Genomic DNA, 144179 nt, shown 5'->3' with positions numbered 1-144179 from the left:
CTCCGCAGCGTCCTCTGAAGCACTAAACTCTGGAGCACCAAGTGTCCGGGCCTGCTCAGCTACTCAGCGCTTTTCCCAGAAGGAAATCTGAATAGAGATCAAGCAATTTCTGCTCAGGAAAGGCACCCCTTCTCATCCTAACTGACTCACAAAGGACGCCTTTGTCCCCAACATTCACAAGTCACAGACCAACATTTCTGTCTTGGCTATAGAAGGAAGACATTGCCTTCTGCCATGACCTGGAGGCATGGGGGCCGATGTGACCCTACCCTCTGTTAAGGAATGTAGGACTGGATCTCCTTCTTTCCCGGAACCCTTAGGAAAGCAGAACTTCACCTCCCAGCTAGAGGTGCTGCTGGTGCACCATCCGGAGTGCAGGGCAAGCCTGTCCCAGGAAACTGTCACCTCCACGATGGGAGGGGGCTTACACTGGAAGGAAAGGCTTTGCCACTTTTACCCAGACCACTCTCTAGCCTTGGCACAGTCATGCATTGTGATGGAGCTCTTTGTTAGGGTAACCTCTACTTTAAAAATAAAGGCAACCTCTGCCTAGAACTTCAGGACCCACAAAACAGTGATTTCATTGTCCTGGGGTCTAGAGTCCAGTTCCTTACATGGCACTGGTCCTCAGGGGTCATCAAAGGTGACAACATCCAGACAGAACAGCCCTGAATAGCTCCCACCAGTACCCCAGAAGCCTGACTCTAGGGAATGGGGGGGCACTCAATCGGGTGTTGCCACAGCAACAACAACAGGCTGAGAGACTGGGGTAGCTGGGCCCCTTAGCCAGGGCAGAGCCACCCAGAGGGATGGCAGACCAAAGGCTCCTGCTGGCCCCACTCCTCCATGGGCCAATCTCAGTGCTGATCCTGTCCTACCCTGCCCCGTTCTCACACACACACACACACACACACACACACACACACACACACACACACACACACACACACACAATCTCACTCCCATCTTCCTCACCTCACCTCTGCTCCTGTCCTCTCCACTTTTCCTCCCTTCTCACTGCCTCTACTTCTATTCGCCCTGCACCTCTTTCTGGCCCTGTCTCTGCTCTGCGTCACAGGGGCCCTCTTTGTCCTTATCAGTCTTCTGTGTGGGGTTCCCAGCCTATCCCTGTCTCAGTCCTTCCCACTCTTCTCTCCCTACATAGCTGTCTTCTTTCAACCACACCCCCCTAGTTCTCTCTCTCTCTCTCTCTCTCTCTCTCTCTCTCTCTCTCTCTCTCTCTCTCTCTCTCCCTCCCTCCCTCTCCCTCTCTCCCTCTCCCTCCCTCCCTCCCTCCTTCCCCCCTCTCCCCCTCCCCCACCTCATCTTTCTCCCTCTTTCTTTCTCCACGCAGCCAAGGGCTCACTTTCAGCCACTTTTGACAGTGATGCTGTGAATAAGTCAGAGGAGAAAAGGGCAGGGAGTGTGAAGTTATGACTTCATCCCTGTCTGTGCACAGGGCAGAAAGGCAGAGGCTGGATGGGATGCTTAAGACACCCTGTCTAGGTCACTCAGCTACTGGGCCACCTTCCCCAGGAGTCTGATCAGGGCTTCCACCTGCCATGTGCTCCTTCCTCAGCTGGTGCCCAGGCTGCTTTACAACCTCCTGACTCCCCTGCAATGAACAGCCCCAGCCAGAAGCTTCTCTGGGTTCCTTGAACCCATATTTTCCAAATTTGTCGATCTCACCCCAAAGGGACAGCACTGCAGGCCTTGGATGTACCCACAAGGCAAGACCCACATCTTTGGGAAGTCATGTCTGGCCCTGTTAATTGTCGTGGGGCAGCAGGTCCCTGTGAGGACAAAAGCCCTTCGGCTGTGCTGAGCTGCCTACCCCTCCACCCAGAGCCTCCTACTTCAGAGTGCCCCAGATCCTTTGTCCAGGTCCTGGAACACAGCCAGCTGCAGAATGCCCTGGAAGGATCTACACTCCAAGGTCACTGGGGAGACAAGGTTGCTGAGCCTGAGCCACTCCATGCTGGGGGCTCTTGGGAGGAGTGTTCCACAGGAACCTCTATTGCCCCTACACTGCCACCTGAGCTCATCACCTCCAACCCATTCTCCCTCCTGGGTACTCTTCAAATAAGAATGCAGCCCATGAATAAATACCCCTGCCAGCAACCCTGTGGTATCAGCCAAGCCTCCAAGGCCCCGATCCAGGCTTTCAGTCAAGTTCTAGGAGAGCTATCTTTCTCCAGCTCCACCTAATTCATCTCCCACTCTGGCCTACCAGCTTGCCTCGCACACTGCTCATGACTTCATCTACCCTGCCCATCTATCCCGCATGAGAAGTAGACAGAGGCACAGCTCAGATTCCCCAGTCAGGTAGACCCGGCCTGCAATCCTGGCTTATGAATGTGTGATTTTGGACAAATAACTTCCTTCCTGAGCATATTGGCATGGGTCAGTATTCCCCTTGACTGCTCTCATGCCAGCCGAGAGACCTTCAGTAATCTAACTTCTTCCTTAAATGGGGTCTCTGAAGTTGAGCGGCTCAGCTGACTAAAGAAGGTAGCCGTCCTTGCTAATACATTATTTGCTGTTCTTATTAACCAAAATAGAAAAGGAAAAAGCTCCCAAACTAGAAAGCTGAGAGCATCCACATGACACCATGAGAAACAACAAAACATGGAGGGAGAGAAAAAGAGGGTACGTGTCCAAACTAGACTCCCAGATACTTCTCTGTACCACTCTTGTTCTAAGGCCTGGAGCCTGCAGACCCCCATGGAAATGTTCCAAAACAAAGGAAATTCAAGCAGAGATCCTTGGGACCAGCCAGGCACGGTGGTGTTGGTAAACACCTTGTAGTCTCAGCTACTCGGGAAACTGAGACAGGAGAATCATTTGAGTCCAGGAGTTCTGGGCTAAAGGACCGTTGGGTGTTCACACTAAGTTCAGCAACAATACGGTGAACTCCTGGGATGGGGACCACATGTTGTCTAAGGAGGGGTGAACGGGCCCGGATTGAAGTCCTTGGGATCAGAAGTGCTTCTGATGTGGGACTGTTTGTATATGCATGTTGAAATGCCTTGGGGGATGTCACCCAAACACAAACACAAAATTCACTTGTCTTCCCTATAAATTTCAGAGCCTGAAGGTAAGTGTCCATAGCACGTTTGTATAATGACGTGTCAGGGCCAGGCAGGACCAGGAAAATTCCGGCTACAATTGCGTTCTGACTGTGACCTGATAAGAGAGATCCAGTGGGTTTTCTTCTTGAAGTACCATGCAGCCTTCAGAAAGCTTTGGATTTAAGAACATCTCAAATTTGGAGTTTCCAAAGCAGGAGTAGTCAATCCATCCTGTCTTAATAAACAGCTAGTGAGCTCCCTGTCTCTGGTTGTTTGCAAGAATATCTCTGCAAAACTTGGCAGAAGTGTTGCCCAAAGATTCTTTCGATTACTTCCTTTCCATTACTGGTAAGTTTATTCGTTAACAAAGAGCTAAATGTCCCTTTTGTTTGTGTTTTATTGGGAAGGGTGTAGACCGGGGTTTCACTGGGTAGCTCAGACTAAATTCAAACGTATAGTGCTCTTTCCCCCATTTCTGGGATTACAGGTCTGTGCTACCTACCACACCTGGCTACATGACTTCAGTTTATTCGCCCCACCCCCTCCACCCACCCAGCCACTGTCCTCTCTTGACTGGATGATGGCAGTGGCTCCAAGGCACTCTCATGCATCCAGCCCTGCCTCCTCTCCCTCTTTCCTTCCAGAAGCAGGACTGAGCCCAGGGTAGACCAGACTCTGTAATGTGTCTTCCGATGTCTTCACCACCCACACCTGCCCTGGGTGTGAGGCCAGCTAGAAGAACCAACTAGGCATGCAGTTCCTCTTCACCTTCTCCTCCTCCCCTCCTTCCGCCCACCTCTCTCCCTTCTCCTTCCTTCTCTCCTCTGGCTTGCAGACCTCTCTCCTCATAGGCACACTCTCCATTTCCCCTGCCTCCCATGCATGCCTCACTAACTCCCACCTGTCAGTCCATCGTGCTCAAGCTTCGACCTCACCACCAACCACCACTGCCGGTGACACCCTCTCCCCATCCTGGGGGAGGCTGCATCTTCCTCCTCACAGCCCGAAACCCTTTAGGTGGGACACAGCTCATGCTCTCCTCCCAGGAACAGGATCTAGAGGTCGGAGAAGGTGCTAGGATCTTCACGTGGGCCCCGCCCATGCCACACTCCATTCTGTCTGGGAAAGTCCTGTTAAAGGCAGGGCAGACGAGCCAGGAAAGCTCTGTAAGGCCCAATACAAGCTGGGTGGAGGCCGCTTGGCCTCCCTTGAAGTTCAGTGAACAGCAAGAGGGTGAGAGAGAGATTTTTGTACACAAGGCCAGGACCTCCCAAATAAAATCGGCACTGCCCCTTGACCCTAGGGACACCATTTCACCACATGCCAGGACCAAGCCAAGGAGTGACAGGAACAGGGACCAGCAGAGCGTTCCTGCTTTCTGGGCATTTCCTCCTGGCTGGAGTAACAGGCATATGTGTCTCCACTGTCCCCAAACCCCAAAGCCTCTGTGCCTCATTTGGAATTCATCCCAGCCAGGACTGCCTTAAGCACCAGGCCTGGCTAACATTAGCTCACAATTTCCAGGGCCTGGCATAGCTTCTTCACCGGTTCTCAGGAATCAGGGACACAAAAGGTGTACGCCCCCCCACACACACACACTCTTCTTGAATCCATCAGGGGCAACCATGTAGGGGTAGCAGGCATGGCTAGGTGAAATAGTCAGAGCCCCAGGCCACAGCTGACCATCTGGTCCCCTGCCCTGGACATTGAAGCAGGAACAATCAAATGAAGACCAGAAGAATCACTCAGCCCTGCCTCAGACCCAGTGTACCCCTCTGTGCCTGCTGCTAATTACTGCCTCCAGGCACCAGAACTGGGCTAGTGCCTCTAACACCCACAGATCATGGAGCCTGGTCAGGCACGGCTGGTATTATTGCTGTTTGGTTGATATCAAAGGAAAAGACTGAGACTCAGAGAGACACACACGAGCCCAAAGCTACATGCACAGGGACTGACTTCACATGCTGCACTTGGACTATACAGACTCTAGAACATTCCTTGAAGACAACAGCCAGATTTAAAGGTCCACCCAGCACTGGATCATTCAGACTGGACAGTGTGCTTTTGTAATACCACAGGAAATGGTTTTTCTCCACACTCCCACTGTGAAATTGTCCCCCCTCACAGTTTGGAGAACTGAGAAGGGAATATTTTAGACCTGCGTGGTGGAAGAAGAGGTTGAGAGCCCAGCAGACGACCTGGCATCTTTCCCAGGCCCTCATGTCGTAAGCCTGAAGGATTGTGGGAATTTAGAGGGAGAACAGATAAAGAGGCAGCGGTCTGCTCCAGATTCCTAACAGAATCATCTAACACCAGCTCACAGCCCTGGCCTTGCCCGGTCACTCCATCGAGCTTCCAAGTGTCTGTCTGTGAAACGGAATGACAAACCCAACCTGGTGGTGGAAAACAAGTTATCAAAGGAGCAAGACTTCTTTGAAGGGCAGGAGGAAGCATGAAAGGTCTTGGCCCAGGGCCTGGCACACAGTAGGCCCGTAAACACAGAGCTTTGAACAGAGTGGGAAGCTCCAAGCCGGGTGGCCCTCTGAGACAGGGGTCCGGAGGAAAAAGCGTGAGGCCGGGAGGAAAGGGAACAGCCCTTGAGAGACAAAAGCCAGCTTGACTGAGAGCCCTCAGGTTGCCTGGTGGCAGAAAGTCACCTCTGAAGAGAAGCTTCTGAGGAGAGGCATTCCCGCGATTTCACCTTGTGGCAGCTGAGGGAAGCACCTACTCCATTATCCTCCCTCAACTCTTGGTTCACAAAGAAAATGCAATTTCTCTGCATTATAAGTCGGAAGAGGTGGGGGAGGGGGGGAGTGTTTAGGGTGGGGTGAGGGGCCCCCGGCAGGGAGGAAGGACTTGGGATAGAAGCCTGAGTCACAATTCCCAAGAAGCGTTTCACAAAGCCACTGAGAGCAAGTGGTTTTTCTGTAGCGGTAGACGGAGGCGCACAGGACAGGCTGTCCAGAGCTGACAGCGACAGTCACCAGCATTACATGACATATTGTCATGCTTCCCTCCCCGTGAGAATGAGAAGAATGCACAGATTTCTTGGTGACATAATGACAGAAGTGAGTCTTGGGTGGGGTCTCCCCTTCCAGTCTGAAGAACTCTGCCAAGGAGTGGGTGAAGCAAGTCCGTGAGAGAAGAGACTCCTGGAAGACGTTTCCCAAGGCCAGGCACTTCCTGAAGCCAGGCATGGCAGGACCAACAGGACCAGGCACCCTGTACCCCCCCCCCACCCCGCCCCGAGTAGCTGTAGTCAGAGTAACCCTCAGATTTGCTGCGTTGTTAGACGGTGTTGAACAACAGAGAAAGAGAATGGGAGCCGGCTCACTGATTCAAACGCTGCCAGTACTCCAACCCAGGCAGAGGTGAGTGTGGAACCTAACCCTCCCAGCTACTGCTTCCACATCCAACCAAGGAAAGGCAGAAGGGAGCCTAGGACCTCACAAATGATAGGCAAGGGCTCTGCCACTGAGCTACATGCCGGCCCTCATTTTATGATTGGATTATTGTGCCAGAGCCTCATGAAGTTGTCCAAGTTGGCCTTGAACTCACTATGTAGCTCAGACACGCTTGAATCCGCAATCCTTCTACCTTAGCTTCCCATGTAGCTGTGGTTACAGGCCCACAAGGCCCAGGTGAAAGAGGGGTGCCCTTTGACTCTTTAAAGGACTGGATAACTTTACAGGAACACACCCCATGCCAGCCTCCGGTGTTCTCTGTCTGTCTTGGGGAGAGCAACAGATCTTGCAGCAAGATGCCTTGGAGAGACTAAAGCATTCCACCAAGTGCTGGGACAAGCTGGAATATCTGGGCCTGGCACCCTTTCTCCTCATAAGTCCATAGATGCCAGGATGTTACCTCCAAGAAGCATCAACACAGATCTCCTCTCTGTGAGCCTGCGTGTGTATCAGCTCCTCTCCGGAGCCATCTCCTCCCCACTCTATAAAATCATGTGTATTTTTTGTTGATTTTCATGTCATCTCTGCTCCAACCACATGGTAGATCAGAATACTTATCACTGTTCCCTCCTGAACCTCTTCGAACCGGGACAGCAGCACCTCCTTCTCAGGGCAGCTGTGCCTACAGGGTGAGCTAGATTCACCGGGTCGGGGGTGGGTGCGTGGTACTAGCAGCTTGTATCATTCCTTCCAAATGCTCTTAGACATGTCCTCAAAGATCCCAGAGGAGCAAGTCACATAAGGTGGAGCTACTTAAGAAAACAAGGCATCTTCCTCAAGCCACCAGACCCAGTGACTCAGAAGTCATTGGTATGCCCCCACCCCACCCCACTCCACCCCCACCCCTGCTCCTGTGGCTCCAGACACCAGTGAGGCCGGCAGACCTACTGTGAGGCTGGGAATGCTGTGCGACAGTGCAACAGGGACAGCAGAAGCAGAGCTCACCCCCTGTGAAGAGCCCACTGCCATCGAGGACACCGGAGCAAAGGGTCAGGGACAGCACAGACCTCCAAGGCTACCACGGTCCATCCCAGCCTCCCAGAGGATGTCGCTTTCCACCAGTGCCATGGGCAGCTAATTCTCGGCTCAAGAAATTTTCTACTCCTTCACCATCCGCCCCCACAGGCTGCTCTGTTCCCACTGGAGGACAGCCCTACTGTATGCACATCTGGAAACTTGACCATCAGTACTAGTCCCTCCCTCGTGTATACCTCCTCCACCAGGTAATGGTTCCCAGTGGTGGGGTCGACTCTGAGCCCTAGGGTCTCTTTATCTGTGCCTCTCCTTTCTCACTTAGACCTCATTCCATCACGTCACACATGGCTCCAGCTCATCCTCCAGAGAGGGATCCCTTGGGAGATGCGCAGTTCCTCTCCTGGACTCTCAGTGTGCAGTAGATAGATACTTACTAAATCTTTCTTGACCAGAATGAATTCGAGTCCTCATAATTGTGGGAGTTTGTAAGCTTGAAAAGTTACAGACCTTCCCTACAGACCCAGAGGGAAGGAATGTTGACAAGGTACCCTGTCTGCTTTGATGCCCGCAGAGCCTGGGAGGTGTGGCACAATAGCAAAGGCCAAGGTAGGGCACACTGGAAAGGCCATAGAGACCAGATCCAGCAGAGCCTTGAGTGCCATGCAAAAGAACATAGTTGGAGGGGAACTGCTGTCCTTACGTTTCTTCCACATTTGTCTTTTCAGCGGAGAGTGCTCCGAAAGCACTTGAGGAAGACAAATTGTGAGTCAGAGCAGCCCTTGGCTCTCGACAAACCTTGCACCAGCCTCTCATGAGATCACATTTCCCTGCTTTGGGCCAAACTCATTAAAGCAGTTGGCATCAAGTGAAAGATTATCAGGGCCAAAGGACTGGGGAGGGAGGGACACCTTGGATGGTATATGGGGTCACGCTGGGGCTTTGTGCCACTCCACTCCTGACATGAGGTCTCCTCCTGGAGCATGAGGCAGAGATGGATGGGGGGGGGGTGTATAAGGAGTAGGATGAGTACTGGGGTACCACCCTGCCCACGCCCTCTCTTGCTATGGCTACAGGCTGGCTAGCTTCCAGCAATGAGATGCCCCTTTGCTGAGATCTCTGTCTGAATCATGTCCCTGACGGCTCCCACTTCACAGGCTGTGAATCCTATCTCCAGGATGTCTTAGCAGCCCCTCAGCCTGCCTCCTGGAACAGGAGCCTCTTTCCGAGTGCAAAGGAGGCAGGTGGCTCTCTACTGAAGTATGAGGGTGTAGAAAATGTGACAAGACATCTGGACCACTCTGGTGACCTCAACGCGGCTTCTCCTTCCCCACCCCAGCTGGATCTGCCTAGGACTTACACATGGAACAGAGCCCTCCCTGAGGTCTTGAGGCAGGAGACTGAAACTTTGCATTCTGAAATTATTAGAGTTATTATTATTATTATTATTATTATTAGAGTTATTATTATTATTACTTCCTTTAAAACAGTGTATCGCCTCTCCCAAGACAGCTTCCTGTCCCCTGTCCCCAAGCTGTGTTAGATACCCCTTCTCTGTGCAACATCACCATGGCTTCCCTCTATCAAAGCAGCTGAGATGGTCAAAGGGAAGAGCCAGGTATACACACACACACACACACACACACACACACACACACACACACACACACCCTTGTTCTAAAGCAGGCCTCATTCACCTGGATACCCTAAGCCTGGAAACAGCAGGAAGTCAGTAAAGCTCAGGTAAGGAGGTATGTGATCCAGGGAGGGAAGCCAGGCTATAAAGAAGGAAATGGTGTCAGCCAAAGCTTAGCTGGAGAAGGAAATCCAGAGTGCTGATTGGGAGTGGGTGGTCTTCAAATTTGTCTCTGCATCAGACATGGAAACTCATGACAAACCTGGAGACCAGCCATCTCAGCCTTTGGTTCAGCAGGTCTGCACTGAGGACCATGGACTGGCATTTCAGCAGGTGCCAGGATATGCTCTTCTGGCTCTGAAGCCTGGTTCAGGGTGGAGGATGCTATTTACAGGCACTCAGAAACTGCATCCACTCCTTACTTGGACCCACAGGGAGATGAAAATGGTGTGAAAGCCTGGCATCTCTCTGCCCCCCTTTTGTGCTTCCTCTGCTTTGGGGCAGCTGCATGCCTTTGCATATAGAGAAATTAATCACCCAGGAGATGCCAGGTAGAACCAGGGCTACCTAGCCTACCTCACCCCACCCGGATTGAAGGCACAGAGATATGAGAAACTGAGGCATCTTACTGTCATCTTTTTCACAATGTCCGGTTCAGATCCCAAAAGGTGACTGACGCAGTCAGTGACTGACTTCCAGGAACAGCAGAGCCTAGCAGGACAGACAAGCCCAAATGAGGCCAGTTATCCATGAGAGTGAGCGGCACCTTGAGGAAGACAGCTTCTGCTAAGAGCCAGCTTGCCTCTTCACCTAACAAGGATTTGTTTGGACCATTCACCAAGACCAGAGCTGAGACAATGATGGGCAGGACCATGCTTTGACTGAAAGTGCATAATTATGCACATCCCTTTGTCCCCTTGTGCCTCTTAGTTTAAACCTAAAGCTCATGACAGTCCCCCAGAGATGGGACTTGGAGGTCACTGGACCCCCTTATCTGTTCTATTCAGCATGACCACATTGATTACCTCTCCGCTTTTCCTTACCTGGATCTCTTAAATTGGTATAGTGGGACCAATGGCAGAACCTAGCCTGTTGTGGCTGCCAGAACAATCTAAAACTCCATTTGCAGTGGTAAAGCCAAGAGTCCGGAAGAGGAGAAAGAGACAGCTGAGGCAGTGTCGTGCAGGGTGTTACACGCTGAGGCCAAGGAGTCAGCCATGATACTAAAGGACAGACAGACAGAGATGACGGAGAGCAGCAAAACTTGACCCAAAGTCTGGGAGGCAGAGGCGACCACAGCAGTGAGTTTGAGCCCCCTCCCCACTAAGCGACCTCAGCCAGCTCCCCCCAGGGAGCCACAATCCCCAACCCCCCACCCCAAATCCTGCCCTCTTCGAGAGGCAGGTGTGCCTGCAGGGAGACCAGCCCTGAGAGGGCTTTGCGGCGGCGGGTAGGCCCTCAGCAGATGTGAGAGCGATTATTATAATCTCTCCGCCCCCAGATGGCATGGTCCGGGTTGCCCCCTCCTCCGCCTGCCAGGCCCCTCTCCGCGGTCCCCGGGGACAGGATGCTAAGGGCCCCAGCCTGCGAGCTGCCTGCCTCCTCTCCTCGGGGGGCCCCTGGCCCAGCCTCAGCGTGGGCCTGGCCTCCAGCTTGAGCAGCCTTTCTTCAGGTGCAAGGACCCAAGTGGCTGTCAGCGGGCGGCTCCTCGGCAGGGCACCTCAGGCGGGCGGAGGCGGTGGCGGGGGTGGCTCAGCACAGCTAGTGAACAAAGGCCGGCTGGGAGCTGGCAGGGCGCCATCAGGGTTCAATGCACAATGGCCCGAGGGGCTGGCGGCTTCGCTCCTGGCCGGCATTTGCATAGCGTCTAGGGCAAGAACAGGTGCCCGGTCAATAGGCGATTGTGAAGCTGCTGTGTCAAAAAAGAAGAGGCCTGTATTGAAGGCCAGGCTGGCCTATTGCAATGCAAATAGCATTCAAAGCAGACCAGCCCAGGCTGGGCTCCCCGGAGCCCCTGCCTCATGAAAGCCACCGAGCCAGCCCGGCGGCGGCTGCTGCTGCTGGTGCCCGCTTTGTCTGAGGCCAAAGGGTGGCACTGGCAATGGGGGCGGGGAGCCCACAGCAGGGGTTGAGCTCCAGGCCTACCCATCTAGGAAGGCTTCCTGGAAGAGGAGCAGCTGAGCTAGGATGTCGCTGAACTTCAGCCAGATACTGGAAGGAGGCTGGCTACGTGACTTCTCTGAAGAGGGCCCAGAGTGAAGCAGTAAGTACCACGGTGCAATCTTCGAGGACAGTTGTCACGTGCCTCCTCTCTTCTGGCTGCATGGCCCTCTGGCCTGAGATGCAGGATCCTTCCTGTTACATCTGATTTCGCTGTACCCTCATCTTACCAGACGCTATTCTGGGTGTATCCATGTAGTTGCTTCTTCCACACCTGAAGCAACCCTGTGAGACAAAGCACATGTCAGTCTCATTTAACTGATGTGGAAACTGAGGTACAGAGGGGTTGTACCACTACTAGGTGGCAATACTGGGAAAGACCCCTGACAGGCTGGCTCTAGAAGCTTCCCCGACTCAATGCTTTGCCAGTGCTCTGCCACCAAGTCACACTCTCATCTCATGATGGAACTGAAGTCCAATGAGCCACAGACGCTTTGTAGCAAGACCAGAATCCCGTGAACTGGTTGCCTGCCTGACTCATACCTCTTCCACTGATGATAAGCCTGCTGGAGAGAGCTCCCATCTGACCCAGGGATGGATGCTGGGGTGGTGACAGGCTTGACAGAATGGAGTATTTTTCTCCCAACATGTAGTCTTTATAGAAATGCTCCAAATTGCAGGGGCTGCTGGTGGGTTGTGTGGGCTGCTCAAGAAAGCAGAAACCTCAGAGTATGGATCCAGGGCCTGGCTTTAGCGTCAACAGATCGCAATGGCCTGGGACTGCTGACTCCTGACTTCGTACTCTCAAGTTTGCCCATCTGTAAAATGGAAGCCTGGGCTAATTCCAGGGCTGCCAGAAAGCCATGATAACTGCACAGAGCAAGCAGCCTCCCTTGTCTCCATGCTGTTCAGAAATCAGAGCCTCAGAACTACCCAGCTCCACCCAGTTTCCACATGCCTGTGGATGTGCTACATGAAGTCACTCTCACATTCCAGGGAACTTCTGTTAGGTTTTTAATCTGGAACTCCCTGCCTGTGGCACTAGGTCGGGTTCGGGGACTCTCCATGCTCCTCTGCACCCTCTGGCCTTGGCATCTCTGCAGCAGGAGCTGGGGAACCTTAGGTCTCACACACAGGTTCTCCCCACACATATGATCAGCAGGGCCTGTCTAGAGGCTCCGAAGCAGCCTGCAGGAATGGCAGGAAGAACTGCTACCATTCCAGAGATGTCGTTGGGCGGAATTGAAGCAGTGTACCTGTCAGCTGAATTCACTGGCTATGAGGGGATGGAGGGAACCAAAGGTGCCCAAGAAAAATGGAGTCCTTAAAATCTCTGGGTGACAATATCAAAGTCAGAGCTATCAGCCACGTCGCTATTTCAGTGGGGGAGGGGTACATGTGCACATATACACGTGGAAGCCAGAGGACAACCTCAGGTGGATTGTCCTTTGGGCACCATCCACCTTTCCATTGAGACGGGTCTCTCACTGGTCTTAAGCTCACTAACGGTAGGCTGGCTGGCCAAGAAGCCAGTACCAGGGATCCACCTGTCTTTTCTTCCTCCACGCCCTCACCCTCCATGCCATCATACCTGAAATTTTCACATGGGTTCTAGGGTTCAGACATTGTTCCTCACGCACACGAGGCCATTGCTTTCCGAGTGAGCCATCACCCAGACCTTTTCCCTTTCCATGGAAATCTTTTGGGGAGGGTGTCACACTACACCTGTGTTGCTTTTAGAAGCAAAGAAATAGTTACGATTGTAGAGCTTAATAGAAGAACAATTGTGCCGTGTGGATAAGGGCCTGGGTTCAATCGCCAACACTGCAAAATTAATTCATTGAAATTAGAAAAAGCAATAAGGTGTTTTCAAAGTGGGAACGTAAGAGTCAGCCTTGCTGTTTCCCCGGGAAAGGAGGCACAGGGTTCGGGGGCGCGGGGGGGGGGGGGGGGGGGGGTAGAGTTTAGCGTTGAAGGCAGTGTTAATCGAGGGTGGTTGCTCTTGTCCGTGTCAGGGCACACATGTGCTTGATACCCTACAGTTTCACTTCCACTCAGCCAGTTAATCCTCCCCAAAGGCTGTGGGCATAGAAACCATACACATTATGTGCTCTCATTTGCATGTGAAAGAAAAGTAAGACTCAGAAAGTTCACATGTGATTTACCCAAAGTTATGAAGTCAGGAGGGGGCCTAGAGGAACCCTCAAGACCTTCCTGCCCTAGATAGGGAAAGCCTGGAGGACATTTGGGGGTGTAGCCAACCTGGGAGTGAGTCCTGCTGTATCTAGACCCAGCCAGCGTCGTCCACAGAATTCCATGCAATAGACTACTGGGCCTTCTCCAGAAGGAGACAGGGTGGCCTCGGGTTCCCAGGCCCAACTCCCTTGGCTGACTTCAGCAGCTCCCTGTAACACAATGCATCCTTCTTCTCCTGGCACACCCGCCCCAGCTCTTAATTAGGCTAGCCAATGGTTGTCCTTCACAGCAAAGGCCCGGGCTTCTGAGCTGCCCATTGTTCCACCCTGGCTACCAGAATCCAGCCTCCTGTAGGCACCCATGATGCTCCAGGGCCCGGCATCTAAAGGCCCAACACTTGATCACAAAGGGCACAAATCCCTGTATCATCACAGAGGCAGCTATTATTAAGTGTTTCTTTTTATTAATGCGTATAAAAGAAATCACAAAGCATTCGTGGGTTTGTTTCATAGGAACCAAAAGTGTTCGCACTTAAAATAACAGAGAATAAGCCATGATGGAAAGATCTGGAGCCCAAGATATGGGTGGATCCCAATGGACAGCCAATTCCACTTCTGACAAACCAGGTAGCCTTAGATGATTATTGCCTGCTGGGTTCTCCATTGTCACAGTTTTAGAATGGCTGTCATAGGAGAGGTAGGTATGTGCAGAAATTCTGGGGAAAATGTAAACCAAATGACCAGGAAATTTAAAAAGCTGTGTGTAATTGGAGCCAAATGTGTCTCCCCTGACCCCATCCTGAGGAAGCTTCCTAACCCTTCCTGTTGCTGCCCATGAGAAGTCAGCCTCTGGCTTACGATGTCCTCAGAGAGAAAAGCCAGTCCCCAAGACTTCTGCAGCCTTTCTCCCTGTGACAGAGATGGTGTTTGGGTAGCCATAACACTAGCCCCCTGAAAGACGGGGAGGGAGTGGTCAGAAGTTCTCAACGTTGATATAAGTTACTGAGACCTCCCCACTGCATCTTCTGGCCAGAACAGGCTGTGTACCTACAGTAGAAAGACACAGCACTTAGCCATCAGAACCAGGATCCCCTCCCTATGAACACTGTGGGGCACATAGAGCCTATACCAGAGAATCCAGGAGTCACAGTGCTGACTTCAGAATTCAGGCTTGGGCCAGAGAGACGACTCACTGGGTCAAGGTGCTTGACACTGAGCCTGACAATCTGAGTTCAACCCACAGGATCCACATTGTGAAAGGAAAGAACTGACTCCCACAGTGTTTCTGACCTTCACATTCACAACACACACACACACACACACACACACACACACACACACACACACACACACATTTAAAAGTAAAAAAGAACTCAGCCTTGAAGACACATAGACCTGAACTCGAATCTCGACGTTTGACTTTAAGAGGTTTCTCTCTTTCTGAAGCCTCAGTTTCTCCATAGATTACAAAGTTCCAATTAGCTATTAAAATTACTGACAATGAAGTAACAAATGGCAGCAAAGGCTGGGCAGAGGATCCGGTACCTTTGCCCCCCACCACCACTCTGATTAGTCTACGGGAGGCTCCTCCTAAAACAGAGCCTGTCTGTGCCCTGTCTATGCTTAAAACCCCAGATGGTCTCCCACTGTCGTAAAATCCAAAGTCTTTCAGATAGATGAATCCATGCCCTGTGTTTCTCACCAGTCATCTTCTTCCCCCAAACGCTCCAAACTATGTTCCAACTGGCTTCCTGTCCTAGGTCCCCAGAGCCTGTCCCCAACTCCAAACATGGGTCCCTTGCCTCTATTCCTCCTGTGCAGATCCTTGCTCTGTTCCTCAGTTCCCAGCTCTTGACCTCCCATCTTGAATGTTCTTTTATAATGGGAATGATACAATTTTTTGAATAGGTAGTGTGCTCAGACAATTCAAACTCCAGAAGGGAGGAAGTGCTTTAGAGCAGAAGTCTCTCCTCCTACTCACCTCTCCAGCCTCCTGGATCTTGGCTCTGCTCTCCAGTGCAGTCTTTGTTCACATATCTTGGTCCTTCCAGAGAGAAACATATAAAGGCAAATAAACAGTGTGTGTGTGTGGGGGGGGTGTCTACCTCCTTCAGCAAGGCTGTCATTCATCCATTGTGTGCTCTACCCATTTTCATTAAAGTGGATCCTGAATCTCTAGACATATCCACATACAAAGGTTTTGTGTGTGTGTGTGTGTGTGTGTGTGTGTGTGTGTGTGTGTGTGTGTGTGAGAGAGAGAGAGAGAGAGAGAGAGAGAGAGAGAGAGAGAGAGAGAGAGAGTCACATACATGTGTAATTGTATAAATCCACCGTTTAGTTGATCCCCTGGAGATGTATGTACATTTAGGCTAGCTCCAATCTTTGCTGATAAAGAAGACACCTTGCTGAATAATCATCTTCATAAACAGCCATCTTGCACATGTAGACGTGAGGTCAGTCTCTAAAGGACACACACAGGGAGCTGAGATCCTGCCAGGCCACCCTCAGAGGAGCCTGAACAACCTGATCCTCGAGTGTCTGTGGCAGTGCACACCCCCGGAAACCACACACTTGTCTGTGCCACTCTTACTAATCCAGTCTTGGGCAAACAGGCAGGGGAGGGGGTTCATGGCGTCTTGGCTCTGTGTCTACTGCAGCCGCCATCGTCGTGAGTGCTCGAGAGACTGCATTTGTGTGTAATTGGTGTTGGAGCTGTTTATAGCTCTTCCCTCCTGTGAGGTATTTGTTCCTAGCCTGGGCCCCAATTCCTATTAGGCTGTTTATTCTTCTTAATGATTTGTAGGAGCTCTTTATTTACCAGGGAAATCAATCTTCCCCTATGACTGGAATTGCAAGTACTCTTGGTCCTTGCATGGAGGCTTCTTATAAAGAAGGCGACCTTTGAGGGAATTAAGCACCTCTCCTCTGTGTAAGGTAATTACTAGATGGATGAATGGATGGATGGATGGATGGATGGATGGATGGATGGATGGATGGATGGATGGATGGATGGAAGGAATATGTCCTGCCCACCTTCTCAGTTAACCAGACAATCACACCAGAAGACCTGTCTGCAGTGAAAAATCCTGGGCTCGGCAGCTGGGTGGGCTCAGCTGCCCACCCCAGCCTCTTTTCCTCCCCCTCTATGGTCTCTCTTCCCTGGATAGGACCTTGACACCAGCCAGAGCTCCACAGGGCACAAGAGCAGGGATGCAGCCCCATTACAGAATTTTTCTCTCTTGCTGGCCTGTCAGAAAACCAGAATTTATGGCCTCATTCACTTTACACAAAACCTGTTTCTGGAGACTTTTACGATGAACAAGTGAGGAAAGGGGTAATGTAAGTAAGAACTGTGCCAGGAGGATGGAGCTGGAATATATAATCTCACAGACGCCTTGGGCAAGAGGCTCAGGACCTCGCTGTGTTCTCTGGAGACAGTGCTCATGGAGGGTCGGAGTTATGTGGGTAGGGGGAAGATGGGGCTTCATCTCACAGGGGCGAGAGCTCCCCTGCACTGAAGCCACAAGCCCCACCCCCTCCCATGTCGGGCTCTCTGTAGGACCCAGCTGCAGTCTTCTACTGCTCAGCTCTGCTTGGTCCTAGAACCACTCAGCACAGCTGCCATCCAGCTTGCTCCATGTGCCTCCAAGAAGCCCTCAGCTCCCGATTCTCTGAGGGAAAGAGACAGCCTGGCAATAGGAGCCAGTGCCAAGTGAGCCATTCCTGCATGCCCAGCTCTGAGCTGGCACACCACATGTGGTGGTTCCTTCAGGGCCCTCAGTACCAGACGGGGTCAGGATAATTGGTACCCTATTTTAGAGAGCTGATGACAAGAACGACAGAAACAAGAAAGATAGCCCCTGTCACAGCTAGCACTCAGACTCAGGCAGTCTGTCCATCATCTCACTCATTGCTTCTACTGTGTCAGACATGGACATACGGGGAGGGGAAGTGCCGGGGGGGGGGTAGTATTCATTCTAGGACAGGTTCCTCTCTCCAACACATAGGAGAGTCATCCCCAAAGGAGGCTCTGGGGTAACTGGCAGGAAGCCAGGAGAGAGATGGGGACAGGAGCCTTTGAAACAGGAGGAACAATAAACCCAGTGTGGCTGGAAAACAGGAAGGGATCCTGAATGACATAGGAGGAGGTGGAGCCTTGACAGGTGTGGGCATGGACAGGTAAAGGCAGGTGAGGGCAGGTGTAGGCATGAACATGTGAGGGCAAGGAGGAGCAGGCATGAGCATGGGCAGGTGAGGGCAAATACAAGCAAGTGTGGACAAGTGTGAGCACAGGCAAGTGAGGGCAGGTATGAGCAGGCATGGGCAGGTGTGAGCATGGACAGGCGAGACAGAAATGAGTAGGCATGGGCAAGTACAGGCATGGACAGGTGAGGGCAGGTATGAGCAGGCATCAACAGGTGAGGGCATGTGTGGGCATTTGAAGATAGGAGCAGGCCAGGCACAGGCAGGCTTGGGCACATACGAATAGCTGCAGGCAGGCTGAGTTAAGACAAGCGTAGGCAGGCCTGGATAGGCAGGAGCAGGTGTAGGCACCCTAGGCAACAGGCAGCCCTTCCTCTCTCCCTCGGGTGAAGGTCTCTTGCTTCTCTTACCCCCACTTACCCTCTTCCTGGAGTTGTCACCTCTCTGTGCCCCCTATCCCTTGTGCCCCCCCCCCAACATCCGGTCTCCTGCACTCACTCATCAGCGCTTCCCTGAGCCTTGTGCATGCCAGGCACTGCATCAGCCACTGGGAATAGACCCATTAATAAGGCGTATGAATAAATCACGGCCGCCGCTGAAGAGAAGAGGGGCTCTGAGTGCAGTAATAAAGTGGCATGTGGATGCAGAGGAGGGAGCAATTAAAACCGCCAGCCAGAGGGCTGGGTACCGATACTCCAGCTGGGCTTGAAGGGCCACAGACAATGACATAAGGGTTGAATCACTGAGTCCACAGCCTGGCACAGGCAGCAGGCTGTTCTGGAAGCCCTAGATCTGCCTGTAGAACAGAGCTGAGTGGCTCAGTGCCAGAAGGGCCTTAAGCACCTGGAGAGGAGTTGAGGCTGCATCCTCAGCACCTGAGATAAGGGCTATGGTGTGGTCAGAATAGCTTATCAGAGAGACCCCTGTAGCCCTGAGCTACTAACACCTCTGCCCCTGATGGCTTTGGTTTTCTTCACAGGGACAAGTCTCATCTGGATACTTAACTTACCAGACTGAGTTGTATGAAAATGGCTGCTTTTCTATGTCTCAATGGTGGGAGAGTCTTCGCATGTTCATATACAGTGTGCATCACTCATCTACCCACTTCTCTCAACTATAAAAGTTCAGGTTTCATGAGGAGAACTGCTGTCTGCCCAACCTACTCAGCAAGTATTGGATGGATGGGTGGGTGGGTGGGTGGATGGATGGATGGATGGATGGATGGATGGATGGATGGATGGACAAATGAATGAACCAAGGAATGGACAGGGAGAAGAGGGTCCCACTCAGTTTCCCTCCCCAGACACAAAACCTCCAGAAAAGAGCAACTTCGGTCCAGCCACAGAAACCAGAGAAAAGTCCAAGGTGGTCCTTGCTTTCCAGGTGGCACTGGGAAAGCAGCTCAGATTTTGTGAGGCCGCGTTCTTCTGCAGCTGATAAGTGCCATTGTTTGTCAACAGGACGACCTCACAGACCCAGGGCATGAAGCAGGAACACTATCTGTGTTATTTCCTCCCCTTCGGTACATGCTGGCCCTTCTTGGTCCTGGCCATACATAACAAAGAAGGTTTTTTAAGTTGAACACTGTCACAGTTTGACAAGAGAGGACGGTCCCACACCAGAAGTGCTATGGTAAGAAGTGAGAAGCAGGGGCCTGAGTCCCTCCGCCTGGAGGTCTCTCGGTGACTTTACTCCTATCCAGCACTGACAGGAAATAGGCAGCCCCTCCAGGATTTTCTAGGCCTAGGGAAATGTCCCTTGGCTGGTCCCTGTGTGCTCTAGGTGTGAGCTTCTATGCTATCCTGCTAGGTATGTGAAATGTGCCTACTGGAGAGGGGTGAGACGCCATGAGAGGCAGGATTTGGTGTGTGCCTGGCATGCTCATGGCCATTCTCATCTGCTAAGGCCTGGTGTGGCAGCAGGGACTGGACTCTGAAGTCCACTGGGCTCCTTTGGGATTCTTTTCTAAAAGTTCAGGTAGCAGAGCCTCTGTCAAAGTGGTATTTATGGCCCCATGTGCCCTGTAAGTCTGTTGTTATGACTTTGTTATTGGTGGTGGTAGTTAGATCTACTTATTTTTGCCAGGCAAAATGCCTGCATTCAGGACACAGAGGCAGGAGGACTTCTGAGTTTAAGGCCAGCCTGATCTACAAAGTGAGTTCTAAGACAGCCAGGTCTACAGAGAGAAACCTTGCCTCAAACAAACAAAAAGATATATTTAATTTTAACTTACCTATATGAGAATTTTGCCTGCATATGTGTCTGTGCATCCTGTGTGTACCTGGTGCGTATTGGATCGCCTGGAACTAGAGTTACAGATGGTTGTGAGATTGTGTGTGGGTGCTGGGAACAGAACCCGGGTCCTCTGGAAGAGCAGCAATTGCTCATAAGCACTCTCCAGCCCCACTGTGACCGCTGGTGGTCCCAAGTTGTGACAGAGCCCTATGGATGCTGAGACATCTGTCTAAAAAGTAAACATTGTATCTCTAGTTTCCAATCACTAATTCCTCCTCTCTGTCCTGTATCGTACACAGAGACCCTTGGAAAGGGGTGACAGTTGAATTGGAGGATAAGGACAGGAGCTGAGAAGTGGCGAAGAGTTGGGGGTGGATGGTAGGGACAGCTGTTACCTGAAAATGAAGGTAAATAATTTTCGTTTCATCCAAACCTGGGTACAGCCGAGTCAAAATGTCACCTTATGAAAACTCCCTTCTTTGTGTCATCTGGAAGACTGATACATCTGTCACTCAGTAAGGGACTGAAAAGCGAGGGGCCTCTGACTTATCCAGATGTTTGTCCAGTTTACAGATTAAAGACGATGAGGCTCCATCGGAAAGCAGCTGCTCAGGAAGCCCACTTTTCAACACCCAAACCCACAGGCTTGGATTTCTGATCTAGAGCATGTGCACAGTTCCAACAAGACAAGTTCTGGGGTGCTGGAGCAGAAATGACGGTGACCTGGGGCGGGGGGAGCTGAAGCATAGGTATCTGCAGAGACAAAGACAGCAAAAATCCAGGGAGAATAAAGAGACGGCCCCTTGATAGACTAAGACAAATACACCCTCACCACCTGATTCAGCAAGCAGGGGCTTTGGTGACAGTGGACAGCTCCCATCTGACCAGGTTAACCTGCCTGGGTGACAGAGAGGCTGCTGGGGGACCAGAACTCCACCTAAGTCCTGAGAGCCAGGCTTCATCAACGTCCCCTGCTCCCTGTCCATCAGGCAGATTTATTAAGAGCGACAGGAGCCTAACAGAGTCTGGCTCACCTAGCAGAGCCCAGCCCAGCCATCCCATCAATCCCGCCGGGAGGCGGGCAGGAGACAGAATGTATGTAAGGTCATTTGGAGATGGAAAAAAAAAATCATTCATAGCAACTCCCAAAATAGCCGGTCTCCGCTTTGCAGCAATAGTCACCTTCCTGGCCCTAAATCAAATTCTGCTGTGAGAAGCAAACTCAATCTTCTCTCTACCAAGTTTTGCTTTTTATGAGATCGACAGTAAGTTGGAGTGTGTTCAGAGAAAAGGCACCAAAGGTCACCAGAAATGGGAATTCCCAGGCAGCCCAGAGGGGACAGAGAGGCAAGACCGTGAGTAGGAGGAGGACAATGTCAGGGCTGAAGCTGGCTGGTGGTGTCTGAAGTGTTCATATGGCACAGTCAGAATCCAGTGAATGGAGCTACGTACATGCATGCAAGGCGAGGTACAGTCCGGGACACTTCACTTTCCCTACAGGGCACTTCCAGCCGCCTTGTCCTGCGTGAGCAATGGCAGGCACCACGCCACATCCTACTGCTTGCAATCATGACAGCCAGGGGACAATGGCCCTCTCCAAGATGTCAGAAAAACGCCCTGAATAGAAGATGAAGGCCCTCTTTTTTAGAGATTTTTCTATGGTTCCCCCTTTGAAAATTCCCTCTGACCTCTGCAACAGGGTCTATGGACATCTGGGGCTGATGGATACTCTGAAGACCTGTCTTGTGTGTGCTCAGATATGCAGGAACACAACTGGCCTCTCCACCCTAGATACCATAGCACCCACCAGTCATGACAGTCAAAATCACCTTAAGAGCTAGGAATGTAGCTCAGTGGTGGGGTGCTTGCTCAGCATGTGGGAGGTGCTGGGTTCCATCTCCAGCAAGGGGGGGGGGGGGAGGACAAGGAACTTGTTTCCAAAATGTCCTCTAGAGACAAAGTGGCCCCTGCTAAGAAACACTTCCTGTAAATTCTACTGAGGTCTCAGGCTTATGAGGAGTCCCTCCCTCTCTGGCCTCAAGCATTGCTGCCAAGTTCTCTAGTGTCCCATGGTGCCATCTGCCTGTCTGGCATTGCTCCTCAGATGCAGCGAGCCTAGAACTAAAGGCCTCATCTCCCCGACACACACACACACACACACACACACACACACACACACTCTTAGACACACAGAGGCGCTACCTCTCTAACCATGCAGCAGTGTCTTTGGTGATAGGTTCACCTCCATCATCGCTGGCTTGTTTGACCCGGAGCAAAATTCATGTAAGAATGTCATTGAGAAAATGGCTACAGTAATAACCATCTTCCTAGGGCTGTAGTAGCAAGCAACGGTTCTGACACAGGAAAGGCATCTAATGTCTCATTTGTCTGTGAGGCGATGAGAATGCAATAGACACTTAGATAAAAATCTTCGGAAACAACTCAGATCAAGGTGCTAAAGCAGGGCCTTCTGAAGTAAGCCGGCCAATGTTGTTCTGCTAAATGTTCATGCTGTCAGATCGGCTTCTAAATATTTACGTTTATAACCACAGACCTGGGCTGCTCTAAGCCTTGGTCAGGGAAGCTTCTTTGTGCAGTGGGGGAGGAGGGGCAGCCAATATGGAGAGGAATAGCTGGTCAGGGGGCTCAGAGTAGGAGGCAGGGTGCTCAGCTCTAAATGGGGCACCTTTCCCACCGCAGCTGCCCACCTCCGCCAAGGGAGCACTGTAGAAGAGGACGCAGAAAGAGTGTAAGAGGGGGAGGAGAGTTGCAGAAGGCAAGCTGAGGGACTTGAAGGGACTATTGTACCCAAGACCTCACTTCCACTCTGGTTATATGCACAAGCACCTGCACAGGATCAAGCCAGCAAAAACCCAAGCCTAGACGAGGCCGATGATCTTTAAGCCTCACCATCGACTGAGGAGCTATTGGCAATTGACAGCTGCTTGGAGAATCTTTTTTTTTTTTTTTTAATGTATGGCCACTGGTTGATTTCCAAGCTCCAGTGGATCACGGTGCCCCAGACACATAGAAGCAGCACTAGGTGGACCCCGGGTTATTTTAGAAAGTGTGTGTTAGCAATAGAGCCAACTCCATTGCCAGAGGTGTGGGTGAGCCAGCCCCGAAGCTGTGAACAGGGGAGCGCTGTCCTCACTACTCATCTGTTATATGGCAGCATGGGGCAGAGGAGAGATGCCCTCCACCACCACCCGTCCCCCACCCCACCCGTGAATGCCAGAGGCGGGTGGGAGAGCTGATTCTGAGGTCATTAGGATGGGAGAGCTGTCCCTGCCCTTCATCAGCTGCAGCACTTGAGAGTGGCCCCTGTGCCATGCCTGAGCAACACGGTAGAGCTGGCCCCGAAGATGCTGGTGTGGGAGAACCGACCCTGAGGGCTGAGGACCAGAAAGCAGAACTGGCCCTGGCCCTTGCTCATCATTGCAAGGGGGAAACCAGGCAGGGCAATGCAGGAGAGCTCACCCTGGTGGTGAGGACGAGGGAGAGCTGGTGGGCTGACCAACCCTGACACTACCAAGGCCCAGAACCACGGTTATAAGTTGGCCCACCCTGACATCCACCCCATCTGTGATCTGCCGGAGCACTGAAGGGACCGGCCCTACAGACCTAAGGCTGCAGGATCTCCACAACACAGGGCAACCACAGGATAACCTAGAGGAGCTCTGGTGTGGGACCAGCATCGATACTGTAGCAGAAACCAGAGGCCTCGAACCAGACCAATGACTCTACAGCGAACACTTGTGAGTAAAGATACATGGATAACATGTGACTCAGTGTGTCACACTACAGCTTCCATGACGAGACTGATTTTTTTCCCTTAAACTTTATTTTATTTCATTTTTGGGGGGAGGTTGCAAGAGCAGAGGGCAGATATGAAGGGATGGGGAAATGAATAAAACAGAGATGCATGGCATGAAAAGGCACACACACACACAAAAAAAAAACAAATAAAAAGGAAAGTCAAAAAATGTGTGTTGGGGTGAAATTGGAAGGATGTCATCCTGGGGTAAAATTTGGAGGGAGTTAAAAGAGGCAAATAGGGAGTAGACATGTTCATATTTCATCGTACCCATGGATGGAAGTCTCAGGAATAAAAAGAAATTCATTTTAGGATGTTGAAATCATCACTTTAAAAAAAAAAAAAAAAGCAAGCAAACTTCAATGTTTCAGTTTAGTAAGAGTCAGTAGGGGGGGTGACAGGTGACCACCCACACCTCCTACACACAAACAGACACACACACACACACACACACACACACACACACACACATGCACACACAAACACATACTTGTGCACACACCATTCCCAGAAAGTCATTACATGTGCGGCAAGTACCAGCCACTGCCCACTCTGACGTTCCTGCCAGGTTAGGATCTAAAACAGAGAATCAAGACACTTCCTCTCTTACCTATCTGAGAGAGACAGAAGGGGAAGGGGCTCTGAGGCGGGTGGGAGAGCTGGCCCTGAGGTCATCAGAATTGGAGAGCTGTCCCTCACCTATTGCAGCACTTGAGAGTGGCCCCTATGCCCCACCTGGACAACACACTAGAGCTGGCCCTGAGGGTGTAGGTGTGGGGGAACCGACCCTGAGATGATCATATCTATTAGTGAGGGTCTACTAAAGGGACAGAACAGGCAGAATGAATACATATTTAAAGGAGACCTATTAGATTGGCTTATATGATAGGATCTGGTAACCCAAGAGTGGCTGTCTTCACACTGGAGAGGCTGAGAAGCCAGGAACTGCTCACCCAGACTGAATGCCAAGAGTCCCAGTCTGGCACCGTGTTGAGGGCCGCAGGAATATATCATAAGAACTCAGCTGGTTATGGCAAAGTCACTACCTGGAGGGATCATGGAATTCCTCCAGAGGAAGCCAAATCCCAAGGAGTTTTTGGTGTTACTTGGCTTGTTATATATCAGCTGTATTCTGTTATGAAAATCATGTGTGCCTTCATAGCTTTCCCAATTGACTTTCCCCTAAGAAGGACTAACAGTGTAGACTGAGCACTCTCTGGACATACACATTCCAGGTAATTTGGAGAACAGCCTCAGGGAAAGGCTTTCTCTGGAATCAGATATCTCCCTTGGCCACTTTCAAGGACTACAGGAAACACCACCCAGGTGGGCGCCCATTGTTAGTCTCAGGTGGACTAACAATGATAACAACCCACAGGCGAGTCTCCTGATTTAAGGTAAATTCCACAAGGGGACACCGCCTAGGTCAGGTAGACATTAAGTAATAGCTTTACACAATTTAGCTCAGACCCCTCCTTTCTTACAGCCTTACTAACTTTATAGACTTCTAACTACTTACCTAACCACTTCTAGGAATTTTTAGATAACCTTCTGTGCTAACAGCTATGCTCAGCCAGAACTCCCAGTTCAAGTCTCCCTGTAATTATTCTTATCACCCCTCCTTTTGACCCTGGAAGCCTGGCTTTGCACTGCTAAGGAAATACTGCTTGTAAGTGTATATATATCAGAACTCCCAGGGCAAGAGGGGGAGAGAAGGGAGAAGAAAATGGAAGAATGAGATGGGTAAGAACGGGAGAGGAACGAGCTGAGATGGGGAAGAACTAGATTGAAGAGCTAAAAGAGAGGACTAGAGGAACGAGATGGAAGATGAGGAAGAGCCAGATGAGAGAGAAGGAGACAGGAGAAGAGCTGATAGGGGAAAGAACTAGATAGATGAGAACCTAGAAGGGACAGAACTAGATGAAGGAATTAAGATAGAACATAGAGGGGACAGTAGATAAATATAGAGAGAAATCAGGCAAGAAAGGAGCTAGACATGAGAACAGAACTGAAGCTGTGTATAAAGGATGTTATGCCAGAGGAATTAAAGCGAATGGATCAAAGAACTCTGAGTGCGTAGACTGATTTACCGACCCTAAAGATTCTCTGCTGGTTGATAGAGCCTTCTGCGGACCCTGGGAGGGGACTATCGAGGGGCTGGACCCCCATAGTCCTCGTTACCTGGCGCCACGAACAGACTTAACTGTTTAGGTACTCAGGGGACTGATAGAAGTAGGTACTGAAGCATATCCAGGGGTAGAGGTATCGCTTCACAGAGAGCTGCCCAGTTAGAGGTTCAACTCTCCGGGAGGTACGATTTTGGAGACCTCCGAAGTATCAGCTATAACCAGTCCTCACCGAAGGGTGCTGCAGACCCCGGGGAAGCCGAACCCCCCGTTGGAGCGGTGAGTAGCTATGAACCCCCCCCTCCACCCCCCCACCCCCCCCCCCCCCCCCGCAAATAGTCAGAATGAGTCTGAAGAGAAACAGCTTCTGATAGAAGTTACAGGACACAGGCTTAAGACAAAAGGCACTTCAGTCCGCTCCAGTCAGTTTATAAGCTTAAATAAGGAAACAACAGACTATCTTAATCCCATAAGGCCTCCTAAAAAATGTATGGAAAGATTTAGGAGACCCCTAAAAGCTGCCAACCTTATTAAATTAATTTACCATCAGACTGTGATAAGCGTCAGAGATTTTAACCCCTCCCTTTTAAGGAGAAACCTGCCATTACTTCATTCAGGGTCTTACAAGGAGGTAACACAATATTCTCACACTACCAGACCTCCTGAGAGCATAAACCAGAGCTAATGAAGTTCACTATGTTCTCCATAGTAGTAGCAGCGTCCTGCTACAAACAGCCTTTCTTGCTAAAATTAATTGAAATCCAAAGGCGAACTTGAGCTGTAAACTTCTAATTGTTAACTAGAAGCTTGATCCAGCAGCCTTCATTTAAATAACTGTGCAAGCCTCACAGCCAGTGCCGATTTAAAAACCAATGGCAACTCCCAGCTCTCCTAAAAAAGTGTCTCTTTCTCTCTCTTTCCTTTTTCTGGGTTGACTATTAAGTTCTTGGTAATTTACAAAAATCTTGGCCAAGTACAAGAACTTCAGTTAACCCATTTCAAAAAAACAGGTCCTGGTTAGGGGACGCCCTACTACGACCTGTATGGATTCATCAGACCCCCGAAGACGTTTGGGGGTCGGAATCCTAAACATCTGCCTTCTCTCTGGACCTAACTATCTGCTATCTGCATCTCAGCTCACTTGGGCTCCACCCTTCTCCTCACCTTGCCATTCCCGGTGGCGTGGCTATCTGGCTTGATACAGACTGGACAAACAGGCTGCAACTGCTACAAAAATAAAAAATAAAAAAATAAAAAATTCCTCCTCCTTTGTTTTAGTTTGGGCCTGTAAATTTACTGTGCTTATCTCATTTCATGATATACCTTAAAGGATTTATTAAATTGTTACTCTCCTCATATACTATATTTTTGAATAAGAGTTCCTGTTTCTATATTTAAAAAATTTCAGTACAAACAATATTTTTAAGGCTAAACTGGCGGGTATAAAATCAAAGTTCTAAGCTTATAAGGGCAACTAACTTAAGAATAAGTTTACTTTAATTAAAGATAATTAAGAAATACAACGGGGCTGGAGAGATGGCTCAGAGGTTAAGAGCACAGCTTGCTCTTCCAAAGGTCCTGAGTTCAATTCCCAGCAACCACGTGGTGACTCATAACCATCTGTAATGAGATCTGGCGCCCTCTTCTGGCCTGCAGGGATATGTGCAGACAAAACACTGTGTACATGATAAATAAATCTTTAAAAAAAAAGAGAGAGAGAGAGAGAGAGAGAGAGAGAGAGAGAGAGAGAGAGAGAGAGAGAGAGAGAGAGAAGTAAAACTTATTGATTGATTGGCCGACCTAAACTGTAAACTGTTAAGGATAAGCTGTACTTAAGCTACAAGCTATTAAAGATAATTTTCAGGATACTAATTAAAACTTGATCATCATAAATGATCAAATTCTCAAATGTATACAAAATTATACTTATATACATGCTATGTATGATAAATTTCATATAATCAATTCATTACTTATCCCCTAACATTTAAAAAGTTTACACTTTGGACAAAACTGCCATACCCCTCATTGCCAGGGTTTTGTCCAAACTATGCTCTAAGATAATTTAGATTATATTTCCATTTACCAGATTTAAAGACAAATTGCCTTACTATCCAATTTCAAGTAAAAGATAGCTCACCTAACAGATTTCAAAATGACATAGATGCTTTTGGATGTAAAGTTTTTATAGGGATATAAAGGTCTAGATATAGAAAATATTTAGGAAAGTTAAAAAATAACTTATGATATATGAATTGCCAGTTATTAGGATAGATCAATGTAACACATAAATATCTAGATATGTTATTAATGATACATAAATTTCAGTAATAACCTAGAGATACTGAAGAGGTATGCTTAAGTTAGATCTGTGGATAAAGTTTTTATTGAGGTCTGAGATATATAAGCTTTAGGAATGGACCTTTATGTCTTAATATAAGAGTCTGGACCTCCCCAGAAGGGACACTGGGGCTAAATATAGGCTGTAACTCCTCTGCTGTACAAGGTATAAAAATTGTCCCAGTAAAGGTTGATCCTGACTTTACTAAAGAAATTAAGATTATTGTACAACCCTCTACAAAAACAATTCAGATTCATGCAGGGCAGAGCCTAAGGGAGCTACTGGTGTGAATTCCAGTGATATGGCCTTCTGGATTCAGGAAATTAAATATTCCAAACCAACTAAACACTTAAAATACAGAAGGGGAAATAATTGGCTTGCTATATTTCAGGAAAAGATTTGCCAAGTACTTAAGATGACTATTACTCCTTTGTCTCTTATAGGGCTAGGTCAACCTAATATTATTGCTAGCAACTCAAAAATATTAAGATGGTCAGATAGATAAAATTATGACATATTTTGCCCATATGTCATCCACCATACTTAACACACTATGGGAAAGAGACATACTGTAACAAATGGATGTACCATTAATCTCTGCTATGAACTAATATCATCTCAAATGCATTAGATGGGTTTTAAACTTAAAGGAACTTGAGTAAACACGCTCACGGCATAATTGGGCCCTTTATTCCAGAAATCATACATGACAGACATAGCCTAAGGTATCAAAATTTATCCTAGGGGCCACTGTCCACTGTTAACTCCGTTACTTGTAAATCTGATGCTCCTATCTGGGTTAAGTAATGACCTTTAAATGCTGAGAGAATTGTAATTGCTACCTGTCTGATGGAGAAAAAACTTAAATATTGGGCATATAAAGCCCCCCACCAGCCTTTAAATCACCCTAATATCTTTTTATTTAGAAATATCAGGCTTATAGACTGTTACAAGACCTTAAGAAATTAAATATAATTTATTAAAGCCAAGGGGAACCTCACAGCCTGGCTTCCCATCTAACACAGCGATCCCCAGAAACCAAAAAATAATTGTCATAGATGTACAAGATTGCTTCTTTACCATGCCTCCTCACCCTAAAGATTGTCAGCATTTCAAATACTTGTAGCTTGCTACTCACCCTGCCATGATGGAGGCCAAAGCCGACATATAGAACAGGAAATGCGAGTTCTGTTTATACAGGACTCATTCTTTGAACAGAGTTCCTCATTTTATCCATACAGATTAACTTTCAGAACTGTCAGTTATAGCTTCTTCATGGTCCCCCAATCTAATAATTGTGTGTGTGTGTATGTGTGTATGTGTGTGTGTGTGTGTATGTATCTTACAATAATTTTATTCCACAGTTGATGCCAAATTATGAAACTCATGAGTCTATAGAATGGCAAATAACTCTACAGGATATACTGGCACCTTTTCTTATTTCTGTCCAACAATTACAAATTCTTTCCCTATGGAAGCTCACCATGAGGCTTACTTATGATTTATGGTTATGATATAAGAAGTAATACACCATTTATTTTACTGCTTTTCAATTTTAGGAATGCCTAGAACTCATATATAGACAATAGCCTTACTTATACTTCAAGAACTCTTAAGAATTGGCGCTTAGATTTTTCATATGTCCCACTACAGGCATTCCTTATTACTCCCAGGCCAAGCCACAAAGTTACACCTAAGCCTCTGTGATCTTCTCACGGGTATTTGAAAAAGTCCTGATGTTTTCATACTGTCAGGAAGAGGATATGCTTACATGTCTTCACAGGACATTGACCTGCCTTTATGAATCCTGGATCGCCTGGTCACGCCATATACTAGGCCACTGCAGGACAAAGGTGCTCTAAAGCTGCCAAACTGAATACAGATTGTTATTTACATCTAGATTCTTAAATATTGAGTGTTAAATATAAATAAATTGATACAATTCCAGATCCTTTTGATGAACTGTTCATCAATGATATAAAACTCATAGAAATATGATTAAAAATAATAATTCTCTTCTAAATGTATTTTATTAACTTTTGTCAAAAGATAATGAGACTTGAGAGATATATAAATGACACATTTCAGATTTCATTCTCTGGCTATCCTGAAGTTTTTTTTGAGGCTCCAAGGATTCATATTTTTGTCTGACAAAATTTACCTCTGTTATATAGCTAACATGTCTAAGCTTTTGTCCATTAAGGTTCTCACAAGCTTCAGGAAATCAAAATTTGCCAACGCTCACAAACCAAGAAGGACTGGGAGGAATGCAACCTAACTACAGTTCTTATCTCCCACTTACAAAATTTCTTTTTCTCCTCTGGGTAGGGGAGGGGCCTTCCCTCTCCCTGGCCTGGTATCCCCTTCTCTTATCTACTAACCATGCATTTAATATCCCATAGGTACGCCTAAGAGAAAGAGTTTCCTCTTTAAAACTCCTCATCTTTAAAACTCTTCGGCTGCATGTTCTACCATTAATACACATATTTGTTCCCAGCAGAAATTCTAACCATTTAAAGAGTTACAGGTTGTCATTCTCTGGACCATGGACATGCTGTCTAGCTGCAGGTCTGCACCCCACCCTCCAGCCCACACCGATGTGCTGTCCAGGCCAGCCCTGCGTCACGCCCTCCAGCCCACTAGACAGAAAATTCTGCTACACTGCCTGTCTCACAGAGCCTGAAACAGCCTGCGCTTCCTGGGTGTCCACTGCATCCCAGGCCTCAAGACCCCCAGCTTCGCCCCCATATCCGCAGGAAGTAACCATGAGAGATTTCTACAGCCCCCTTTGTCACGTACCCCTCTTTGTGAACTGAACTTTCCAGCCCAGGGGCTGGACTGCCCTTACAAATGCTCTATTGTTAATTGTATAAGTTTTGCCCATGATCCTGAATTGTATGTATGTAAGTCTTGCTATGTATACCCTGACACAGGTTATTACTGTTCTCTCATAGCTAATAGTTTAATATTACATTGATTACAAATTTAAATTAGGTAAGCCTCAGCTGCAGCCTTGGTCCCACAGGTGCCCATGACTCAGGTAACTTGTTAACTATGCCTCCTTAAAATACAGGTTAGCCAAATTAATACCACTAACCAAAGAATAATAGATAAAGTTAATGTTCCAAACTAATCATTTCTTTTTGATAAGTCACAATCATATTATTCAGACACTTTTGACCATATTATGCCATACTAGCTAAGGATAGATTTTTATGATTAATCATCTGCTCCCTTTTGGAGACAGAGATATTCTAACTATATACAGCTATACCTATTAGATGGTTAAACTAATCCTCAGCCTGCCATCTATATAGAGTATTGATTATAAATATATATCATAGGTACAATATTGATTAAATATCAATGTTAATCATTACTTATCATTTTTCAGAAATCTCCAAACTTAAGTTTATCTACATATTCAATGTCCTACAAAATTTTTTTTTAACTAAATGAAAAAAGGGGAGCTGTTGAGGGCCGCAGGAATATATCATAAGAACTCAGCTGGTTATGGCAAAGTCACTACCTGGAGGGATCATGGAATTCCTCCAGAGGAAGCCAAATCCCAAGGAGTTTTTGGTGTTACTTGGCTTGTTATATATCAGCTGTATTCTGTTATGAAAATCATGTGTGCCTTCATAGCTTTCCCAATTGACTTTCCCCTAAGAAGGACTAACAGTGTAGACTGAGCACTCTCTGGACATACACATTCCAGGTAATTTGGAGAACAGCCTCAGGGAAAGGCTTTCTCTGGAATCAGATATCTCCCTTGGCCACTTTCAAGGACTACAGGAAACACCACCCAGGTGGGCGCCCATTGTTAGTCTCAGGTGGACTAACAATGATAACAACCCACAGGCGAGTCTCCTGATTTAAGGTAAATTCCACAAGGGGACACCGCCTAGGTCAGGTAGACATTAAGTAATAGCTTTACACAATTTAGCTCAGACCCCTCCTTTCTTACAGCCTTACTAACTTTATAGACTTCTAACTACTTACCTAACCACTTCTAGGAATTTTTAGATAACCTTCTGTGCTAACAGCTATGCTCAGCCAGAACTCCCAGTTCAAGTCTCCCTGTAATTATTCTTATCACCCCTCCTTTTGACCCTGGAAGCCTGGCTTTGCACTGCTAAGGAAATACTGCTTGTAAGTGTATATATATCAGAACTCCCAGGGCAAGAGGGGGAGAGAAGGGAGAAGAAAATGGAAGAATGAGATGGGTAAGAACGGGAGAGGAACGAGCTGAGATGGGGAAGAACTAGATTGAAGAGCTAAAAGAGAGGACTAGAGGAACGAGATGGAAGATGAGGAAGAGCCAGATGAGAGAGAAGGAGACAGGAGAAGAGCTGATAGGGGAAAGAACTAGATAGATGAGAACCTAGAAGGGACAGAACTAGATGAAGGAATTAAGATAGAACATAGAGGGGACAGTAGATAAATATAGAGAGAAATCAGGCAAGAAAGGAGCTAGACATGAGAACAGAACTGAAGCTGTGTATAAAGGATGTTATGCCAGAGGAATTAAAGCGAATGGATCAAAGAACTCTGAGTGCGTAGACTGATTTACCGACCCTAAAGATTCTCTGCTGGTTGATAGAGCCTTCTGCGGACCCTGGGAGGGGACTATCGAGGGGCTGGACCCCCATAGTCCTCGTTAGCACCGAAGGCCGAGAGAGCCACTGAACTTCTGTCCATGTCGGAAGCCCAAATAGCTGGGTTCTGATACCGGCAAAGGGACGCAGGAGAGCAGCAGCAGCCGCCAGTTAGATGAACTCACCATCAAAAAGTGAAAGCTGTGAGGCGAAATGTCAGCTTTCTCCTCAGACTTTCTTTTTAGATGGGCTTTCTCCGGGAGGAGCTGCCCACATTCGGGGTAGGTCAGACCACTTCAAAACACCTGGTCAAGAAAACCTCTCACAGGTGTGCCTGGCAGCTTATATCTTAGGTGAGTCCTGATCTTTCACACTAACCAGCCCTCCTTAAAGGCACAGCCTAGCAGGAACCATCCACTGTATGGAATTCTGAGGGTTTCGCCACTGGTGGGTTCAAATCCACCCATATCCTCCCCTTTGCTGTAGTGAGTCACTTATCACAAATGTGAAGGGCTGGCCCTCCATGACATTAGAATTTCTTCAGTAATAACATCCTATGGGTCCAAGCATCAGTCTGAGGCGTAGAGCCAGGCGATGGCTTGTGTGCCCTTGCATACATGCACACATGAACATGCGTGTACATGTGTGCCTGTCTGTCTGCAGGGTCCTTAGCTGGCTGGTAATCCTTACATCATATGCCAGCCAACTACAAACCATTGACACATCAGATCTAGCATCCCCTACTTACAAAAGGCGTCAGCAGTTTGAGAAAAGCATGGCATCTCCAGTACGCATGAATATGCCTGGGGAGCTTCAGTACCCCTGAGCTGTGTTCAACGTGTGAGTGTTGTGGCATGCCAAATATCGGATGTGGCTTTGTCTTGCAGAAAACACGCGCCTCATTCATCCAGGAAATCTGATGTACCACTTAATGAATGAGGCCAGGAGACCAACTCTTCTGGTGGCCACATAGGTAGATTGTAGGAAAATCAGATTATTTTGTTATAGCCAAAAGAAATGTCAAGTAAGATACTCAAGAGTGTTTGTTACTAGAATCACCAGAAGGATATTCTGGGAAAACAATCTCTTTGATTCTGGAAAAGTAACAGAATAATTGGAAAAATCCATTGTTCTCTTAGTGTGGTATGGTGGATTATTGGGGTTTGTTGTTTTGTCTTTTGGTTGGTGGGTTGGTTTTTATGTTTGTTTGCTGGCTAGCTGGCCTCATCACCACCCCAGGCTTTATTAATTTGCATTTTTTATTTTATTTGTATGTGTTCATATGGTGCACACGTGTGTGTAGTGTGTGCATGTGAATATGGGAGCAGACATCAGCCAACGGACTACTCCTTGGGAGCCAGGGTTTCTCATTGGCCTGTAGCTCACCAGTCAGGCTAGGCTGGATGGCCAATAAGACCTGGGGACATGCCAGGCTCTGCCTCCTCGGCTCTGTATGGGTTCTGGGAATCGAAACTCATATCCTTGTGCTTATGTAAGTGCTTAACTGATGGGGCCATCTTCTCAGCCACATGTACATAGACGTGTGTGTGTGTGTGTGTGTGTGTGTGTGTGTGTGTGTGTGTGTGTGTGTGTGTAAGGAGGCTACGGGGTAGAGGAGACATCACACACACACACACACACACACACACACACACACACAACTATTCCCTTAAGTTGAATGTCTTCTATTGGGCTCCACAGAAATTGACCTAAGAAATAAATAAAATAGTATCATTCCTTTTCTGAAAACTCCTCAATGACCCCTGTCAAGTTCAAGTCCAAATCTCCTAGTGCGGCCTTCACAGTTGCCTGGATTCTCCACTGGCCCATCCTTCACCATCGATCTCACCTGCACCTGGCCTCCCAGCCTGTTCTCTGGGCACTCATCACCCTGCGGAACATTTTTCCATTCCCAAGAACTGAGCCATATCCTTTTTCATATCCCAGACCTTTGTGCATGCTCTTTCCACTGCCAAGCCTTCAGTAAAACAAATGTCCCCCGGTAGCCAGCCTTGAGCGCAGGGCCTGCACACTGTTCAGGTGACCTGTCACAGGAATTGATACGATCAGTAGAGGCTATTGGAGAGTGATGTGCTAGGGCACTGAGAAGTCATGGGCCATCCCCAAACTGGTAAAAGCAGCTGCAGGCAGGATCCTCTGTGGTACCACCAGGAATGCCACTCAAACCTGGAATACTGGTCTAGCTGCTGCTACTGCCAAGGTGTGGGGGAGGACAGGCCCTAAGCTGAGCCACCTGGGTGGAGGTAGGGAGAATGGGCCTGTAGGTACCTGAGGAGGTTGCTGAACCCCGCCCTGGAATCCAGAGGGGATTCCCACAGAGGTTAAGAGCTAGCGGATGGAGAGGAGAGCCACAAAATGCTGTCATCTGGACATACATAGCATAGCCATTGTGCTTATGAATTCCCAGCAGCTATAGTTACCTGCACAAGGCCTACTAGAGATCAAGCCAGTCAAGATTCAAGCATATATGGGAGAAGGACTCGGGAGCCCCTGTCTTAGCTGAAGAGCTATTGTGATTGGTTGCTACCGGCCAATCATTTTTCTATAGTGGTAGAGCTGCTGGTGGGTTGCCCAGGCTGAGGAAAGCAGCACTGTTTGGACTCAGGGAACTGAGGGGAGCAGGAGAGAAGGAAGAGGAGGAGATGTGGGTTGTGGATGCTTTGGGAGGCGTGGGGAATGGGCTTGGATACAATCAAGCTGTATTGTATAGATGTATGAAATTGTTCGGGTACAAATCAAAGATATTTTCAAAGGAAGGAGAATGTGACTTGAGCCCCTTTCCCCATCATGAAGGGCAAAGGAAGCTGAGCACTAAGCGCTGGTAAGCAGGCAGCATTATTGGTTCTTCTGACTGTGGATGTCCTGTGACCAGCTGCTTCAAGCTTCTGCTGCTTGACTTCCCCGTGATGATGGTCTGTGCACTGAACTGTGCTTTATCACAACAACAGGAAAAGAAACTAAGACACTCGAGTTCCGAACTTTTAAGAAGTTCCTAAGGATGATCCTCAAGGACAAAAGAGCAAAGGATGGGTGAAAAGAAGTAGGGCCGCTCAGAGAAACAAACCAGGAGTTACCATATTTTCTTCCTCTTTGATCTGTCCAACAAAAAGACATGGCATCTCAGGGTCCTTCACAAACCTCTTAAGGGGAAGTGGGGACTGAGCCAGCCACCAATCGTATTCCATAACATGGTGTGATTTGTCCTCCACCAGGCCTTCACTTCTGCAGTTATGAGCACGACCAATCCCCTGCCCACCACTGTTTCATTAATATGCATGGATACAGTACAGCCACGGCCAACACTACTCCTCAGGCTCTTGAAGGAAGCTCAGAAATCCCATGTCCTGCTGGAAGACACCAGGTCATTCCTTCCTATCCACACAGCTAGAAGTCCCCCCGGGGGGGGGGGGTGCACTGTCAGGCATAGTGAGGCTTCCTAAGCCCAGTGAGAGTCCACATAGAGCACAGAACACAGGAGAAGGATGGAGGCCCTCCAATGCCCAATAAGAAGAGTGTTTCATTCCCTGCTCTCCTACCAGGTAGAACCACAGTGATGGCCCCGCCCCCCCCCCCCAGGTCTGTATGGTATTTGTCTATACAAAGAAAAGAAGATGAGGCTATTAGGCTTGGGATGGCTTGGGGCAATGACCAGGAGGATGCCAAAGGCCAGGAAGATCCGCCCTCATTGTCAGCCCCCATCCTGAACAACCACCAGACATTCGAACCAGGATCTTATATAGGGAAAAAAAAAAGCCTGCTCTTGCCTGACATGTCACCTTTCCCCTTGCCAGGGACCCTAGGAACCATCTACCTTGGATCCCATGCAGGACTGCTCTGGCCTGGTGACCTGGGATTGTGAACCTCTGCCAAGAGCTACACCAATAACCTGAGCTCATTTGCTCAATTCTATCTGATCTTGGTATCGCACCAGAGCCCCTCAGAGATATGTGGGACAGTTTCTCTTTTCTTTTCTTTTTTTTTTTTTTGGCGGGGGGGGGGGGGGGGGACAGTTTCTTCTGAGGTTAAAACCTTCTACCTTGGAAACCTGAAGAGGTAGGATGTAAAGGAAAGTGAGCAACAGAATAATAAGGACAGGATGGTTACAGGGTGAAGCATAGGATGTTGGTGGGGAGAGGATGAAATATTCCATCCTTCAGGGACGTTCCTTAAGACAGGAAGTAAACAACTCAAAATAACTTCAGGAAGTCCCTGAAACTGACCAGATTCATTTGACTCCTCCCTCCCCAAGAGTCTAGAAACAGGACTGCTTGAACAAACCTAAATTTCTTAGAAGAGCCTCAGACCCAGCCTGGAAAAAGCAGAGATCAGCCAAACTGCCTAGAAACAAAGGCAAAACGAGTTCCTTAGAAGAGGCTCAGAGCAACTGAGCCACTAGGAACGGCCACTGTTCACCCTGTTGAGCGTCCTGAATGTTGTGTACTGTGCTCCAGGTTTCCAGGTTTTGTGAGCTGTCACCTGTGCTGGGGGGGTGTGGGGGCGGGCTTTAATGGTGATGCAGCTGTCTTTGAATCAGTTCTGCTCCTGTAAGTACCCCTCATCCATATTCCTCTAAGCAAGTACATTAAAACATATTGGTTCACCACATTGGAATTTGGTGGTGCACATACTTTGGTCTGTTGTTGTTTCCCTATCTGGGGTGAGTAGACATTTATTCATATCACCCCTGGAATAGTGTCACACAACAAAGCAATAGAGTATGCTGTGAAGAATCAGAACCCCAGCCAAGGAACCTACCCAATGCAACAGGCTCTGGGCAGCACAGAGCCACTGGATTGGGGATTAGGGAAGAGAAGCTGGGCAGAGGGCTTCAGATCCTCACAGAGGCGCTTGTGTCCAGTATCCTGAGAGACAGTGTCCAGTCATGTTCCTCCACTGTGTCTTTAGAGAGAGATCTGAAAGCAGCCCTTCCAGGCCCTTGGCTTGTCTCAAGAAAAACTGTCTTCAGAGATCCAGCAAGCAAGACAACACAAAAAACATTCACTTTGAAGGTCAACAGTCTGGGGTTGAAGTATCTTCGGAGTCACCCTAGACCGGTGATTATAGAATAGGATGAACCTGATGCAAAGTCCCAATGTCGATTCTCACAAAACGCTTTGTCTGAGATGGAGATTATAAATGACATTACAGGGCAGGCTCTCCTCTATCTCTCTGAGCCTTGGTCCTCTCTCCTTTAAATTCTTCCCTTTAGGGATATTTGTAGAACGTGGTTGGAGTGCCACAAATGGCTTTATGGCTAATTATCCTTTGTGGGTAGAAGAAATCAGTAGAGACCGAACACAGAGAGGAAATTAGCAAGTAATCAAAACATCTTGACCAAAATTTTCCAGGTTTGTAGCCCTTTGTTCTCAGAAGCCACCCATGTCAATCATTTCTTCTAGTGGGGCCAGAACACCTAGGGTCAATGTTGCAGTCATCTCTAGGAGAGAGCTAGTCATTCACCTAGAGTCCCAGAGCAGGTCAGAGGTGGGCCAGGCAAGAGATAGATCCTTGCCTCCCAGCCCAAGACCCACCAGCTTCCCCAGTAAAGAGCCCCAAGACATGGAACCAGAGGGGTGTCTTCTCTGGGACCAGTCCTCTGGAAAGTACAGATGCTCAGAGGCTGGTGAACAGGTATGTTCTAGGAAACAGTATAAGTGCTGCAGCTCTGAGTGGGGAGATTCCCCCATGCAAGTGTTTACAGCTCTGAAGGGCAGGGTATCTTGGCAGTCAGGAACCAAGGAATATCCCAAAGTTACACACCAAACAACAAACCTCACACAAGAGATTTATTTGGAGGGACACAAGAGGGTGGTTGCTTCTGCTTGGGCAAGAGGCAGCAAGGACTAGATCAGGAGGCAGGCTTTGTATAGGGCTCGGGGAGGAGGGGCAGAGCTTTCCAGAGTGGAGATTTCCAGGGTGGGGACTGATGGGATTTCAAGCCAAGCCCAGGGATCTGTAGGATTTTAAGTCCGGGGATTGGTGGGATTTCAGGCCCAGGGATTGGTGGGATTTCAGGCCCAGGGATTGGTGGGATTTCAGTCAGGCCCAGGGATTGGTAGGATTTCAGGCCCAGGGACTGGTGGGATTTCAAGCTCAGAGACTGTAGTGGGTAGCCATTCCAGCTTGGATCTGGAAGTTTCAACCCCCATTGAGACTCTGGCAACTGTCACTGCCTACGAGGCGGGGCAAGGGGAGGTGCTGGAAACCCGAGAGCTGGATGGGCGAGCGCTCTCTCTGTGCGCGCTCTCTGCGCCTGGACCCTGGACGGTGGAGATTGACTGTGCAGAGTTCCAGAGAACACCGCTGGATTGCGATACACCTTCCCCAGACCCCCGCAACCTATCCATTCCTTCATTTGCAAGTCATCCACTAAATAAATCTTCCCTTTAACTACGTGGAGTGGCCTTTATAATTTTCCCCAATAGAGACTGATAGGATTTCATGCGCAGCTCATAGGGCTGACATTCTTGAAGTATCCCTGGCCTGCCCAATCTAGAAAGGACCATGCAGTCTGGATCCAGCCAGGATTTCAGAAAAATGATCCATTAGGAAGCCACAGCTTGTGTGCCCAAGCCCAGCCCAAACTCTCCAGGTAGGGGGGCCCGGGTGGGCTCAAAAGGTCCCTTTTGATATTGCCCTCTGATTCCTCAAGCTGTGACTGCTGGGTCATCCTTAATGAGGGCAGCTGGCCTTAGCTCTGAAAGTCCCTAATAATCTAAAACAATTTAGAACGAAAAGACACAGGAAATAGCACTGGTCTCAAAACTGACCCAGCATCCAATGTCACCAACATAGGGTTCCTTTCCTGTTCCCACTCAGGACCTATGGAAAGACCCTGACCTAGCATGTGGCACACATTGGCTGAGCTTCCCCTAGAGGGAGAACTGTGGAAACTTAGACCAGGCTGACATGTCCTTGGCTTTTTCTGGATGTCTGGCCCATTGGAAGTGTTGGATGGATAATTCTGGAATGTATTTGTTGCTGGGGAAGACTCATTCTTTACTGAAGAGAATCAACATTTGGGTCCCTGAAGAACTGTGCGATTGTTTTTGAAAAGCAGGAATGGAAATTACTGACCTTCAAAGCAAATTTGAGCTGAGGGTGTGCCTGAAACAAAACACACAAAAAAAAGGAGGTGGGGGCTGTGAAGAGACAGAAAGGCCTTCCAGATTTGGGGTTGCACCCAGGAGAACCTCTCGGAAGAGCCAAGAGGAGGTGGAGTTCAGGCAGGCTTGGTGGGAGTAACACCCGCTCTACCCCCTCATGGCCTCTTGGGGTGCTGCTGAGCAGTCAATCATCTTTTCACTGGAGCTGGCTTCCTCCATGCTGATTTCTCTGCACAGGGAGCCCTGGGGTCCCACAGGGACAGAATATGAGCAGGGCTCCAGCCAGCCAGGCCAGCAAAATGGTGCGTGGTGGGTGGCTGGACAGCCACATTGATCCGTGGGGGAAGAGGAGGAGGACGTGGGCCAGCCTGCTGTGCTCAGCAGGTACCTCTCTCCCCAGGCCCGCAGGCCAAGCTGCCTATGCAGCCTTCAGAGGGTCTGTTTGCAATTACAGCTTGTTTTGATTATTAGGTCAGAATTTCATCTCCATGGGCTTGTGATAAAAGGCCAGAGCACGAGGGTGTTTGACATTCCAGGCTCAACTCTCCCTCTCCGTGTGTGTGTCTGTCTGTCTGTCTGTCTATGCTCTGTGTACGTGTGTCTGTGTATGCTCTGTGTATGGTGTGTGTGTGTGTGTGTGTGTGTGTGTGTGTGTGTGTGTGTGTGTGACTTTTCCTTGTTTAACCAACTGATTCAGTTCTTGGCTCCCAGAGGGCGGTGGCTGCAGGCGGCAGCCCAGAGACTGTGAATGCAGTGACCTTGTGCCACTGAGGGAGTGGGAGGCCTTGGCGGCTCCTTGGAGCCCCACCCGGGGAGGAGGTGGCAGCAGGCTGTCTTTTGACTCATCTACAAGGCAGCTAGCTGCCAAAGCAGAGGACAGATGAAGAGGGGACTGGATGGAGTGGGAGCAATCCTGCAAGCCCAGGCCTAGGAAGGACCTTGGAAGTCAATAGTCCCATCCCTAAAATGTGCTTTGTCACCTCTACAGCAACCTCAGCAGACTGTCAGGCAATTTCTGCTTCCATTCCTCCCAGAATGGTGAGATCACCGTCTTCCCATGCCACTTGGTTCACTGGATAGTAATTAATTCTCGAAGAGAAAGCATCTTCTCTCAATCAGCAGAGAGGGCCTCTAAGTCTTTGCTAGGCCAAACACAGTGAATGTACCAGGGACTCATACCCTCCTGAGTCACTATGGCGATTGATATGGATTCACAGCACACCCCCACAGTTGGGCATGGTTGCGCATGCCCGGTGGGACCTAGTCACTTCCGCCTAGTCATTTCCGGGTCAAAAAAACGTGACCAGGACCCCGTGGCTTTGCGTGGTTGTGTAAAGCACGCAGCGCAACCATGTGATCCTCGCGCATGCGTGGAATAGCCACATGAGCCTGTGTGCGCAGGCGCGGCCCAGCCTTTAAAAGCCGGTGCCACGATTCCCAGCTCCATCTTTACTCACGTGTCTTTTCCATAGGCCTGTGCACCTCTGTCTCTTTACCTTATCTTAATAAAACTCTTGTTAGTGGATTCTGTTGTGTTTCGTGACGTTTCCTCACGGGGTAAGAGCGCCGCAAATAACCAACAGCGATCCCTGTGCAGTCCTGGAGCAGGCAGGAGTCCCCAGCTCCTTCCTCCCAAGTACACACCTCTCTTTATGGAGGCTTCACTACTTCTGGGACGTCCCAACTCCAGACCTTCTTTGAGACCTGAAAAAGAATATCACAGGGCATGGGTCCCCCTGAGCCACCATCCTTTCCTCACTATCAAAAAGGCTCCATTGACATTCCTAGGAACCCAAAGACACTCAAGTGACAGAAGGAAGGAGGAGGGAGACAGAAAGGCAAAGAGACTGTGTTCCCTGTCCCAGAGCCTTCACCTCGGCCCTCCCTGCTGCAGGAATGGGTAGGATGAGGGACTGACCCCTGCAGAGTGGAAGCAGACAGAGCTAGAAGGACAGACAGCAAGAGCATGACAAGAGAGAGATGGAGTCCAAAAGTGACAGAAAGTAAGAGGAGAGCAAGAGAGACAGACACAGAGACAGATGGAAATGGTGAGAATAACAGGGAGACAGAGACAGCCTGAGAAGAGAGAAGGGAAGAGACAGACAGGCACTGGGCAAGATCAAGGTCTCCTGTAGACCCCTTGAGGGTTCATCCATAAAGATCTCCTTTACCCACACCTGTATCACGTCGGTTCTGGAAGACACACTCTGTTCTCATTGGTAAAATGGATGACCCTTTTGTAACACCAAGGAACCAGAAAGCCAATTAGAGCTAATGGCAGCTTTTTGAATGCTCAAGCCTTGCAGTGGTCCAACCCATGGAATATGGCAGTGCAGACAATATCATTGCTATACCACCTGGGTCATTGTGATCGAAAGAGATGCTATTTTTGTTCACACCAGCAACAGATTCAAGGACTATCACTGACAAATGGGGTGTGCATTTCTCCTGCTGTGCAAACCTCCAAGCTCCAGGTCCCTCCCCAGGTGGCCCTGGGGAATCCCAAAGTCACCACTGACGCTGAGCACCTCTGAGGATAACACGTGGGTTACCTCCCTATTTGCTCAATCAACTCTTCTTTCTAGATGAAGGTTGCTTCATTTCTTCCCTGTTCCCCTGATCAGGCTCACCATGTGCACAGGGAGCTGCAGCTGGGGACAATTCTCAGAGACACAAACAGAGCCTCAGGTCTCTCGCCGATGCCAGCTCCATCCTCTCTGGTTGCTGTCTTGTGCCTTGAGTCTGTTCTCTAGCTGAAGACCTTGTTTTCTCTTCTCTCCTTCAGTTTCATCCACAGCTAAGATCTCAGTTTTACATCCCTGAACTCCCTGAGTAACCAAACCCCTCACCAGCCACCAGCCCCTCCCTAACCTGGCCCTCAGTTTACCTTATGCTAGTTCCCACCTGTGGGGTCTTAAAGGAAAATGCCCTCCCCCCAAAAGGAATGGCACTATTAGGAGGTGTGGCTTTGTTGGAGTAAGTGTGGCCTTGTTGGAGGAAGTGTGTCACTGTGGGGGTGGGCTTTAGGTCTCCTTTGCTCAAGCTACATTCAGTGTGGTAAACAGTTCACTTCCTGTTGCCTGCAAGTCAAGATGTAGGACTCTCAGCTCCTTCTCCAGCACCATATCCACCTGCATGCCACCATATCCCGCCATGATAATAGACTAAACCTCTAAAACTGCAAGCCACCCCAATTAAATGTTTCTTTTGTAAGAGTTGTCATGGTCATGATGTCTCTTCACAGCAATAGAAACCACCCTAAGACACCACACTATACTGGACTTACACCCAAGCACAACAGACTTGCAAGAAGACAGATGAACCCCAGCTGCTACTTTTCCCTCCCGGAGCTCAGGCCTCCCCTTGGATTCTTAATATCAGTAGAAGACCAGCAGGTACCTACCCACACATTGGGCTTTGTACACTCAGAACCACAGCTTCATCTCATCAAGGAATACACCTGTTCCCTGCTCCTCACGACAACGCCACAGCTAGGCTCACTTAGGTCATTCCTGGCCACCACCCTTACCCACTACATGCCTAGCATGGAGCTGGCTTCAGTCTGCTCAGAGGCTGAAGGAAGAAACAACTCCCCAGAAGCCAGTCTGGAAGTTTGGCTTCATTCTCTCCCAGTTGTTCTGAGAGATTGGATTGATTTCATAGGAATGCTTCCTAATGCGTGAACAATTATTATTGTTTTAAATTAGGAAGAATAAAATCCCACCATCTTTCTGCCTAAAGCTACTTCAAGAGAGCCTATGCTGTAAATTCACAGTGCCCACGAGAGCTAGCCAAACAGCCAAAGCCACAGCAAGGGGAAGGAAAAAACAAAACAAAACAAAACAAAAAACCTCTTTTCCGTATTTTCCCCTTAAGGGGAAAGGAGAGAACTAAGAGCAGGGAGGGATTTTTTTTCCTTTTTCTTTTAAAACAGAATCTTATAATCCTTTCCTGCCCCTCCTTCTAGCTGCACAAGAGACGCTTATAGTAGAACATGTTAAGCTGAGAGAAGGAGACAGGAGATAAATCTAATGCCACGTGCTGCTACAGTTTGGAGACCAAGGCTGAGAGCATGTGTGGTTTTCCAGCCTAGACCCCTCTCCTTCCCTGGCCCCTCCACCTCGGCAAGCTCACTCTGCTGTTTCTAGCTGTCTCAAGCTACAGTTGGGGAATGGCCAACAAGTTCCAACCCTAGCCCATCTACTTTGTGAGCACAGCCAGCCCTGTCCCTGCCGTGGCCTTGATCTTTATCCGCCTGTGCCATGAACCTGGCTGTGAGGTTCTTGGGGGATTATGGTCGCACTCTTTGTGATTTCATGTCATTTAGCTGCCGCCCCTTCAAATTCCCAGCGCTCGCTGAGACAGAACAAGGCCCAATCAGGGCCCTCAAACCAAGCTAATGTCATCATCACCAGGAGCCTTGCTTGCTTACATAGTCCCGGACCCCATGGCTAACAGAGCAAGTGGATGGCACTGATGGACAGCTGGACCTGGAACTCTGAAGCATGCTGGGATTGGGCTCTACCGAGACTTACTATCTGGTGGTTGTGGCAGGTCCCCTCCTCACAGTGTACTTCGCCTACTCCCAGGTGACCAGACGCCATCCGTCACATGTTTATGCATTAGTTTGTACGGGATGCTTTCCAAGGCGAAGCAAGAATGTCCCTTGCAACAAAGTCTACCCCTGAATGTGGTAAACACGGGGCAGGCACGGGAATGTGACCCCGCGCCTGGAAGACATGGTGCTAAACGCTGGTATGGAGGTAGCTTCAAGGTATGAGCAGGGAGGGGCATTTCCTCGTTCATCCCAGGTGTGCAGCCTTTGACCTGAGGCTTGTGGGGGCAGGGGATGGAGGTGGGGGGGGGGGCTCTCTCAGCTCCCAGAGCTGGAGGATCACTGGTCTCGACGTCAGGCATAGCAAAGATTTCCTCCCAGGAGAAAAGGTTGGAACTATGGGAGGGTTTAGTAGAGGTACTACGTATGTGACGCTGGGCAAGGCTTTTGGGCCTTTAGTCCTTGCATTTTAAGTAGGAATAGGCAGAGCTTGCACCTTGCAGAGGGCCTGGTGCACAGGGATGTTGGTCATTGACTGTCAGTGTTTAATGAATCTAAACTGCTCCCTGACTTCCCACCTCTAAGAGTCATCAAATGCATGTGTGTGTGTGTGTGTGTATGTGTGTGTGTGTGTGTGTGTGTGTGTGTGTTCCTTGTGTGTACACATACGCACAGACACACATGGCTGTAGTCCATTATCCTCTCGGACTCCGTGGGGCCAACTCCTGCAGTGTTTTCCCCTACAAACACTCCTAGCTGAGGAAAGGGTCTCAGTGCTGTGGCGCCCCGCCCCTCCAGCCTGGCCACACCCTTCTTCCCTGGCCAGGGCTTTGGAAACTCTGGCTCTGGCTGAGGTGGTCGGCCTGGACACATGTGTTGGGCTAAATAGACAGTGTTGCTGTGGTTTCTCCACTGGCCATCCTCCTCAGGAATAGGAAGTGGGCACTGAGCATCTGAAGCCATTGGCCAGACAGTGGGAAAGGACATCCTTTAGAATAAGACACATCTGGTTCATGACACAGTCCTCTGTGGGGAATGAGAATGAGGCCAGGAAAGATTCCCCAAATCAGGGAAGAGTTTAGGAAAGGACCTGCCAGGGACTGAGGAGGCCTCCGGCAGGGGAAGAGAGGCAAAGTTCTGCCAGCCCTTGGCCCCTCCTCTGCATACTGTCCCCCAAGGCCAGGAGTATGTCTGCAAAGCCCTTCGGGTCAGCACGCCCCCAAAGCGGGGTGGTGGGCTGGGAGGATGAGGGTAGTGTTTCTCCTCTGGCCCTGCCCTTGTTGAGAGAGTCCTGCATTCATCCCTCACCTGGTTCCAAGCTCTGGTGGAATCAGCCCTCTTACCCGCCCAATGCTTCAGACTCACACCTTCCGTTGCCCAGAGGCGGGAGGTAGACGTGATGTATTGTAAACATGGTGGAAAGCCTTGTTAAGGGATGACAACACAGAGTGGGGTGGAAAACAAGGGGAGACTATTGAGGAGCAGCATCAAAAGCAAGGAGAGCTTGGAAGAAAGGAGGGGAGGGGCCAGAGGGGCAGACCTAGGACCCCATGACTGTCGTTTCCCCCAAAGGTCTCTGGGAAATATGGGGAGTAAATATCACCTCTGTTGTATGGGGAGGGGCTCAGAGGCTCAGAGGCAGAATATGAAAGGCTCAGAAATCCAGATTTAGGAAGCACCGGACTCAGCTCTTTTCCCTTCCACCTAGCCATTAATTTTGCAGACCCGGAGTGTCCTATATAGAACACGGACGGGCTCCTCACCCCACAACTGCTGTCACTTCATGGCTTGGCATGGAGAAACCTCTGAAGAAAGACAATGGAATCCTGATCCCTGGATATGGATCTTCACAGCTGGCCTCTGCTAGCCAAGACATGGGCACAGTGAACCCGGGAGTTTAACAAATGTTTATAAAACCTTTCCATACACAGTTAATGATCCTGATTAGGACCTGAGGAAGCAGTCATGTGTGTCCTGTCCCAGCTTTAAGGAGCGTTTTATTATTACACACCACTCCACAAGTTAATGAGAGAAGCTGTAGCTCATTTGTCAGCAGGGCCAATGCCTGCGTGGGGAGGCCAGCAGTGGGGCCTTTGTCCTGTGCCTTGGAGTCTGATTTCCTTGCTCCACCTGTCTGCCCTACTGCCCCCACACTCCCACCACCAGCTGCCACCCTGAAAGATGTCACCTTGAGGCTATCATGACCCCAGATCACTGTGCCTGGGCCTTAGTCAGACCAGACTAGGCTATCTGCTGTCAAGTGGCTGGTGAGGTCCTGGGCCCAGGATGCTTTGAGAGCTGGGCTCCAACTGTGAATCTAGATTCTTCACCGGTGTCCAGTTGGTCCGCAGAAACATCTTTGGAAGCCAGAAGGACCTGAGACATTAGCCTGCATGTGGATCTTGTCTCTGCCCCAGCCACATGGCCTTGGGTGTATCACATCAGTTTTGTTCAGCGCCCCCATCTGTGAAATCTCCAAGTGAGTTTATGCATAGGCAGCTCCGCCTGTGAGCAAAGTGTGTGAATCATGACACACACAGAGAGCACATTCCCTGTGAGGAATGTGGCTTGTGGAGTTTAGACCAGGAAACCTCAGATACCTTTAGAAAATAGGCAACGAGGCTGGACAGGGCAGAGTCGCACAAGAGTGTGCTTATGTAGAACACTGCTGATCTGTGTGCCTGAATGGCTTGTTTCATTTTATGTGAATTTAACCTCTAGTTTAAAAAAATCAGGGAGGAGGCTCTATGGCTAAACATTTTCTATACAGGTTTGAGGACCTGAGTTTGGCTCCCCAGGACCCACATAAAAGCCTGGCATGCATGGTGACCAGTCTATAAGCCCAGGGCTCTGGATGCAGAAACAAGGGCTATTGGGAAAAGACTGGCTAGCTAGGCTATCAGAATGAGAAAAGTCCCAGGTTCAGTGAGCATGTATACCCCATATCTACCTACATACATGTGCACCTACATGTACATGCAAACATGCATACATATGCCACATGCAAAAAATAAAATTTTAAACTAAATCTTTTTTTTTTTTAATCGAGTTCTTTTCCACAGTAGATGTGGCTTCTTACACTGGGTGTTGGTGGCGGTGCACACCTTTAATCTCAGTACTCGGGAGGCAGAGCCAGGAGGATCTCTGTGAGTTAGAGGCCAGCCTGGTTTACAGAATGAGATCCAGGACAGCTGGGGCTACACAGAGAAACTGAAGGGGGAAAAAATGAGTGTTTTCCTGGCTCTGAGTCTTTGCCAGTTCTATCCTCCTGCCTGGCTAATTACTGCTCACCTTTCAGGGTTTGTCTTAAAAACCATGGCTCCTCTGACACACCTCCAGGGAAGGCCCAAGTTTGCTGTTTGCTCTCTCCAGGAAGGGGACAGTAACACAGACTGCCCAGTGTCTGCTTGCCAGCACCACCACTAAATACTAGACTGGCTGAAGGCAGGTCCAAGCCACAGCTGAGCACATAGTAGGTATTCAATATTCACTCACTGGATGGAGATTTAATTCTAACCCAGCCTTAGCCTGTGAGTCACAGCTACTGCAGACCTGCCCTGCATACAGTTGGTCAGTGAGTGGAGGAGCTGGGACCAGGCCTGCTCAGCCCTGGAAGAGACCCCCCACTGTCCCCTCTCCTATTATAAGCAGCTCCCTCAGAGAAGCCCAGTCCAGCCAAGGAGCCTCCGCTTGCCAACCATCAGCTAATCTGCCCTCAGCCAGTGTCCCGGGGCCTCTGTCTGGCCTTCCTGTTTCTCCCCAGAACACGGTTGTTTGCATTGTCAAGGGCTTGCCACAAGCAGCTGACGAAGGCCTGGTCTTAGGGAACCTTGGCTCCATCCAGTTTGGGCCTTCCCTGTGTACATCCTGTCCCTCACGTCCTCTGTGTAAAGTGAGGGGCCTCCGCTCCATTGTTTACTTCCCATGCCTATGGCTGTTTGCAGTACTTAGCCCCAAGCACTGTGAATACTGAGGGAGGGGGAGCTCGACTTTGCTCATGCTCCATGGCTTGGATCCTTCTGTGCCCTTCCTTGACACAGTGGAGGATAGCAACATGTCATGTTCATCATGGGTGAGGTCAGCCCCTGGCTGGCACTGGGCACCAGAATGGCATCACACCACAGAGCACACATAAGGGAGGGCCTTGAGCTCCGGCTGTGACATCTTTGGGCTGCGTTGGTCTTGGCGACATCGTGAAAACAGAAAAGGGCATCTGTAAGGAAAGAAAGACCCAGAGCATGCTGCCATTGGCTCTGCTCCCATCCACCCAGCAGTGCAGTGGTGACCTACAGGTGGAGAAGAGAAGCCAGGCTGGAGCAAGGCGGGTTCCAGGCTCTGCCTGAGTAGTCTCAGCCAGTCACTGTCCTGCTAGGCCTCTGTCTTCCCAGCAGCAAAATGGGCATGTTAAACCTTGCTCCCCCTAACCCGCAGGGGATATGCGGTGAACAGGCTGTTGCTGTGACTCCTGGGACAGATGCTAGAGTGGTACTGTCATGACCTCCCCTTGGACCCTTATAGGATTCATCCAATAAGTAGGCCCACCTGGCTCTCTCAAAGTCAATTCAAAATTCTGTGGGGCTAGTATCAAACTCACCCTTCCCACCCGATCCCGCATCTGTCTCTTCCTCATGAGCACTGCTCCCCAGCGGCCCAGAGTCTCCACTTTACAATCCTGCTCTTCTCCACCACTCCTTCTCCCTGACCTCCTCCATCTCTTCTTCCAACAGACCTGCCAACTCCACCTTAGAGACACATCCCAGGCCACCTCTCTCCATCCCTGCTGCCCACAACCAGAGCCAAGCTGGAGCCACCTGGAATTGAACTGTACCGAGCCCCCTGGCTTCCCTCCAACCTCAACTCACAGTCCCCTACTTTCAATTAATTTGGAAAGTAATTGGATCCCATCAGTTGTCTGTTTAAAACCCTCTGAAGTCTCCTCATCTGGTTGGAATAAAACTCGAGCCCCTTTCCTGCCTCACAAAAGCCATATGCAATCTGACTGCTGGCCCTGGGCCACCACTATCCCCCTGCCCTGAGCAAAAACTGCCTTGAACAAGCCAAGTCCCTTGACTCCTGCTCCCTCTTCCCTGACCTTAGATTCAGATTTCAAAGTCTAGTGTCCCCTTCTGCAATGGTTCGGTTCGAGTGTGGCTTGTCCCCCAAGGTTTATATGTTAAAACGTTGTCCTCGGTATGCTAGTAGGAGGGTGGTAGCCCTTTTAGAGGTGGGGTCTAGCAGGAGATGGTTAGGTCGCTGGGACACTGCCTTTGGGTGGTATTGGGGTAACTCTTGTGGGACCTCACTTAAATCCTATGAGGGTCAGTTGTCCTTAAAGAACCAGTCCCGTTAAAATATCTAACTTCCTGCTTTGTCATATCACACTCCCACTCCCAACCATGATGTCATCTGTCCTGATGTCATATGATGAGGGTCCTTGCCAGGAACATCACCATGCTACTCAGACTTTCAGCCTCTGTAACTAAGCTAAACAAATCTCTTTGTTACCCTGTCCCTGGCGTTTTGTTACAGTAATCGAAAGCTAACCAATACATCTCCCTGGAGACAGTATTTGACTACCTTAACGATGACTCAGTAACTCATCAGAGTCCCTCGATAGCTTCCTGAGAGACTCTTCACCATCTGACACTCTTTCTCAAGTCACTAAGTAGAACAAGAAGTCCCTCCTGGTGACTCTGCTTTGTCTGGGCACAAGTACAGAGTCTAGGGAGTATTTTCTGGCTTTATAAAGGAAGAAGGCATGGGTGAATGAGACAGTTTCAATAGCCTGCAATGAGTGCGAAGGTTCACCTACCAAAGGAGGCAGGATGCCTTGGGTGAAAACCATCTTGCTTGGGGAACCTCCTAAGCAAGGTAATAGGAACAAATGACTCTCCATCCACCAGCCTCCACTGCACGGGTTCTTCTGTCAAGAATGGCCTGCTCCCCTTCCTCCATCCCCCTTCCCTGACCAGTTTCCTCCACCATGTCTATGTGTGTATGTAGACCAGTGTCCCCAACACTCAGCCAACTCTTCATCTGTCTGTTAACATGCTTCTCTATAAGACCTAGAACTGAGTCTCTATCACTCCCAGATGCCCCGCACAGAGCCCTGAGGTTGGAACATTGCAGGCATCACAAAACCTTACCCATTATCCATACAGCCAGCCATCACAGACAGAAAGCCATACACAGACGAGCATTCTGCCATCCAAGAACTGGTGACCCAAATGAAGAGACAAAGGATCCCATGACACACAATTGTACATTTATGAAAACAGATGTCCCAGTTAGGGTTTCTATTGCTGCGATGGACACCATGGCCAAAGCACCTTGCGGAGGAAAGGGTTTATTTGGCTTATACTTCCACATCACTGTTCATCACTGAAGGAAGTCAGGACAGGAACTCAAACAGGGCAGGAACCTGGGGGCAGGAACTAAAGCAGAGCCCATGGAGGGTGCTGCTTGCTGGCTTGCTCAGTCTGCTTTCTTACAGAACCCAGACTACCACCTGCAGTAGTCTAGGCCCTCCCTCATGAATCACTAATTAAGAAAAACCCCACAGACTTGCCTATAGTCTGATCTTAGGAGGCATTTTCTTAATTGAGCCTCCCTCCTCTCCGATGACTCTAGCTTTTGTCAAGTTGAGATAAAACCAGCCAGCACAAAAATATAAAAAACACAATGGAATCATGAGAATGAACAAAAATAAGCTACATTATAAAGTGGCAGATTCGGCAGGACGGCAGTTACATAAAAGCTTAAAACCTGAAAAAAAAAAACTCTATGTTGCTTGTTAACATAAACATGCATGATTTAGTTGGGCAGTGGTGGCACATGCCTTTAGTCCCAGCACTCGGGAGGCAGAAGCAGGTGGATCTCTGTGAGTTTGAGGCCAACCTGGGCTACAGAGTGGGTTCCAGGAAAGGCACAAAGCTACACAGAGAAACCCTGTCTCAAAAAACAAAAAAACAAAAACAAACAAACAAAAATACATGATTTAAAAACATGAAGACATGTATGAGAATGAGAGACACCGTCCCCCAGGAGGAGACAGAGAGTTAGCACTACAGAGCCTGCACATGGGGTCATAAAAAGAAAAATTTCAAGCACATATGGCGTAATATTAATAAAAGATATAGATCAGTGGGTGGGCCATAGCTGCTTGTTGCAATATGTCAACAGACTCTACATGTTTGAAATAGTCCAAGATCCTTTGGTGTGAAATACAACAGGATTACAGTAAAGGCACCAAGTCTGTTGTGTCTGATGAGTGAATGAACAAGTGAGAAACAAGGCAGGTGGAAGGATCAGAGTAGACATGGGTGGTGGGTGGGTGAAAGGATGGATGAGTGGCAGATGAAAGGGTAGGTAGATGGATGGATGGTGATGAGATGAAGAGAAAGATAGATGAATGGATGAATGGATGGACAAGATATAGAGATGGTGGGTGGATGGATGGAAAGATCGATGGATAGGTTGGAGATGGATGAGTGGGCCGATGGTTGGGTGGATAAGTGAGTAGATGAAGTAGTGCCAGAGATTTTCACAGGATTCCCTGTCAGTCCAATTGGCATTTGTTGGGCACCACGGCACATGCCAAGCCTTATTAAGCTCATCCCCAGCATGGTCCATACAGACTTATGACAGATGTCTTTCCTCCTGCCCTAGGAGGTCCAGGCTGACGACAGGATGCAGGTCCTGGTGAGGAGACAGGTGCAGTGCCCTGGGCACAGATGTGTGTCTGCTATGCTCAAGGATCACAGAGAATGGAGAGACAAATTCTCTTTGGGACCCTGGGTGGTGGGGAGAATGTCCCAGGCAGAAGGATCCCGAAGCTAGACAGGGAAGAAATCTGGGAAGAACCACTAGCAAAGAAACCGATGGCAGGAAGATAACCTCAGCAGACGGACCTGCAACCTGCCATGAAGGGTCTGAATTGCTCTCACTGAGAGCTGACACAGAAGCACAACTCTGGCCAGTTGTCAGAGTCATCTCACCAGCCTGAGAGGAGGAGGGGAAGAGGCCTGGGAATGGAATGGATCAAAATGTGTGCTCTCCATCCCCCCAGTGACCCTCACTTCACCCCACTTGGGTTACTGGAACAACCAACCACAAATGATTTAGCCGCGGCCTGGTCCTTGCGTGCACCCCCTCGGTGTTGGGTTTTATGGCCCCAGAGCTGGGTGTGGACACAGAGCCTGGCTGGGGTGGGACCTGTGTGCCTGTCTGTACACTGGCCCTGACGGCAGCACGTTCTCATCTCACCACACAGTCCCCAACTAGTGTCTTTACTGCTCAGGGCCGTCTCTCCGCTAACTAGGAAAGGGTTTTTCTAATTACATTTCCCTTGAAATCCACCCGGGTTTGAGTTAACACCTCTTCGGTCTGCCAAAACCTAAGTCATTTTAAAATTAGTTCTGGAGGTTTTGAAACACACACACACACACACACACACACACTCACACACACACACCATTGGGATGCTGCATCCCCCCCCCCATCAAGTGGTATATTAAATACTCTCCCCAGAAGTCCAGGGTGGCTTTTCCTAGAGACCATGTGGAGAGGCCTGGAGGGGAGGAGGGGGGAGACCCACATCCTGGCTCAGTGGGCCTTGCTCCCCTGAAATCTGGAGTGCAGCCCTCCACAATGCTGCTGGATCGATGGAATCATAAATGCATTTTGCCCTGAGCAGTCTCTCTGATACTTTTTAAAACTGTGTGGATGGGAGGGAAATGTGATCCATATGGTTTTGAGTCATTAACACTTAAATCATCAAAATAGAGGGATTTTTTTTCTTTCTTTTTTTTTCTGAAGAAATTTCATATCCCAGGCGCCTTGAGCAGCTCTTTAATAAACTATTTAAAATTCTGTTGTTCCTCCTAAAACACGCAAGCACATGCCCACATATGCAGCACACGTATGCACACCCAGCCTCGGCGAGGACATCAGTGAGAAACAGCCCATGTGGTGCCATCCAGCTCCAAGACAGAAAGCAGTGGAAAGATCTCGTAAGGTTTCTTTTGAGCACTTTGGAGGTCAGTGGCCTGTGTTCTGTCCAGTTGTCCAGGCTAAGAGACCCAAACAGCTTCAGACACATTTGAAGGTGACCTTTGATGACACAGATGAGAAAGCCGAGGCCCAAGGAAGTCTCTGGTTCTTCGAGACTTTGGTAGAAAACACAGTGCAATATTTAAGGGTAAGATAACAACAGAAACAAAAATGTCTGCAGCTGTTGTACCACATGGCTGAATGGTAGGGCTTGAGATGGGGATCCAGGCGGGAGAGAGAGGCTAGCATCTGACCCTGTAGCACAGCCAGGGCTCCTCATAGCCTAGAGGCTTCAGCTCTCTGCTTCCTGCTTCAGCCTGCGAGCCAAGGTTACACAGGAAGGTGCTGCTTTCCAAGGCTAAGCCTTGAAGCAATGGAAACTGTAGGGTGATTTTTCGGAAATATCACTGCAAGCATTCTAGTTAAAAGGGAGGATGGGGGAGGGGAGGCTCGAGTGGAGAGAAGGTGGGGAGAGGGAGGGATAACAATGACATCGTCTTGATCATAGGAGTAACGGGGGGGGGGGGGGGGCATTTGATAGGGCTGGAGGTCAAATGAATACAGCAAGTATCCGAGGAACAGCATTTGGTGCTGTGTTCATTTCCTATATAAGGTTGACACAGCACAGTGACTTAAAACACACAAACACATTCTCTTCTAGCTCTTCAGGGGGGCAGTAAACAGCCCAGGAGTGGTGCGTTTCTTCTAGATGGTCCAGAGGGGAGCTTTGTTCTTCCAGCCTTTGGTGGCCGTCGCATCTTGAGGCCAGATCACGCCAACCTCTGGCTTCCATGACCACACTTCCCAGTGCTCACTCTGACCCGCCTGCCTCCTTCTTGTAAGGACTCTTGTGATTTCCAGGCTCATACAGATAATCCCCATCTCAAATTCCTAAACTTTATCCCATCAGCAACTCCCTCCTGCCATATAGGTGCGGTGCGTTCATGGGTCCTGGGGGTTTAGAGGTCAGTGTCTTGGGAGAAGTGCACAATTGTCCAGCTTTCTGCAAGAAGGAAACTCAGATTTTCTTTCTTTCTTTCCTTCCTTTTCTCTCTCTCTCTCTCTCTCTCTCTCTCTCTCTCTCTCTCTCTCTCTCCTTCTTCCTTCCTTCCTTTCTTTTTACTTTTTATTACATTTAAGTATTTTTATGTGTGTGAATGTATATGCATATGTGCCACGGTGCATGTATGGATATCAGAAGACATCTTATGGGACTGAGTTCTCTCTCTCCACCATGTTAAGCCCAGGGATTGAACAGCTCAGGTCTTCAGGCTTGGTGGCTGGTGACCTTACCTGCTAAGCTATCTCCCTGGCGAAACTTAGATTTCTGACTTTGGTGAGTAAGTGGTGCCTGGAACCAAAAGAGGAGACTGGTAGATAGATGGATTAGTCCCCGTTTCCTTGCTGAGACAAACAACCACAAGAAACAATGTTAGAGGAGGCCTATTTCTCATGGACACCCCATCAGATGTTTCCAGTCTGTGATTGGCTGGCTTCCCTGCTATGGACTATAGTGAGACAGAACAGTATGGCGGGGAAGCAATGCTTGTCTGGGGGGGGACACTCAAGCCTAGAGACATGGCCAGAAGGCAGCGGAGAGGGCCCTCGGACAAGATCTAACCGCCAAGGATGTGCTCCCAGGGGCCTACTTCCTCCACCTAGCTTCTCCTTCCACAAGTTCCCACTGCCTCCCAGTGACAAGCTCTGAATCCACCGAAGAATCCCCAGGCTGAGTGCTTCCTAAGCCTACCTGCCAGCTAGCAAGCCCCAACCCAGGAGCCTTGGGAGGCAGAGCACACCTCATCTGAATCTTAACAACGATGCCCTTAGTGTAGGAAATGTGCTTCTAAAGAGAAGATTGGAAGAGAAGCAGGAAGGGAGTCCTAAGAGAAGGTGGACCAGAGCAGCCGACCAGGGGATGGGTGTGACCTAAGAGCGTGATGCTCAGATTTCCAGTGACAGAGACCAAGGCAGCCAGCCACAGGAATCAGTGAAACTTCTGATTATGCATGCATTTCAAAGAGGGAAAGAAAAAAGCAAATCCAGGCACCAGGGGGAAACCCCGTTTGGACAGCGATCCAGGAAAGGGAATGGAAGGAATAACGGGGCCAGAGAAGGGCTCAGGGAAGGATCACGGTGTCACGTGTAGAACAAGAAGAATGGAATAGGACAAAGGTTTGTCTGCGCCCCGGCGACCCCAAGTCCATTTTGAACAGAAGAAGAATGAGATGAGCCAAAGTGTCTAGGTGCGAAGTTCTTGAGGATGTGGGGACAGGGAGCTTCCTGAGCCATCTGTGTGCAGAGGGCAGGGGTGGGGATAGAGGGGTGCTGGGAAGGAAATGCTCAGCACTGGCACCTCAGCAGGGTGGGACTGCAGAGGGTTGGTCTCGTTGGTCCTTCGCCCCACACACACCCAAGTCTGGAGATGGGAAAGGTCTGCACCGGACATCGACGGCATGGGTCTGAGAAAGTGGAGCTTCCCCAGGCACTGCTCAGAAGCCCAGCCCAGCCTGGCCTTACCTTCTTCGTTCACCTTGGGCCAATGACCTCAGCTTCAAAACCAGCAGCTGATTAGGCCCAGTAAGGGAGGCCAGAACGGAGAACAGTCACGTGTAGGGATGAACTCCTGAGCTTCAATGGAGTCCCTTTCTCTCCCCTTACCCATGAACCTCAACCTCAGCCTCGTTCCCTCCCTTCCCTGAGTCCTGAAGAAGGTCTCAGGGCTCTGTAGGACCACAGCCAACTCACTCACATCTGTGGGCCTCTTGATGAAATGAAACACTTGGAGGCAATGGCCGCCAACAGCCTTCCCAGCCCTCACGGCCCGTGAAGCGCAGCCTTGGACATGGATGAGCTGTCTAAGTCACCGCAGGAGCCCCAGCCTCTTTGGAGACAGGCCCAGGATTCTGTCACTTGGTAAACATGATGCAGGCCTGTTTGGGGCCTCATAGCTGCGGTTTTCTGTTTTCCCCAGCAGTAGCTACAAGGCCAGGGCTGCAGCCGAGCCCAGCCCAGCAGGGAGGGAGGAGAAGAGAGAACAGTTTCTCCACTCTGACTCCTACTCAACTCAGAAAGTTTATGAAGGGAAGAAACTCCCATGCCTGCTAGACCCTTCCGCCACCTCACCCCACCCATCCCATACTAGTCTCTAATTCGTCTTGCAAAAGAAAAGACCCATTCCCAAGCTGTCGTGCCTCTGCTTTGTTTTTTTTTTTGGGGGGGGGGGGCGGGGAGTGGACACTCAGTTCACAGTTCTGGTGATCTTGGAGGGAGGAGGCAATGCAGAGAGCTGAGAGTGTAGGGCCCTCACCCAAAGCAACAGCCGACCCTATGGGGCCAGTCTATCATTTGGATACAATTCAGTTTGCCTAGACCCTCCAGGACCTGGCACACAGTAGTCCTGTGTAATCCTGGTTTAATAAGCCAAGTAGAAATGAATCCAGGAAAACACAAGATTACTCTTGGAAAGAAACAATAACATTGACCGTGGAGGGTGTGACTGATGTGATTGGCACCCTTAGATTCCCTCGCCCATCTATGAAACATCCCCCAGCTGCTAGGGACAGGATAGGCTGCCCGGCATGTGTTGCCTCTACCCCTGCTGAGGCGAGCTGTCTTATCTGGAGATGCCTGGGAATTTGCCACACCTCCAAGGTCAGCCCTCCCACCCCCCACCCCCACCCCCACTGCCCCTTATCCATGATTGCCACGGACCAGGGTTACTTCAAACTAGAACAAATCTCTGGTGCAGTTCATACTCCCAAGCAACCTATGTGGAGAGGCAAAGGTCATGCTTTGTGTCTCTCTTTAGCTTCTCAGGCTCCCTTAGCCTGCTCTCCAGCTGCCTTGCTGGAGACCCTGGAGAACATTCTCCATAACCTACTTGTGCAGGTATCTATGTTGTAGCTTCTGTTTCTAGTGAACCTGACCCAGGATGACAACGAGTACTTTCCAGACAAGCTCAGCTCTAGACAGCCTCTGCTCCCTAAGCTCAGGAGTTGCCAAGCTGCCTGCCCGGCAGCAGGGGAGAACAGAGGGCATGGACAGCTGGCATTTTGCAAGGCCAGAGCTCATCAGTGCAGCTCTGCACATGCAGGGGGGTCTGACGTGCTTGGACTACAGCAGTAGCAGAGAAGGGCAGAGCACAGTTCCGCTTCTGGAAGCCTCTGAGGCCACTGAGGTTACAAGAAGCCAAGACTCACCCCAGCTCGAGCACTGCTGACCAGTTTGGCCCTGCTGGCCAGCAAGAAGAAAGAAGGCATGGCAGGACCTGTGGACAGTGCAGAACAGGACAAGACACCATCATAAGGAAAAGGATCTAGGGCTCAGGATAGATCAGGAGAGCCCCGACCTCTGATCAAAAATTTAGAATCCAGACTACACCAAAGGCTAAAATGGGGCCAAGTACCCTGCTAGCCCACTGCATACGATTCTTTCATTTAGCCCCACTGGGTCTGGCAGGTGTAATTTCCATAGTGTTCATGCACATATGTACTTATATGTAACCAGGAAAACGTGGCATCAGTCTCTTCTTACCACAATAATATGTCCTAAGACCCTTTAGGTCTAAATAAGTGCCCAGCCTTATTCATACACTGTTTCTTTCAATACACAATCCATAATAAAAATTTCATTTACAAATTAGACATAGAAAGAGATGTATGTGTAGATAGATGATAGATAGATAGATAGATAGATAGATAGATAGATAGATAGATAGATAGAGATAGATGGATGGATGCTGAGAAAAACAATGTAAAAAGGAGAGCTTATTTTGGACTCATGGTTTTGGGCTGCCAGTCCATAGTCACAGGCCTTCCCTGGCACACTAGCAGATGCCCCCAGTACCCAGAGCACAGACAGCCTTCTGCCCAAAGCTGCCATTCTCCATGCCAACAGTGTCCCCTACTTCCATGAGGGGTTGAGTTGGGTTCTGAAGCTATGTCAGGGACCTGCCTCAGAAATCGGGCCCTGCTTATCTGTTCCTAATTCCTATCCTGTTGGGAGAAATACAGCCTATGGCAGAACTTTCTGGGCTTCTATGAAATCAGTGCTGGGAGTAATAGACTTTAGGGGTCTCAGGTGTCCCTAAGAACAACAGACACATTCAGGACCCCCCAAGGTTTCCTCCAAGCAGTGACTCCAGGCTCGATTCCAGCCCTATAACATTATCCTCTTGTGTCAAAGGTCCTCAGAGGTATTCACTAGACTCCATGAAACTTCTAGAGCACTGACCTTAACACGAAGCTCTCAGACTCAGGGCACAGAGTTTAGAGGATAGGAGGCACGGTTCATGTAGTTCTAGTCTCTGTGGGAAGCAAGCTGCAAGTCCCTGACCCCCCATTTAGAATTCTAGGAATACCTACACTGCCCCTCAAGAACAAGCCTCAGTCTCCAGTTACAGTCAGCATTTCAGACTACGCTGCATAACAAATATCCCCCAAAGTCTCAGTGGCTCTCCTGGTGTTATGATTTGATTGTGTCCCTCAAAAGTTCATGCATTGAAAGATAATTCCTAAGTTCCTATGTTCATGATATTTGGAGGTAAAGTCTTTGGGAGGAGATTAGAATGAGAGGAAGGCAAAGGCAGGAGCTCCATGATGACATTAGTGCCTTTGCAATAGGAAGAGGAGAGATCCAAGCCACTGAGTCTGCTCTGTCTGACCACATTGCCCTCTGTCATGTTATGGTGCAGCCAGAAGGCCCTCCTTTTTCCAGACCCCTAGCACCAGAGAAGGAAGAGGAGAGAAGAAAGAGGTGTATGGATGGGGTACGGAGAGAAGTTGCTTCCTCTTCTCCAGCTGGCCTGCCTTATCCTACCCAGATCCCAGTCCTAGAGAACAGGACATATACAACACACCAAACTACTGCAAAGATTTACCAGATTGTCCTGGAGGATTCTAGAATACTAATTCAGTGCTCTCTCTGGAGGTTAGCTTATCTGTGGGTGCTGAAAATGCTCAGCTCCTCCAAGGAGGCCTCCAGCAGACATCGGGAGGGCAAGCAGAAGGTATTAATGGGATGCATCCCCCACCTCCGTGCCATTCCAACAGATCAACTTAGAAATCTGCTCAGCCTCCTTCCCTCCCACTCAAGCATGCCACACCACATCCCAATAAACACATCAAAATGCAGCCACATCCCGTTTCAAATATCATTTACATATAACTTCATAGGAGCTGGGGTGAGCTCCATTTAACAAGTTGACATGATATTACATTATGCACATATTCAATTAAACATCAATTAACTTTGATTTGCAGTCATTTTGGGAAGTTGATCATTCTTTCTCTGTCATCAAATACCCTTGGAAAGACTGGAATCTATAGTCCCCGAGTTGGGGGTGCTCTGCCTAACGCAAGCCCTGGACATCAGTATTCTCAGCACATACAGATAAGCATTTCTGTCCTTTCTGGTGGCTCCCCTTTTGGGTGACCCACCTATCTGTGCCAGCCCCAGCAGGCTGTCTGCTTCTCCAGGTGAGAGATCTTCACCTACTTCATTCTCCAAATGAGGTGAGTCCAGGGAGACTCTAGGTGGCCACAGAGGCTGCTAGATCCTGTGGCCAGAGCTGCAAAGGGAGGAGGAAGCCATAGATTCAGAGGAGGCAGTCGACACAGCACCAAGAGAAGCCTCTTGGCCATCATCACAGATCCACATGTGAGTTACACTCTGCAGAGGCCTGCCCTTCTCAGTCTTCTCTGGAACCCCATCTAATATCTGGGAGGTCCACATTGCCACCCTCACTTTCCAGATGAGCCAACTGAGGCTCAGGGACATGTGAGAGATGGTGCTGGATGCAAAAGTTCTGGCTCCACCTTTCTGAACACCCACTAAGGGCAAGTGATGTAAGCCATTAGGGGCATATGGTTTCTCTCACACCTATCCCTTTCTGAATTCTTCCATGGCCTGCTAGGATCCAAGGTCAGCAAGGGGTGTCAGGCAGGGGAGTGGACCACAGCCCCCGCTCTGAAGCTGGTAGGGAGGGCACAGAGCCAGAGAGTTGGGTAAGTTGTACTGCTGAGCGTCAAAACGTGTCAGGTCTCGCCCTAGCAGGCTGCTCCCTGGGATTAGCAGATACAGTCCCGGAGCCAGGGAACCATCTCCTTGGAACAGCTGTGCAGGGCAAGACAGGGCGGGGAGGAGAGAGCCACTCATGGGCGGAAAGAGTTTCGAGTGGCCTGGTGCCAGGGCACCTGGGGTCACAGTGCGGTCCCCAAGTCCTTTCCCAAGCCAGGGCATCACTAGTTGTCTGAGTCTGATATCACCATCCAATCTGCAACCTAGGCAGCCTGCTGAGCCTGCCTGTCATCCCACAGCCCACAGCAATCTGAGGAAGCTTGGAGAGAAGCAAAGCAAAGCCTTTGGAGATGTGCTTCTCTCTCTGTCTGTCTCTCTCCCTCTCTCTTTCCCTCTTCTTCTTCCTCTCCCTCCCCTCCTACTCCCCTCCCCCTTCCCCTCCTCCTAACACCACACACACACACACACACACACACACACACACACACACAAACACCCCACAACATCACAAGCCAGAGTGAGCAGTGTAAACCCCATTCTAGCTGAGCCCCAGCAGCTCCCAGAAGAGGGTGAGTATCAAACATCTACAATGTGTCAAGATCCATTCCAGGTGGGATCTTGTAGCTCACAGCAACCCAGCAAAGCAGAATGCATCATCTGTGTGTGTGTGTGTGTGTGTGTGTGTGTGTGTGTGTGTGTAGAGGAGGAAATGGACAGAGAGACGTTCATTCATTTGCCCAAGGCCACCAAAGTAGAGAGCAACAGAGATGTATTTCAGGCCAGATGGGCTTGCCTCGGTGATCTTCTGGAAACACACATCTGACAGTGCTTCCTCCATGCTGCCCACTCCTCCCCCAAGTTTTGAGAATCATGGGACAAAGTAGAAGAGCCTCAGGAAGAGCATTCAAGGCTTCCTCCATCTTCCATCGTGTCTTTTCAGCTAGCTCTCGAATCCTGTTTCTTCTCAGTCTTACAAGAGCAGCACTGCATCCTGCCAACCGTGCTGTGTGTTTGCAAAGATCTGCCCTGGCAAGCCTGGTCCATCTGCCAGAAGTGGCCTTCACCCTCTCCTCCCCTGTCCAATCCCCATTTCACAGAGTGAAATTGGAGACAGTGACTTGGAGGAGGAGCCACTTGGGCTGGAGTCAGTTAAGCCTTTGGATTCGTGAAACAACCTTCACATTCACTACAACGTGATATGGCTGAGGAGACATGGGTGTTTATTCAGATATCAGGTCACCAGACCTGGAACACTTTCAGGGCAGGCTTGGTGTATGGTTTGTGTCTGTATCCTAGCAACTGGCACGGGTTCTGGCCCAGAGCAAGTATTGCCTGGGATGATGATGGATGGATGGGCAGATGGATGGATACATAGATGGATGGACACTTAAATGGATGCTTAGATAAAGTGGAGAGTGACCAGATGAGATGGATGGATGGATGGATGGATGGATGGATGGATGGATGGATGGATGGATGAATGGGTAGGTGGGTGGATGGATGGATGGATGATTGGATGGCTTGATCGGAAAATGAATAAATTAATGGAGGGATGGAAGAAAAATGAATGAGCAGATTATTCCTATCAATAAGCACAAAACTACTCAACCCTGGGAGACATACATGTCCTCCCTGCTCTCAAATCTCATCACCCAAGAACTCTCCTACTTATGGCCCTTACAACTTTTTGTTGCAGGTCAATAAAGATCTGGTGGCCCCTTTAGGCAAAGGACCAAAACCATCTCAATTGGAGTGGGGAAAGGACCCCCACTAGAGCTCTGAGCTTACATCCTGGAATCCATGGCTGCACTCGAGGAAGAGGAGGCCCTGCCCCATCCAAGAGGAGCCAAGCTGGGAGGAGTCCACAGCTCCATCTTTCCATTAGCTAAAAAACTCTTCCAAGCTTGCCTCTTCCAGCTCCCAAATTCCACTGCTCAGGATAATCGGAGCCTGGGCTGGAGCCCAGTGTTGCTTCAACTCCAAAACCAAAACCACACTGGCTTGAGTATAAGAGGCCTGGGGAGTCAGCATCCAGGAGGACAGGGGCAGGAAGAAACTTGACCAACCTCTCAAGACAGCTGCAGGCAGCTTGCCCTCCATCCAGCAATGGATCTGAGCAGAAACTGTGGGTAAGCAGCCCTCTCCCCGAGCACCCAGGCACCTTCTGACACTGGGTTCGTGCTGGGTCCCACCACACCCTAGGCTCCCTTCAGTCCCCACCCAGCATCCTCACATCTGCAGCAAGGCCCTGCCAAGCTAACAGCTGCAGCCCATGCTCCAAATCTCCCCAAACCCTGCACTCCCCACACCGCCAAAGCCACATCCCTTCCGACCCCAGATCAGGGCCCTCAGGAAAGAAAGGCTCATTAATCCTGGGGAATCAGCTTCTGAGTCTCACTGAAGACAGGCTCGTGAGACTGGAGTTTGGAGGAAGCTCCCTTGAGGTCTCTCAGGAAATCATGGCCCCCATGACCACCCAGCACAAAGTTCATCAGCCACTGGCCTGCCTTTCAGCATCTAGGACGTTCCCAAGAGCCAGTTGGCCTGGCTGTGAGCAAGAAGTAATGTGAAGGAGGCAGATGGTTCCTCTGCATTTCACTTGCCTTCTCCTGCTCGAGAAGGCACCAGAAAAAGCTATTGTGGTCAGGAAGATGGAATATTGCATTTTTGTTCTTTGGCCAGTTTCTGCAAATTGAAAAAGAATTCTGGGTCTACCTGCATCACATCTTAGAATTTGATGCACTTGGGTAGGTGGGTGGGTGGGTGGAGGCTTCTATGGAGGCCCATACCCACTGTTCCTAGATCCACCCAAGAAAGAATGAGCCACGTCCCTGGCTACATCTGAATCACTGGTGAACAGGCCTTATTGGGCCAGCTCATGGTTTTTAATCCATACATGTATAAGCTTCCCAGTGGGATATGCAGGCTTCAGTGAAACACACTCATCTCCACCACTCATCACTTGAAACCCACCCCACACCATGGTCAGGCAAGCATTTCCAGGTTCTTTGCCTCTTCTTCAATGAACTGAATGAAATAAAGATTGCAAAAGTCCCAAGGGAATTTTATTCAAAAGCAACGCAATAGTACAAATCAGAAAGAAATTTGTCAAGAATGACAGCGAGCCACATGAGTGAATGTACTCAAGAGTTCCAATTATTATTTGGGGCTTCTTTTAATGGGGTTCAAGAAAATGAGGTGTATGGTTGCTAAGGGGCACAGCAGTGGTAGCTCTCTGTTTTGACTGACAGACTTGAATTAGGATTACACAATTATATAAACCTATGCTCATAGCACATGTCCCTTCCTGTACTGCATCTGATTTTAATCACACGCCTGTCCAATTATACATAGGCATAAGATGGTAAATAGGGGATTCTCCCTAAGAGTTCACTCAGAAGACACAGTTTGCCTTATTCAGCAGACGTCCAAAATCAGTCTTAGGCTGGATGAGCCCATTGCCAGTAGTTCCCAGATTTGTTCCAGGATGTGTTTGCATAGAAACCGTGCATTATCAAGAAGTTGCTAAAGGGAAGTAACTGACTTCCCCTTCTTAAAGTATGTCTACTGTGCAGCTCACTACATTGTTCCCAATTGTATGCCCAGTAAGTGCCTGTAAGGGTCACAGGCTGCACCTATTAGCAAAGGTGCTGTGTATACTTGGTTTACCAAAAGTTAGTCGCTATACTTTCCTGCCTCAACCCATACTGGAATTACTCATATGGCCCCTGGAATCAGTCAGCATGGGAGAGGCTTTGCTGCAGGAACAACCAGCACCCTCCTCTATCTCAGTGGCTTAACAACGCACAAATCCGTATCTGACCATTTCGAATCACCTGCTCAGACAAAGCCCCATGATCTGATCCTCACCCATTCCTCTCATCAATAATACCTAAGTAACAAGAGCCATAGTCCCATTTTGTAGCAGCTGAGACCTCCATGTCCCACAGGGATAAGTTTCTCCATGACCACAGAAACACGTGGGCTACTAAGGCTAAAGAAGGCCAGCAGATGCCTGATCTCACTGTGTGGCTTTGGGTGTGTTCCTTACTTAGCCTGTTTGAGACCCATTATGACACATGGGAAAGAGAGATGATGGGGGGTTCCCAAGGTGCTTGGTATCCCAGGGTCAGCCAGCAGTGAAGTGGACTAGACTATTCTGGCTATCTGAGGGAACCCGCATAAGTCAGTAAAAAGCAACTAGGCAGGAGGTTGTAGGCAGAGCAGAGGACTCCTGGAGGTTTGCAAGAATCAACCTCTCCAAAGGTGATTGAGAAACACGTCTCTCCCAAGTCCCTCCCAGGTGCAGGCATCCCTGTGAACCCAATGGCAGCATCCACAAACTCCCACGGGAGGCACGTGTATCAGTGTCCATTCCACCAGCATGGTGCTCTGGCTCACAGAGAATGGGATCATATTCAGGTGGACGTGGATTGCCCCAGGGTTTCCAACTCCATAAGCATTCTGACTTGTCCAGGAGCAGGGCTCCAAGGCCAGGCAAGGAACTAGGTTGGGATTCAGGCCTGAGAGATGTTTTAATTCCTCCAAGTCAGGTAGGTACCTTGACTCTTGGGGCAGGCCATGCCCAATCTCCAAGTCGGACCCAGGCCTGAGGCTCCTAAAATGCTCTCTCTGGTCATCCACTAGAGGCATGAGGGTTGGCAAATTGGGACTTATTCTCCAGCATGGTTTCTCCTCTCCCAGAAATCCCCACTATTAGGTCAGCTGCACCCTCAGCAGGCCTCTAGGATGCTTGTATACCACCAGTGGCAGAATGCTCACTACTTCTGAGCATCTTCTGTTCCTATTCTCTGAACACAGCATAATCAGGTGTGTGGAGGGATTGCACTGAGTGGTTGAAAAGGCTGGGGTGGTCTCCAGAGCCCTAGTCCCTCAGTCTCTGGAATGCCCAGCCCATCTCTCAGATTGGACCATTTCATTTTCCATTGAGGACTTAGCATGCTCCCTCTTGTCTAGTTGGAGAATCGCTGATCTGATCTTTAAGACCCTGATTTCCCAGGCATGGATGCTCAAAATCCCATACTGATGTCCCCTAAGAAGTGTCCTTCGGTCTGTGACTTTAGACCAGTTTCTCCCAGCCTCCAGCCCTCAGTGCTCACATCCATCAAATGGAGGAAGGGTCTCTCCATGTATGTTACCTTCTAGCCAGCGATGATCCCTATTCTGCCATCTTCTAGACCTAAGGAAAGCAATGGAGAGGCCAGCAGGGCCCCTAGTGAAGATGCAAGAGCAGACCCCAGGCTGGCCCTGTGCCCATTTTGTCAATGTCTGCTTTGTCTGGAGTTCACAGCAAGCAGGTGAGTTCATTTTCCATTAAGGACAATTAGATCTTCATTTGCATATGCTAAATGCGACATTTAAGGGAACAGTTCCTCCCCACCCAAACAGGATGAAAGTCCAATGACAGCCAGGCAACCTGCAGTTTGGGGCAGAGGTGTAATTGGCTCTTATTAAGGGAGATGTGGGAGATACAGGTTTTGAAATGCAAATGATTGCATCAGTCCTTCTGCCGGGCTGGAATGGGGAATGAAGGGGGAAGCTGGGTCTCATTTTTGCTCCATGTCCACACAAGACAGGCCTCCTGACCCACCTCAAGAGAGTCAGAGAAGCTGGGCAGAAAGGATTCAGAATACTCCAAGGAGAACAGAGAGTGACTGTCACCTTCCCCCCATCCCCCAACCTCACCTGCCCTGCCCTGCGTCAACCACTTCCTACTCTCTAAAGCAGGAAGGTCTAGGAGCTGGTTCCACCCCAGTACAACACCCCCGACTGTTTCATCGTGGCTTCTCCCATATGTCAGCCCCAGCAGACAGTCGGGAGGACCTAAAGGACCCCCACATACAGCATTTGCCATCCGCTGCCAAGAGGTCTCTCCCCTCCCACCCACCCAACCATCCCGTTCTTGTCTCTAGCTAGTTCAGAGTGTTGCATCTGCCTTAAGAGCCCAGACTGAAGTCATGGTAGCATCCTTACCCCCTGGAACTGAGAATTAGAGGCATAATTAGAAGCAGAAGAATCTGGCTCTTCTCTGCATGTGTGCAAGCACCAACATAGGGCCAGCTCACCCGAGGGCCTCATAAGAGTTGGTCACTTCACAGGAGAGTACAGGAGTAGGTAGATGAAGGAAAAGATGGAAGAAGGAAGGAAGGAGGGAGGGAAGGAGGGGGGGAGGGAGGGAAGGAGGGGGGAGGGAGGGAGGGAGGGAGGGAGGGAGGGAGGGAGGGAGGGATAGATGGGGTATGGATGAGTACACAGATGGATACCTTTTTGTACTTCTATGAGCCTTCCCTCTGCCCCTGCCTTAACATATAGTGCCTCTCATTTTATAGATGACAGGAAAGTGAGGCTAGATGAGATAGATACCCCATTCCCCAACCCAGTGAGGCAACCCAGAGATGCAGGGCTTATATCATGCCTCAGGATGCCCACTCAAATTAGATGGCTACAACTTAGCCTCAAAGTCCTCCGCTGAGATGGAAGTCTTCCACCTAGCCACCTCTCCTATGTGACTGTCACACACAGGTCCTAACACAATGCTAACCACCTGGGCCTCTTTAGATCCAGCCATTGAGGCTGAGGCTAACAGGCGAACTATGCAGGTGCATCTCTCTCTCTCTCTCTCTCTCTCTCTCTCTCTCTCTCTCCCTCCGTCCCTCCCTCCCCCCCTCCCCCCCTCATAAATCTCTGACTCCCATCTGACCACTCCAGAAGGTGTGGTCTTCTTTCCCCAGCCTGGCTCTTCAGGTTGCCAACTACAGACCCCATAGATTTCACCATGTCCCTCCCAAGGGCACCATTCCCTGCCCCAGACACCTAGAATTAGAATTTTGAAGAGCCTGAGGTAGGAGGAGCAGAGAGGCAGGGCAGGTGGAGGGGCGGAGACAGACAGATACAGAGAGAGCAGAAGGATCCCTGAACCCACACGTTGGGATAAAGATAGTGAGCTGTCTAGACTGTCAAGAGAACCATAGGGGTCTGAGGCTGACAGGAAATGACAGAATGCTGTAGGGGTGAAGACTTACCCAGAGGCTTCCACATTTGACCCCACACGGGACTAACCTAGGAGCGCTCACCCTTGCCAACACCTGGTCATCACAGACCTATTAAATCGGAACACCTGGAGAAGGAAGCAGACATCTACATGTTTTAGGGCCCCTGGAAGATTCCAGCATGATTCAAAGTTTGGCAGCTACTGAACTGACTACAGGGAACTATGAGCTACCATCCCCAATGTACGGGCTAGAAGAGTGATGCCTGGGAGATCTTCATATTCTGAGACATCAGGGTCCAAACAGGGCTGCAGGCCTGGCTCTACCCTCAAGGCTAGGTTCTTCCCACACTAAGCCCTAGAGATAATCCCAAAGAGACCAGGACCCTGACTCCAAGAAGCTCCAGATCTGGGCACATCCTTAACCTTTCCTGAGAGATGTTCTATTGGGATTGGGAGCAGCAGGCAGGGAGGTTCCAAGCTCCCGTGGTGGGGAGCTTTGGAAGGTGGGCATAGGCCTGTGTGCTGAAACCAGCTCACTCATAACTCATAAAATCCGAATGGGGCCTGGCTCCAGCCCAGGAACCTCTCTTCATTCTGTGGCATGACTTCATTCTGTGGCATGCGGGGGTCTGTTCCTGGATTGTGGGGCCCAGACACGGCCTCTTTATCTGTTTCTTTCCTGACATCCCTCTAAAGGCGGTGGCTTAAAAGGAGCTTCCTGGGGATTTGGGCTTCTTCCTCCAGGTCTACGCTGGAAACACAGGTGCCCACATGAAGACCATGGTACAGAAAATCAGAGGGGGCTCATGACAGTCCCCTGTCCCCAATCCAACTATTCCAAGGAACTGAGACCAGCCAAGTTTTAAGCATGGGACAACATACTCCCTCGAAGCCACCCAGAGTAGAGCTGGAATCCCAGTTTGGCTGCATCCACATGCTGGGTGACCTTGAGGAAGTTGTTTAACCCCTTTGAGGCTGGACCTAGTGACGATAAAGATCCCCATTGCTAAGACATTATAAAGTTGGGGTTCAATAAAGCCCATGAGGACTGTGGGACCTTGGACATTATTTTACTTCTATTGCCTCAGCTAACCTGTCTTTAAAATGGGAACAATTACACTAGGGCAAGGATACAGGAAGGATTAAAATTCATCAAAATGAGCCAATCCACACAAAGCTCTTAGAACAACATCTAGCCTATCTCAAGGGCCAGATGAGACCCTCAGCATGGGGCTGGCCCAGCGAGGCTCACGCAGAAATGGCTGCCTCCTTCCTGCCTTCCAGGCCTTTTGAGGATGCAGCCAGGTAAATTCCAGCACTTAGCTGCCTTCTTTCCATGGCTAGTGGCTGGCTCCAAGCCAGCTCTCTGTAAAAAAAAAAAAAAAAAAAAATGGAATTGGTGCCGGCTTTCTCTTCTCCCTTTCTGTGAAGACATCGAAAAACAGAAGCTCTGACCTTGGGCTACCTTGGACTGCTATGTGCTCCAAAAGACAAACTCTAGAAATTACTTCGAGAGAGCTGGGCACACCACAACAGCTGCCCCCATCCCCAAAAACTACTATTCTGGCCCTCCTGCTGCCCAGCTGAGCCTGAACAGGCCCAGATGCTGCTGCCTCTCCTAACCCTGGATGCCCTAGAATAGTGGAGAGTTGTGGAGGGTTGTTTTTGTGGCTGTTGATCTGGCCTTTAGGGTTTTGTTGTTTGGTTTGTTGGGGGGCAGGTAGCACAGTACAAAAAGAAGCACAGACATCAGCGTGGGCATGCCAGCCAGCATTTCCACCAATGTCCGGGCAGCATGGGAACCCAGCTCCCATAGGACGCTGAGGGTCAAACACTTTGGTGCCTTGCCATTGACCCAGGAGAAATGGAATAAAGTGAATTTGAACATAAGACATTTGACCCTGCATCACCCAGCCTTTCAACAAGCCACACTGTTCAAAAGCCATCTGGAAGTTTCCACAGAAATACCTATCTCTGAACAGGACAAGGAACAGGGAAAGTCATGGCCAAGCTATTTCAGGGCAGAATAAACTCTAAACCCTCTTCTTATTTTCTTTCTTTCTCTTTCTTTCTTTCTTCTTCTTTCTTTCTTTCTTTCTTTCTTCCTTCCTTCCTTCCTTCCTTCCTTCCTTCCTTTCTTTCTTCCCTTCTTTCTTTCTTTCTTTCTTTCTTTCTTCCTTCCTTCCTTTTTTCTTCCTTTCTTTTTTCTTTCTTTCTTTCTTTTTTCTTTCTTCTTTCTTTTCTTTTCTTTTCTTTTTTTGTTGGTTGTTCAAGTCAGGGTTTCTCTGTGTAACATCTCTGGTTGTTCTGGAACTTGCTCTATAGACCAGGCTGGCCTCAAACTCACAGAGATCCACCTGCCTCTGCCTCCCCAGTGCTGGGATTAAAGGAGTGTGCCATCACTGCCTGGCAGCTCTAAACTCTGAAGCTAACACTATGCTGCCCCAAAACAAGAGAATAGAAGGACTTCCTTGGAGGCATGAGTGGACACACACACACACACACACACACACACACACACACACACACACACCCCTCCCTGCTGCCCTATGCCTCCAGGAAGCTTCTGGGAGCACAGAGAAGCTTCCGAAGACCAAGGCTCTGATGCCTGCCGACTGTGAATCTCTAGCATCAGACAGTTCCTCCCTCCACAGCTGCTGAGCTCTCGGTGCAGTGAGGGTGACAGGAATGTCCTTGAGTCCTAGTGCTCACATTCTAGTCCAAGGGGTGTGGAGAATAAGCATCAAAGACAGCAAAGCTGAGTGAAAGATTAGTGAGGAAGTAAAGTGGCCACACCTACTGTTCCAGCAACCAGGAGGCTGAGTCAGAAGGATGAAGAGTTCAAGTCCAGCCTGAGAGACGAGAGAGAGAGAGAGAGAGAGAGAGAGAGAGAGAGAGAGAGAGAGAGAGAGAGAGAGAGAGAGAGATTCAGACTCAAAACCTGAGACAAGGCAGGAAGATGGCTCCAGGGGTAAAACATTTGCCATGGAAGCATAAAGAACTGAGTTCTGATGTTCAGAACGTGTGTAAAGCCAGAAGGAGTACAAATCCACAATCCTAGCCCTCTTATGGCAAGATGGAAGAAAGAGACAGAAGGATCCACAGAAACTCAATGGCCTGCTAGTGACAAACGAGGACCCGGTCTCAAAGTGGAAGGCAAGGACCGACATCTCAATCCGTCCTCTGGCCTCCATATCCATGCTGTGGCACGTGGGCACCCAGACTCCTGTGCATACACAGATGAACGAGAATTCAGTGTAAGTCCAGGTGAAATGGAACAGGCCACACAGCGGCCTGGGAAGGGAATCAGGCGAAAGACCTGCCTGCAAGGCAGAGAGGTGGGAGCCCTCCGGTGAAGTCAGGGTGAGAAAGGAAGGCCGGGACACTGAGGCACAGTGGACAGGGAGGGGACAGGGAGATGACAGGGCAAAGGCAACCAGGTCAGCTCTCGAGACATATATGTCAGCCCAGGGTGCAGTGCCTGGGGCATGGTCCTGATCCAATTCTGTGCACCTTCTTCCTGTGGCTACGTAGAGGAAAACACGGGGAACGCCATAGAGACTCCCGAAGCCCATGCAGAGACGGGATCATTTGCAGGACAGAAGAGGAGGACGTGAGCAGGAAGAGGGGAGGCAGAGGTGATGAGGTGTGGAGAGATTTAGGACCTAGGCAGTCAGTTGCTTTGGTTGTTAGCAGAGGAGCAAGAATATCTCAAGTGGCGACAGGCCATTCAGAGACTGGCCTAAACGACAGCAGAAGGCAGGTAGACCACCTTCATCTGGAGGGAGCACCTTCTAAGGGCCTAATGGCCACGAGAGAACAAGGAGCAAGGGGAGAGAGATCCTGGTTCTACACCCTCCTGGAGGCTAGAAGTCTGGCCAAGGTCTCTAGGGGACAGGGTTTGTGGGGCCTTTTGCTCAAGCCAGCCCATGACCTTGCCCAGAAAAGAAACCCAGCATTGCCAGTGGCTTGGACTCTGGCTCCTAAGTGGCCATGCCTCCTAGGGCCCAGGATTCCTTCAACCCATAATGGAGCATTTTATTATACACCCAGCACCCAGCCTGCCTGGCCACAGTCAAGCTCTCCTAGAACCAGAAGCATAGGCAGCCACCCATGAACTCTCGATAAGGAGGTAAGAAAGGACGTTCAGTACAGCTCGTGGCCCTCCACTCTCCTCTCCAGCCAGAGAAGGCAGACTTTCTTCAGGACCTCTCCCAACTTCACCTTAGGGAAACCTGGGAGCTGGAGAGTGGATCATCCCTTAGAATTTGGAAATAGGCAGGCATGACTTCATATGTCGTCTCTAGGAATTCCTCCAGAACGCCACAGGAAAGTCACTTATGTGTTTGGAGATTCTATCATGTCCTGGTATCACAGGGTCTATTGCATGCCTTCTGGCTAGGGCTCTGGTAACGCCCAGCAGGCATAGTGGTGTCAGTCTCGTGAGACTAGCAACCCATTTCTCTTCCACCTTCCCTTCAGGTTCCAGGAGGTGCCTTTCAGCGGCTTTTCCTGGGTTCCATGTTAAGAGACCCTACCCTAGAGTTTACCATGCTGTCAGCCCAGGCTTAGTTCTTACTCCAGCTATCAAGGTTGCTATCCCAGAGCCTAGCTTCAGAAAATTGATGGGATGAATGAATGAATGAATGAATGAGTGCAAGGGTGCCTCCCAGTCCTAGCCAGCCTCCAACTCTAGAGAACTATCCCTCAGTTTCTTGTAACCCTGCATTACCATGCATAAAACACTTCCCTGGGCCTGGGTACATGTGTCTTATTGAGGATATAGATAATTTATACCTGGCCCCAGGCTCAGAAGTAAAGGCCAGGTGGTCATGGGGAGCTTCCTGCAACCTTAAGTACATAATATTCCTCCCAGCCAACCTCTAGGCCTTCAGTCAACCTGGATTGCACACTGTGCAAATTGAAAGCATGAAGCAGGAGGATGACAGGACTTCCCTGCCTTCATATTGGACATACTGGACATATAAAACAGCTGGGCTTCCTGACTTCTGGGCCCTGTGTATGCCCATGGAAAATGCAGGTAGGGAACTAAAATGATCCTCCTCATGGCAGCCAGGGAAAGGAGATAAGTAAAGGTGTATATAGGGGGTGAGGGGGGGCTGCTTTGCCCAAGCCACCCTGCTGCTTCTCGGAAGCAGCCAATACCAAGCAGGCAGATGGCCGGCAGGCCCCCTCAGAGCCCTGGGACCCAGATGGTCATCCCCAGCCTTAAGCGAGGTACACAGCAGCAGCACAAGAGAACCTACTGCCAGCCAAAGCCACCGAAGCCCAGCTATAGCCAGGGGCCACCCTGTCTTCCTTCCTGAAACCTAGCTACCACTATAGCTGGGGGGCCCATGGGAGGGCAGAGAAGCTGAAATCCGGAGCTACAGTCAGAGCGGCCACATTCAGGGGGCCATGGGCCAGAACAGGCATATCCTCCCGGGAAAGCCTCCTCCACTCCTGTTGCCTGTCTGTCAGGGGACCAAAGGAAATGTGTCTTCACTTGCAGCCAGGCTGGGAGCCCGAGTCACCTCCGGACCTCTGCATCATCTCCCATGGACTTGCTTGGGCTCAGGAAAAGCACTAAGGACTAACTAATAAAAATAGACTCTAATACTCCTTAAGGGCCTGCCAGAGATGGCCAGGAGTTCTGAGAGTTTCATGGGCAAAAACCAATTCCTGTTATAACCCCGAGAGGCAAGTCTGTTGGAATCCCCACTTTACAGATGAGGAAATGGAGACCCAGGTAGGATGCAAAGAGCCTAAGTCATTGGTGAGCCAGAAGTCCACCCCAGGCAGCCTGGCTCTGAAGCCCATGTTCTCAGAGCCATCCATCTGGCCAGAACCTCTGTTAGTCCCACACTGCACTATACCAGGGAGCAGAGACAGGTCACCTTGGTTTCAGGGGTGACTTGTCAAGGAGTGAACTGTCCATCACAGATACACACTTGCCTTGGTGGAATTGTCTAGGCAGCAGGTAAGGACAAACCTAGGTCCCCTCTGATGGAAGGGACAAGTGTCCCTCCGGCCAGGTCTTGAGGTCTTGGGAGAAAGTATGGGGACCTTAGAGAAGCCTACATACTGACACACATTCAATCACAGACTTACACATGTTCATTTGCTCACATGCACATGTGTGAGCTTGCGCACATGTGTTCCTTGACATAACAGCTATTCTGGGGAACAAAGGACACTACCAAGTCCCCACAAGCCTGGGAGCCCCCAGACCACGGGAAGTCTGCTCCCCCTTGACAAGTGCCTGGAGGAAAGCCTAAGACACCCCCTTCCCCCTTCTCAGCCTCAGTTTCCCCACTGTTTGAGGAAGGGGTTGTTTGAGGTCATCTCCAAGGTCTTGGGCTCCTTGCCGCCTGGCCAGTCACCTGCAACTCTCTGTCCCCAGAGCTGGCAGGAGCTGTGACTCAGCAGCGAGAGGCAGCACAGGAGCTGCCCACTGCCCCCTCCCCCAAACACACACAAAGGGCATCTTGTTACCACAGGCTGCCAGCAGGCAGGCAGGGCTGGGAGGTAAGGGGCCAGGACGCCTGTGTCAGCAGGACTGGGGGCAGGGCTCACAGGGAGGCTCTGCCAGGGCTGCTGGCTGGCTGGCTGGCTGGCTGGCCACAGGATCCAAGCAGTGGACAAGGCCTTGGGCGGGTAGGCAGCTCTGAGGAGCAGTCTCGGGGAATGGCTGGTCCCCAGGCTTCTGTATGGAACTCTTGTTTCTTAAGTTCCTTTTTTATTACCACTATTTTTCAGCTACGTTCTGAATGAACCTTGTGCTCCTAGCAGCAGCTTCAGGCCTGGAATTTCCCTGCTGTGGAGGCTGAAAACCACAGCCCCAACTCAGAGCTTACCCGTCTTCACTCTGTGGTCTTGGATGCGAGACTGAGGCCCAGTCGGTTTTCCTATCCATAAAATGGGAGAGCTGAGTGGAGGCAATACTTACATCACATTCCCCACTGAGGCAGATGTCACCTCCCAGGGGAGTCCCAACACTGGTCAGGACATCCTGGTATCTTCTTTGTTGCTACTGGCTCTGCTACTTTCTGAACACTTTTCCCTTGGGGCCTCAGTCTTCCAGCCTGTAAAATGGAGATGGCTGAAAAGAAAGCAGAAATTAAACAGAAGATTCTCTCTGGACATTACTTGGACATCACATTCTGAACCTGAACAAATAATAAGACAAGATAGATTCAGGAAATCCATACAAGTAAAAAAAATCAGTCTGCAATACTGTTCCTACGAGCGTGGGCATGGAGGTTCATACATATGCACACACATGTATGAGTGGGCAGGCAAGTGTGTCCCCATACTAGTGTATTACTTGAGCAGAACAAGGTCCAGAGCAAAGGCTCTTCAAGGCCCTTGTGCTCCTTAGGACCACGGGACTCTTGTAACTGATTTGTGATGTCCAGCTAACCACAGCCTTGCACAACAAATTGGTAGCTGCAGACCTGCATCCTCCAAGCACTGGGAGGAACTAGTGGCCAGCTGCCCCCTAAACCACCCATTACCATCTCAAGGAGCACTCCATCCATGTAAATGTGCCCCAGAGTTGCATCCCCACCATTTTTCAAAAACTTTTATGTGTGGGTGTCTCATTTGCCAAGCATCCATGGTTCACCTGTAACTGACAGGATTCTGCATTCTGTTAAGAGCATATAACTGATAGGCTTTCAAAAACTGAAGTGTAGTGGGTGTGGATTAGTCTACCAGACCCTCCAAATACTACCCAGCTCCTAAGGTCCTTTGTCCCACTTGACACATGAAAGTGAGACCCAGATGGGTGAAAAAGCACACACCTGAGGGCCTGAGAAAGGGGCCAGGTGAGTCAGACCTGTGAGGTCAGAAAATGAAAAAGCCGGGCACAGTTTGGGGATGTAGACCATGACCCAGAAACCCAGGCAGAACACAACTATCATCTCCTTTCCACAAGCATAGACCCTCCCCTTAGTTGTGAACTTGGGGACAGCCATGGCCTGTTGGAAGGTGAGGAAACCCATTTCCACCATCTTCCTCTTCTGGGGAAGAACCTAAGAGTTCTTGACACACTGGGCTTCCTTTTGGGCAGTGCCCAGGTGGGGCATAGGCCTCAGGCACAGATTACCTGGCCTCTTCCTCCCCTGGTTACATCAGTGACTGAGTGTGGGAGGCCCTTCCCTCCTCGACCTCCATCCCACCCCTGAAGGCAGACCAGCCCAGGCAGAGCAGAGCTTCCTGACAACAGCATCCGCTAGCATCCTGAGAGCAGGAGGCTCAGTGGTCTCAAGGGCCACATTCCATGGGAAGGGCTGCATTTTATTGGGTCCCCACTGCACAGGAGGTAGTTTAAATCCATCATCTATTTAGCAAATATTCACTGAATGCCCTTGAAGTACCAGGCCCGGGGCTCGGTACAGGAATCCAGGAGAAGAAAGGAGGTAGGGCCCCTGCCCTCGTGGAACTCACAGTCTAATGAGGAAGATACACAAATGAGCTACAAGAGAAGAGAGGAAGGTCCCCCGATGGGGACACCTGCCTGGAATTGCTGATGAGGGAAGGCTTCCTGGAGGAGGTAACACTGAGCAGGCTCTCCCCAAAGGGGAACAGGAGCTATGTAAGCAACAGACAGGGGAAAATATTACAGGCAGTGGGAGCAGGTACGTCGGCACCCACAACTTTCACAAGGACCTTAGAGGGTGGGAACAGGCACTCCACTTTATAGTGGAGGAAACTGGGACTCCTGAGTAACTGAGTCAGCCAGAAGACTGAGGCTCATCTAGATGGGCAGTTTGCTCTGACCTGATACCACACACCGGCATTTCCAATGAGCCCTGAAGCTAAACAGTGAAGCCAGGAACAGTGGAAGAGGCTGAATCTAATCTGTCTTGTAGCATACAGGTGTGGAGGAAAGGTGGTCCCCATGACAGCCAAGCCTCTCTTTCACCAGCAGCTTGAGAGGTCCCCATGTAGGCTCTTTAAAGGCCTTCCCCAGAGCCACAGGGAGAGGGAGGACAGCGGAGAGCCAGAGACTGGCAAACGGATGGAGACTCCAGGCAGGAGCAACAGCAGTCAGGGGGCTTGGAGCAGAAGAACGTGGCTATGGCATTTGGAGAATGGTAAGCTGGAGTGTTTGAAATTCTCCAAGGTCACCCAGGCCCAGCCCCAGAGCTACCCAAGGCCCACCATGTCCCAAGCAAACCTCCAAGCAAATCTCTTCACTGGAGACTGAGAGGAGATGTGGTCTTCCCCGGGTTAGTGTGACTGCACTACAGGCAAGGGCTAGTGCTGGACTTTGGCATCCAGCTGAAGGACTGCAGCCTCCTCCTGCCTTCGGGAAGCTGACAAGGGAGCAGAGAGGACAGACAGACAAGATGCAGGCAGAAAGCCTTGCAGGAAGAGAGAGAGGCCTTGTTGATTCAGTCCCTCAGCATCCCTTCCCTCAAGGGCTGAGTCAGAATGGAGCAGTGACCCAACAAACTCTAGGATGACTAGTGGTGGGTGGGAGTGTCCCCACCCAGCTTGTGATCTGCAGAGTTGCTCCTACCCAATCCTCATCCCAAAGCTGGGAACCTGGCCAGCAGGAGCCAGACCGCCAGTAGGGATGTTAGGGTCAGCAAATGAGGCAGGGATGCTCCTCCATTCTGCTGATTTTCTCTCTACGAGTCCAGAACCCCAGAGTTAGTCTGTGGCCACAGCCCAGACCTCCGTGCAGGCTGCAGATGTCTAGGCAACTCCTTTAGGACTCTGGCCCCATCGAGAATGTCTACAGTCACCACTATCACTATGCCTTCTCCAAGGGACCACAACTGTGACAGATGCCCTGCTGTTCTGAGACTAAGATCCCCATTGTTAATGTCTGGAAAAGCTTCCTTGACTTACAGGGAGATCATCCAAAGTGCCCCCTGCATTTGCTCGTCACTGTGGGTAGGAGTGTTCCAGCCTTTGGGGAGAGAATGACTGTTCATCTATAGGAGGGAAGAGAAGAGGAGAGAGCTAGGCCCATCATGAAACCCAGTCCCTATGCCTCATTCTGTCTTGGCTCCTCACTGATGCTTCCTAGCCGTCACATCCTTCTTCAGAAGAATGCCCTGCCCACAGCCTGGCAACTCCCCCAATCTCCTCTTGTTGGCTTCCAGCCCAGTCCAGCTCGTACCATCCTGCTTCAAATCCCACCTAGGTCCATACCCTATTTCTCACTTCAGAGTCCAGATGGCACTCACGTAATTCTTCCTAAAACAAGGATGGCTAATCCATTTCAGTCTATAAGCCAACCCCGACTCGTCAGCATCACACCCTTTAAGGACTGTTTGGAGAGGCTTCCGGGGCACATGCGAGCTCTGTGGGAAAACGTCATGATTGCTTAGTGGGTTTTGTCTGTTTTGGTTTGTGTATGTGTGTGCATGAGTACTTCTGGGATGGATGGAACCCAGGTCCTCACGCGTAACAGACAAGTACTCTACCACTAAACTATAGCCCCAGCCCATGATTGACGAGTCTGCTGTGGGCATAATAGAGGAAGACTTTACCACTGTTCACCATAACCAGGCAAATGCCTTCAGGCATTTGGGAAGATGCAAACAGACGTCCCTGTCCCTTTCCCTGCTTTGTGCCCAACCTTGGTTGGCCTCTGTGACAAGGGCAAAATTCTTACCTTTTGACTCCGGCTAATGTAGACAGATTAGCTGGGAACTTAGGGCGTGGAAAGCATTAGATTGATCTTCCTCCTCTGTACATGAATAGGACCAAGGGGTCCTAGAGGTTGAGTTCTAGAAAAACAAATGAATTCTCCAGCCCATAGCCCCTGAACACATCATGGGATGGCACGAAGAACTGAGGGTTCAAGCTGGAGACCAGAGGAAGCAACGATCAAAGGAGTCAATCAAGGCAATAATCTCAGGGCCCGGCTGCTCTCCGGGTGTGGTGAGCGGTGCGCTGGTATTGAGAGGTCCGAACTGTTTAGAGGTAGCAAAGCTCAGGAAGGGATCCGGAACCAAGAATGGAGGCCAGACCCTCTGACTTTTCACCTACTTTTATCATTAAATTGGCCCCGGGATACCCTTTGCTTCCCAGCACTATCCCTCCATGGGACAAGGACCTCAGAGAAGCGTCCCTGGCCATTCAGATTTAAGGAAGTCCCTACATCCCCCATGATTCTCCTTCTCAGCCCCTCACCATGACTGCAGTTCTGATACCTTCTTAGGCATTTCTGTTCTTTCTTTAGTCTACTTGGTCTATGAGCCTCATGAGGGTGGAGATGAGATCTGTTTCTCACCCTGCGGCCTCCCCTCCTAACTCAAATTACTGTTGTCTAAACAGTGTATTGGCTGTGGCAGGCAGGGGTCAGGTCTTCAAATACCTGACACTCCATGCAGATAAAGTAAATGAGTGAGGCATGCCCCATGAAACCTCAAAGCAGTAGCAGCCACATGGCACATTCCTATTGTGTTCTGGGCCTGCCTCACTGCAGCAGCTTGACTGTGTTGACTTGACATAGATGCAAGTTGAGCATATACAAACATATGCCCCTTTCCACTTTATAGAGCAAATGATACTTTTATTATTTATTTATTTATTTATTTATTTATTTATTTAGTGGGAGCATATGTGTGTGTGTGTGTGTGTGTGTGTGCATGTGAATGTGAACATTTATATAAAGCCTAGGTTTGAACCTAGGACCTTGTGCATGCTAGTCGGGTGTTCTACCACTGAGCCTTATCCCTGCTTCTCTACCCTTTTTAATTTCCTTACTTTTGCTAGAGTTTTAAGTACCAAGAACTATTTCTCTAGTCCACAAACGAACAATGGACCAATAGTGGGCCCATCTGCCCATGGCAGCCTCCAATGGCCCTGGGGTTCTTCACTTGGGTCCCTGGACCACCAGAAGCAGCCATGTCACCTGAAACTTGTTAGAAACCCTCAGGCTGTTCTCCCTGAAGCTCTAGGTGGGGCCAGCAAAGGGAGTTTTAGCATGCCTCCAGGCAATCCCCCTGCCTGGTTGAGTCTGAGAACCAGTCAGAACAGCAGAGACTGTGGCCAACTGAGGAGCCTGCATCTTCCCTGAAGGCACCCTGTGGCTCAACTACAGTCTACAGTCACAGAGTGGAAGTGTGAGCCACTAGCAGGCCCTGTCATCCCAGCCCTAGGAAGGCTGAGGTTGGAGTACTGGAGTTCAAGACCGGCCTGAGCTACATCTCAAGATCCTGCTGACCAGGGAGAGAGAGAGAGGAAAAGACAAAGAAGGAGGAAGACAGAGGGAACAGAAATGTAAGTCAGTGCATCTAAATATTGAAAGACCACGTTTCCATGTGATATTTCGTACCTAAGTTTTGGCTGGATTTGGAGCTTGTTTTTAACCCCATGAAGACCAAAGAATCCTTCTTTTTATAAGCTAAAAGTAACCCAAGAACAGACAGACTATGACTTGAGGAGGTGGAAACCATTCTCTACAAGGAAAGTCCCACTGAGATGCTTTAAGTCCAGGCTACTGAGGCTAGGTTAGCACTTGAGGCAAGCACGACCAGGCTCCCACAAAGCCCCCTTACCTACAGTGTGGTATCCTCAATTTCCAGACAAAGTCTACAGGCCCCAGCCTCTCTCTAGGCCAGAGAATAAACAAGATAGAAAATTCTAGGTCCTGATGATCAGAGCCCAGATCAGGCCTGGGGTGGAGAGTAAAGTCACTCCCTGAGCCAAGCATCATGTTGTATGCCACAGGCACTGTCAACTCTTCAGTTCCTGTAGCCAACCTACCTTAGAGTAGAAAAACAAGCTTTTTTTTTTTGGTTTTTCGAAACAGGGTTTCTCTGTGAAACAGTCCTGGCTATCCTGGAACTAACTCACTCTGTAGATCAGGCTGGCCTGGAACTCACAGAGATCCACCTGCCTCTGCCTCCCAAGTGCTGGGATTAAAGGTGTGTGCCTCCACCACCGCCCAGGGAGAATCATGCATATTTATTTTAAAGACAGGTTCACAGGTTACATGACTTGCCCTAGACCCCAGAGCTGGCAGATGGAAGAAGTCAGGCTATGAACCTACTATTACCTGCACCCCGACCTGTGTTGATCCTAGCCTTCCAAATTGTCTATGAGATACAGGACAGGAGAATCCCTAGGAAATGGCCAGGGTTCCCCTGCCACCTACTTCCCTCGCCAGGACACCATGAAGGCTATCAACATGTCCCAGAGGGCTGACTCCTGCAAAAAGGCACCAGTGAAGGACCTGTGAGAGGCAGAGACACCGGAAGAGGGAAGCTAGCCCACGTTTGGCTTCAGTTTCAGAGTCTCTCTCTACATGGAAGCTCTAACCCCAAGCTAGGGAGTTTCACCAGCTGAGGACAGCCCTGTAGAGAGAACATGGCTGAAGGTTCTGGACCCAGCCAAGCACTTTGCGCCCTCCTTCCTTGCCTCGATCTCAATACTTGTCTTCCTTCAGGCCCAGCCATAGCCCTGGCCTACATGGCTCAGGTCAGTGTGGGTGGTTTCCAGAGATGCTGGAAAATATGATGTAGCCCTGCCCCTGATGATGACCCCATGTGGTCACAGCCCCCAGGCGATCTGGGCTGGCCAAGGTACTGCCCACCCACAGGGGCTCTCATAGGTCCCATCACACAGCAGCAGAGGCTGACCCACTGGGCCCTGTCAGACCCCTCAGATATTAGTCAGCACCATCAGCCTGCAAGTGACCACAGCCGGATGGACACTGAAGCTAGTCTGGGGCCAAGAGACCTCACTCAATGGGGAGAGATGGCCCCAAATGACCCACAGGAACACCTGAGGGAGAAGGAAAGAGACAAAGTGGAGACATGCTAAACACAAGCAAGGAACAGAAATGAATTCAGTCAGGAAATGGTCATTCAGTACACACACACCACAGACCCACACACACAAATCCACTTGTGTTGTGTTTCCATATGTACACTTCCTTACCATATTCCAGTATCCACAACACACATCCCTCTGTACGTACAGTGAACACACACACACACACACACACACACACACACACTCCAGAACGTGAGTCCTACACAGACACCGCAAACCCAGAACGGACTGTCTGAATGCACAACATGCCGGTTTACTCCAACATACAAGGGCACCATGTCCCACTCACACTAAAGCAAGATGTTTGTGATGGCGGTGGCTAAGAACCAGCCTAAGAATCAAGGACCTGGGCACTTCACCGGCGATTAGGGGGGTGGATGCAAGGGAGACAAATCCGGGTTGTGTGATGCGCCCTGCGCAGCCGCAGCCGCAGCCTGGCTGACTTCTGGGCCCCGCCAGGAGGTCGCCTAGCCGAGCTCGGCCAGGAAGTCAGCTCGGAGTGACAGCTCCCCCCCTACGCTGTTTGTTTATTCATGACTCATTCGCCTCCACAGACTGGCTCTTCTTTCTTCTAGTAGGAGGGAGGACAGGAGCGGGCGGGCGGGCGCGAGGGAGGGGACGGGAAGGGGAGCGGCCGGCTCCACAATAAACAATGAGGCAGCTGAGGCCCGGCCGGAGCTGCGGCCCAAGCATCCCAGGCCGGCCTGCCCGAGGCTCTGTGTCCCCATCCCTGCCGCCACCTCCGGGCGACCTGGCGGGAGCAGCCGTAATTGGATCCTCGTCGCCTCCTCCCTTCCCCGCCCCTATTCGGGGAGCCGGATAAACGCCGGGTACCTCTGCTCCACCGGCGGATCCCAACCTGTGATTTGGCTGCCGGGCTTCCCCCGGGCGGCTCGGCGACACCCTGTAGGCCAGGCCCTCCCCCACCAAGGGCCCCTGCGTAGGTCCCCGGGTCCCCTCCGCGCAGCCTCCCTCGCCTGCTCCGGGATAACAGAAGGAAGCGAGGATCCCAGGCTTCAAGGGCCTCATTGTTCTGCCTCGAGGGGCACATTGAAAACGCCCCAGGATTCGCTTCCTGTGAAAACAGCTGGGGGGGAGGGGGGTCCACGGTGGAAACTGCTTTACCCCTACCCTAAAAGCTGCCCGGATTAGACCGGGAGAAGGAGGTTGTTTTGATCGTTGACGGCTCTTTCTTCCTCCCTTCCTTTTTCTCTTTCCTCTTTCTTTTTCCTCCTTCCCTCTTTTGTGAACCCACCCCACACCTCCTTCCCTCCCTCCGCGGGCCAAAGCTGAATCTTTCGGGCTGTTGAGCAAGTTGGAACTGTGGGGCCGTTTTCTGCATAAATAAGGCTGGTGAATGGCAGAGCCAGATATAAAGTCTGATTCAAAGGCTCAAAAGAAAGCAAGGGCGATGAGGTGGGCATGCCCGAGGAAGCATTTCCCCAGCATGGCCCTCTGAGTCATGTCTTGCACCAGGAGGAGAAAAACACATCATCACATCACGCCACAATATGTCACATGCCTCCAACAGAGACATGGGCCTGCACTGTGGGGATCATAACTCCTTCCTCCCCAGCTGGGTCAGCATAGTGAGAAGTAACAGAGACAGGCAGAGATGGGGCGACTGGCTCCAAGGCCCTCTCCCCTCCCTTACCATTGACCTTGAATAAAGACAGTACTAAAGGTACTGTGCCCGCTAGGTGCTGAGGCCTGTACATAGCCAGTCACTGAATCTTCCTCACCACCCTAGAAGACACGATCTTTTATACCCCATAGCCACATAAGGAATCTGGCCTAAAGTCACACAGATGGTGGGTACGGAGTCAGCCCAGCATGCTGGCTCTAAAGTCTGCGATGTGACCACCAACATGTCCAAGCCCCAGACTAGACATCAGGACATGGGGATGGTGACACCTACCTGGGGAATTTGGAGGGTGGGTTGAGAGTGCTGGACACAGAGCATGAGTTCATACTGCCGTTACCTTGGCTTTCGGTGTGCTTGGGTACTTGGTTTATTTTCCTTCCTTCTCTCCACCCCACCCCCCACTCCTTCTCACCCACCTGGAGCTTCATTATGACCCACCCCAACAACCACATATACATACACACATACACCCTGTCAGAGTAACCATAGCCCCGCCTCCCCCCAGCCCTCAGCCTCCTACCACCTGCTCAGATCAAGCCAGGTGAGATTTTTACCTCCTTTTATTTTTGCCCGAACCTCATCATCCCGGAACACTCTTACCATGATTGGCATTTTGTCTGCCTGCCTCCTTATGTGCCATCAAGAACACAAGCTCCGTGAGTAAGGGATGCTATTTTGTTCAGGAATGGATGCATGGATCCTGCACACAAAAGCCAAGTTTGCAGCACAGAAATTCCCTGAGTCTTTGATGCATGGATGAACAAATGGGTGAAGTGCCCTGCTGACCACCCCCACCCCACCCCTCATCCCCGTCTTTGTGCATGTGGGCAAAGCCTCCTAGAACCTGGCCATGCTTCTCACTCCTGTGCCTTCCTCTGGTCACCTATCCCTCATAGCGCTTGTCCCTCTAGGCCTGACCTACCCTCAAGAACCCTGCTTCCTTTGAGACTCACCCTCTGTCCTGTGAGCCTCCCAGTCAATTCCCATGACTCTCTCACATCCTGGATGGGTTTCTGGACCATGATTCCCTTAGTTCCACAGGATGGGGAATGTGATAGTGCTGTCACATTTCTACAAGGGTCTCCACTTTCCCAGTGCTCTTCTGTGGTCCCTAACCACAGCCTCAGCTCACTGTCCTTCACCCAGAAAATGATGTCACCTGCCAGTCCTTAGCATCCATACAGGTGGCCCATCTGACACCTGGACTTCTAGACCATTAGCTCCCATCTCCAGGGACCTTTGTCTCTTGTGTATGGCCTAACTTGGACCAGGCTACCCCTTCCTACCTGTTTCAACCGTTTCAACCCCAACATTTCCACGCTTTGGACTCATTTTCCAACAGTCCAATAGCTCAGCCATCTGAGTAACTGCCTCTCTTGCACCCCAGAATCCTTCTCTTCACTCATCTGGCCATGGTTTTTCCAGACTACATAAATCGCTTCCCTCCCAGCCATTTAAGTCCAGGCTAGCCTGAACAGCAATTTGGGGCCATAACATCATGGGGGCTCCAGGCTTGGCTGGACCCGTAACCTTAGCAGTGTTCACTGACTGCCTCTTTCTTATCTCCTTGTGCGTTCTTTGTCTCCCTGACCCTTTTTCATCAACCAGGACTCCTGTCCACTCCTAGAGACACTCACTTCATCCAAATTATGAAGTCCTTCTGCTGTGTCCTGTTGCCCCCTCAGTATCCCTGTTACTCTTCAGATAGAGAAAGCTCTTCTGGCCACAGATATCCTGACATCCTGGCCAACCTGGACAGGGTCTATGCTTGTATTTCTTCCAGGGAGCTCTCCATGACTCTCCTGAGCCCCAGAGCCTCCCTCTCTCCCCACACTTAGCAATATCATCAAGCTTTCTATCACGTTCCCAGCCACAGCAAACCCTCAAGGCATCCATCCACCAAGTACCTATGTAGTAATGCAGTTAGCTACCCTTTTCACTGTTACAGCCCTGTCCTTTGGGGGCTGGTGGGATGCACTACTCGTTGTCTGGGACCACACACACACCCCACCTCTCTGGTCATCCCTAATCTCTTGTAGAACCTTCCTCTCCTCCCCTCTAAAGGTCAAGGTTGGAGGAAGCTGATCTCTCTCTGTACTGCCCTGCTGTCTCCTCCAGTGGTGATGGTTTCCACCCTGTTTTGCCCCACACCTCCCAGAGATGCTGTGCCCGGCTGGATCACCCTTACTCACCCCCACACTCTCCTGGTATTCTTCCTACTCACACAGCCTAAGATTGACCACAAGTGAAATCAGCCCCAAGTCTGAAGCCTGCTCCCGGCTCCCTGCTCCCAGCCTCACACCTCCTGCTGCACTCAGCCTGGATAGGCTGGCCCCAGCTCATCCAGGGCATCCAGTGCTAGGTCTTGACACCTGACCTCAGCAGGGTTTATCAATGCATTTTTTTTTTTTTACCAAGTCCAAAGTAAAGCCCCATCGCTCCTGCCTGAGCTATTGTAACAATCTCCCCACCTCTTGCCACCGCCGCTGCTTACTTAAGTGAGTCGGCTGCCTCGAGACGGTCTGAAACACGGCCTCAAACAAGCATCTTGTCAGCTCAAAAGCCTCCATCAGGAACTCAAACTACTAAGAGTGGCAGGCCATCCTGGTCTCTGAGAGCCCTCAAGTGCCCCCCCCCCACACACACACCCCAATCCATGCATGAAGCATTAATCACTTTCCGCGGCGTTGGGCTCTGTTTCATGCATTAGCAGCACTCTGCCCCATTCACAGTCTGCTCAATTCTTTCTTGTCTTTTGAGAGACCATCTTGGGCCTCTGTCCTGAGAAGCCTTCCTAACTCCCTGCTCTGCCCAAGGATGCTTTGCTCTGGGATCAAAATCCAAGGCTGAGGGACCTGCTAAAGAGGCCATCTTCTCCATAGGTTACAGGACTCTTTCTTGACATCTGGAACCTCTGTAGCCAAGAACCAATGGGGTACTCAGCAGAGGCAGGGAGGAGGGTACCATCTGGATGCCCAGCTGTCCTCTCCAGGCACTGCCCCAAGAACAGGATAAGGGTAACTGCCCACTCCACTCAGAATACTGAAAGTGCAGAGTGACTTTCTCAGACTGGCCACCCTCCTGGTGGCTGAGGGGTGAGGTTAGCAGCTTTCAAAGCAGCCAGGCACAGTTGCTGGACACACCTGATCCAGATCTTCCATCCGGAAGCGCCTGTTATCATCAGCACCTTCCTCAGTCCCCCACTTCTATGTCCTCACCTCCCTGCGAGCCTCCCTAATGCCATTTATTTCCTTACACAGAATCAGCCTGGTTCTGCTGCTAACCCTGGTGGGATTTGAGCTGGTTCCTCTGGCTCTGGGCCTCAGTTTTCCCTTCATAAAGGACGGACACGGGGGAGTCTTCTGGCCTTTGAAGAACTACATATGGAATGCCTGGGGTCTTTGGATGAAATTTTGCCCAGCGCTACAGGAACCCTGGAGACTCAGCCTCCCCTTTCTGTGCACTCTCTGTATGTCTCGTACTTCATCTAGTTGTCACACATAAAAGCAGAGCAGTGGATTGGGGGGTATATATAACTAAGATGCTTCAGTGCTTGCCTAGAATGTACAAGGCCCTAAGTTTAATCCTTAGCACAAAATAAACGGGGTAATGGTAGTACACTCAGGTTGTGGAGGCGCGTGGATCACAATGCCAAGATCGTAGCTGGCTACATATCAAGTTTGAGCTAGCCTGAGCAACATGAGAAACAGTATTTTAGAAGTAGTCAAGCAAGCAGCCAGCTTGTGGGGGTGGGGGTGGGGAGCTGGTTTTATGGTGGTCAGTAGACTAGAATCTAATCCAGCAAGATCACAGGGAGACATGGCTTGGCCCTTCTGAGCTGGTTTGACCCTGAGATACAGGTCAATCCTTGCTGTGGTGGCATTTACTATCTATCTCATGCCAGGATCACAGAGCTAGTCGGGAACTCAGTCTAGGCATGCTCAGACCATCTGTGAGACTTGATGGAAGACATGAGACGCTCAGTCAGCACTGGGCTGCAAGGCCAGCATCAGGGAGGGACAGGTGGGATGTGGCCCCGACAAGAGCCTCGGCTGTGCCTTGAGTGGGGGGACTCAGGACATTAGGGCAGTGCTCCATAAAAGAGGTAGGGTTTCAAGAGAGGGCAGAAGAGCAGAGCCAAGGCACAATTGTGACCCTGTCACTCCTAATAAAAGCCTTCTTTGCCTCCTGACTGTCAAGTGGACAAAATCCAGACCCCTCAGGGTGGCATGCAAAGTTCTTCCCACACTGACCCCAGAGTGACTTCTCCCTCTGGCAGCCCTGGGCTCCTGGCCCCATCCCACTCGCCCTCACATCATCCCAGCCTAGATGACCAGACATGCTAAGTGCTCTCTATCCCCAGTGACTTTGCACACGCTGCAACCAGTGACTGCCACACCCTTCCTCCCCAAGCCTGGTCTTTATCTCATCTCCATAGAATGTACCTTCTTGCTCTTTCAGATCCGTCTCCAATACCCCATTCTCCACAAAAACCTACTCCAACCCCCTGGGGCTGGACTGAACAGTTGGCCCCGTAGCTCTCCATAGCAATGCTTTGTGTTTATTCCAGACAAACAGAGACAGGGGGCTGTGCTCTAACCAATACAAAAGGAAGCCCTGGTAAGTGGGAGACACACCTGGGTGACAAATTGCCATCTTCTCTAAGACAGCAAGGTGAGAACAATGGCTGCAGCACACAGTGAGGGCCCCCCTGAGTTTCAGAAACCTGGGGCGACTTGTCCATGGCCCCTTGGTCACTCACCAACCAGCCTGGCTGGACTCTAGACTCCTAATAGCTTTCTCCTCTTCCCACCACACTTGCCTAGATCCCCAGGTCAACCCCTCAGTGCTTAATAGCAAGGCCCCTGCTACCGCCATCAAAGTCATGGAGTCTTCAACACCCATAGTAAGGTGTGGTGACCACCTGGAAAAAAAGGGGTGGAGCCTGAGCAGCCTCGAGTGAGGCAGCAGAAAGATGGCCCAGCAACCAGAGCAGGGGGAAGGAGCAAAGGCAGTGTGTAGGATGAGGCCAGCCAGGCTGCTGCCCAGACAATGGGCAGTCATCAGAGGACATAAAGTCACTTTGAAGCCTCAGAAAGGAACTATCCTGTGCAGGGACTTCGCAGCTCAGGCCTGAACCTGAGGCTTCCCCCAAGTCCCAGATGAGTGCTACATCTCCCCAAGGCAAGAAACCTTAACGACCATTACGAAGAGCCAGTATCTGTATGTATTCACAATGGGGTCCACTTTCCTGAAGAGAAATTTGACAGAAACATCATAGACAGAGTGGCTCCCCGGACAAGCCCTTCTCCTGGGCTCTGTGAGGGGCTAGGAAAGCCCCAGCTACCTGGGAGCTGGGGACATCAGATCACCAAGGCCCATAGGAAGTAAGTGTGGAAGCCCCATCACAGTAGCCCCTATGGGAGTAAGGCTGCGTGCTGCCCCGGGCCAGCCTTCCCAGTGAGCTGCTCCCAGCCGGCTCCAGAGACCAAGCCTCTGTGTCAGTATCTCTGGAGACAGGAGACATCTGGATTGCCAGCGACAGGCGATAGCAGCCTGCAAGGACAGCCAGTGGGACAGTGAGATGAAGCCTCAGGGGTCCCGCGTGGCATAGCCCAGGTGCTCAGCCATACTGGAAGCTCTCTGTTGGCCAACCCCTTCACATGCTGCAGCAGAGAGCATCAGGGGCAGAGAGGACCTGTTTCCTCCCCTCCCTGTGACCAGTACCATAGACAGACTAGGGTTCCATCAGGGGGCCCTGGGTGTGGCTGCTGCCCAGACACCTGCTAAGAGAACATGTACCAGTTCCAGCATGGATTCAGCATGCCAACCTCAAGCCAGTATCCAGACCTCTTACTTTACCATCCCCAGGTTAGTGTCTTCCTCTGCTCCAGTACATTCACAGGCCAGACTCCACCAGGATTTAGAGGGACAAGAAGAATACTGGTATCCAGTTAAATCTGAATTTCAGAGTACCAGAGACTATCAGTTTAAGTACATCCCACATGATACCTGGAAGATACTTATACCAAAACTTACTGTCTATTGGAAGTGCAAGTCAACATCCTATATTTTTGCTCACTAGCTCTGGCATTCGTAAATGAGATGGCTCAGTCACGCAACCCCACCTGGCCTCCCCACATGCATCCACAGTCTCCCACACTGTTCCTGTTACCTACCCTATGTAATAAGCTCCCCTGAAACTTAGTGTTTTAAGCCAGAAACTATTTCATGTTATCTCAGATTTTGTTGACCTGGAATTCAGGCGAGTCCTGGCCCAGCGAATCTTGTAATCTGTCTAGGACAGATGGAGGTTGCTCTGCTGATGCTATAGTGGTAGGTGAGCCCATCTGAAACCTGTGTTGGCCTCACACGTGCCTGATGCCTTGGTGGGGATGCCTGGAAGGTAGAATGAGCAAGGATTATCCCTTCATATAACCTCTGCAGCTCAGTGGCCACGGGACACCTCAAGGCTCCTACATACAGCACTGGGGGCCAGGTCCGCTGTTTGCTTTCTTACAATCCCACCTCTAAAGTCCCAAGTGTCATTTTTTGTCGTAGTCTATTTGCACGGATAAATTCTTGACTCGAACATTAGACCGTTCACCTTGATGAAGTAGTGATGGTACACAGCCATCTTCCATCCATGCACATGGCATCTCCCTGCTCCCTTCACATCTCCCTGGCCAGACTCCTGTGCCTGGCTGACACCATTCCTAGTCACCTTCTGACCACTCTCCCTGACTCTGCCTTCTGGTCTATCCTCTGCTTACCCATTTTTCCCACTAGGGTGTGCCCAGCACTTAACATAGAGCCTGATACATAGTAAGAGTTTAGGAAACAGTGAAATATACATCTGAGAAAATGAGCTGGGCTGTAACATCCAAACTGCATAGCCTGGGCTATACAACTTGGGGCAATGTGCCCCCCGCCCATCTTAGCATCCTGTATGCAACCCCGTGGTTCTTTACAACATCCCTCAAATTTGACACATTGACTTCTTACTGGCTATTCTTTTGGCACAGGCTGTCTTTTCTCTTTCTTGCCTCGTGAACTCTCATGTACTCTTCAAAGCCTTACCCAACTACACCTCCTGTTGGAAGCCTCCTTAGACTACCCTGCCCTGGTTTCCATGTGACTGTTCAAATAACAACATGCAAATTACCATTTCCACCTGGGTTTTAGCTCCTCGGATACATGGCAGGGGTGAAGGGCTTCGTGAGTCTAGGGGGCAGCATCTCACCAGATCAAGCATTGGCAAACATTTACAGAAAGCTCTAGAGGCCTCCCCTGCCTCTTTGACTATGCCATATTTTGACCTCACCTCTTACTGCAACACTTTCCTGACCCATCCGCCACGCCCCACAAATGCCTCCTGCGGTATCGGGCCCTGACTCCCCACTGCACTCAGCCTGCACTTTTTTGACCCTTACTGGGTATTAGCAGGCATCAGGCATACCTTCATCCATTCCACTAACACTGGTATTAGGGAGGAAGGCCTGTGCCTGGTGCGGGAGCAGTGTCAGCTCGGACCCTGAGGAACAACGAGGAGGGGGTGACTCCTTGCATGGGTGGAGAACAGCTGCCAGGGAAAGAACTCCGAAGACAAGTGCCCCCTAAGGGTTCTCCAGTGGGTAAAGGCCTGGAGCAGAGACTCCAGTTCAGGAGGTGCATTAAAGGTCACAGTGGCCAGCCGTGGAGCAGACTGGGGGAAGGACGAAAAGAGAAAACCCCAGGCCAGAGTTGAAGATCCTTCCAGGTAGAACAGGACCTTGAGGTCTGACCCAGAATCCTGGGTGTTCTATTAATATTAGGCAATATTAACAGGAGTCTGCCTGGACTGCCTGGACTGTACTCCAGGGACTTTGGCTCTGGTTAGTCTCACTGAGCCCTGTGGCCAACTGCAGGTGGAGGGTCTGGCATATGCAAAGGCCCTGCATAAGATGGAGTAAGTTCAATGGATGGGGACACAGTCCTATTATCACATTCACAACTGTGATAGCTGATCTTGTTTGTCCACTTGACAACATCTAGAATCAACTAAAATTCAAGCTATGGGCACCCTGTAAAGGATTTTTGTTTGTTTTGTTTTGTTTTTCAAGACAGGTTTTTTTTGTTTTGTTTTAGCCTTGGCTGTCCTGAAAAACTAGCTCTGTAGAACTGGCTGGCCTCAAACTCACAAAGATCGGCCTGCCTCTGCGCCCCCCCCCCCCCCCCCCGCCCCCTAGCACTGGGATTAAAGGTACGCACCACCATAGTCCAGTTCATAAGGAATTTTCTTAATCAGACTATTTGAAGCAGGAAGACCCCCCCTAAATCTGGGCCACACCTTCTGGTGGCAAATCACATAAAAGGACATGGATGAAGGAAACTTGGCTCTTTGCCTATTTGCCCTCACTCATTGGTAAGTCATCTACCCTGTAGCTGTGACCAGTGTTGAATCCAACTCCTTCAGGATCACAACACAGATCAAAGACCAACGGCTCTCCAGGAAGCATCCAGAACTCCTGCACCAGATTGGAACTGCAGAGATATCCGGCCTCATGGACTGAACAACAACTAGATTCTCATGAGACAGACATTGTTGGACTACCTAGACCATAGTTAGGAGTCCTGACACAGGATGGAAGGGCTGCTTCATGCCACATAGTGAATCAGTAAGTGATTCGCTCTGTTATAAGACAGAAGCCCTGCTATCATAAATGTACCTCTTGTGATGGCCCCCTGGTCATCACGAGAGGCACCCACATTGCCGTTCCGTCTGTACAGAGAGGGTGCCAGGAGCTCCTGTCTCAGCGCCCTCTGTCAAAGGCTCCACTACCCTGGAGAAGGGGTAAAGCTGAAGCAGCCCAGGGCTCCTGAGTGGAGCCAAGCTGAGCACATCACAGGGAGCAGGGCACACATAGGTCTGGCTTCAGCCCTTACTCGGCAATCCTTCAATCTTCTTCCATACTTCAGCAAGGCCTCAGAGGGGACCCTCTAAATCACTGCTTCTCAGTGTTTGTGACACAGTGTTGTGAGCTGGTGGCAGTGAAGGTGGGGTCCTTATTTGAGCGCGGGAACTAGACCATAAAGACTGGAGTTCACTCCAGCCCTGAGCCACTCTGGTGTTCCCACACATGCAGATCCCCTGGGGATGCAGTTAAAAGGTAGACTCGGCAGCATCCACAGAGAAAGGTGGAAGGTGACAGAAGGACCCCACTAACGATGAAGGCGGCTGGCAAAGTTGGTATGCAGGCCACTTTCTGCTTCACTGAAATAGGGAGTGACTAGAAATGGGTACAGGATTTCTTTGGGGAATGATAAAAATGTTTGAAAGTTAGACTGTGGGGGCTGTGGTTAGAGCTTAGTAGAGTGCTTGCCCAGCCGGCACGAAGCCCTGGCTTCATTTCCCAGCAGGACATAAAGCAGGAGTGGTAGCAGGTTACAGAATGGCTACTCAAGTCTGCAAATACACTAGGAGCCACCGGAATACACATTTGAAAGCAAAACTTAAAAATATAAGAACAAAGCCGGGTGGTGGTGGTGCATGCCTTTGATCCCACCACTGAGGAGGCAGAGGCAGGGGGATCTCTATGAGTTTGAGGCCAGCCTGGTCTACAGAGTGAGTTCCAGGACAGCCAAGGCTGCACAGAGAAACCCTCTTAAAATATATATATTATATATATATAAACAAAATTTTATATATATATATATAAACAAATTATATACATATATATAATTAAGTTCCTCTTCCTCATCTTCTGAAGAAAAAATATGTGCATATGTAAAATGCCCACACCCTGGAGTTTCCACAAGCGAAACCCCCTTTTCCCAAAAGTTGAATCTTCATAGACTACAGATTCCATACATGCCCAAAGCTAAAGCCCAGCATGACCTTGGATATCACAGCCCAGGGGGTTATGGGTCTCAGAGGAAGGGAGGCTCCAGGGAAAGCAGGCAAATGGAGACTCAGGCATTGAGGGACTACAGGAATGGTGCCCTGTCCTGAGCCTGGTTATTTAGGGCCGGAATAGGTGCGTGGCCCTACCCACAGAACCAGAGCCTTTAGCCTTCCTTCTCTCTCCTCCATCCTAGGAATAGAATCCAGACAAGTCCAGGGCCCTGAAGACCCAGTCAGGCCTCCTAACCTCGGCCTGGAGAGTCTTCAAGCACCCACAGTTCGCTCCATCCCCACGTCCTGTAGAGCCCTCCCCTCTTGCCCCAAAGCAGGCAGGCAGTCTGCTCCTGCCCACACCTCCTTCCTCACAGTCCCGAGCAGGTGGAAAGAAGAGCTCTCTGTCTCCACGCTGTGCTCTGTCAGTACGCCCCACCTGTTCTGGGGCAGGGTGGAAAGCCCAGGGTAAGGTGGCTCTCTACCCCAAGCACAGCAGGCGGCTGAGGAGCACCCTCCCTTCAGCTCAACCGAGGGCCCTCCGTGGACATAGCCTTTCTGCTGAGTCCTGGCAGAGAGAATCCAGTGGCCCCAGTTGGCACAGCTGAGGAGAGAGGTTGCAAGGGGAAGGAGGGAGGGAGGGAGGGAGGGAGGGAGGGAGGGAGGGAGGGAGGGAGGGAGGGAGGGAGGGAGGGAGGGAGGGACTCACACACACCGTGTCTGTGGTCAGGCCATTGTGTTCACACCCTAGTCCAACTCAGACGATCCAAACACGGGTCTACCACAGGGCAAGCTCTCAAGTCATCCTCTCTCCCTTTCTCCCTCCCTCCCTTCCTCTCTTTCTCCCTCCCTCCTTTCCTCCCTCCGCCTCCCTGTCTTCATCCCTTCCTCCTTTCTTTTCTTCCTCTCCCTCCCTGCCTTTCTTCCTTTCTTTGCCATCAAGCTTGCTAACCACAGAGGGCAGATGTTCTCTCTAACCTTTCTGAGCTCGAAGAAACAAATTGCCCAGAAAACAAAACAAAACAAATATAATGGCATGATCAGCGGTGGTTTTCTGCTTGGTTCACAAGTCTAAGTCAAGACCTGGCTAGAAGGCAGTATGCACTGGAGTAGCCCCGGATGAAGCTGCTGCTCAGTCAGATGTGGGAGCCTCTCCCAGGACAGCACACCCAAAGGCTGGCAGGTTGGACTGCCAAGGCTGGGGCTGGATTCTTCTGCACAAACACCTCTGCATGGGTCATCCTGTGAGCCCCTGGGACTTCTGTACAGCATGGCACCTGAATTTCGGTTCTGGTGTGGGGTCCCATAGCTAGGACCCAGGAACTGCTAACTCCTAAAAGTCTGGGCCTAGAAACCCACACAGCATTGTCTGTCATATTTCATTGGGCAAGAACTTCCAGAAGCCGATTGTCTTGGGGTTTCTATTGCTCTGAAGAGACACCGTGACCACGGCAGCTCTTACAAAGGAAAACATTTAATTGGGGTGGCTTACAGTTTCAGAGGTTCAGCCCATTATCATCATGGCAGGACATGAAGGCATGGCGGCATGCAGGCAGACATGGTGTTGGAGAAGGAACTGGAGCTTTCTATTTCTCAGCTAGACTGTCTGGCCAACAGGGTCCCGGGACCCTCCTGTCTCTACTCACGCCCCGCCAACCCCAGCACTGAGGCTGCTGGTGTATACAGCCAGACTCAGTTTCCCCCAGTGAGTTCTGGGGAATCCAGACTCAGGCCCTCATGCTTGCGTAGTAAGTACCCTCACCTGAGCCCCCTGGATGATACATTTTTATGTCTGACTTTTTAGTCTAGTATAATGCTTTGTGGGGGAGGGGTGATGTATGTGTCTATTAACACCTCCTTGGTGTTGATCAGTAGTATTCTAGTGAGGGGCTATGCCATTATTTCCTGTCTCTAGTTCACAAATGTTTGGATTGCTTCCAAGGTGGGACAGCTTCAGGTTCAGTGAGACACCATGCCTCATACAATAAAGTAGAGAGCAGTGGAGGAAGACACATGACGTTGACCTCGGGCCTCCACATGCACACAAACACACACACACACATGAATATGGAACTTACATGTGCACATCCATACACATAAACATGTATGCACCAGAAGAAAAAAAAAAGCCCTCATAATGTCTTAAGTATACTAGTGATTTTGTGTTGGGCTGCATTCTTAGCTGTCTTGGAATACATTGGCCTAAGGCAGTGATTCTCCACCTTCCTGATGCTGCGACCCTTTAATACAATTCCTCGTGTTGTGGTGACCCCCCCAACCATAAAATTTTCGTTGTTACTTCATAACTGTAATTTTGCTACTGTCATGAAAGAATGGTCATTTTTGGAGATGGAGGTTTGCCGATGGGATAGAGACCCACGGGTTGAGAGCTGCTGGCCTAAAGGGCCGAGGGCTGGACATGCCTGGCAGCATCAGCTCCACCTGGTGCTCACTGGAGGCTTGTTTACACCCCACCCCCCAGGGTGACTCAACAGAAACTGACAAGGGACCCCTATCTGTTATAACAGCTCTCCAAGTGATTCGGATGCCCTTCAACACTGGAGTCGCAGCAGTGAGAGCTCATCCCAATCTGCGTTAGGAAGTGTACTGGGCAGGAGCAGGGCCTGAGGTCCGGAAAACCACCACTCAGCCTCCATGCTCCCCACACAACTGTCAGCATAAAAACCACCAGTGGGGGATGTTCCTGAGGCCATTTCCATTTCCCCCACAGGAAGCTTTTACCAGAACGAATAAAAAGCTGGACCTGCAATTTCCCCACCTATAAGAGTTGACAACAACCTGTCACCCCGGTTTGGGAAGGCATTGTGTCAAAGCATCGAGGCAGCCTGGCTGCCTTGCGTTGGCCCCCTCACCTGTCAGGCTCCGCTCTACCCCACCCAGGGACAGGCTGCCAAGGCAGTGGGTTAGTGATAGGTGGCTATTGTCTCTGTCCTTCCTTTGGCAGACAGAGCTTTGACACTGGAGCCTGACAACTTCTGAGACCTTTGTCTCCCAGGCATGGCCAGTGGCCATAATTGATATGGATGTCAGGGCTGCCGCCCTTGCCCAAGCTGGCAATTAGCACGTGTGTTGGTGGCTGCCAGGGATTCCTGATGCTCCAGAGCACAGACCTGTCAGGTTTGCAGCTGCGTGGCTCATTATGTCGGAGACGTGGGCTCCCTGCTCCCACCCCACTCTGATCTCTGTGGAGCAGAGAGAGCGGCTCAGCCACCTTGTCATTTCCGCCCTTTGTTCAAGAAGGTAGACAGAGGCTGACGGTGACAACCTATCCTCCATCTGCAGTCCCTGGGTCCTACACAGAGTGACCAATGAGAAGGGCTGTGGCAGGCACATGCCTGGGAGAGTTAGGCCTGCCCAGCCTGTGGAGTGAGGTGGCCATGCTGTGTGGCTTTTATGCTAAAGTCCCTTGTCAATGAGCAGTGGGCCAGATCCAAACTCCCTAAACTCTTGGCCACATCCACCAGTGGCCCATCCACCAGTGGCCCATCCACCAGTGACCCATCCACCAGTGGCCCATCTACCAGTAGCCCATCCACCAGTGGACCATGTAAATAATTTAGTGATCAAGGCAGCATTTTAAAGACGAAGGACAGGATCTGGGCAGATAGTTTAGTGGTTAAGAGCACTTACTGCTCTAGCAGAGGACAGAGATTCAGTTCTTAGCACCCACATGGCAGCTCACAACTATCTGTAACTCCAGTTACTGGGGAATCCAATACCACTTCTTACCTCCAAAGGCTCCTTCATGCAAGTGATCAACACACACACACACACACACACACACACACACACACACATAATAATAATAATAATAATAATAATTTTTTGTTTGTTTTTCAAGACAGGGTTTCTCTGTATAACAGTCCTGGATGTCCTAGAACTCACTCTGTAGACCAGGCTGGCCTCAGACTACAGAGATCCACCTGCCTCTGTCTCCGGGGAGCTGGGATTAAAGACGTGCTCCACCACCACCCAGCCAATAAATAAATATTAAAAAAACAAAACTAAGAGCAGTGGCCAGGAAGAGGGCTCCATGGGTAGAAGCTGGCCATGCAAGCATGAGAACCACAGTTTGGATCCCCCAAACCCACATAAAAGCCACGCAGGTATGGTGGCCACCAGTAATCCTACCACGCAGGAGGCAGATGTGGGGCAGGGGAGGGTCCTCAGGGCAAGCTGGCTGACCAGACCAGCTGGAATCGGGGAACCCTGCACTGAGTGAGAGAGCCTGCCTCAATAAATAAAGTAGGGAGCGGTCACGGAAGGCACTAAATATCACCTCCAGTCCTCACATGCACATACACAGAAACACACATATATGCAAGCATACACGGGCACACCACACATACATACATACACACACACACACACACACAGACACACACTCACTCACACACTAAAAAAAAAAAGACAGGCTAGGGTGGGATAAATGCCAGAAGGTTAGAATAGAACAGAATCACACATATTTCCTGTGCTAAGGGCAAGTACAATCTCCTAAGGTTTTGTCCAATTAAGCATGCATAACACACACACACAAGTGCTGTACAATGAGGAGTTTTTCCAGTTGTGGTTTTGAAGATGTCCCACTAGACAACCTCCAAGGATGGGGCTGGCTACTCCAACCATTCCAGGGACCCCAGAGGAGGTTAATTTAGGGGAAGGCTGGGACGTCTTCAGGAAGCTTCCAGAGTCAGTGCAGTAAGAAGTGACCAGAAAGGCAAAGCAGTCACTTGGGGAAAAGAGTTCCCACCTGCCCTTCCTGGCCCAGGCCTTTAAGCATCCATGAACTGGGCTGTCCAGGCAGGGAGCCAGGTGCCACTGGCTGGCATCTTGGGTGTAAGGCCTCCCTACTCCACCCTCTTGAGCCAAGCCAGACTGAGTGAGGGATGCTGGGATGCCAGGCCTCTGTGCTGATTCTGTGAATAAGCCGAGGAACAGACATCAGTGTAGTACACTGAACAGGAACATACAGCAGATTCCATTATAGTCATGTAATATCTACACCCCACCCAGCAAAAACATCTACTCTGGTGCGGTGAGAACTGAAGAATTCCTTAACTGCCTGGGGCCATGCTCAGAAATGACCATTTACTGACCCCTGCCTTGCACTTATCAGTTTACAGAGCACTTTGCCATACATCTTCTTTTTTGTTTTTGTTTTTCGAGACAGGGTTTCTCTGTGTAGCTTTGATGCCTGTCCTGGAACTCACTCTGTAACCCAGGCTGGCATCGAACTCACAGAGATCCGCCTGGCTCTGCCTCCCGAGTGCTGGGATTAAAGGCATGCGCCACCGCCACCCGGCTTGCCGTACATCTTCTTGTACATTCCTTTTATATGCTCTTCATGGTGAGATCCCCTTCCGCGTTACCAAGTCACATTCAAGGAAACAGGAGCCCAAAGAAGTACAGCAGCCTGCTCAGGGACACACCGCTAACAAGAAGATTAGTCAGGAAGCCGATCAGCCTGCCTGCGCCCAGCCCCACCCACCCACCCCGCCCTATTTATTATGCCACGCCTCCCTGGACAGTTTGTGATCTGACAAGTGTAGACATTTTGGGGAAAAAAAATCTCTGGCAAGCCAAGTCGAATTTGACAGGGTTCAATAAAGGCTTTATATTTCTCTCTTCACTATTAAATCATACTTCCTTTAAAAAGCTTAAAGCTACACAAATCACTACTAAAGCAGCTTGTTCCAGACGCTGGTAAGGTCAAGACTGGTTTCCACCCCCAAAGTGTGCCTGGCCCCACCCCTGCCCCGCCCCCTGCTACCCCTGTGAAGCTGAGGACAATTATCTGCCCTGAAAGCCAGCCCTTCTCCAGACAAAGGCACTCCCCTCACTCACATTTATCAGTTTTATTCCCTTAATGATTCAAACTTGTGCTGCGTGATGTGCTGCTCAGAACGGAGGGTTTCATAGATTTAACAGTTTTATTAATGTAGGAGGTTTCCACTGAGCGCCAGAATGGCTCAGTGTGACAAAGAAGGTATCATAAATGAATTGATTTGTCACGTATCAGAATGTGATCCAGCAGCGATTTCATTATTGGACTTATTTTCCTCCAATTATCTGCAAACTTAAAATGCTAAAGAGCACCCCCCTCCGCCCCCACCCCCAGCAGCAGCCGGCCTGGATCATTTGAGCAGGAAAGAAATGGAAATCAATGGCCCAAATTTGCTGCCACATGCAAAGGCCGCCCTGCCTCCCTCCCTCCTCCCCTCTGTGTAGCCACTTGGGGAAAACAAAGCCAGGGCGCAGAGGCCACAAAGGCCACCTGCAGCCTTGAGGCGTGCTGTGTCCCTGCAACTGAGTCTTATCCCGGGGCCCTGGCCCCAGATGACCGGAGAATGGCACTAGACTACAGTCTGCCCGGCAGCACTGGCTGGCTCTTGGGCATGGGTGGGGTGACTGGAATGAACCAGTGCTGAGCAGGGAGCCTGGATCATCCCAGACACTCAAAAACTGTCATGCCATCCCCAGCGTGGCTGGTTCCCTTGTTCTTCCAGGCTGTGCCGCTGTTAGCCTCAGCCTGGGGCAGTGTTCTCGACCTGTGGGTGGCGACCCCTCTGTGGGCTGCATATCAGATATTTACATTACGGTTCATAACAGTAGCAAAATTACAGCTATGAAGTAGCAATGAGACAATTTTATGGTTGGGGGTCACCACATCATGAGGAACTGTGTACTAAAGGGTTGCAGCGTTAGGAAGGTTGAGAACCGCTGGCCTAGGGTTCCGCTCACCCCAGTCCTCTTTTGTGCCCTGCATCACCCAGACTTCTCACTACAGTTCCAGTGAGGCTGGTCCCTCCCTTGGATCTCTGTTCCCTCCCTGTCCTGGGTTCCAACCCAGCCTTCCCTATTCCTGTCCTGAGTCTCCTGTCTACACCACTCATCATCCCCTCCCATGCCTCAGTTTCCCCACCACCAAGAGGAACCCTGGAACAAACTATAGATTCCTGTTCAGGACACTTGTGTGCAAAAGGCCAGAGTCCATCCCTGCCACTGAATTTGGGGTTGTTTCAGGCACCCATGCAGGTCATGGAGAAAGGTGGCTACCACTTGCCTTCAGGGAACCAGCCCCTCCTCATGCCCTCACAGAGATCAACATGGAACTCACTCAAAGCCAAACATGACCTGAGGCCTAAACAATAGGACCCAAAGTTGACAGGGCTAGCTAGCAGCAAGGGGAGTCACCTAGCCAGTGCTCCCAAAATGAGATTTCTTCCATTACCCCCTGGCAAGGACCCAAAGCCTGTCATGATCCACTAAGTCTCCAGGGGAAGGCAGCAAGGGTCATTGGGTGTGACATCTTTGCCAGGTTCTGGGACAGGCCTGGGCCCTTCTCATTTCTTCCTGATGAGACTTTGGCAAAAATGGGAAAGAGAATGGTCCAGAAAGATGAAATGGGCTGTGCAGGGTCACACTGCCTAACCTAGCCCAGGTCTATGTGTCTGCAGAGTCCTTACAGAGATGTCCCTCTGCCCCTCCTTACTGCACTGGCTTATGTCCCAGTTAGTGACAACTAAGATCTATTAGATGGAAAATTCAAAGGCTGCAGTCAAGGCAGAGAGGGGCCACAGCAAGGCCAGTCCCCAGATCCCACATAGGCGCTTGCTCATGGAGCATCTCCATCTGTCCAGACAGCGGAGACTGTGGCCAGGTCTCCTCAGTACTACTGAGCAGGTATGGGAGGAAGCGTATGGAAGACTGGAAAGTTCCCTGCCCAAAATGCCCTGGTGTGTGTGTGTGTGTGTGTGTGTGTGTGTGTGTGTGTGTGTGAGAGAGAGAGAGAGAGAGAGAGAGAGAGAGAGAGAGAGAGAGAGAGAGAGAGAGAGAGAGAGAGACCCCTTGGGGCATTGATGTCTACCAAAAGCCAGTAGAGGCCAAAATGGCCTCCAAATGGTCTCTCTGAGCATTGATAGCCCCAGGCTAGGGACCCTGGATTCAGTTCCAAGGGAGTCCTTGGGACCAAGTTCTGTCTTGTCCTACCATGGCATCTGGGGGTCAGAGGCTCCAGTTCTCTGAAACACAGGAACCAAGATGCAGAGGAGAATGTGGATTTTCTGGGACCATGGGTGGAAACTGAGTCTCCTGGACTCCAGTCCAGAAATCAAGGGTGCTCAACTCTGGGAATCTGAGCATGCTCATTTCCCTATACCATGCCTTCCCCTCACAGAAGCCCCTCCAAAGAACCAGAGGCCAGGTCTCAGTGATGAAGAGTACCCCGCTTTCCATTCCACCTTCCCCAGCTCAGTATACAGCTCCCTACACATAGAGCGCCATGATTCCTTATGCGTACATGCATACCCTGGGTGCAAGACCAGTGAACGTGCACCATGGAGCCCCTTGATGTTTCAGTCTGGCACGGCCATTTGTACACACTGGTAAGGCCCAATCTCCACCCTATCAGATCCCTCCTCCCTATCTTTCTCTCTGCTTTCCACCCCAGCTTCAGAAAGCCTAAGACTTCCAAGGTCATGGGCAGCACCTGACAGATGATTGGTGGCCACGGAAACCCAGAGGAAAATGAACAGGTCCCTGATGAAGCAGGATGGCTCCCTTCTGCCTCTAGGACTTCATCACCTCCCTGACCTCCAACAGCCAATAAAGGTGTTTAATTTATATGATACTAAAAATGGATTCCAAGGCTATCTCTGAACGTTAGTTCTATGACAAGGGATGGGAGTCTCCATTAGCCAATCTCTGGGTACAGAAATTCTCATTTTTCCAGGGTAGGGTAATTTTTCTAAAAGCCCCTCTTCAGTAGGGACAAGGGACATGCTGGAAGACACTAGAACTTGTCACTAGGCCACCACAGACAAACAACTGCCAACCAGTGGCTCAGAACAATGGCTTTGACTCACAAGCCCCATGGGAATGTGTGCATCCCTTGCTGGAGACTCAGAACCAGCTACTCTGTCTTACACTGACTGGGCCAGGGCCGGCTGCTGTGTGCACAAGGGAAGTCTTTGAAGTCTCCTTTGACATATCGTTCTCTGCTCTTCCTAAACCAAGGGTCACACAGGGTATTGAGGCAGACACAAAGAACAATCCCCACCCGGAGGCTTGCCATCTGGGTCAAGGGCTGGGTGAAGCAGACAGTGGTGGTGGTGGGGGACTCAAGGCTTCCATAAGCTAAAGGAAATGAAGGTATACAAATGTATCCAGGGTAGGGCTCCCAAAAGTTACAACTTATTCCTGTCAGGAGGAATCCAGGAAAGCTACTTGGAGGGGGTGGTATTTCATCATTCTTGCTCCATTCCGTGTTTGCATAAGCAAGAGAGGCACACCTATTTTGGGGGCTGTGCTATGGGGTTGAACGGGATAGAACCCAGGACTTTACACACACTAGGCAGGTGCTCTACCATTGAGCTGCATCCCCAGCCCTCACAGAGGCAGACTGTTTGAGCTTGTGGGCTCCCTCAGTGCTGACTTCTGGAATTCTTAAGATTCGTCATTGCATTTCCCAGGCAGAGTCCGCCCTTCTCCATCATTCCAGGATACACTGTCAAGTTCTGACCCTCACCAGCTTAGACCAGATTTCCCAGGACAACATCTGAAAGATGTTGGGCCAGTTAAAGCCATTCAAGGGAACTTCCATCTTCTCCCTGACCCCAGCCCGAAACATCACCCTGTTCCACCCACTTCTCCCTCACAGGTCTCAGCTGAAGCTGCCTCCATTAGGAAGTCCTCCCTGGATGCAGCATTTCTACTATGCCCTACTCGATGCCTCAACTGTATGTCCCTGTCAGAGACCTTTCCATGTGGAGTTTCCTAATCTTGTTACTGATTTACCTTCCTACCAGACCATAAGCTTCATGAGGGCTGAGGCCAAACCTGCTCCCCACACACACTCCCACCAGCGTGGCCAACACACAGCTCCTCAGGCACCATATACTTATACTTTCATGATCTTATTTGACACTCCAAACGCCTTAGAAACAGAAGGTTATTGCTAAGATTCCCATTGCACAGATAGGAAGATTGAGGACCCAAAAAGAAGAAGCAATGCCCCACATCCAGTATCAGCTGCAACATGACAACTAGTCTTCCTCATACCCTCGAGCTGGAATCTGAGTTTGACCCAAATAGCCCCCAGGGGGAGTTAGTTTACTTTGCACCACAAGACAGATCCTTCCTGTTTTCTGAATAACTCGGTTTAGGACACCTAGCTTCTTCAATGTGGCACGTCCTCTGCCTTTGCCACTGAAGGGTGAGTTGCCTAAGTTCAGAAAGATGGTTTGGAAGAAAGAATAGAGGCCCTTTTCTGCCCTCTCCACGGGAGCTCCCTGCAGAGGCTGTGTGTGTCCACCGAGGAGGACACGAGTGGCTGCCCTGCCCTGTCCCCTGCTGTCATGCTTTGGAGAACCGCCTCCTTCAACCTCTTGAAGCCAGGCTATTGAGCCGGGCGGCGTAGGCACACGCCTTTTAAACCCAGCACTCGGGAGGCAGAGGCAGGCGGATCTCTGTGAGTTCAAGGCCAGCCTGGTCTACAGAGTGAGTTCCAGGAAAGGCGCAAAGCTACACAGAGAAACCCTGTCTTGAGAAACAAAAACAAAAGTCCAGGCTATTGGTGTTGGCATCTATCTGGGCCTGTGCATCTCCAATGCTCCAAAGGCTGTCGTCCACACCCCGGAGGCTGCAAGCTCAGTGAGGGCGTCCTCTTTGGGTCTTCCTGGGGCCGTTTATCTGGACTCAACAAATCCAGTCGGGTGTGCTCCCTTCCTGTGTGGATGCTACCCACCCTCTGCCATACTATGGTACTTCCCAGAATGTCTTGTACAGGAGCGGAAGCAAGGCCCCACGGCTCTGCTTCCTCTCAGAAATCCCACAGGCATAGAGGACAGGGAGGGTGGGGCCTCTCAGGAAGGGCCTCAGCTGCTGTTGTCCCACAGTGCCTTTCCTGTGAGCATGTGGCATTACTCTTGATTGTCCTTCAACCTAGTTTTCACTTCCTCCAGGAAGTCTTCTCTGATTACCACTGCCGCCACCCCCAGGCCAAGAACCCTGATAATTCAAGGACAAGCTCAGAGATTGGGACTTGACCTGTAAGGCCATGGAGGAACCATAAGCAAGAAAAGCAGACTCTCCTGTGCCTAGGAAGACCCTGTGGTTTCTAAGGTGAAGGGCAACTGTGCAGAGGACAAGCAATGAGAAGAATGTCCTCTGTCCCCAGCAGACAAGGGGTGGTGGTGACATTGGCAATAGTGGCCACCCCACAGGAGAACGACACAGCAGCAGACTCTCAGGGCCCTGGGAGGCCATAGGAGTGTGAAGTCGTATCTCTTCTTTAAGAGCAGCAATGGTAACCTCAGTCTAGAGCAGTGGTTCTCAACCTTCCTAATGCTGCAACCCTTCAATACAGCTCCTCTTGTTGTGGTGACCCCCAATCATAAAGTTATTTCATTACTACTTCATAACTGTAATTTTGCTACTGTTATGACTCGTGATGTAAATATCTGATATGCTACCCCCTCCCTTGGGGGTCGTGACCCACACGTTGAGAATCACTGCAGTCCGGCGCATTCTGTACTGAGCTCCTGGAGGAACCAACTCGGCTTCCTCCCCAGCCTCGAGGCCTCACTGTTGACTCACCCCCACTGCCTACTGCCTCCAGGGCCTGCACCCCGAGACTGAGGTGCCTTGCCCGCCTGGCTGCCTGTGATGGTGAAGAAGGACACGTCTTCTTCAAGGGTGCACTCTGGCCCTCGTCACAGCAGAGCAATGGCTGGGCACTGATCCTGCTTGCCGGCTCAGCACTCTACAGAAAGAGAATGAAGTTGCTCTTGACAGCCCCCCACCCCCACCCCCAGCTCAGCAGGCAAACAGGAGCCAAACAGAAGCAGAACTGGGGGGAAACTGGCCAGCTTCCTGCCAAGGTGCTGAGTGGACAGACAGGCTGCAGAGGACAGAAAGGGAGAAAATTGGTGGCCTTGACAGTAAAGAGCATCGATTCCCCCAGGGGCCCATAACAACCACCAAGGTTGATGAAGCAGGCTTAGCTTGGCCCTGCTTCCTGAAGGATACAGGTACCCTCAACACTTCCGTTATGGAAGGCTCAGTGGGCTGATAAATGCTGGGTCAAGACGATGGTGGCCAAGGGTCTCCAGTAATGAGCAAAGACATCGAAGGCACAGGAAGCCTAAATCTAGAGGTGAGGAAGGGGACTACATAAGAGTGTGCCTTGGCTTCAGACTAAAGTGAAATAGAATATAAATGGCCCCCACTTACAATAATAAGTCCTGTTCCATACAAGACCATTTCCCCACCTGCCAAGCACTTACTTTTATTTAGAGCTTGCCACGCACCTGGGACCAACCTCACCTGCATTAGCACACCAACTTGGGTCTAAGTATCCCACAAGAGAGCTGCTGTCATTCAACCCGCACTTTACAGCTATCTTTACTGGAGCCCAGACCATCACATGTCCTTGGGTCCCATTGTAAGACCCATGACAGGATTCAAATGCAGGCAACCAGGCTGTACCCAAGCCCTTTGCCCTTCCACCCTGCCGCCTCTCTCCTCAGGCTGCCAATCATTCATACCCCATACCCGGGCTTCTCCAGGTGGGCCACAGTCACTCATAACGGAATGAGCGTACAGCCACCGTGTGTCAATGTAACTCATCCACACTGTAAATCTGTGCAGGATGATGGTTGCAAAGCTCGGTTTAGAGAGGAGAGAACAGAGGCCGAGCCACCTGCCTGCACCGCCACGCTTGCAAGCAGCAAAGATGGAAGCTGAACACACACCATCTCACTCCAGAGCCAGCATTTGCCCTCTGTAAAGGACCTGACTGGGCCTGCATACCGCGTGCAGTTGGGGTTCTGTGAGGGAACGGCCTCAGCAGAGTCCACCTACATCCGTCCTTCTCTCTAGACCAAGTTTCATGCTGTAAAAACTGAGGTGGAGTCCCAGATGTGGCCTGCATGGAGGAAGGACTCTGGGAGATCAGAGCTGGGCCGCACTGCCCCAGCCTGCGCTGCTAGCCCAGCCAGGAACTAAGGTAATTCAGAAACATCCCTTGGTCTGGGAGAAAGAGGCAGGCTGACAGGTAGGTAACATGGGTAAGGAGACATGCCTAGAGTAGGGGGGCACTTCTGCTGAATAACAGCGACCGGCAGGCTGGCACGATGGTTCACTGGGTAAAAGTACTCGCACACGAGTGCTTGACAATCTGAGTTCAGTCTCCAGAAACACAGTAAGAGAGAAGTGTCTCCCAAAGGCTGCCCTCTGACCTCCACACATGCACCCTAGCATTCACACACCATCACACACATACACACACACACACACACACACACACACACACACACACACACACACACACTAATCACAAGGAATAGGGTTTAGAAATGTCTAATGAAAACGTGAACAGGTGAGGGGCGCTGTGATTTACGGCAGCCAACAGATGGAAGGGCTCTCAGGACTTCCCATCCTAAAATGTCCCTCCATATTTGGTCAGGACAGAATGACAGGGAGCAGCCAGTGGTGACAGCAAGGTTGTTTCTGGCACACACGTCTAGGAGAGTGACAGGAGCAGCTAGCTCCTCCCAGGACTCAGGGCCCAGGCCAGCCCTAGCCATGTCTTGGCAGAAAGCCTGGACCTTGTGCTTGGGCTCACAACAGCCTCCAGGCACCTGGGACCACACCCCTTAAGTCATTACAACAGACTGTGAAGTTAGGAGTCTCTAAGCTGACCCTCTGAGGTTGCTTGTCTACAACATCACAGCATGGTACTCTGAGGATAATCAACCAGCAGGGGTGTTCATCCTTCAAGCCACCCTGGTGTGAGTCTGAGGAGGAGTCTGTCTGAGGACCAAGGACAGCATCTCCTCCCTCCCAAGAGTGGAGATGGTGGCAGACCATGCCTATCCTTGAAGCAGAGTAACATCATCAGTAAAGCTCAATGATGTAGCCCTACATCAGAGCTCCCAAGCCACCTTCTCAACAGAGCCGCTCCAAATGACCACCACATCCACTTGTGAATGTCCTGGACCTCTCTCCAAAATGTCTATGCATCCTCATTCCTTACCCAAACTGTCCCTTCATGGAGACTCCCTGACCCTTCTGGAGACAGAAGTCAGCCATTGATCAGACTCACACCCTTACCGGTCTGTTGACATCTCGGTGTACACAGTGTTCCCTTGGCTGGCTGCTCCAAAGGGCACCTCTTCCTTTACCTGTCTCCAGCCTTCCACAGCACCTTCTTCTAAGCCTCATGTGGGGCTGGGTAGGTGCACAGGTGTCCTCATGAGAACCTTGAGGGGGCGACGATGATCCGAGTACCTTCTGTTAAGTTTTTTTTTTTGTTTTTTTTGTTTTTTTTTTTGTTTTTTTTTTGGTTTTTCGAGACAGGGTTTCTCTGTGTAGCTTTGCGCCTTTCCTGGAGCTCACTTGGTAGCCCAGGCTGGCCTCGAACTCACAGAGATCCGCCTGGCTCTGCCTCCCGAGTGCTGGGATTAAAGGCGTGCGCCACCAACGCCCGGCCCCTTTCTGTTAAGTTTTAAGGATCTTGTGTTCCAGACAAAACAAGGACAGTGCCAGCACACTTCAAGAATGGAGGCAAGTGATTTCTTAGGCTCTGATGATATATGGGGTGGCAGAGGCAGGCCTTGACCTAAGAAGGTGTGATAGCCTAACAGGCATGATGCCACCTAGAGGAGGCCTGGCAGGAACCCAGGGCCAGAGGTTGTAGGCTGACCCTACCACATCTCCCTAGGTGACCCCCACATACTCTGATGCCCTGGCTGTCAGTGCCCCATAAAGCATTAAATCCACTGAGACATGGGCAAGTTCCCAAAGGAGCACCCAGGCTCTATGCCCCCCCCCAACTGAAACTGGAAAGGACAGGATTGAGAAAGCCCTGAGGAAACCTATGAAGCTTCCTCCATACACATTGACACACACCACCTACTCTGTAGACCACCCACAGGCTGCGATTGCCCATGGCCTCTCAGCAAGAACGTGAGATGCAGCCTGATGCTCTAGACCCCTGGCACCCTGGCAAGGGCCTCCACCCACCCAGGCCCAGGGGTCTCCAGACTAAGCATCTTCTAGGACAGTAGCCAGTTTGATCTGTAAGTCTCATTCATAGGTGGTTATCTATCCCAAGGAGCCCATTGTTCCCTCTCAGGGCATTTTCTACTGTCCTAGGAATCACTCAGACCCAGGAAAGAGGCTATTCAGTCTGGCCCTAGACTCCTGGGAGACCTCCCCAAGCTGCTTTGAGGGAATGAACAAGGCCAGATGTGCATGGATAGAATCAGGCCTGAAGTACCTACTCTCTCAAGGCCCTGGAGAACCTCGCCCTCCGACAGCCCATCAGCCTTTCTCAGGAGAAGAGCATGTGGACAATTGCTAGTCAGTTTTCTGGTGCCATAATCAATATCTGAGGCAAATCAGAAGGGTTGGTTTTAACTCAGAGTTCCAGAGGCTCCAATCCATGATGGCTTGGCCTTGTTATATTCATAAAACAGCACACTGTGTTGGAGATGTATGATGGGGCGAACTGCTCATTTTGTGCTAGCTAGAAGCAAAGAGAGAAGGGAATGCAGGATTCCCCACGGCCTCTTCAAAGACACATTACTAATGACCTAATTTCTTCCATATATCACCACTCCCAATAGCTCTGTGAGCTGGTGGGGCCCAAACATTTAACAGGGGCCTTTAGAGAACACTCCAGACCCAAGCTATAGCGGGAATGTTTCAGGAGCAAGAGGAACAGGTCAGGGACAGAAACACAAGACAGAGTAAGAGATGGGCATGTCCTGTGTGCCAGGCACTGTCCTTGGGGAACAATGTGGACTCATTCATTTTGTCCCCAGAACAAGGGTGTGACATCATTGCCAAGGAAGTGGACATCCACAGAGATTGTCTAACATGGCCAAGGTCATGGGGTCAGTAAATCAGGACTTGAAGCGGAACTTGCTAGGTCTTTGTGTCTCCATGGCACACCTTGCATGCTGCTGGCTCAGACCTCTTTACAGGCTTCCCAGGACAGCCCAGCATGCTGCAGGGATGGAAGTCGCGCCCAGCCTAGAAACCAGATCTTGCCTCTACTGGAGCCTGCCTAGTGCAGGGTCACTGTCCCTAAGGTAGGAAAGAACAGATCGGGAGGGCTCCTGAGGGCCCTGAACTGCTCTGTCAACCACAGCCCAGTTATATGTGGTCACTGGGCCAGAGAGTTGCTCTGTCTGCCGCCACCTCTGGATTCTTTAGCCCCTGGGGCCTCCCCTGAAGCATGGCTCCTAGGCAGCATGCTCTCACTGTGCTGAAGTTTGTCATCTCCTGACACTAATATTATTTAAGGCCTAAAGTCTAATGTAAGGCTTCCTTTTAGCAAGATTGTCTCATTTAATAAAAACTGCCTGTCTCTGTCCCCCAAGGTAATCACGTTGATGATAGTGCACTCCCTGAGCTGTGATTTGATCTGGGAATAGAATTATCACGAAGCCCAGCTCCGCTGTCACAGATGCTCTGTTTGGTGTTTTTCCCTTGAAGTAAACAGAAAGCATCCCAGTGGAAGGAGCCACTGCTCAGCAGGGACTGTGGCAGCTGGCCTCCCCACTGGCCACTCTGTCCTCAACAGTCACCCTCTCAACGGCTCAATTAGTAAACATTTCCCAGTCTGTGCCCTGGGCCGCCGTTGGTGCAGGTGAGTTATCTGATCTGAATGCCACCTCCATCTCTTTTTTTGTTTTGCTTGCTTGCTCGCTTGCTTGGTGGTTGGTTGGTTGGTTTGGTTGAGTGTGTTTTTGTGGTTTTGTTCTTTGAGATATCATGGAGCCTAGGCTGGCCTCAAATTCACTTTGTAGTGACAGTGGCCATGAACTGGTCCTCCTGCCTCCATGTCTTGAATGGCAGCTTTTAGGCATGTTCCATCACACTTGGTTAATGCAGTGCTGGCCCGACATGCATGCGAGGCACGTACTCAACCAGCTGAATTATATCCCCAACTCTCGTTGATGTCGGGTGACAAGGATGCAGGCAGCACGAGAGGAGAAAAATCTACCAGAGACGCGTGACATCCTGGTTCTGCCTCCCGATACTGTGACACTTCTGCAGCCCAGTGTCACCTCAGCCATGACCTTCATCACAAGGATGCTAAGAGCAGTGGATAAGCAAGTGAGGACACTGTAGCACTCACTAAAGAGGCCTCTTCCTCAAGACTCCCTGTACATGACCCAAAGGGAGGGATACTGGTGGAAGTATTAAGGCCACTCTACGTAGTTAAAAGGGAGGTTTATTGTGTGGGGTAACGTACAAGTAAAGAAATAGGTTACAGGGTCCGGGAAAGGTGAAGTGCAGTCCGGCGGTATTCTCTGGAGAACTCTGCTCGGTCTAACTTCAGGGTCCACGATCCAGGAACCAAGAGAGCCGGCACATCAGGATCTCAGGTCTTAAAGGCTCCTGTCTCGGCCCTGCCTCATAGGCATGACAGTTGCCGGAAGCCTCAATGGGGGTAGTACTTCCAGGTCAAAGCTGGTCAAAGCTACCCACTACAGAGGGACCCTCCAAAATTTTGTGCATACTTAGAAAGAAGAAAGATCAATTAAGATAATATGTGCCAAGTATTTGAAGTGTAGTAAATGTTCAGGGTACTGTTGCTTTATCATCATTATCATCCACCACCACCACCATCATCATCATCATCATCATGCGCATAACCGTGTGTATCAGTGCCATCATCTTGACCATCATCTCCCCACAGCTACCACCACAGCCATCATAGCCACCATGATTCCCATGGCCATGGTTATCACCGTCAACACTACCACCGTCCCCATTGTCTCCATCATTTTCACCTGTGCCCTGACCGCCACCATCATGGCTAGGCCACCATCAACACCATCAGCCCTGTCTGTCACTCTTCTGTAGGTGAGTAGCGAAGCCCTCCAGGACGTTAGAGGTTACTCTGGTATGCAGAGTAGTTGCCAGACTTGAAACTCTCCTCTCACCTGCTGTGTGGCTGTGAGCTAGGCCTTAGTGTCGTCCCCTCTCTGTGCTGTATTCCCCCATCTGTCCATCTGGGCTCAACAGTGTTGAACCTGGAGACCCAAGTAATTATGAGCATGCGTGGGGGCATGTCACTCACCTCCCTGTGCTGGCTCTCTCCCTGGCTAAAAGGAAAGACCAGGGGCTTGCCAGAACCCAAGGAGTTCCCAACCTATAAATGACACCTACAAAGTCACATGTGACCAGAAAAACGGGGTCTAGCAGGCAGAGAGGGTATTTGAGTATTTGAAAGCTCCAGGGGAACCAATCCCAGGGCTTACTAGGCTCTGCTGGGCTGACGGCTACAAACTGTGAGCCGTACGCTGGAAAAGGACACAGGGCAAGCCGGGCAGTGGTGGTGGTGCACGCCTTTAATCCCAGCACTCGGGAGGCAGAGGCAGGTGGATCTCTGGGCTTCAGAGTGAGTTCCAGGAAAGGCACAAAGCTACACAGAGAAATCAAAAAAAAAAAAAAAAAAAGACACAGGGCATGCAGCTGGGAGAGATGGGTTTGAATCCTTCATCCTCCAGGCATTCACTGAGGGTCCTCGGGAACACTGAGGCCAGGTTTGCACCTACATCATGACAGTCCTGTCCGATATTAAATATTTAAATAAAAATAATTTTTTTAAAAAAAGGCATGGCAGCATGTACCTGTAACCCAAACTCTAGCAGGAGGGAGACAAGTGGATCCCTGGGGCTCACTGGTCATCCAGTCTAGTCAAATTGGTAAGCTCCAGATTCAGCGAGAGACCCTGTCTAAAAAATAAGGTGGCATGTGATTGAGGAAGACACCTAATACCATCCTCTGGCCTCCATACATGTAGACACACATACACATACATAGACAAACACTGGGGCAGGTCACATTTGTCAAATGTCTGTCTCATGTTTCTGGGCCCACACACTCTGCTTTCAACAGGACTTCACCCTTTCTTGAATCTGAGTCCATCTGTGATTGGAACAGAACAGGAGTGACATAAACTAGCTTCAGACTTTCGTTCACAAAAGCAATGCATCTTCTAGAGGAGCCACCATGCCGGAAGGGAGCCCAAGCAGCCACATGCAGAAAGGACATACAGGGGCTCCCATGCCACCTTAGCTGGTCTGTAGAGTCAGCGCCATGGTCACCTGGAAGGCGTAGAGGTGGGAGTGGCCTTCAGATGAGGGCATCCCAGCCAGAGTTCCTAGGGGCCATGGCACAGAGGCAAGCCATCTCTGTGGTGAGCCTGACCCGGCTTCCAGAAGTACAATCCGGCTGTGGTGGTTTCAGCCTGCCGAAGTTCAGGAGGCCGTTTTAGGCCACCATGTAGTGAGTAATGCAGAAGCTGATATCTAACAGGCCACACTGGCTAAACCCAACCAGGAGTCAGGGAATGAATGATCACACAGGGTACAACAGCTGGGAAGAAAAAATGCAGGGTGTAGAAGTGAATGTCCATCCATACTCAGGGTGAGCATTTAGAAGCCAGGAACTGAGGGTGCTCCACATAGACTGTCTGAGTCTTGAGACCCATTTTTAGGTGAAATGGAGGCTTCATCCCATCGTGTCTGGACATGTGTCCAGTTGCCCAAATAGCCCACGACACACTCCACTGTCTACCCCATTCTCACTCACACACACACACACACACACACACACACACACACACACACACACACCTTCTTGTCTGGAAACCCCAACTTTTGAGTCTGATCTGCTTCCCCACATCATAACTTGATGAGGGTGAGGCAGGGCGTGGGGGTGCTCTATACCATGAGCAAAAGGTAAGAGTTGGATTGTTGACTTAGGGAGAAACTGGCCCTGCTGGCCCTTTTCCCACCAGGCACATGCTGGCCTCTGTGTGTCTCTTGCTTTGGATTTTCTCGAAATCCTTTATACACCCAGCCTATTCTACCAGAGGCCCTCTGAAGAACCCTCCACCATCATACTCCTTTTCCTTCCCTAACCCCCCCATCTACAGAACGAGTGAGTAAGCAACTGTGTCTCCACTGAGTCTCATCAGGGACTTCTCTAAATCCCCTGTACACCTTCCTTCCTTCGGTAGTACTGAGTAGGACTCACAATTAAGCAAGAAAGCCACAACCAGCAGCAGAAAGCTTCACTGTCACCATGTGTCCTCAGAATCCCACTCTGGCTTCTTTCCCGACCCTGAGAATCATAACTAAGCACTTCCTGAACTATGACTACCACAGGAGCAAGGCCCGTGCCTTTCTATTGTTCCTACTAAAACAATAACCACACTTGGTATCTCAGCCGCTGTTGCTCAGCTCATTATATTTTCTCATCAGGAACCCCACATCACATGGGATAGCTCAGGCCCATGAGGGAGATGACCTGCCCACGGACATCCAAGTGAGGAGTTGCAGAGCCAGGACAAAGGCAGAACTCCCCCTACATGACGCCTTAGGGCCTCTCCCGCTCCAGTGCTGCACGCTGGGCCTCCGAGCAAGGAACGGGCGCTCAATAAATATTTAGAGAAAGGCACAAGACCATAGCCGATCCTCGTGGTGTGACAGCAAGCAGAAACCAACCCTCTGCAGAAATTTCCAATTCAAACACCACAGCTGCATGAGGGAATCCTAATACACCGAAGCCTTTTGTTTTTTTGGAGGGGTTTGTGCTTTCAACAATGAGAGGTAGTACAAGGAGGTACCCAGACAGCCCCTGGGAGTCACTTCTGAGCCGTGATTTCAGATGTGAGATGGAAAACATTTCACAGCAAACAGATTCTGCTTATCACAGAGGGAGGGAGGGAGGTAAGAACTCAGATCCCATTATTTAACAGGTGACAAAACTCACGCTGTCAGAGTCAAGGGACAGGTTGGAGGTCACGCAAACAGGGATGGACACCAGCTGCCTTGATTCCCAGGCTAGGGATGGGGCTCTTGCAGATCCTGTTACCGTCAAGTCCTAAATGACCTGCTCTAATTGGCTTTGTGGAGAGGACAGAGGGCACAGTACTGAATGCAGGCAGAGGCCATAAGGAAGTCTGTCCCAGAAAGACTCCTTGTCCCCAGGCCCCAAACACCTCCTTCCACTCATCCCCCAGTTTCTACAGCAGGTGGCCATCAGCACACATGGCCGGAATCCCATTCTTCCATGGTGCTCTGTAGAGAAAAGGGGAGGGACTACACTGTGGCACCAGAGTGGTGACACTACACCCTTCCGAGGACCTCCTAGCCAAGTGACTAGAAGCTCTCCGGTCTCATCCAAACCGTAGTATTTGGGGAGGGAGGGGGTGTGACAGAGGATACTCAGCACCAAGTGGAAGGCAAAGCCCCCTGTCCTTTGACCTTGAGGGCATACTTCATCTCTCTAAGCCTCAGTTTTCTTGTCTGGGAAGTGGGGCTCTCAAGCTAAGCACCCTTCTTGAGAAGCAATTAGTGTGAGCTCAGCCCTGTCTCAGCTGACCATCACACCTGCCCTCTCATCAGCAGCAGCTGCTCAGGCCCAGGCCGGAGACATACCGACAAGCCATAGTTGGTCTAGTCTTGTGACCACGCAAACCACACAGCACCCAAAGGACTAGGAGGTGGCTTAGCACAGCATAGAGCTGTGGCAGTTTCTCAGGAATACTTCTAAGTGGCAATGCAGAGAGACCTGAAGTGGAGTCAGGAAGTCGAGCGAGGCCAGCAGGTTGTCAGTACAGTGTGGTGAAGCCAGAAACACCAGAGGATGGTTGGGACCCAGACCTCTGCTTGTCGGGGACAGCCATCCATTGTAAGGCCTAGCACGTCACAGCCCATAGAACATGGACTAGGCTGCCAGGGGTCTGTGTGGCTGGAGCCTGCAGCAAGACATGGCTCAGAAGCCAGCACCAGCTCTCTCCAGCCTATAGGTCAAGTCCTGGGTCAGCTGGTGACATTGTGCACTGGAGTAAGCATTTTGTGTGTACACTTAATTAAGTCTTGCTTTGCCCCAATGACTGGGGACATACCCCAATCCATAAAGGACTCATAAGGGAACACAAAGCAATGAAATACAAATTACAAATTAGTAGTTAACACAAGAATTGAAAATCTGACTGATAAATAAGACAGAGACTCCAAGTCTTAAACGCTATTCAAAGTGTCAGTTTTTAGACCTGAGCTTCCTGGTAGCAAGTGCAACAGGGGATATTCAATCAGTTACATAACGTCCATGACATATAACAAATAACTTTATAAAGCCCCATGCTTGGGAAAGTCATAACTGCTTCTGGTTGTAAAGCAGACATTTTTCCTGGCAGTCTTCATTATAGAATGACACAGAATAGACAGAAAGATGACACCATACCAGCAAACTGTTCAACAAAAGTGATCCCAGCCAGGTGGTGGTGGTGGTGGTGGTGGTGGCGGCGGCGGTGGCATACGCCTTTAATCCCAGTACTCAGGAAGCAGAGACAGGTGGATCTCTGTGAGTTTGAGGGCAGCCTGATCTACAGAGTGAGTTCCAGAACAGGCTCCAAAACTATACAGAGAAACCCTGACTTAAAACAAAACAAAACCCAAACACACAAAGTAATCTCACAGAGGCCAAAATACTATTATTTGTAATATCTCCTTCCCTGGCCCAGTTTTAGGCTTGGGCAGATGAAGCTGGAGAGTTTTAAGAATGGAACAATCTTGTTTTCATTGTTTATTTCTTATCAAATTTCATTTATGACCCGTGAGATGGCTCAGTAAAGGTGTAAAGGTGGGTAAAAACGGGTAAAGGTGCTTGCTGTTAAGCCTGATGGCCAGAGTTCAATTCCCAGGACCCATATGGTGGAAGGTAAGAACTGGCTCCCACAAGATAAGAGGTCCTCTCTTCTCTCTCTCTCTCTCTCTCTCTCTCTCTCTCTCTCTCTCTCTCTCTCTCTCTCTCTCACACACACACACACACACACACACACACACACACACACACACACATTTTAACAAGTCATTTGGCAACATAGTTTGACCAAGCAATCCTGATTGGTTCCTGTCTTGTGTAGAGCTCTGGGGAAGCTGAGCGGGCAGGCAGGTCTGGGCCATGCCTTCTTGGGCCTGGAGAGCTGGAGAAGGGATCAAACAGGCAGTTTAAGAACAGACTGAGATCTAACTAGGGTCTTAGGGGATCCCAAGCACTGTGGGAAAATGAATGAGGGGCCTCACAGTGCATGCCCAGGAAGGCTGCCTGGGATAAGTGAGATCCTAGCCAGATCAGTGAGACAGATTGGGTAACACCCGATTGGGAATGTAGGTGGGGGGATCAAGCAGCAGGGGATAGACCATCAGAAGTAACTGCTAAGGAACCCACGGCCCCGAAAGATACTCCAGAGACCAAGCCATTATTCTGTCACTCTATCAAGAGCAACTTGAGGCTAAATAGAACCAAGCTGGGTATGACCGTGCACGCACGCCGCCGCCCCCCCCTCCACCATCCCCCAATTTCCTACAGACACAGAATATCTGGGTCTACCAGGAGAAGAGCAGTAGGCATCTTGGACAAGCCACTGTCAGATTTGAAACCTACCTAAGATTCTGGGAGCTGAAGAAGACCTTTGCCACCTGCCCAGTCTCCCTCATTTCATAAATAAGAACCTGGAGACCCAAGAAAGAAGAGAGTTATCCAAAAAGACCCAAGTGACAGTCCCCAAAAGCGCAGAGCCAGGAGGAAGCAGAGGGGATGGTGGGACTAGGCAAGTCAGCCAGGAACCCTTAGAGACTGCGGAGGGAAATCCCACGAGAGCAGAAATATGCTGAGCCTGGAGTCCGCTGCTGAGACCCTGGTCACAGGGACACGTGCCCCAACCTGAGTCTCCTCATTTGGTCGGTGGGATCGTACTGACATACCTCACGGGGTTACTGGGAGGAACAGAAAGTGAGTGCTTTGTAACCTATTAAGCCCTGTGCCCTGTCCCAAGTGTCGGGAAGAGGGTGACCTCAGGGACAACGAGCGAGCGCTTTGTAACCCCACACTCAGCTCTGACAGTGGCCTGTGAGGGAGGAAGGTGGGTCTCCCTAGCTCACAGACTACAGAAGCTGAGTTCACTCACCTGCCCAAGCCCTCCCAGTTCAGGGAGGGTGGAAAGGCATCAGGGGGTCTAAGTCATCCACCCAAGGGCTCAGCAGACCCACAATGGAGAGTGGGCAGCGGAAGCTGAAATCCAACTCTCAGGAAATGCAGATTCCCCCAGTCTCGGGGCCTCCAGTGTAAGCAATGTTTTGCCCTGATAGTTGGAGCTCAACCTCACTCCTAAACATGGGGCGAATGGCCTGGGGGGGGGGGAGCTCCTGTGTGACCACATGAGGTGTTCCATCTACCACAGCTGCCTTGGCCATCTATTGCGTGATAAAGCCCTCAAACTCTCTAGCATAGAGCAGTTTAACTAGGTGTCTAGCTCTGTGGGCCTGGGGTTCAGATGGTGCACAGCAGAGATGACGTGGTTCTGTGCCACAGTGTCTAGGGTCTTAGTTGGAAAACTCCAGCAGCCAGGAAGGCTTGGTAACTGTGCTCCTCTGGGACTGTGGGCCTCTGGCATGGCCTCTGTGCCTTGAGCTTCCTCTGGACATGGCAGCCTGGGAGGGGACACTTCGTACTCAACCGAGGCCTTCAGGAGCAAGTGTCCTAGTGATGTGGTGGAAACTAGGAAGCTAGGTTAGGGTTAAGGTTAGGGTTCCCTTTGCCGCACTCACTGGATACGAAAGTCACAGACCTGCTCAGATTCACAGGAAGGCTATAAAGAACCAACCTCTCTGTGGGAGGAGGGTCCAAGGATGGGCACCAAAGCAAAATCTGAGCACTGCCCACCAGCCTGGCAGGGAGGGCAGCAACCCACCCTTCAAAGACTGCTCAGAGAGGCTAATGGAAGGTACGGCATGGTCAGTTAGGGAGACCCAGGACCCCTCCAGGCCTCTGCTGCTTGTGACCCTGGCCTCTCAAAGCCCATCTTCGGCTCTCATATCTTCCCCTAGAATGATCAGGAAGTTAAACCGACACTCCCAAAGGCGGGGTCAGGTCCCATCTGCCGTGGCAAGATGGCCATGAGTAAGCCACACGATACTGGGAACCTCGGATTCTACTTCTTCATAATTTATACTATTTCTCCCCTCCTGAGGCTCTGGAGAGGCCCAGAGGAGACCACACATGTGAAACCCCGACAACACCATTTCCTTCCTGGCGCTGGGGTGGGGCATGGCACTCAAAGAAGGCATTGCATTTGAGAGACTGACTCACCAGGTCCTCAACACTGGGGCGTGTCTGCACTTGACACTGTGGTGAGCACCTCTCAGGCCTATGGTCTCAGCTCCAATTACAGCTCTCTGGACACCTCTCCCACTTGGAGCTGGCAAGAACCCCGAAGAGTATCCACAGACAAGCAACTGGCTACAGACCTTTCATCTACGAGGCCCTGATCCAGGAACAGGCCCTAAGGTTACCCCATCTCCATCCTGCCCCTATGCTCACACAAGGCCACTACCACAGCCATAGGATCCTGATCTCTACTTACAACAGCTTCAATGACAGTAATTTTAATGCTTTACAGGCAGCCCACTCATGTCTAGGCAGCAAAGGTAATTACTTCCAAAAGCAATCTGCCTCTCACTTCTAACAGTTATCCCCAGGCCTACCAAGAAAAGGGCCACCAGGACTCTGGGGTCAGAGGAATTGACCACACTCTAGTCTTGGCTCTGACTCTTCGGGGTTAATAGCCTTTGAGTCCTCAGTCTTCAGCTGCCCCCATCTGTAAAATGAGAATAAAGGAGAAGGGCAGGTTAAGATAAGACACCATAACATGCATGAAAATGCCTGGCACAAATTCATCCATTTCCCATGCCTGCTCTTTGGACACACTGTTCCACAGTGGCTTCCTAGGCTTGGGTTCTAGTAACACATGCTTGGACACATACACATGGCTGTTCTGAAGAATCACCAACCCACCTGTGCAATCAGGGGGACAGAAAAACGTGGTTGGTACTTCTAGGCAAGCTGGCAGTGGGGGCTTTCCCACTTCAATGTTTCAGTACAACTGTCATGTTCTAGACAAAACCAAGCAAGTGGAAGGACTGTGGAGGGATGGTTGAATGGGTGGGTGGATGGATGGATGGATGGATGGATGGATGGATGGATGGATGGATGAGTGGGTAGCTGGGTAGATGAATGAGTGGGTGAATAGGGTGGTTAATAGATGGATGGGTGAGTTAATAGATGGATGGTTAATAGATGGATGGGTGAGTGGGTGAATAGGTGGATAGACACATGGGTGGGTAAACAGATGAGTGTGTGAGTGGACAGATAGGTGGACAGATGGACAAGTATGTGGGTGGGTAAGTGTATGGTAGAATAAACAAGCAAAGAGCTTCATTAGGTTTCTGCATCCATTGGGAAAACCCACCTCTTTATTACAGCCCTTAGATTCTCCTGGGGGTGTGTGTGTCATCTTTTTCTTGAGGACAGGGTAAAGGGGCAGTGTCGAAACTTTGCTCAACATAGGAAGAGCATTTATGAGCATGGGTGGCCAGATTCTACCAGCAGAGACTCTGACTCAGGTGTCTGGGCAGACCTGAAACTCTGTTTCTGGCCAGTGCCTGTTACAACTCATCTGCCTTGGTTGCTCCACTAGCCACACTGGGAGTCATTCTTGGATCCACGTGGAAGAGCTTCCAACAGCTGCTGTACAACAAGCCTGCAGCCAGGATTTGGTGCCCTGGCTTGGGAAAGGCCAGCCGGAGGGTAAGAAAGCACCCTTCTAGCCTTGGCTAATCTGATAGCCACCTCCAGACACCCTCTTGTCAAATAAAGAGCTGGAGCCACTTGGCTGCATGGCAGCAGAACTCCAGTCTGGAAGGTGCCGTTTCCCTGCAAGAATTCCAGCTATGCAGTAACCCTAGTAAGTAGGACAAGGCCATTAGCCCACGCAGGCCTTCCATCAAAAAGAAGCCCTGGGAAGAGACCCCGACTTCCCGAAACACACACATATGCACACAAATATAAGCACATGAAGAAGGGACCAACACCTCCCTCAGAACTTCAATAAAGGTAGCAGAGCCTCACTTCAAGGTTTTGCTTGGTCACCAACTTGCCATGTACCTTAAGCTCTGGGCACATGTTATCCCCTGGGTCTTGGTTTCTCCACCTGTAAAATAAACTCCTCCTTGCCCTGGAAGGGACTGATATCATCTGAGCCATGATAGTTTCCTATTTTTCATTCTTTCACCTAACTGATGTTTTGTGAGCAATTCCTATGACCCAGGACTAATCCACAGCAGTGAACAGGCAGATGAACTAAGTTTGGGCCTCCTGGAGCTGGTCCCATTTCTGCTCCCCGACACCTTGTCCTTTTCGCATTTTGCTGTCCTTACCTTCCCACAATCACAGCAGTGGGTTTATTACCCATCATCCCTGCATTACATACGAGGAAACTGAGGCACTGTGGAAGTGGGAAAGCCGGGGTCAGGCCTCCGTCAATGCTGAGCTGAGACCTCTGTCAACCAAGCCCTTGTCCTCTAGCTTTCTGCTAGGAACTATTCCTTCTAAAGAACCCTCCCACAGCTTCCCAAACTCCACACACCTCAAGATCTTGAAAAGACCCCAGGCCACGGAGAGCATTGTTTTCTCCTGTCCCATCCAGGCTGGATGGGGCTTTTACCCCCTTTCTCCAAGGCAAGCTGTCCATGCCTCCCTCATGAGTGAGTACCTGTATCATGGGTATTACAGGAATGCTGGGAGGTTCTTCATAGACACCCCATCTCCACCTACCCTCTCTGTCTCTCACTCTAAGTACCCACACATGACCTAAGAGGCAAAGGCAGCCAGTCCTCAAGAAAGGAGGTGTAGCCGGGCGGTGGTGGTGCACGCCTTTAATCCCAGCACTCAGGAGGCAGAGCCAGGTGGATCTTTGTGAGTTCTAGTCCAGCCTGGTCTACAGAGAGAGAGATCCAGGAAAGGTGCAAAGCTACAGAGAAACCTTGTCTTGAGAAGAAGAAAGAAAGGAAGGAAGGAAGGGAGGGAGGGAGGGAGGGAGGGAGGGAGGGAGGGGGGAGGGAGGGAGGGAGGGAGGGAGGGAGGGAGGGAAGGAAGGAAGGAAGGAAGGAAGGAAGGAAGGAAGGAAGGAAGGAAGGAAGGAAGGAAGGAAGGGTGACCTCTGTGAACTAAGGCACAATTCTGCAATCCCGAACCCAGAGGAACACAATTTCAACTCCCAACACACAAGGACACTTTGGATCAGCAGCCCCACTTTTAGCTATGTGGGGTAAAACCATGAGCTTGCAAGGGGCTCATGGCCCTGAAGATCAACCTTAGCTTTAGCTGGAAACTCCCCCTACCCCTTTGAAAAAGTGCTAGGAAAATATCCCCTCTCCTTTCTGCCTTCCCAATCATGCTCATGGCTGCCCTCACCATAGCTGTTCCCAGAAGCAGTAGCTCACACCAGCAGGCCCAGGTCGCCAAGCTCCAGAACCCAAGTCTTGCTTTGGGCTTTTGTAAGCTTCCTATGGCATCTGTCTATGAGGTCCTGGAACCACCTTGGGCACTGCTAAGACATGGACTGTCTCAGGGGTCTGTAAAGATAGAAGGCCAATATGTATCTCTTATACCTTTTCCTTTGCCACCTACAGTGCGACCTTTAGAGCTTTGTGACAAGTGATGTCAGAAGCATGAACACAGAAGCAGGAGTGAGAAGTCAGCTGTCTCGGCTTCAGGGAGTCACGGAAGAAAAAGGCAATTGCAAAGCCGTGGCACTCTTCTGCTGAAGTTCCATTTTCCAAAATAAGTGTGTGTGCCTCTGTGAGCATGTGCACTGCACGAGAATGGGTGTGTGGTGTGCATGTGCTCACACATGCATGTGCAAGTCAGAGGCTGACATCAGGATGTCTTCCTCAATCACGTCTCCACCTTATTTCTTGAGACAGGGTCTCTCACTGAATCTTCTTTTGGCTATACTGGCTGGCCAACAAGGCCTTGGGATCCTCTTATTTCTACCCCCAAGTGCTGAGGCTACACACCCATGCCACCAAGCCTGGCTTTTACAAGCGTGTTGGGAATCTGAATTCAGGTCCTCAGGCTTGCACACCCACTGAGTCATGTCCACAGGCCCCAGGAAAGTGGCTTTTATTGTTTGTTTGTTTACAAAAATACAAGTCAGGTGTTGTGGTCCACGTCTTTAATCCCAGCTTGGGAGGAGGTAGAAGCAAGTGGATCTCTGAGTTTGAGGCCAGCCTGGTTTACAGAGTGAGTTCCAGAACAACCAGGGCTACAAGGAAAACCCTGTCTAACAATCAACAAACAAACAAACAAAAACTTCACACAAACACGGAGTGACAAATTGTTGGTGCTCTTAAAGAAATAATACTGCCGGGTGGCGGCGGCGGCGGCGGCGGCGGCGGCGGCGGCGGCGGCGGCGGCGGCGGCGGCGGCGGCGGCGGCGGCGGCGCACGCCTTTAATCCCAGCACTCAGGAGGCAGAGCCAGGTGGATCTCTGTGAGTTCAAGGCCAGCCTGGTCTACAGAACGAGATCCAGGACAGGCACCAAAACTACACAGAGAAATCCTGTCTCGAAAAACCAAAAAAAAAAAAAAATTATAATTTCTAATATGATAAGTATCAAGAGCTATGGCCACATGCAGCAGAAGCTTTTTGGGGTCCTCAATGGCTCTAACAATGGAACACAATCCAGAGAGGCCAGGTTTGGGAACTGTTTGGAGAAAGTGTCCTGGCCTTGACTGCTGATGGGATAAAGGGTGGAGCCTGGCCAACAGGCAGCTTATCCGGAGTCAGGTGATGGTCTGGGAGACCTGGAGGGGACATTAAGTGACCCTGGGCCATGGACCTGGAATTGATCTGGCAGCCTGGAAAGGGGATCTGCAGCAAGGCCAAGGGGATTGTTGGGGCCAAAGGGAGGCCATATGTGTGAAGAGCAGGGCCTGCGCTCCAGGGCTCACCCACAAAGGGAAGAGGGGATGCAGGACTCAGTGTCACAGACAGATGCGGTGAGGTAGGGGAATGTATGCTGCATGTGGCACATGACTGCAGCTGCAGGGACTTGCTAATGAGCAGAGCACATTCTGGCTCCAGAAAGTTCTACAGTACACTCCCAGTTCTTCCGGCAGCCCAGCGGGTTTCATTCATTCCGATTCTCACAGTGGGAGGCCCTTTGGTCCCTGAGGTCACCTCTGCCCCTTGCCATCTTCGGAGCACAACACAAACAGCTTTCACTTCGGCCCTGGCTCTGAGACTCTGGACAAGCAACTGTACATCCTATCCTTCACCATGGCCATGAAGCTGGTGAGCACGGCTCAGGGGACAGTGGACGAATGCTCTCAAGGCCCAGCAGTGTGGCCTACAGAAGGGCCCGGCCTGGGGCTTTGGCCTGGAGCTAGACACAGCTAGAGATGTTTGTACCTGCCTCAGCTGCCCATTATTATCAAAGTATTAGTGTCACAGCAGAAACATGGCCTTCTCAAGGTCACACTCCCAAGCCCAGTTTTCTTAAGAGATACAGAAGCAGTGATGGAGTGAGACCCCTCTCTCCTGTCCCCACCCCATGCCCAATATCCCAACAGGTCTCAGTGGGATTGGAACATTCCTGGGAGCAGGGGATATCCAGCAACACCCATGCCTACGGCCATCTACTCTTCCAGCAGTCACGTCTTTGAATCCATCCCATAGTCCCGGCGCCAGGCCAATTGCTATCTGCCCACAGCAAGGCTTGGCCCCAAAACTGGTTTCTATCAGTGTCTGTAGACTGATTCTTGGTCTCTCCCATCTGGCTGGACAATGAGAATCACGACCAGGGATGGGCATTGGAAAGACTCCCATGAGCCAGCCCCTGACCACCAAAACACAGCTGTTACTCCCAACAGCTCTTGTGCCCTTCACTTGCTCTGACTTTCTCTGGGGTGATCAAGGCTCAACACAAGAGGATACGAGGCACAGAGAGGTGTGGTACCTGTCTGCAGACACACAGCTAGAGCTAGGAGCCCAGGTCTGATGGTGCAAGTCCCAGATTCCAGAATGTGACCAGCTCAGGCAAGTAGAGCTGTGTCAGAATGTGCCTGGGAGTTGGGAATTGAGGTCAGTCTCAAGGGTTAACATCAGGCACAGCGTGAGAGGGGAGTCCCTGATAGTGCAGGCAGGCATCACCAGAACCAAACCCCAGCAATGGCTACCCCTACCAGCTGCACAGTTGGCCAACACCCCCTCCAACGTTTCAAGTTAAACTATAGAACATCTGTACTGGACAAAGCCTGCTGTCTGAGCCAGAAGGAAGGGAGAACCACGGTGCTTGCAGAGCTATTGGTCCCTAGGGAAGGACATAAAGTCCCAGAGCTTGGGGACAGTTCTTAGGGAAAGCTGGGGGGGGGGGGCAGGCAGAAGCAGAGTCCTCCTGCAGCGAGATCAGCTTCAGTTAAAGGCCCCAGCCCCGAGGAGGAAGCTGGTGGGATTTGGGGGCCTTCCAATGTGTTACCCTGCACCCCAGTCCCGGGGTGAGGGGCACTGCAAATCCCCCAATCAGTAGTCAAGTTCTCTGAAGGCAGACCCAGGTAGTCAACCCTGGGTCTGGACAGAAGAACTCAGAAAACTAGCTCCCCATATAAGAGTGTTCCTGGCCCAGCGGTGGTGGCACACACCTTTAATCCCAGCACTTGAGAGGCAGAAGCAGGCGGATCTCTGTGAGTTTGAGGCCAGCCTGGTCTACAGAGTGAGATCCAGGACAGGTATCAAAACAACACAGAGAAATCCTGTTTCAAAAAAAAAAAAAAAAAAAGAATGTCCCTGGCCGCAGGCAGCCACAGACCGGGCCCTAGCTTCCTGATCTGTTGTGGCAATTGTCTCTAGCGGGGATAGGGTGCAGAGGAGAGGAACTGGAATCCAGGTGACCTGACAGTTGAAGAATCAGCAAGATCCAGGCCGGGAGTCAGGCCTCAAACGTGTTGGCAGCTATCCAGACAGCTGAGACTAGTTCACAGTCCAGGGGCATGTACTGAGTGAGTGAAGCTACAAAGCTGAGCCTGGACTTCCATGTGAGCCTGGTCACTCAGGGCCACTTGGCAGGCATCGGGGGTTGGGGACTGATGCTCGCCCCTGGCCTCAGAATGGATCCCTTCTGCTGGGGTCCGTATACATGTGGGAGCCATCTCGGCTGTCCTGCCCAAGGTCCAGCCCTGTCCAGCTCCCTGGATGTCCTCAGGCAAGTCAGTGGCCACTTGCCTCTGACTTCAGTGCCAAGGGGTGAGGTCCATGACAAAGTCTCTGCCTCTCCGGTGCTATATGTGCACATGCACCCTCATGTGCAGGTTTAGGCACACCCCGCACCAGTATGGCACCCCATGTAGGAGGGTGCCCTGCTGCAGAAAGGCTGGCAAGACAGTGAGACAGCAGGCCCACCACAGGGCCCCTAACAAAGGCGGGGCGTTGGCAGCCAGCAGAATAGGGGCGGGCTGAGATGGATGTGGCTTGGAGCCTAACAGGCCACCAGCAGCCGCAGCATCTGCTTTTTCTCACCTCTAAAGGGAATCGATTTGTCTCTGACTGATTTCCCTGACGTCTAGTTTTCTTCTCCGCCCGGCTGTCAGCCCAGCCACTGTGCACAGGGCGGGGGAGGCTCTGGCCGTCAGCCTGCCTGCCTGCTTGCCTGCCTGCCTGCCTCCCGCTCCTACCTCCCCACGCGCCCACATGCTCAAGGCATGCTGATCTCATACTCACAGCCACAAAAAAGCCCACACCCCACAGACAGCCTACCCACCACAGACACAAGCCCCACAAGATATGCACATCACACACTCCCACACAGAGACAACCTGCCCACAGCATACACATCCCACATAATACACATCCCACATACACACAGAAGACAACAACCTACCCACAACACATTCACAGCTACACACAGGCAACTGGCCCATAACATGTCCACAACATAGACACTCCACACAATAAATACCCATATTCACACAACCCACCCATAACATGCTCACACCATGCACACCCCACACATACCCATATACAAACACAACCTGCCCATAACAAGCCCACAGTATGTACAACCCATACAAACATACACATGTCACATCCACTTACAGACAACCTGCCCAGAGTACACACACATCCCACACTATATGTATATATGTGTGTGTTATGTTATGGTATGTATATATGTGTGTGATATATCACAATCCTACCCATAAACAACCTGCCCATAGCACGTACACCCCACACAATACACATATACTTTCCCAAAATGATGTCTCCTCCACAGACACACAGCCTGCACAATATAAACATATCATACACCCTCACCCGTAGATGACAGACACACACACCTGTATAATATACTCATACCACACACATTCCCACTTACAGGTAATATGCCCATTACATACACCCCACATGAGACACACCCCACATATACCAATCCACAGACAACCTGCCTGCAAACATGCACACACTATACACATCACACAACACAAAGACAACTAGCCCTAATTACACACACAACACACAATACACACAACACATTCCCTAATCTGGCAGACAGATAGACCTGCTGCTTACAGTACAGACATACCCATGCATGCCAAACTCATGCAAAATGGACACAGCACACACTTTGCATACACAGATGGACACACTTGAGCCACATACCCCCCCAGGCACCATAGAAGTACCGCCATCCCACAGACATCTCACACTAATGACACCAGAAACAGCCACCTTTCACACACACATTACCTTGTCTCTCTGACACAAATACTCCTACACTACACACATTCACAAACTAAGATAGTGTCTGTGTTTACACAGACATCTATAGAACACACACTCATCTGCGCACATGCGTTCACAAGAGCACACACACACACACACACACACACACACCTCCAGCTCTCCTGCTTCCATCTGACTCCCAACACCAACACTCACATTGCCGACTGACACACACACACATACACCCCCCCCCCCAATATGAGCATTCCTTCCCTTCCCTCAAACCTTGGTCACACACAGCCCTTGCCCATGACTGAGTCTCCTCAGGTTCTCCTGGGCCTCTGTGTGTGCTGTTATCCTCCCTTGGACTCTCCACTCTTCTACTCGTTCTGAACACCTGTACAGAGGGGAAGCAAAAATACCAGAACCCTACCATGTACCCCAGGTCCCAAGAGCCTGGGAGGAGGCTCCTGGGTGTCAACAGAAGAGGCAGCCATAGTCAAACTGAGTAGAGCTTGAGGACACAGTGGGACCTCTCGGTAGCTTGCCACAGCCCAATCTGTGTGGAGGGCTGGGTTCTAGCAGGGCCCAAATGACCTGGAGCAGGAAGGAGGAGTTTCAAATGCCCAGCACCAAGGGATGGAGGCGGGACTTCCTGCCACAGGTACCTGGGCAGGGCTTCCAGGAAATTCTCTGTCAAGCCAGTCAACAGCAGTAACAGCAGCAAACAGAATACCACACACTGACTCTCCATCCACAAAGCATGACCCTGATAGTTACGGACTAGGGCCTAAGAATGCCCAAGCGTGGTAGCTCTCTCATCTCAAAATGAGGAAGTGGAGGTAAAATCTGCACACAGGGCTTGTCCAGAGCCCCATACATATGGTCAGTGAGTTCACCAGTTCTACTCACATCACGGCCCAAAACTCAGATCGAACCAACCAACTCCAGCAGACAGTGGGTCCATCTGCCCTTAGAAGCCTCCTGAGGCCATTCTCTCTGTGCCATGCCCACCTCAGGAGTTACCCACCCTCAGCCTGGACCAGTGTGGGGTTGACATGTGCATGTGTACACAGAGTGCCACCCGAATGTTAGAGCATAGGACAGGGGTGCTGAGGTGGGTGGGTGGGTGGAACATCTCCACAGGTATGTGGCCCTGTGTGGGGATGGGAGCATCCAGGGGCATCCAGGTGTGACTGTGGTTTGTATGCCTTAAGAAGGAAGGTGCAGCAACCTAAGACAGAGCACCTGTGTGGCCTGGGCAGGTGATTCCATGATGGGTAAGGTGACGTCCAATGCAACCCAAGTCAGAAACTTACTTTTTAATAAAAGGGGGACCTGTAGGTCCCTGGCCCCCGTTTTGGGTAACTGTTGCCTTGCTTGTGGACCTTGACCTTGATATCCTCCCTATGCTAATTCCCTGCCAGGTTCCACCCTCCTGAATGCTAAAGGGAAGTTCCTTGTCTGTGTATCCTGAATAATGGGAGTTAACAGCTTAGATGCAAGATTGTAAAACATCAGTAGTGAACTTCTGCCCTCCAGGGTTCTCCCATTGTGCTGTAAGCCTATATTTAAGACCTCCTCCCTCCTTCAATAAATGACATTCGGCATTTAAAATTAAAATATATATAGTATATATATTACATATATATACATTCTGCAAATGTAATCTATGAATACCACAAATGTGATTAATATCATGAGTGTAATTAATGAATATCATGAGTGTAATTTAAAAAATAAAAAAAATAATAATAAAAAAGGAAGGTGCAGATAGGATGGGGCTGTGCAAGAAAGAGGTGATGCGTGTGCCCCGAGATGTACACACTAGGGTGCATGTAGCAATGCGCAGCGATTATGAGGTGCAGCTCTAGATAAAAGAACAAGTTTCCCTCTTAAACCCATGTCCTTTCCCCCTCCCCCCTGGTCTTTATCTGGCCAGGCAGCCCTGCTCTCAGCTCAGGCAGTAGGTAATTGATTAATAGGACTGGTTCTTGGCTCTTCGAGGTCTGGCTGTAGATAAGAGGAGACAGGAGCAGCCGCCCAGCGGGATGCCCTGGATTCCAGGACTGAGCTCTGAAGTTACAGGTCATAGGTGTCCCTATCTCAGTCCTTTACTCTCCTCCTGGTGCCAGGGGTCCACACACCCTCCAGGGTAACATGCACAATGCAGATACCCCAGTTAGACCCTGGACACAGCTGGATTGAGGCTCACTCCCCAGCTGGAACGGGGATTACCTTCAAGTCCCTATGAAGACTTTACAGAGCCATATTCATGAATGACTGTGTCCCCAGGGGGAGTGTTCACACATTCATACCTGTCTTCACATGACACTTCTTCACTCTACTACCGAGGTAAGCTGAGGTTGGTTATCAGAGCCCCAAAAGCCAATAAAGGCACAAACCCAGCCTCTATGACCTCCAATGGCCATGAACCCTCTAGACCAGCAAGCAGATGAGGAGACAGCAACATCAAACCCAAAGACCTAGTCTAAGAGAATATGAGGGTGTACAGACAGATCTACAGCATTCTGGGGCCCAGGATCCCAGCTGATGTCTGCATGGATGAGTATAGAAATATGAAGGCTCACAGTGTGTCCAGGAAGAACCCTGCTAGGAAGGGCCCTTCATTTATTTTCTGTTGTTTGCCTAAGCTGTTAGAGCGACTATCACACTCCCTAAGCACATCCTTGGGGACCACTCCTGATGCCATCCACTCTAGGCTTTTCATCTGGAAGCTGTGGAAGAACAAGGCAGGTAGATGGATAAGTTTTGATAAAGACCCCTGCCCACAAGAATACAAGAAAAACACCAGATAACATCAGGAGAGGCCATCTAGATATCCATAGCCTCCTTCCAGGACCAGACATTGAGTGGTTAGGGCTCCCAGGGCTGAGACAGGAGGCTGAGTTGGAAAAGGCGGTGCCCACCCCTGTGTCAGGTTGGAATGGAACATACACTGTCCTCTGCAGGGCAGGGCAGGAACGTGCACCCATGCTCCCAGAACACATGCTCTGATGCCTCCAAGGATGTGTGTACTCCCTAGTCCCACTCCACCCATGCAGAGCTCTGATGGCTGGCCTCTGGGGCAAGGGGCTACCTCTACACCCACCCAGCAGCACTCTAGAACCTTCCCACCATCCCGGCCTAACCTCAGCATTGCATCCCCTGCATCCCACTTCAGCATGACCTACTCCCAAATGGTGTAGCTACCAAAGCCAGGGCCTCTGAGCCAGTAAAACTCCCTTTCCAGCAGAGAACCTGAGGCAAGAGCACATGAGCTACCAGCAGGTTGAAAGTCACAGAGCTAGTCAGCCCCCAGGCTGGATGTGAGCTCCGGGCGTCCCAGTGCTGACCAGCTCTCACTAAAGCACACCATGTGACCCGTGACGTCACTCTACTTTCCAGCTTCCCCTGAGTCTCTTGCCTCTTCTAGGTCTGCCCCCCTTCCCTCTACATCTCTTCTGCTCCCAAACCCTCCTCTTCCTCTTCCTGTTCCCGTCTCCTTGTTCGTCCTCTTGCTTAAGGGTAGCAGTACAATGTCCTCTGGTTCTAGAGGAGTGGTTTTCGCAGGACTTGCTACTCGTTTGTGCTAGACAAGCCCTGTCCTCTCTGTTCTCTGGAACAGAACTCCCTGAGTTCTGTGGAGGGCCACAGGCCACGGTGTGTCTTGCTCTCAGTTAGTGTGTGTGTGTGTGTGTGTGTGTGTGTGTGTGTGTGTGTGTGTGAGAGAGAGAGAGAGACAGAGAGACAGAGAGACAGAGACAGAGAGACAGAGACAGAGACAGAGAGGTGTGTATGCATCTATATGTGCAGGCACATGCACCTCTATGTGTGTGTGATATGTGTGTATGGTGTGTATGTATCTACATATGCAGGCACGCCATGCACCTGTGTGTGTGTGTGTGTGTGTGTGTGTGTGTTACATATGTATGCATCTACATATGCAGGCATGTGCACCTCTGTGTATGCGTGCTAGAGGTTGACATCAGGTGACTTCCTGCCTCACTTCCCTTTGTAGTTTTTGAAATAGGGTCTCTTTGCTGAGCCTGGGGCTCACCAATTGGCTCGATTGGTAGTCAGTGAGCTCTTAGATTCTCCTACCTGACCCAGCACTGGGATTACAGGTGCCGTGACTGGCTTTCTGTGTGGGTGCTGGGGATCTGAACTCACACTGAGCCATCGCCTCAGCCCACACTTCCTCTTTTGTGAGCACAACTCCCAAGTATCTGCCTTCTCTCCACACTGCCTGTCATTGGAAGAGAAGAGGAGAGAGAAGAATGGAGGGGAGGGGAGGGGAGAGCAGAAGGGAGGAGGAGGAGGAGAAGGGAGACATCCATCCCTACAAAGACTGTATTGGGATGTTTTACTATGTGCTCTGGCTCGGGCAGCACCTTAGTTAATGGTGTGTCAGACTATGGTACAAATTTATAGCTGAAGGTTTACATCACAGACAGCTGCAATGAATGACGATAAATTAATTTAAAGTGCTACCAAAGTCTATGTGCTTATGAGCTCGGGACTAATAATTTATAAATGCATGCCTTTTATAATCCTGGTCTTAAGTCTTGAAAGCAGCTAGTTAAAAAGCAGTCACATGACATAAATTATTTTTATTCTTATCACTGTGTATGGTGATATGGAAGGGAGAGGATGGTGGCCACCAGCCCATGGCTTTTGCAGGTAGCCATCTCTCTGTAGTCCCCATCCCTACTTCTAAGGAACTTGAACCTATAGTCCTCAGCTCCATCCTATCATTGGCCAAGCATGCCCCCACATCCTAACCCCCTTTCTGAGGGTTCAACAAAATTCTCCTCCACTATAAGGCCTCTCCTCCAACCAAAGAGTTACAGGGACATCTTCTTGCTCCTTGGAAAGAAAAGAGCAAACATCTTTTTATGTGCAGACAATAAGCACAGTCATTCTCACGGGAGGTTGTGAAGAGACTCCCTGATCCTCCATGGCTTCATCTGTAGAGCAAACTTCACAACGAACAGCCCTCACAGGGCCATCAGAACTGATTAAGGTCACATATAAGCCCTCAGTAAAGTGTGCTTTCCACTACCTGCCCTATGAGGACAGGGACAAGTTGAGAGTGCTTTATGACACTGGGAACCTCGTGGCTGGTTGAGCTGCTCAGATCTTCAAAAATGGGAGCTGGCTCTTCCCTTCTGTAATGTTGCCCCACGTCCTTCTCTCCCTCAAGTCAAGCCTCACCCATGTGCCCCAAGCCCTGCACCATGAGCCCTGCACCTGCTACTGCCTTGTTGGGCCCATCTGTTCTTCTCATGTTAGCTCACTCTCTCCTGCATTGCCTGAAAGATCTCCCTAACACTTGGCAGTTCCTCAAACCAAGAGGCAGAGTCAATTCTTTTGTTTTTTTTAAATATGGACCACTTTTCAAATTTGCATGTCATCCTTGCACAGGGGCCATGCTAATCTTCTCTGTATCGTTCCAATTTTAGTATATGTACTGCCAAAGCGAGCACAGAATCAATTCTTGCATCCTTTGGCGTTGCCTTCACCTTGCTTTGACATAAACTAGGTCAGCAAGGGTAACGCAGGACTTCTGAGATTGGATCTTGAGGTGCCTTGCATTCTAATGCTCCCCAGATCTGCAGGCCTAGCCTGATTTCCTTCCCAGACCCAAATGCCCCACTGTCTCCTGGACCTTTGTTTTGAAGGTCTTGCAGACACACGACCCTCCAAGCTCCCCCTTTGCTTATTGTCTCCACCCCAACCCCATCCTCCTTACTTGCTCTTCCTCCCAAGACTGGAACTCTCATCTATTCTATTGCTGAGTCCCAAGACTGGTGCCCTGCTTCCACCTCCCATAAGGTCAGTCTCAGGGGCTAGGAAGATGTCTCTCTCAATGGGCAAAGTGCTTACCTTCCTAGCATGAGGACCTGAGTTTGATCCCCAGAACCCATGTATAAATGCCAGACACTGGGGACTGAAGAGATGACTCCATAGTTAAGAGCACTTACTGCTCTTTCAGAGGGTTCAGTTCCCAGCACCTACATGGTAGCTCACAATTGCCCATAACTCTGGTTCCAGAGGATCTGACATCCTCTTCTGGACTCTGTGGCCACCTAATACACATATGTGCACATACATACATGGAAACAAAACACTCAAACATGTCAAAATCTTTTTATTCTTTAATGCCTGGCATGGTGGCATATATGTGTAATCCCAGAACCAGGGAGGCAAAGACAGAGAGATCCCTGGGACTCATGGATCAGCTAGCCTAGCCCGATTGGTGTCTCAAAGGATGTGGACATCAGCATTCCTGAAAATGACAATGGCACACAAGGTTACCCTCTGACCTCCACAGGCACATGCTCTCACATCCATGCATACACTGAGACACAGACACAGAGACACACAGACACACAGAGACAGACAGACAGACAACATTTTAGTCCCGGGTCTTGGTAGGGCAGCCTCTCAACTGGCTTTGATCATCTAATTGAAACTGTTCTCTCCAAACCTAGGCTGCTTGGATCTCTCCACAGCCCAGCCTCTACTCATGCATTTAGTCCCTTCTCCACCCAGCAGACCTTAATTATGTTCCTTTGCAGCTTAAATACCTTCATCGGTCCCCATTGTCTTCCTAATAAAAGTCACACTTGATGTGAATTATTGGCTCTCCACACCTGCCCCAGGACTTCCCCAGGTCTCATCTCTGACTGTTCCTGATACTCAAGCTGGCCTTGCCCCTCCTGCCTGCTGCCTGCTCCACCCATGAGCTTTCACATGACTGCTCCTCCTGCAGGGACCCCCTTCCCTCCAGGGGCCAATAGATACCCTGATGGCAGGCCTTGGCTTCTCTAGGAAGCCTGTATGAGCCTGTAGCTCTTGCTGAGGGACTGCCCTGCTGGTTACTCCACTGTACCCTCCCTCACTTTTTTTCTGTCTCTCACCCACAGTCTTCCCTTCTCTTCCTTCCTGACCCACTTATCTGCCTGAATGGTCTTTGGAGAGTAGTTTGTCCCTCAGCAAAACAGGCAGCTCAGGGTGGGTGGGCAGGAACTACCTGTCCCAAGCCAGCACAAGAGTGGGCACAGAATAAGAATACTCTGAAATAACTAATGACCAATGCCATCATCTTGCCCCTTCTGGTTCACATCAGAGCCTGATTCTGACCATTTATAAAGGAGTGTGTCTACCTTTGGCCATCATTTCTCAACTCAGCCATTGAATGTCCATCTACTGGTTCACCATGTGCCAGCCCTAAACAGACACACAAATGACAAATGGATGGATAACAGAATTACCTAGATGTAAAAAACACACAGATGCATGGAGATGCTCACCAGCAATATGCTAAGGGAAAGAAGCCAGACACAAGGACTTCGTGCTGGTGGGTTCTGTGACATTTGAGAAAAGGCAACCTAGAAGTGATGAAAAGCAGACCCAGTTTCCCAAGACTGGAGCCCCAGGAGTCAGGTGGAAGCTGAGTTGTCTCATGGCTCAATGGGTAAGAGCACTTGCTATGCAGACATGAGGATCTGAGTTCAAATCCCTAACACTCATGTAAAAACCTACCGTAGCCACTTAGATGCTTGTAACATCAGCATTGTGGGGATAGAGATGCTGGGGCTTGCTGGCCACCAGCCTGTCTACAGGCTCAATTAGAGACCTTGTCTCAGGGCAATGAGGTGGAAGATGATAGAACATGGCAGTCAACATCATCCCATGGCCTCCAAAGGCTCATTAGGAGACGAGCCACAGTAGAGGAAAGAGTCTCTGAGCTCGAGGACACAACTCTACAAACTTCCAAAACTAGACTGACTGCAAAGAGGACACAGATGGGAAGAACTGGAGCAGGATATCCAGACTGTAGGGCTTCAGACCATGTGCTACATATGTAACAGGAAGGAGCAGAAAAAATACTTGAACCATTAATGACTGAGAATGTCTCAGAATTAATGTCAGACACTACACGTAGACCCAGGAGGCTAAAAGAACAGTGACTAGAATGAATATTCTCTCTCTCTCTCTCTCTCTCTCTCTCTCTCTCTCTCTCTCTCTCTCCCTCCTTCCCTCCCTCCCTCCCTCTCTCCTGTCAATAGCAGAAAACCAATGATGAAGGAAAAAAAATCCTGAAATGAGAAGAAAAAAGAAAGGAAGAAAACTCTCATGTATAGGAACAAGGATAAGGATTGAATCATGCTTCCCAGACACCATTTCTGGGGAGAAAAAAAAAAAAAGAATAAGATGAAATATTTAAAGAGTTAAGAAAGAGAGAAAAAAGTCAACTACAAATTCTGTTTCCTGCCAAGTTAGCCTTCAGAAGTAAATGAAATGACAAGACTTTCTCAGATAAACAAAAACTGAGGAAATCTGTACACTAGACCTGCCTTGCAAAATATGTAAAACAAAGTTCTTTAGAGGTTGAGGAGATAGCCTGAGGACCTGAGTTCAAATTACCAGCACCCTCACAAAAATCTGGCCATGGTTGCACATACCTGTCAGTCAGGTATAGGATACCGAAGACATAGAGCTCACTGGCCTGCCAGCCAACCTTACCAAAACAAGTTTCCAGTTCAGTGAGCGGCCCTGCCTCAAGCCAATAAAGTGGAGATGGTTAGAGAAAGACACTTGACTTCCTGTTCTAACCTCTATATGCCAGCGCATGGATGTGTGCAACTGCACAACATGCACATGCAACACACACATACACTCACCACACACATATGCAAAAGGAAGTTCTTTAGAGAAAAGGAAAACTATTCAAGTCGAAGCCTCCAAGCTACATAAAGAAAGGGAAAGTAACAAAGAATAAGAAGAGGTAAAAGAAACTTTTTCTTATTCACAATTGATACAACAGACAATTTGCCCAAAATAATAGCAACAATGTATTCAAGGATAGAAAGATAAATATGATCTGTGCCTCATTCAGTCATCATCAGAGGGGCTTCCTCCTGCAGCAGATGGGAACAAATACAGAGACCCACAGTCAGACAGCAGAGAGAGAGACCGGGGAAACACCCAGGTCTAAATGGGATCTCTCCATCAAATCCCCTCAGAGCTCGGGGAACACCAAAGAAGAAGAGGTTGAAGGAGTGTGGGAGCCAGATGGAGGACACCAGGATAACAAGGCCCTTTAAATCTACCGAGGAAAACGCATATGAACTCAGAGAGACTGAAGTAGCAAGCACGAGCCTGCATGGGTCTGTACCAGGTCCTCTGCATATATATTACAGCTTTCAGTTTAGTATTTCTATGGGGCTCCTGAGTGTGCGAACGAATGGGTCTCTGATTCTTGTGCTTGCTCTTGGATTCCCTTCCTCCTGTTGGGTTGCCTTGTCCAACTTAGATGTGATGTTTTTTGTTTTATCTTATTATATTTTTATTGTTGTTGTTATCTCTTAGAAGCCTGTTCTTTTCTAATGGGAGAAAGGGAATGAATCCAGAGTGGAGAGGAGGTGGGGAAGAACTGGGAAGAGTATAGAGAGCAGACACTGTAATCGGGATATATTTTATGAGAGAAGAATCTATTCTTTTTTTCTTTTTTCTTTTTTTTTTTTTTTTTTTTTTTTTTTGGTTTTTCGAGACAGGGTTTCTCTGTGTAGCTTTGTGCCTTTCCTGGATCTTGCCCTGTAGACCAGGCTGACCTCGAACTCACAGAGATTCGCCTGCCTCTGCCTCCAAGTGCTGGGATTAAAGGCATGCGCCACCACTGCCTGGCTGAGAAGAACCTATTCTTAATAAAAGGGAAAAATGTTAAAGAAAGAAAGAAAGGAGGGATGGGAGAGAGAGGGAGCAAGGAACAAGTTTTAATGTGAAACCCTATTCTATACATAAAAACCTGTTTGGAAGATCTTATATCAGTAATCAGAAGAAAATATTCTTCAAGCAAAAGCATGGTCTAAAGCGTGAGTTCCAGGACAGCCACAGTACACAGAGAAACCCTGTCTGGAAAAAATAAAAAATACAAACAAAACTAAAATTAAAAAAAAAAAAAACTTTTCTTCTTCACCATTGCTACAACAATTTGTTCACAATAATAGCAACAATGTATTCAATGATCCTATTTGTGAGCTGAAATGAAGACCTTACAGGAGAGATAATAGGAAAGCCAGGAATACTTTGTTACTACAGGATACTTATAGCTAATGTAACAATGTAACATTATTTGAAAACAGTGTCATAATAGTTACAAATGTATACTGCATGCCTGATAGGTAGGCGCTGGCCTTCCTAGGAGCCCAGGAGTATGGCATTGGAGAGTAATCCGTACCATAAGGAGAAGAAAAGGGACTCTAGGTCAACTATCTTTAAAGAAAGTATAAGAGATTCCCTGTCTCAAAAAAAAAGAAAAAGAAAAAAAAGAAAGAAAGGAGGGAGGAAGGGAGGGAGGGAGGGAGGGAGGGAGGGAGGGAGGGAAGAAAAAAAGAAAGACGAGAAAAGGAATCATAATAATTTAAAGTCACAAAGGACAAAAAAAAAAAAAAAGAAAACAAAAACAACAACAAAACCCCCAAAGTCAGGCAGTGGTGGCGCACACCTTTAATCCCAGCACTTGGGAGGCAGAGGTAGGTGGATCTCTGTGAGTTCAAGGCCAGCCTGGTCTACAGAGTGAGTTCCAGGACAGCCAACGCTACACAGAGAAACCCTGTCTTGAAAAACAAACAATACAAACCCTCCCAGAAACAGAAGGTATGCTAGGAACAAAGCAAGAGCCACAGCCAAACAGCTCCAGACACAGTAAGCAAGACACATGGCTGTTTGTGTGAGCCTTGACTCTGCTTCACAGAGTCAAAATCAATCTGCATACAGCTCAACCTCAAGAGCTAAAATCATAAACCATCTAGAAGAAAATTTGGGAGGTTTTCTTAAATATGATGTGGAAAGCACTAACTGTACAGGCTTTGCTCCTCGGAGGATTCTGTTAGGAGAGTGACCAGCTATACCCCAGGTACGGGGAAATACCTGTGGTGCGTCAATCTGACAAAGATCCTGTAACAGGAATTTACATGAAGACTCTTTCAACTTGGTAACGACAAAACCAGTGACCCAATCAAAGTGGGCCTAAGATTCAAATGGATACTTCGTCAAAGAAGGTGCATGCACATGACAAATGTCCAATCTCCTCAGCATCATTATGCATTACGGAATTGAAAACTGCAATGGCAAAAAGTTACCATCATGTACTGACCAAAATAGCTCAGAGGAGTGACAGGTAATATCAATAAGGGATATGGGGTAAATGATATCCTTATATATTGTTGGTAGCTGACATGGTGTGAATACATGAAATAGAATTTGCCTGTTTCTCCTTTTTGCCCCTTTTCATAGATAGCTCAGACTGATCTAAAACTTGCCAGGTAGCTGAGAATGACCCTTAATTTCTGATCCTCCTGCTTCCACCTCCTGAGTGCTGCCCTGGCCAGTTTATGTTGTACTAGGGGTTGAACAACAGGGCAATATCTCCATATCCCACCAATTTCTTACAAAGTGAAACATATGCTTACCCTTCACCCAAGAAATCCACTTCTAGGTATTGATCCAAGAGAAATGAAAACACACTCATCTACAGTAGGCCCAATTATGTGTTGGTGCTCACATGTGTTTTGTTAAAAAAAAATCCCCAGAGTAAAAACAAGTCATGCATATATTGACTGGGGAATGGGGGGCGGGCTGTACTATGCCCACTGACTGGAATACTAGTCAACAGTGAAATGGGGGAGTCAAAGGGGGCTCTGCAAGCAAGAGGACCAGAGTTCCGATGCCTAACACCCACACAGAGGCTGAGTGGGAATGGCAGCCCACCTGTACCCTCAGCATGCAGAAGGCAGAGGCAGAGATATGCTCATTGGGGCAAGCTGACTAGCTAAATTAGCTAAATCATGAGCTCTGGGTTCAAGTGAGAGACTTTGCCTTGATACTGTAAGGCAGAGAAGAAGATATTAACATCATCATCATCTGGCCTTACCAGAGGCAGCCATAGAGACAAAGCTGAGTCCCCAGGCCCAGAGGTTAATTCCTTTGTGAGTTTTTTTCTTTCTATGCATCTCAGGGATTATTTATTGAGTACCCACTATGTTCCATATCCTACACACTGGGAGATTTGTTTACCATGTCCTTGTAAATCCTCAAGTCAGACTTCCTAGAGTCCACCTGTGAGTAAGAACTGGGTGATGTTGTCCAAGTTCCACAATGTGCCTCAGTTTACTCCTTGTAAAGTGGATGTCCTGGGGGGCTTACCATAGGGAGTCGATGAGGTAGTACTGGAAAGTTCCTTGGCAAGCTACAAACAAGCCCTGTGGTTGCCATGGTTACGCTTCTGTTAAGCCTCCCCCCATCCCTGTGCATCTGCATTCAGTCAGTCAGAAAGTTGGGCTGTGTAACCCCTGTCTTCACGTGTTGGCTGTGAGACCTGAAAAGGGTTATTTAGCCTCATTGTTTAGCCTTTCAGTGCTGCCAGTTCTTTTAAACAAGCCTTCCCCACCAGGTTGGCAGAGAGTAAATGAGCTGACAATCAGGAAATGCCTTTTTTTTTTTTTTTTTTTTTTTGAGACAGGGTCTCTCTATGTAGTCCAAACCATGCTGGAACGTGCTTTGTAGACCAGGCTGGCCTCAAACACACAGAAATCCACCTGCCTCTGCCTCCTGAGTGTGAAGATTAAGGGCATGCGCTGCCATGCCTGTCTTGGCCTTGAATTTTTGATGTTCCTGCCTCAACCCTCCAAGTGCTGGGGTGACAGGTAGGCCCCATACCTGGCTTTAGAAATGTTAGTTTTTCATAGACTTTGTACAACGGATGCATTTTAGCAAAGAAAACCGAAGCCCAGTGACAATAACCAGGATCACACAGCAATCAGCCAGGACAGGAACCCTGCATCCCAGCTCAGGAAAGCCCAGAGAGTGTTCCCGTTTCCTGTCTCCACATCATACCAGGGCCTCCAAAAGTCCCTCTCCAGACACTAGAAGTAGATTGGGAAGGAAGGCCCTCCCTGTGTCTCCGGCCCTCCCAAAGGGTGACACCCAAGGGTGAGGAGGTCAGGTTAGAGGCAGCCAGTGGTCTAGGGCCACGTGATCCTGAATGTGCCCAATCTTACCTAACCTGAGGAGATGAACAAGCTTTGGCCTGGTTGGTGCTAGGGCTGATGATGAAGCAGACTGCCCCAATCCCCAATCCCAGTTTCCATGTGACCCTGCTTGGGGCTTATCTGAAGCATGAGGGCTGCTCCCCAGACATAAATGGAAGCAGAATCCTCCTCCTTCCAACACACACACACTACCTTGAGGCGGGGGAGGGGACTGATAGAGTTGGAGCCTCCAGGTGGGTCAGACTGGACAGTTAAGTTCCTATCTAGACAGCAGGCAGGAGGGCCTCTGAGTACTTCCCAAGGGAACAAGCAGTTCCCAAGCCCCCGAGAGCTCCATGCCTTACAACAGAGCCACCTGCCTGAGACCAGTCTCCTTGTCCCCCGTTCTAACAAGACATTTACGTACCTACTCTCAAGTGAAATTGCATCACTTGGGGGGGGGGCAAGCAAGCAGGTGGGATCTTTCTCTGTGGGTCCAAAGTCTGGCTATGGCCCTACTCCTATGGTGGTCTTGGGAAAAAAAGTCACTGGAAATACAAGGTCAAAAGAGTAGGCACAGGGCTCTGTGGGGGCATGACCCTGGAAGGGTCATGCCAGGGTCAGCTACAGGGAGGGGATAATAGCCAGTGACCTGGGAAATCCAGCAGAGGAGACGGGTGTGCTGGCCCTGCAGAGGTAGAAAAGAACAAGCAGGCAGGACATGCCGGGTGCAGAGGTCAGCAGCTTGTTCAGGATGTAAGATCATGAAGCAGACTGGCAGGGAACCATACGGGGTGAGACGGATCCAGGATGTGGAAGGAGGCCTAGGGCACCAGGCAACCCCAAATGACGTCTGGGCTTGGCTGAGCTGAGCTCCAGCGCTTGCTGCCGGGACCGGGGAACCCAGACAGATCAGGTACATGCACAGCACGACCTTGACCCCTCCTTCTGCAGGCCAGGGATTCCACCTGTTCTCTTAGGTAACTCCTCCAGGGAGCCACTATAACTGCACCCCTAGACTTTCAGACCAGAGAGCCACAAAGAGAAATTGAATCAAGGGCCAAAGTAGAAAACACTTTACTTTACACTTGGCTCTGAGTCAAATCTCAACTCTGGGATAAGGGATCCATAGGAAAAAATGCTTCCCCCAAGCATTTAGCCCGGGGCTGACCCCTAGATCTATCCAGTAAGCATCAGTTTCCTTAAGCGTCAGAACCAGCAAACATTGGGCTTCTCATTTCATATGGGAGGAAACCAAGGCACTCAGGACACCTCAGTGACAGGCCCCGGGACAGCCCAAGAACACGGAGACGGTAGGTGAAGGTCAGAGGTATCTCATTCTCCCTACCTGACACCCACCATGGCTCACAACATGGACAAGACTGGTTGAGTCTCAGTTGTCTGTCTGTCCCACAGAGAGTCTTGCAGCTCAGGAGCTTTAACGTCATAGAACTGTGGTCCTGGTCCTGATCCTGTAGTTGTAAGAAAAAGATCTTTGAGTGACCACTTTCGGCCTCAGTTTTCCCATCTGTCACATAGGGCTTACAGCTAGGCCATGGAGCTGGACTACAACTTGCAGGTACGTGAAATACCACATTATTTATTGCCACGGTGCTAGGGAGCCCGAGAGCCTCACAGGTTCTAGACGAGCACTTCACCACCAATCAGCCACATTCCCTGCTTAAAATACCGTACTCATCAAACCTGGTGGAGTGGCGCACGCCTTTAATCCCAGCAGTCGGGAGCGGAGGCAGGAGGATCTCTGTGAATGGGAGACCAGCCTGGTCTACATAGCGAGTTCCAGAGTTATTTAGTATGACTCTGTCTCAAAATAACTAAAAGATATCAAATAAAATACCACACTCTTGAGTTTCCTTTCAAGAGACTTAACTCTGGCCACCCTGGCTCCATCACTACTAAGCTCTCACACCTCTGTCTCCCTTCCCGGGGCCCAGGAAGCATAGGCAGGGTCTGTGCCATCCAGTCTGTTCTAACCACCACTGAGTACCGACGGCCTGTGATAGTGTGGCCCCTGGCACCTTATGGCATCCTGTTTCAGTGGGTCAAGGTCAGAGCCAAGCCCCAGACCCACCTCACAGTCGTGAGAAAGGCCAGATCACATGGCAAGCCTGGGCCAGGCATCTGTTTTCTGCCCTGTGTGGCCCTCTCCCACTCCCAGCCCTCAGGAGCTAGCTCTCTGGGACTCACTCCTCTTACTTGACACGTCCTGGTGATGAAGGGGAGGGAGGTAGTTTCTGGTTCTTGGCAGGTGTGAGGCTGTTCTGCTACAGCCTTCAGACCCCAAAGCAGAGAAACACAAAGCCTGGAGGTGTGCTGGCACAGGCTTGTAACCCAGAACTTAAGAGGCTGAAGGGGGAGGAGCTTGAGTTTGAGGCCAACCTGGGCTACATAAGCTCCACCAAGAAAGGAAAAGAAGAGAGGAGGAAGAGAGGAAGATGGAAGGAAGGAAGGAAGGAGGGAGGGAGGGAGGAAGGGAGGGAGGGAGGGAGGGAGGGAGAAGGAAGGAAAGAAGGAAGAAAGGGAAGATGGGAGAAAGGGAGGGAGGAAGAGAGGAAGAGAGGGAGGCCCTAGGCCCTGGTTTGTCTATCTGGGAAATGGGTGCAGTGGCCCCAGTGACTGTGGAAAACAAAGCCGCCTTTGTCTGAAGAAGCAGCTTGCAGAGTGGGCTGCGAGCTGGTTCAGTGTGTAAAGATGCTTGCTGTCAAACTTAGTGAGCTGAGTTCAATCCCTGGGACGCACACTGTGAAGGGACTCCTGCTGCTTGTTCTGTGGCCTCCACACTGGGCAGTGGCACATGCTGCCCCTCCCATAAAAATTAAATAAATACATAAATGCAATAATTTTTAAAAACCTCAAAGCTTGCTGAAGAAAAGGTAGTCCCAGTCACATAACCTCCTCCTACCAAGATGGAAAAGCAGAGAACATAGTGGTTTTATTTCTGCCTCCTTAGCAACTCTAATGGGAGGGTCATGTCCAGAGCCCCACCCAGGCCGTGGAGGTCCGTTATCTGTGAGAATACTGGAGATAACCACCCTGCCTGAGGTCCTAGCCCAGTGTGACGGCAAAAGGGTGTAGCAAAAATCTTAAATGGCCTTATTAATAAAATCAAACCAGAGCCATGTATTGGGGTAAACGCTGAATGATCAGAGAAACAGAACAAGCCACAGCTTCCTCACCTCGCCAATTCCTCAGCTGATCCTGTTTTCTCAGACTGGAAGCCTCTGAATCTTCACCCAAATGGATCTCAGCTGAACTGCTGCTCAAAAGCCTAAAAGCTTAACCAGCTCTAGCTCCTGGTCCTCACGCCTTATATACCTTTCTGCCATCACTTCCTGGAATTAAAGGAGTGAATCACCATGCCTGGCTGTTTCCAGTGTGGCCTTGAACTCAGAGAGATCCAGATGGATCTCTGCCTTTGGAATGCTGGGATTAAAGGTGTATGCGCCACCATTTTCTGGCCTCTATATCTAGCGGCTGTTCTGTTCTCTGACCCCAGGTAAGTTTATTAGGGTGCACAATATTTTGGGGAACACAATATCACCACAAAAGGGGGTCTAGAAGCACATTGCCAGGTCCTGCTCCAGGAGAAGGGCTGCAGAGAATAAGGCCTGAGGGGGGGGGGGAGCGGAAGGGGCTCAAAACACGTTGTTGATGAAAAGCAGATGCTCAGGTCCTAGGGGGCTGCTGTGCCAACACTCTCCAGGAATGCCAGGGATGCCCCAGACTGGAGGAAAGGAGAGTTCCCATCTCTTACCTGTCTGCTGGAGGAGGCCAAAGTCTGGGAATTCTGTCCCAGGTGGGCAGCAGAGAACATCTATGATTCTTGCTCTTGGTGAGGAGGTGGGTCACTTAATTTTACTAATTGAAATCCCAACGGTGGCCATCCATCCTCCTCCGTCCCGCTGCCTCCAGGATCTTTCTGGAACAAGTTCACAGGACTCATATGCTCACTGGCCTTCAGAGCTCCCTGTATCTCACCTCTGCTGCTTGCCCCTACCTGGCTGACCACTAAAGCTTCCCCAGGCTCTTGTCAAGCACACAAGGCCCCCTAGCCTCCTACATTCTCGCTCCAAAGTCTACTGGCTGCTAGAGTCTCTTCCATGTTTCTCATTTACTAGCTAGGCCTTGTGATACTCAGAGAGGCCGGGCCACTTGGCTTAAGGCCACCCAGAAGGTGGACGTAAAATTCTAATTCAGCTCCTAAAGTTCATTGGAGCCTGAGAGCTTGACACAGGAGCTTTGGGAAGCTGCGCTGCTGCTTGATTCTATTGTGGTCCCTGTGCTGCGGGGACCACGGGTAAAGAAGGGCGAGTTAGGGTGGGAAGGTTACCATAGCACTCTACTCTGGGTAGGCACTAGACCAGAGGTTCAGCAGCTTGGACCTTCCGCTGCCTTCTGGCTCAGCTCCCTGCAGCAGGAACCAACTGGCAACCTCTGACCAACAAGCTTCCTTAGGAGCATGAATTGACTGTAGTACTCCAGAACCTGCACCAGAGGCCTCGAGGTGGTGGATACAGCCCACAGTCGCCCCAAATTCC

General features: G+C 50.2%; 1 long non-coding RNA gene and 1 other non-coding gene across 2 annotated transcripts; both read right to left on the bottom strand.

Annotated features, from left to right (window-relative positions):
- Positions 1-63163: 63163 nt before the first annotated feature.
- On the bottom strand, positions 63164-143888 carry LOC107403027 (uncharacterized). Its single transcript, XR_013042265.1, has 6 exons — positions 143396-143888; positions 140969-141092; positions 118507-118619; positions 74533-74668; positions 67615-67709; positions 63164-65771 (listed from the first exon to the last, which is right to left on the bottom strand). It is a non-coding gene; the product is annotated as an uncharacterized LOC107403027 (long non-coding RNA).
- On the bottom strand, positions 131963-132069 carry LOC121832501 (U6 spliceosomal RNA). The gene has a single exon (XR_006076145.1). It is a non-coding gene; the product is annotated as a U6 spliceosomal RNA (small nuclear RNA).
- Positions 143889-144179: the final 291 nt, after the last annotated feature.

Source organism: Peromyscus maniculatus, chromosome 9 (genome assembly GCF_049852395.1).
Source record: "Peromyscus maniculatus bairdii isolate BWxNUB_F1_BW_parent chromosome 9, HU_Pman_BW_mat_3.1, whole genome shotgun sequence".
NCBI lineage: Eukaryota > Metazoa > Chordata > Mammalia > Rodentia > Cricetidae > Peromyscus > Peromyscus maniculatus.
Note: the sequence above shows the minus strand (reverse complement) of the source record. Positions and strands in the feature narration are given on the sequence as shown.